The sequence below is a fragment of the Nomascus leucogenys genome, chromosome 4 (genome assembly GCF_006542625.1).
Source record: "Nomascus leucogenys isolate Asia chromosome 4, Asia_NLE_v1, whole genome shotgun sequence".
Classification (NCBI taxonomy): domain Eukaryota; kingdom Metazoa; phylum Chordata; class Mammalia; order Primates; family Hylobatidae; genus Nomascus; species Nomascus leucogenys.
This window is the reverse complement of record NC_044384.1, coordinates 139,472,714-139,594,609: the sequence shown is the minus strand read 5'-3', so window position 1 is coordinate 139,594,609 and position 121,896 is coordinate 139,472,714. Positions and strand designations below refer to the sequence as shown.

The window sequence follows — 121,896 nt, the reverse complement described above, 5'->3', positions numbered from 1 at the left end:
AGCCACCGAGGCCGGACACGTGGGCGACTTATTGACCAAGCGGGGAGCACGTCGCCCTGCACTGTTCTCCTGACGCCGGACCACCGTTGGGCCCCTGCGCACCCTAACCCTCACCGCCTCACATCCAGTTCCCACAGCGTTCGCGCTCTCAGCCGGGGTAAGCGGAGGAAAACAAAGGGCCGGCCCCATCAGCACACCAATCCCGCTCGTCGGCCTCTTTCTCGGCCTCCAATGAGCTTCTAGGGTGTTGTCACGCCAGGTTCCTCCCGCCACTGATTGGCCGGAGTCTTCCTAGTGCGAGCGACCCTGGCCATTCAGCGCCCGTCAGCCCACCCCGCGAGCCCGCAGGTAGCCACGCTAGCGCCCGAGGTCCGTTGAAGTGGGCGGAGTGGCGGGCGGGGCGTCGTCTTACTGGGCCCGCCCCCTGTCCGGCCAGCTCCGCGCCGCGCCTACTTCACAGGTCCGGCCGGCCGGTTAGAGCCTGGGGACCGCAGAGGTGAACGTCGCGTCCGAGAGCCCGCTGCCTGCGCCAGGATGGAGTTCGTGAAATGCCTGGGCCACCCCGAAGAGTTCTACAACCTGGTGCGCTTCCGGATCGGGGGCAAGCGGAAGGTGATGCCCAAGATGGACCAGGTGGGCCGAGCATCCCTGCTTCCCGGGGCGGGGAGGCAGCTCGCTCGGCCGGCATCAGGGCTGAGCGGCCGGGCCCGGATCTGGGGCAAGGGGCGCGGCGAGCAGGGCTGACACCTGGGCGTTCCCATCCCCCTTCCCTCGAGCCTTCCCCATGTCGGGCCCGGGTGGACGCGGCCCTCCTGGAGGGCCTGTCCCTACCCCCACAAGCCGCCCTGGGCGTGAGCGGTTTCTGCGTGGTTCCCGGCAGTTGCGCTCCCCGTTTCGTCCCCTCCGTGAGCATCGGCGCTTACCAGTGTTCTAACCCGAGGGTTACACCTCTGAGGCGATGTGGGTGGGTTACGTGGGAGAGGACGAGTGAGTTTTTTGGTAAGCAAAATGAACTATGCAGGTAACATCACATGAACACCGTTTCTGGAATGAAATCTTACTCCTTCAGTTTCACCACCTCCTCCAGAGCTCTCCCCGCCTTGCCGCCGTCCATCGCTTCATCCTCAGGCGATTTTAAAACTCAAGAAGCGCTATCTACGCTTCCAAGTTCTAATGAGTTATCTGTACGTCTGTGGATTAGCTAGGTGGTTGGTGGAAGGTCAGTACTTGGTTTTACTTAGATTTTATCTGCTTCTTGCCTGTACTATTTATTAAATGAATGCATACGAGGTGTTTTTATTCCAACAAGAAAATTATTCGTACGTGATTATTCAGTGAACAGACACATTCAGCCAAGTTCTGGTCTGGACCAGACTGGCTGATTTCTGTGACTTTTTTGGGCCAACAGGACAGTAGCCAATGTGACTCAGGCCGAGGCTTGATAGGTGCCTAAACACCGGAGTCTTTCTTCCAGTGTCCATGTGTTTCAGTAAACACACTAGAAAATAAATTTTTGGTTTTTGTCCCCAGTAGACTACACCCTCATTTGGTGTTATTTTTCACGTGCTATCTTTAATACAGATACATCCTTCAGCGTATTTGTAGAATATTCAATTTGCTCCATCTTTACTTTGCCGGTGCTACATTATTTTAATTATTTTGCTGCAGAATAACTTATTATTTGATAGGGCAGATGTCACTTTTTATATTTGGATGTAGCATTCATTTATTTAACAAATATTTAACCACCAATTGTATATCAGATAGTGTTTTAGGTGCTTGAGATACAACAGTGAACAAGATAGGTGAAGACCTTGCATTTGTAAAACTTTTTAGTGGGAGAGAGACAATCCAAAAAAGCAAATGTACAGTTTTTCAGGTGGAGAAAAGCAGTGCAGAGGAAGACACTAGCAGGGCAAGGGATCTGAGTGCAGTCAGACCTCATTTGGGTCATGAGACTTCATTCCTCTATGTCTCTTTCCTTTCTACAAAAAGAGACCGTTAGAGAAAATGGTAGCATTGGTTACTTGTTGGGAGGGAAAGTGGGTGGTCATGGTAAGTGGGTAGAGAAAGACTCACAGTATACTGTTTCTGTACATTTTGAATTTTTTTTTAAAGCGAGACGAGCTATTTCTTTTAGCTCTGATAATATGGTACAGTATTATTTGTTTTGTTAGTTGTAGTCTTTCTGGGCACTTTTTAAATCCCCATGAGCCGTTAAAAAAATAACTGAGTGAAACTTTAATTAGGGGAAACAAATTGGAAAATATATTTCCCTTCACTTAACATTATCTTAGTTTATCTTTTTTTTTTTTTTTTTTTTTTTTGAGTTGGAGTCTCGCTCTGTTGCCCAGGCTGGAGTGCAGTGGCGCGACTTCAGCTCGCTGCAGCCTCTGCCTCCCAGGTTCAAGCAATTCTCCTGCCTCAGCCTCCCAAGTAGCTGGGATTACAGGCACCTGCTACCATGCCTGGCTGATTTTTTGGTATTTTTAGTGGAGACGGGGTTTCAACATGTTGGCGAGGCTGGTTTTGAACTCCTGACCTCAAGTGATCTGGCCGCCTTGATCTCCCAAAGTGCTAGGATTACAGAGGTGAGCCACTGCACACAGCCTTTTTTTTTTTTTTTTTTTTTTTTTTTTGAGATGGGGCCTCACTGTGTCGTCTAGGCTAGAATGCTGTGGCCTGAACATGACTCAACTTCAGTCTCGACTTCCCTGGGTGAAGCCATGCTCCCACCTCGGCTTCCTGATCCTGAGTAGCTGGGACTACAGGCCACGTGCCACCAATGTCTGGCTAATTTTTAAATTGTTTTGTAGACACAATGTCTTGCTACATTGCCCAGGCTGGTCTGGAACTCCTGAGCTCAAGCGATTTTCCCACCTCAGCCTCAAAGTGCTGGGATTACAGGTGTGAGCCACTGCAACCAATCAGTTTCTCTCTACAAACTAGGGAAAAAATTTACACTTAGAAATAATCAGCCGTCAATATCTGCTCTCATGGAAGGATTTGGCTATAGAATTTCAGGGTTTAGTAAACTTGAGTTATACTGAATTTTTAGGAACATATCAGTAAATCTAGGGGCATATGCTGCCTGCAAGTTGTGTGACATCACCCAAAAGCTGAGTAATGGAAAAAGCAGGTTGTTTGTAATGAGGCAGATCTGGCTTCTATCCGATTTAAATCGTGGTACTTAGACCAATATCTTCTCTTAAGTCTATTATTAAGTGCAATTTCTGACGCTATTAAGTTAGGTGAACAACCTTGGTAACTTAATCTCTGAGCCACAGTTACTTCGTCTGTAAAATAGGGATGTATGTATGGTAGCGATTTTTTAAACACAACTTCCCAACTCTAAGATGGTCTGAAAACAATTTTTTGTCAGTTTGGCTCAAAATCACTTGGCAGCAAAACCTGACTTGAAGTTGAGGCTTCATTCATCCCACTTAGTATAAATATTCAAATGTTTTGCTAAAGAAGTAATCATGAGATGCTACTTCACACTGACTGGGATTGTATATGCATTTTATTGCCTATTTTCTAAAACACCAAAAATGCTTAATTCTGCCCCAGGTCTTGCCACAGATGTTTCAGTGGACTGTGGGCCTGTGAGACCTCAAAGGGGTTGAGTAAGGATCACAGGTGATATTGTGCTTTTCATGGAGTTAAGTGCCTGATAAATGGTGGTTAGCAATCTGATTATGTAAATTTATGTAAATTCAGTTCTCAAGTTTGGTTTTTATTCCCCCTCCGGGAGAAACCTATTCTATTTTAAAGTGAAGAAGGCTGCGTAGAGGCCTGGTAGCTGGTAGCTGTTCACTTGTGGAACTTTCAGCCTGAGGCTGGAGCCCCTTCCTGGGAGTCTGGTCTTGTCCTCCTGACCACCCCACACCCTTCCTCTAAATTCCCTCCATCCCTGTTTTCTCCCGCTTGCGAGCTCTTGGGAGTGCACTGAATCTCAGACTGCAATAGAAAACCGAGGAGGGACAGGCAGCAGTAGCCTGAGCCTTCTTACTCCCCTAGCTCATGCGAATCAAGCGGTGGAAATTTTTAGTGAGTGGTGTTTTTCCATAGTGTGCTTATTAGTTGTGTCTTCCTGTTTTGTTCTTGGTGATTTGAAGAAACTGTTGTTACAAGATAAGGCACTGAAACAGATAGGTGACAGGAAAAAGAGCAGCAGGGGTACCAGCTAGAGGAGTAAGTGGCTCAGCTTGCTCCCTTTCAGAATGCAGGCCTGTATGGAAAGGAGGGGTAGTGTTGTTGAAGAGTGTTGGGGTTCAAATCTAGGGGGACTGTGTCTTGGCATTGATTGAAACTCCTGGCTTAACATCAGCCTCCAAACTGTTATTTGGACTGAACATGACATTTGGCAGTGCAGTTAAAAACACTGCCTCCTGTGTAGCCTGGTAATGGTCAGGCTATGTGAAGAGCTGATCTGGAGCTCAGTCCAGAGCTCAGTCCAGATTTCACTCTGAAATCTTGCCTCCCCATATTTTGAGAGGGAAGGAGTTGCTGAATTCTTTTAAAATACTCGATGAATGTCTTCATTTATTCATCACACCTTTACTGAATATATTTATGTGCCAGACACTGAACTTTACTAATATTATGGTGCCCAGTAAATATTGGTTTTTACTAATAATTTTTATGGCAATAAAATGACTTTTTTCAGGATTATATGATTTAAAAGATTGACTCTTTTGGCAAAATAATATGTATTCATGATAGGAAATATACACAAATAAAAACAACATAGTTCACTTAAAACCCGCCACTAGAGCCCAGGGTTCACTGTTACCATTCTGAAATGACTATGGAATTTCCTAGCAGTGGATATGCCATATTTTCTTAAACCAGTCCTATTAGATATTTGTTTTTATTTTTTTTTGAGATGGGGTCTCACTCTGCAGTATACAATATACAATATGGTTCACTATAACCTGTATCTCCTGGGCTCAAGTGATCCTCCCACCTCAGCCTCCTAAGTAGTCTTGAGTAGCTAGACTATAGGTGGGTGCCACCACACCTGGTTTTTTAAAAATTTTTTTAAAAACTGTTATGAAGACGAGGTCTCACTGTGTTGCCCAGGCTGACCTCAAATTCCTGGGCTCAAGTGATTCTCCCACCTTGGCCTCCCTAATTGCTGGGATTACAGGCGTGAGGCACCGCACCTGGCCCTGTTAGATAAGTGATTCCCATCTCTCCCAAAAAGAACTTGTTGTGAGACTGTGGGGTGAGGGGAGGGAAGGGGCAAATAGGAACCCGCCGTACTTTCCTCTCCCTGTGAGCCTAAAACTGCTCTAGAAAATAGTCCATGAAAAAATACACACTACAAACAGCAAATCTTTCTGATATGCTTGCATTTAAAATAAGGCTTTTTTTCCCTTTTGGAAAAACACAGTCCTTGTTTGCCTTTAGGGAAGAGTAAAGGTCAGTGCACTGCATTCCATTAATTTCGAAGGGAAAGATGAGAAGACATCTTGAAAGGAATGGCTGGCTTTTAGAGAATAGTAGAGGCTTAACAGGTGTCAGAAAAACCAGAGTTGGACAGTGGTAATAAAACGACAAAATAGATTTTATTCAGAGAAACTATTGCAGTAAGAGGAGAGAGACCGCGGTACAGAACTGCTCCATTCCGAATACAAGGAAAAGTAGGAATTGATGGCGGGGGAGCCAGATGTCAGTGGATGGAAAATTATTACGAGGAAACACAGTGGTGTGCATTCTTGCAGAAGGCAGGCCAGAGTTATCAGACATCACCTGAGGGATGGACGGGGATGTGCAACCTGATCGGGTGTCCAGGGTGATCAGATACTGTAGTTGGGGAATTCTGGTCAAATCAATTTAGCAGGATTCTTGGTAAAATTGGGTGATGCAAAGACAGACGCGTTGAGTACAAAGTCCAGGCCTTGTTGGGAAGAGGATTCAGCGGAGCCTGAGTAGAGTTTGGTCTAGGGAGACTCTCACTGGGACGACGAGCGAGCTGCTCGGAAGTGCGCTGGGTTCCCTTAGCGGCCAGTGGGTTCTGGTGAGAAGGGCAACAGCCGGAGGAGGGGCCGGGTGCCGAAGGGGTGCGGAGCCGGAGGCCGGGGGCGGGGCTGCGGGGCGGGCCGCGGCCTCCACGTGCGGGGCGGGCCCGTTCTGGGTCGGCCCAGCGCGTATTCGAGTAGAGGGCGAGCCCGTTCCGCCCCTCGTTGGGCGCTTCCCAGATCTGCTTGAGTCTATGGAGGAAAAACTCCGCGGGGCCGCGATTCCCATGGCCGCAGCCGCCTGCGGCACCAAGGCGATGGCCCTCTTCAAGCGCACCTTGGTGCTGAGTCCCGCCGCGGCGCCCAGGGGCCCAGGCGCAGGCACCGCCCCGCGGGGCTGCTGCTTGCCTCCTGCCGCCTGGCCCTGCAAGGACTGGCCCCGGGGAGAGGGCGGCAGGCTGTGGAGCCGCCTGCCCCAGTCCCACTCCCACTCCTGCTCCTCAACGTCTCCCACCGCCGTGTGTCTTGTCTGCCCGCAGGACTCGCTCAGCAGCAGCCTGAAAACTTGCTACAAGTATCTCAATCAGACCAGTCGCAGTTTCGCAGCTGTTATCCAGGCGCTGGATGGGGAAATGCGGTGAGTGATGGAGGCAGCCAGCGCCTCTGGCTTGGAGGAAAGCTTGTCCAGGGACCTTTGAGTGTGTTGGAAGCTACCTTTTGATATAGCGCTCAGCGTTGCAGCCTCGTTGCTGTGGCTTATCCAGAACATAGCCCTGCCCTATGTGTTTACTTTAGAAAGCCCTTCCAGGCTCTTTGCCATCTAGTAGAGTCCCTGCGGGCCCAGCCTTTCAGAGAAGGGGGGCAGGGTGTGATGTTTATTAACTTTTTTTAGTCCTGGCAGCTGAACCTGTCTGTGAGCAGGTCGTGTATTTTCTCGGCTTCTCTTATCCAACTTTGCCTTTCTATTTCTAGCATATTGGGTTCATTCTTTTGAAGCTGTCTCTGTGCAGATTACACCCATGAACTTACACCAGTTGCCTTTATGATCGTATTTATACTGAGAAGTTACTGTGTTTTTTGACTTTCTTTTCTATTTGCCAAATATTAGTTCGGTCTAAACGTTTGGTCTTTCGGTTTCTATAGTTCTACACTGGTTAAATGCAACTCACTTCTGGGCGTAGCAGTGACACTCAACTAGTAGGCTTTTTAATAAACTACAGAAGTTAATTACTCATGTAAGGAAGGAAAACTAATGTAAGTTTCGTTAAGTATGAAAAGCTTTGGATATCCTTATAGTTCTTTAGAGTTAAGGCTGTAGATGGGTTTAGAAAGTGGCCTGGCACAAGTTATTTTAAAAAATCTTTGGCTGTTTGTTCCAATATATTAATAGTTTTTCCTTTTTAACAGCAATGCAGTGTGCATATTTTATCTGGTTCTCCGAGCTCTGGACACACTGGAAGATGACATGACCATCAGTGTGGAAAAGAAGGTCCCGCTGTTACACAACTTTCACTCTTTCCTTTACCAGCCAGACTGGCGGTTCATGGAGAGCAAGGAGAAGGATCGCCAGGTGCTGGAGGACTTCCCAACCGTGAGTGGGGTTACGCATCTTGTCTGCTGACTGTTGTGTTTATGATTGCTAATGTGGTTGTCCGGTAGCCTACATACCTGCGGAGAAAGGTAAAATAAGCAGTCTGAGGGCAGCATAATGTGATGGTTAAGAACTCTGGTAGCCAAGACTCTGAAGCCAGGCTGCCTGGGTTGGAATCTCAAATGTCCCACTTACTAAACTGTTGGTTATTTACAAAGCCTCTCTGTGCCTCAGTTTCTTCATTTATAAAATAGGGGTAATAATAACACCTACCTCGTGGTATTCTGAGGATTCAAAGAATTAATGTAGGTAATGCTCTTAGAATGTTAGCTACTGCTGTTATTATCAGTATTGGAAGTCCAGTGTTTCTTCCTCTGGGAAGACGCACTCAAATTTTAGTGTCGTAAGAGATTCTCAGGCTAGCTCACAAAAGCCTGCTGACTGTATAATGCAGCCTACCTGTAACACTGCTGGCCTCTTGACTACCCTGAGCCTGGTAGCATGGGACTGCTGCTCAAGATGGGTAGCAGCCTGGCATAGGGGGTGGTGTCTGTTGGCAGCTAGGGTGAGGACTGAGAAGCAGGGTGAGCCTCTGCCACTTCACCTGTGATCCTGGGCAAGTTCCTTATCTCCTTTGTGTCTCCGTCTCCTCATTTGTGAAGTTAGAGCTGAGAGGATTAATTTCGCACATACAAAGTACTTAGTGCCTGGTACAGAGTAAGTATTCTGTAATTATTAGGTATTTGTTCTATTTTGTTGGAGTAAAGTGGGTTACAGTTAAAATCCTAAGCTTTATAAAGTCCCTCAAGTTTATGTCGACATCTGCCTAGGTCCTACTGTCCTAGAATTCGCCGGTCTTATCACACAAATAACTGATTCTTCCATATCTTATAAATAAAGGTTTGATTTAGCAAAGTCACATGTTCTGTAATAGCCCAAAGGAGCCCTTTTTGTCCACAGTTGCCAGAGCTTTTGCAGAACAGTCCTTATGTTATTGAAACAAACCTAATCTATAGCTGAGTTAGGAGGGAGGTAAGTGGACAGACAGAGAGTCCTCCACCAAACAAAAGAATCTTTGATTCTTCTGCATAATGGGGGCAATATTTTTAAAAAAAGAAAAAATTTGGGGGGAAGACTCTTGCGGTGCAAAGGCTATTTCAGATTGCTGAGATCAGACCTTCAGTACCAAAGCCCAAATATGGTACAACACAGTACAAATGAAAAGAAAATAGCTGAAGAATAATTCGAGTTTATACAATACAATTCAAGAGCAGAAAGAAAATTTATGACGACTAACTGGGTGAGAATTAGAACTGTAACCCTGGGAAGGTCTTGGTGATTTAGCTGTCACAGGACACCTGATGACCAGAGGTTGGGTTTCCTTTGATGGGAAATCTGTGGCCATTCATTGATGGGCCTCTGAATTCTGCTGAAGCAGAGGAAGTAGTCATACCCCATTTATAATGGAAGTGCATTCTCACTTAAAAACAACTAATATTATTCTAGCTGGACCTAGCCTCCAAAAACAGCCAAATTACTTTTGACTTGAGTGGATTCATAATAATTAAAAAATTTCTGGGGCATGGGATAAATGTCTTAGGTATTGCATAAGTCAAGGCAGCCCTATCCACTCAGCAGAAGTGAGAGAGTATGAAAGTGTGAATGCTAACATAATTTTGGGGAATATCGCTGTCAAATTTTCAGACGATATTCCAACATGTTTGTGAAACTTCAGTGTCATACAGTGTTCATACAGTGTTTCAGTGGAAAAATAATGCTTAGTTCTGGAAGGTTTCAGATGTGAACACTGAACTCATCCTTTTCTTTTTTGGATAGTAGAGTTAGAGATTCCATCCTGTTGAAATCACAGTTGCCCCCGGAAGAGTAAAAGGGAGCAGAAGGCGCAAGCCAGGCACTGCTGTTTTCACTGTTGTTCACCTTTTGTATCCTTACGGATAAAAAGATACACTAAGTTGTGTGTTTTGCGTGCATATATAATTTTAAGCTGCTTGAATTGTAGGTCCCTCCAGTCTGTGATTCCGCTTGAGATGGGACTGTATGGGAATTAATAGTGTCTTGTCTTCTTAAGGAATTATTGTGTATGTGCTGATGTAGCTCCGTATCTCTTTGAAACCAGTTGTGTGGGGCTAGGCCTGCAATCAGCTTTTGGCTAAGAGGTCCCAGGATGGAACAAGTAGTGTAAAAGAGGACTGATAGCTTGGCTTCACTCACACAGTACTGCTCTTAGACTTGGGCACGTGGAACTCCTCACTTTAGAGGGCCCTCTCACTCCCAAAGGGGTGAGGGGTCATTGGAGCCATGGGAATGGACTTGTTCAGCTCTCTTGGGCTCTCCTTCTGTACCACGTTCTGGACATCTGGAGTTCCTTGCCCCAAATCCCTGAGCCCACGTCCGCGTCTGCACAGTCTGTTTCCTAAAGTCCATCCATCTCCTCCAGGTGGGAACGTGCCACCATTGACTGTGCCCTTGGGCCTGAGTGATGGCCAAGGGCTGTGTTGGGGAGTGCTGTGGATGGATCCTGGCACTGAGGGCTGGGATAACCTCTCAAATGAATGTGAGGTGCCTCCCAGTGCTGGAGAGAGCGGGATTCAGGAAGCAGTGGAAGAGAAGAGCCTGGGATATGAGGATCAGCTGTCTGTGCCCTGCTGCATTCTGGAATAAAACTCTGAGGGACTAAGAATGTTAAGTTCAAACCTGAATCAACCACGTTGTTACGAAGATATGTTTGTCAGTGCAGGAGGATACAGTATATTTTATTTAACAAGTTATTAGCTCGATTGATCATTTTTAAATTTTTAGCTACATAGAGTATGTTGGCCTCCATTTGTCCTCTTATCCCAGGCCTTGCAGAATTTAGGAATAAGCCTCAATACAGTGTTCTAACCAGGTGACCTCCGTCCGCCTCGATGTACAGTAGATTGAACCTGATGCTTTATACTTCATTGATCATTAGTTGATATCAGTTCAAGTCAGGCTTTCTAGAAGTCTCATTGTGTTAGGGGTTTGATTAGAGCACAGTCATGTATCACTTAATGGCCACAGGATACATTCTGAGAAATGCATTGATAAATGATTTCATCATTATGTGAATATCACAGAGTGTACTTACACATATCAAGATGGCATAGCCACTACACACGTAGGCTCTGTGGTACAGCCCATTGCTCCAAGGCTGCACACCTCTACAGGATGTTACTGTACTGAATACTGTAGGTAATTGGAGCAAAGTGGTATTTGTGTATTTAAACATAGAAAAGGTATAGTAAAAATACGATGTTACAGTCTTAAGGCACCACCATTGTATTTGCAGTCTCCGTTGACTGAAACATCATTATACAGTACATGACCACGTATCTTTCTCACCTGGTACTAGTGGAAAGCCGGAAGACTTAGAGCTCTACCTGTAAACATAGCTTAAGTAATAATACAGCCTTATTTTTAAATGATAATAGCAATAATAGCATTCACTTATTGAGCATTTTACTTTGAGTTAGTTACTAAATATATTTCATCGTTTATTTACTCTTTGTGTTATTTTATCTATAACATCGTTTAACAGGGAAATTACCTAGTACATAATGTACAGTTATTATCTACATTTTATCTAGATGAGGAAACTGAGGCATAGAGAAATAAAGTACTTTGCCTAGGATTACCCTTGAAGTTAAGTAGCAGAATCAGTGAATCTGGAAGGTCTGGTGTCAGATCTCTTGTGCTTAGTCACTCGCATACTTTACTACCTCTAAGGTTTATAATCAGAGGAATTTGTACTTGTATTCCCTGCTACTCTTACCCGCTATGTGGGATTTGGCCTTTCTCCATTATCCCTGTGGACTCGCTCTGGTACCTTTCTTCCTGTACTTGGAATCACCAGAAAGTGATCTGAGAACATAGAAATCTACTGTGTTGTGAAACAGAATTACCTGGAAGGGGAGAAGGCCCTCCTGGCTCCATTCAGATGTCAGGGCTTATTGTTGTACCCGGGAAACATACGAAACTGGGCACTGAGTGTGGAGTCAGCAAAGCCCTGTCCGTCCTCTGGGTTTCTGGGAAAAATGTAAACCTCTTCATTGTCACTTTCTCCTGCATATTTTTGTTCTTACTTTTAGAACTGTACAATTATTTAATAAACAACAAAAAGTTGTTGGAAGGATAGGTGAAGTTCAGAAGTAAAAGGGTTTTGGAGGAGTCTAAGCTCCTTCCCACCCTCATTGGCCTTTCCTCTCTAATAAATAGAGCTGGTCTAACCCCAAGGGTCTGTGGAACGAGCAGAGTCCTATGGAGATTCAGGGATTCTGATAACCTCTTGTAAAATCACTAGTTTGTTTCAGCCACAAGAAGGAATTACCTTTTGGCATTGGCTTGAACAGCTGTTCTGCAAAGAACAACTTTTTGAAAAGAGTTCTGGAAAGACCAGATTGATTTTATGGGGTTTTTTTGGGCGGGGGAGGGACATGGGGGTGTTGACAGTTGATGTTAATCAGAAATCCTAAATTATGTGAATTCCTGGTACGTTGCAATCAGCCTGCCACCTGGTTTTCCTCTGGGCCCTTAATTTTAGGTGTTTTCCGAGGAAGTTTTTCTAACTTTCCTCTAAACAGACCGAGTATATTGCACACTTCAATGTTTAACCAGATATCTTCACTGTTTGCAGTATTATGTGTAGGCTCTCATGTTTTAAGACTTCCCATGGTGTTTTTATATTGTATTTTGCTAACTATAAACAATTCTTTGAACTTAAAGCAAGATGTTTGGGCAGTAACGATAAATTTTAAAAACATCAGTTCAACTTTCCTACCTTAGGGCTTCGACTATGGAAAAAGTATTGGGCAGCATGCCTCATTTTGAGTTGTTTAATGAATTTAAAAGTATAGCCTTAATAGTGAGAGAGACTCTATAGCTTCATAATATAAATTGGGTAACTAATGAGATAAAATGGTTGGCAGATCTGCTCACTAGAATCTAAGCTCTTCAAGGGTCTGAGTTTTTTCTTTTTTTTTTTTTTATTATGCTTTAGCTTCTAGGGTACATGTGCACAACGTGCAGGTTTGTTACATAGGTATACATGTGCCATGTTGGTTTGCTGCACCCATCAACTTGTCATTTACGTTAGGTATTTCTCCTAGTGCTATCCCTCCCCTGGCCCCCTACCCCACAACAGGCCCCAGTATGTGATGTTCCCCTCCCTGTGTCTATGTGTTCTCGTTGTTCAACTCCCACTTATGACTGAGAACATGCGGTGTTTGGTTTTCTGTCCTTGTGATACTTTGCGAGAATGATGGTTTGCAGCTTCATCCATGTCCCTGCAAAGGACATGAACTCATCTTTTTTTATGGCTGCATAGTATTCCGTGGTGTATATGTGCCGCATTTTCTTTATTCAGTCCATTATTGATGGACTTTTGGGTTGGTTCCAGGTCTTTGCTATTGTGAATAGTGCCGTAATAAACATACCTGTGCTTGTGTCTTCATAGTAGCACGAGTTATAATCCTTTTGGGTATATATCCAGTAATGGGATTGCTGGGTCAAATGGTATTTCTAGTTCTAGATCCTTGAGGAATCACCACACTGTCTTCCACAATGGTTGAACTAATTTACACTCCCAACAACAGTGTAAATGTATTCCTATTTCTCCACATCCTCTCCAACATCTCTTGTTTCCTGAGTTTTTAAATGATTGCCATTCTAATTGGCTTGAGATGGTATCTCATTGTGGTTTTTGATTTGCATTTCTCTGATGACCAGTGGTGATGAGATTTTCTCATGTTTCTTGGCTGTATAAATGTCTTCCTTTGAGAAGTGTCTGTTGATACTCTTTGCCCACTTTTTGATGGGGTTGCTTTTTTTCTTGTAAATTTTTTTAAGTTCTTTGTAGATTCTGGATACTAGATAGATAGCAAAAATTTTCTCCTATTCTGTAGGTTGCCTGTTTACTCTGATGATAGTTTCTATTGCTGTGCAGAAGCTCTTTAGTTTAATTAGATCCCATTTGTGTAGTTTGGCTTTTGTCGCCATTGCTTTTGGTGTTTTAGTCATGAAGTCTTTGCCCATGCTAATGTCCTGAATGGTATTGTCTATGTTTTCTTCTAGGGTTTTTATGGTTTTAGGTCTTATATTTAAGTCTTCAGTCCATCTTGAGTTAATTTTTGTATAAGGTGTAAGGAAGGGATCCAGTTTCAGCTTTCTACATATGGCTAGCCAGGTTTCCCAGCACCATTTATTAAATAGGGAATCCTTTCTCCATTGCTTGTTTTTGTCAGATTTGTCAAAGATCAGATGGCTCTAGATGTGTAGTGTTATTTCTGAGGCCTCTGTTCTGTTCCATTGGTGTATATGTCTGTTTTGGTAACAGTACCATGCTGTTTTGGTTACTGTAGCCTTGTAGTATAGTTTGAAGTCAGGTAGCATGATGCCTCCAGCTTTACTCTTTTTGCTTAGGATTATCTTGGCTATGCAGGCTCTTTTTTGGTTCCATATGCAATTTAAAGTAGTTTTTCCCAATTCTGTCAAGAAAGTCAGTGGTAGCTTGATGGGGGATAGCATTGAATCTGTAAATTACCTTAGGCATATAGCCATTTTCATGATATTCTTCCTATCCATGAGCATGGAATGTTCTTCCATTTGTTTATGTCCTCTTGTATTTCATTGAGCAGTGGTTTGTAGTTCTCCTTGAAGAGGTCCTTCACATCCCTTGTAAGTTGGATTCCTAGGTGTTTTATTCTCTTTGTAGTGATTGTGAATGGGAGTTGACTCATGATTTGGCTCTCTGTTTGTCTGTTATTGGTGTATAGGAATGCTTGTGATTTTTGCACATTGATTTTGTATCCTGAGACTTTGCTGAAGTTGCTTATCAGCTTAAGGAGATGATGGGCTGAGACTATGGGGTTTTCTAAATATACAATCATGTCATCTGCAAACAGGCAATTTGACTTCTTCTGTTCCTAATTGAATACCCTGTATTTCTTTCTCTTGCCTGATTGTCCTGGCCAGAACTTCCAATACTGTGTTGAATAGGAGTGGTGAGAGATGGCATCCTTGTCTTGTGCAGGTTTTCAAAAGGAATGCTTCCAGTTTTTGCCTATTCAGTATGATGCTGGCTTTGGGTTTGTGATAAATAGCTCCTTATTATTTTGAGATACGTTCCATCAATATCTGGTTTACTGACAGTTTTTAACATGAAAAACTTGAATTTTGTCAAAGGCCTTTGGTGCATCTATTGAGATAATCATGTGGTTTTTGTCATTGGTTCTGTTTATGTGATGGATGATGTTTATTGATTTGTGTATGTTGAACAGCCTTGCATCCCAGTGATGAAGCTGACTTGATCCTGGTGGATAAGCTTTTTGATGTGCTGCTGGATTTGATTTGCCAGTATTTTATTGAGGATTTTCGCATCGATGTTCATCAGGGATATTGGCCTGAAATTCTCTTTTTTTATTGTTTGTCTGCCAGGCTTTGGTATCAGGATGATGCTGGCCTCATAAAATGAGTTAGGGAGGATTCCCTCTTTTTCTATTGATTGGAATAGTTTCAGAAGGAATGGTACCAGCTCCTTTTGTACCTCTGGTAGAATTCGGCTGTGAATCTGTGTTCTTGGACTTTTTTTGGTTGGTAGGCTATTAATTATTCCCTCAATTTCAGAACCTGTTATTGGTCTATTCAGAGATGCAGCCTCATCCAGGTTTAGTCTTGAGAGGGTGTTTGTGTCCAGGAATTTATCCGTTTCTTCTAGATTTTCTAGTTTATTTGCATAGAAGTGTTTATAGTATTCTCCAGTGGTAGTTTGTATTTCTGTGGGATTGGTAGTGATATCCCCTTTATCATTTTTTATTGCATCTATTTGATTCTTTTTTTCTTCTTTATTAGTCTTGCTAGTGGTCTATCAGTTTTGTTGGTCTTTTCAAAAAACCAGCCCCTGGATTCATTGATTTTTATTGAAGGGTTTTTTGTGTCTCTATCTCTTTCAGTTCTGCTCTGATCTTAGTCATTTCTTGCCTTCTGCTAGCTTTTGAATGTGTTTGCTCTTGCTTCTCTAGTTCTTTTACTTGTGATGTTAAGGTGTCAATTTTAGATCTTTCCTGCTTTCTCTTGTGGGCATTTAGTGCTATAAATTTCCCTCTACACACTGCTTTAAATGTGTCCCAGAGATTCTGGTATGTTGTGTCTTTGTTCTCATTGGTTTCAAAGAACCTCTTTATTTCTGCTTTCATTTCGTTATGTACCCAGTAGTCATTCAGGTGCAGGTTGTTCAGTTTCCATGTAGATGTGTGGTTTTCAGGGAGTTTATTAATCCTGAGTTCTAATTTGATTGCACTGTGGTCTGAGAGACAGTTTGTTATAATTTCTGTTCTTTTACATTTGCTGAGGAGTGTTTTACTTCCAATTATGTGGCCAATTTTAGAATAAGTGTGATGCGGTGCTGAGAAGAATGTATGTTCTGTTGATTTGTGGTGGAAAGTTTTGTAGATGTCTATTAGGTCTGCTTGGTCCAGAGCTGAGTTCAAGTCCTGGATATCCTTGTTAACCTTCTGTCTCATTGATCCGTCTAATATTGACAGTGGAGTGTTAAAGTCTCTCACTATTATTGTGTGTGAGTCCAAGTCTCTTTGTAGGTCTCTAAGGACTTGCTTTATGAATCTAGGTGCTCCTGTATTGGGTACATATATATTTAGGATAGTTAGCTCTTCTTGTTGAAATGATCCCTTTACCGTTATGTAGTGGCCTTCTTTGTCTCTTTTGATCTTTGTTGGTTTAAAGTCTGTTTTATCAGAGACTAGGATTGCAACCCCTGCTTTTTTTTGCTTTCCATTTGCTTGGTAGATCTTCCTCCATCTGTTTATTTTGAGCCTATGTGTGTCTCTGCACGTGAGATGGGTCTCCTGAATACAGCACACTGATGGGTCTTTACTCTTTATCCAATTTGCCAGTCTGTGTGTTTTAATTGGGGCATTTAGCCCACTTACATTTAAGGTTAATAATGTTATGTTTGAATTTGATCTGTCATTATGATGTTTCCTGGTTATTTTGCCCACTAATTGATGCAGTTTCTTCATAGCGTTGATGGTCTTTACAGTTTGGCATGTTTTTGCAGTGGCTGGTACCAGTTGTTCGTTTCCATGTTTGGTGCTTCCTTCAGGAGCTCTGGTAAGGCAGGCCTGGTGGTGACAAAATCTCTGAGCATTTGCTTGACTGTAAAGGATTTTATTTCTCCTTCACTTATGAAGCTTAGTTTGGCTGGATATGAGGTTCTGGGTTGAAAATTCTGTTCTTCAGGAATGCTGAATATTGGCCCCCACTCTCTTTTGGCTTATAGGGTTTCTGCTGAGAGATCCGTTGTTAGTCTGATGGGCTTCCCATTGTGGGTAACCCGACCTTCTCTCTGGCTGCCCTTAACATTTTTTCCTTCATTTCAACCTTGGTGAATCTGACAATTATATATCTTGGGATTGCGCTTCTCAAGGAGTATCTCTGTGGTGTTCTCTGTATTTCCTGAAATTGAATGTTGACCTGCCTTGCTAGGTTGGGGAAGTTCTCCTGGATAATATCCTGAAGAGTGTTTTCTAACTTGGTTCCATTCTCCCCGTCACTTTCAGGTACAACAATCAAACGTAGAGTTGGTCTTTTCACATAGTCCCACATTTATTGAAGGCTTTGTTCGTTTCTTTTTATTCTTTTTTCTCTAATCTTGTCTTCTTGCTTTATTTCATTAATTTGATCTTCAATCACTGATATCCTTTCTTCTGCTTGATCGAGTCGGCTATTGAAGCTTGTGTATGCTTTTTGAAGTTGTTGTACTGTGGTTTTCAGCTCCATCAGGTCATTTAAGCGCTTCTCTACACTGGTTATTCTAGTTAGCCATTTGTCCCACCTTTTTTCAAGGTTTTAAGTTTCCTTGCGATGGGTCAGAACGTGCTCCTTTAGCTTGGAGAAGTTTGGTATTACCGACCTTCTGAAGCCTACTCTGTCAACTCGTTAAACTCATTCTCCATGCAGTTTTGTTCCTTTGTTGGTGAGGAGTTATGTTCCTTTGGAGGAGAAGAGGTGTTCTGGGTTTTGGAATTTTCAGCCTTTCTGCTCTGGTTTCTCCCCATCTTTGTGGTTTTATCTACCTTTGGTCTTTGATGTTGGTGACCTACAGATGGGGTTTTGGTGTGGATGTCCTTTTTGTTGACATTGATGCTGTTCCTTTGTTTGTTAGTTTTCCTTCTAACAGAGAGGCCCGTCAGCTGCAGGTCTGTTGGAGTTGCTGGAGGTCCACTCTAGACCCTGTTTACCTGGGTATCACCAGTGGAGGCTGCAGAACAGCAAATATTGTGGCCTGATCCTTCCTCTGGAAGCTTCCTCCAAGAAGGACACCCACCTGTATGAGGTGTCTGTCGGCCCCTACTGGGAAGTGTCTCCCAGTCAGGCTACATGGGGCTCAGGGACCCACTTGAGGAGGCAGTCTGTCCATTATTGGAGTTCAAATACCATGCTGGGAGAACCACTGCTCTCTTCAGAGCTGTCAGGCAGGGACATTTAAGTGTGCAGAAGCTGTCTGCTGCCTTTTGTTTAGATATGCCCTGCTCCCAGAGGTGGAATCTAGAGAAGCAGTAGGCCTTGCTGAGCTGCAGTGGGCTCTACCCAGTTCGAGCTTCCTTGCCGCTTTGTTTACACTATGAGCATAGAACCACCTACTGAAGCCTCAGCAGTGGCGGGAGGCGCCGCCCCTCACCAAGCTCCAGCATCCCAGTTTGATCTCAGACTGCTGGGCTAGCAGCAAGCAAGGTTCCGTGGGCATGGGACCCACCGAGCCAGGTACTGGAGGGAATCACCTGGTCTGTCAGTTGTGAAAACTGTGGGAAAAGTGCAGTATTTGGGCAGAGTATACTGTTCGTCCAGGTACAGTCACTCACGCCTTTCCTTGGCTAGGAAAGGGAAATCCCCTGACCCCTTGTGCTTCCTGGATGAGGCGACGCCCTGCCCTGCTTCAGCTCACCCTCCATGGGCTGCACCCACTGTCCAACCAGTGCCATTGAGATGAACCAGGTACCTCAGTTGGAAACGCAGGAATCACCTGTCTTGTGCGTTGATCTTGCTGGGAGCTGTAGACCAGAGCTGTTCCTATTTGGGCATCTTGGAAGCAACCCTGGGTCTGAGTTTGTTTGTTTCCCTGATGTATATCCGCAGTGCCTAGAATGATACTTGTTACATAGGAAGTGCTTGATCCATGTTTGCACAAATGAATCTTTCTCATAATGAGGTTTGTCTAATCAGGCTGTTCTCCCAAAAATTTTTATACCCAGCTTTGTGTTGAAGCATCTCATTATACATTGGAAAGATGAAATGTGTAGTGAGACTTTGCATCTTCTTTTGAATCTAGAAACATTAGCATTTTTAGACGCTTCTATTTTAATATTTATAAAATTTATGAAATAAGAAACATGAGGCCGGACACAGTGGCTTATGCCTGTAATCCCAGCAGTTTGGGAGGCCAAGGCTGGTGGATCATGAGGTCCAGACTTTGAGACCAGCTTGGCCAACATGGTGAAACCCCATTTCTACTAAAAATACAAAAATTAGCTGGGCGTGGTGGTGCATGCCTGTAATCCCAGCTACTGGAGAGGCTGAGGCAGGAGAATCATTTGAACCTGGGAGGCAGAGTTTGCAGTGAGCTGAGATCACGCCATTGCACTGCAGCCTGGGCAACATTGTGAGACTCCATCTCAGAAAAAAAAAAAAAAAGTATGACCTAAGTTAGGCTTATAGATGAACCATTGCAGAGGCATAATTAATTCCTTAATTCCACCATTGTTTGCCTTGTGATCTTTGGTGCCATGTCTGTACATATTTCATGATTTCTGTTTTTACGGTTTCCATTTCAGATCTCCCTCGAGTTTAGAAATCTGGCTGAGAAATACCAAACAGTGATTGCCGACATTTGCCGGAGAATGGGAACTGGGATGGCAGAGTTTTTGGATAAGCATGTGACCTCTGAACAGGAGTGGGACAAGGTTAGTCTCATAAGACAGTGTCTGTGTGTGACGTATTAGACAGAGCTGGCAGTCGTCATAGTGAAGCTCAGAACCAGAAAAGTTGTCCAGTACTTCCAGCCTCTCTGGTTTTACAATTCATCTGTTTAGGTTGAATGTCTCGTCATAAACACTTTATTCCAGAGTTAATTCCAAACCAGCAGCTATGTAGGATATCAGCCAGGCTAGGAGTAGGGGACTGGAGAGAAGTGTTTATCTAGACAAAGGGATGTAATCGACCATGAAGATTAAACTACACATCAAAACATAAGGTAGGGTTAGGAGTCTTGCCTATTTTTCATAGGAATGGTGTTTGCAAGAGTTACTCATCACTTCTGTGGAAGCAAAGACATTTTATTTATTTATTTTAAAGCCAGTCAAATTTAGCAGGCAAAGACATTTCAGACATCTAAAGCGTTGATGTATTTGATACCTTTAACTGTGCTTAAATTAGGATCTCCAAAAAGATGCTGCTACATAGTCACCAAGTCAGTGTAGGTCCAAGGTCTTGGGACTCTTAATTTTTCAAACCTCAAAACTTGACAGCAATATCTTTGGAACTGCTGGTTTGTGCTTCCCAAGTTAGCAGCATACAATGAGTGCTGGAAATCAGTTTCTGCGCTTAAGGTGAAGTTAGCTGGGCACCATGGTTTACCTGTAATCTTAGCACTTTGGGAGGCTGAGGTGGGAGGATCATTTGAGCCCAGGAGTTAGACACAAGCCTAAGCAACATAGCGAGACCCCATCTTTCAAAAATATTAAAAAATTAGCGGGGCATTGGTGGCATGTGCCTATGGTCCCAGCTACTCTGGAGGCTGAGGTGTGGGAGGATTGCTTGAGCCCAAGAGTTCAAGGTTGCAGTGAGCCATGATTGTGCCGCTACACTCCAACCTGGGTGACAGAGCAAGACCCCATCTGAAAGAAAATAAAGTTGAAGTTAAAAGTTCTGGCCAAGAACCAGCACTGGTTATGATATTAACTCATTTTCTGTTGTGCAGATTTATTCAGGAAACTTAATTATAGGTTGTTGAATAGAAGTTCTGATCAGATAAAATTGAATTAAAAAAAATTTTTTTTGAGACAGGGTCTTACTCTGTCATCCAGGCTGGTGTGTAGTGGTGTGATCACGGCTCACTGCAGCCTCAACCTCCTGGGCTCAAGTGATCCTCCCACCTCAGCCTACCGGGTAGCTGTAACTGCAGTGCATGCCACCATACCAGGCTCATTTTTGTACTTTTTTTGTAGAGAGAGGGTTTTGCCATGTTGGCCAGGCTTGTCTCAAACTCCTGGCATCAGACAGTCTCCCCACTCCGGCCTCCCAAATGTCGGGATTATAGGCATGAGCTACTGCACCAGCCAAATATTTCAAGGAGTTATTTTTTTTCTTCTACTTTGGAGGAAGATGAATTATATAAGTCTCCATTTTAGGAGTATTTCTACCAAAAAAACTATTATCTTAAAATATATTTTTGGATAGTACTATAGATAGACTAATTTTTTAAAAATTTCTAGTAATTCTTTTTAAGATTTTTGTATAGCTGTCCAAAGCTAATTTCTTTCTACCTAATTTGAGCAAGATTTTACTCTTTTCATGTTACGTTTCTCCTAGAACAAATTTCAAGTGCTTTCTCTTCGCCTGTTCATTCCGCCCCCTGATTATTCTCCGGCTTTGTATTACTTTCAGTCAGAGACTACTTTTTTTTTGAGACAGGGTCTCACTCTGTCACCCAGACTGGAATGCACTGGCGCAGACAAGACAGCCTTGACCTTCTGGGCTCAAGCAGTCTTCCTTGCCTCAGCCTTCTCAGTAACTGGGACCACAGGCACGTTGCCACCATGCCTGGCTAATTTATTTTAATTTTTATGATTTTTGAGACAGTGTCTTGCTCTGTCACCCAGGCTGGAGTGCAGTGGCATGATCAAGGCTCGCTGCAGCCTCGACCTCCTCTGCTCAAGCAGTCCTCTCACCTCAGCCTCCTGATTAGCTGGGACTATGGGTACACACCACTACGCCTGGCTAATTTTTGTAATTTTTTGGTTTCATCATGTTGCCTAGGCTGGTCTTGAGCTCCTGGGGTCAAGCGATTCACCTGCCTTAGCCTCCCAGCCTTTTAAAAATTTTTTACAGAGATGAGGTGTTGCTTTGTTGGCCAGGCTGGCTAAAACTCCTGGGCTCTAGCAATCCCCTCTCCACAGCCTCCCAAAATTCTGGGATTACAGGCGTGAACTTTGATCATTGCCTAACTTTTACCCTTCCAAATGACACTCCAGAGCTTGCCTTCTTTACTTTTGCTCCTTAAGTTAACTAATAGACAATTATTGTACGTGGATATTGCGTTAAGTTGTCTTAGGATACCCATTTCAGAGGAGGATAGCTTTTGACAAATTGCTGTCATGGAAAAAAAAGTATTTGACAATCAAGAGTTGCATTTACTGAAATCTCTGTTGAGAGAGGGGAAGTTTCGCTGTCTCTAAAAGAAAAACTAAAAAGAAAAAACAGGGAAGTTTTAGCAAAGTTGTTAAAGCCTGACACTTAGGTCAGACTACCTAGTTTTGAACCCTTAGCCCCTGCCACAGACATGGCAGCCCCTTGAACCTTCCTGGGTTCAAGCGACCCTCCTACTTCAGCTTCCTGAGTAATTGGGACCACTGGCATGTGCCACCGTGCCTGGCTGATTTTTTTTCTCACGTGGCAATGTTGGGCAAGTTAATTGATTTCTTGGTGCCTCAGTTTCCTCATCTGAAATGGAGATCATAATGCTATGTACCTGATAAAATGTTTGTGAGGATTGAATGTGTAGAGTTCTGTTTTTTCTGTTGTTTTTGTTATTGTGAGATGGAGTCTCGCTCTGTCACCCAGGCTGGAGTACAGTGGTGCTATCTCAGCTCACTGGAAGCTCCACCTCCTTGGTTCATGCCATTCTCCTGTCTCAGCCTTCTGAGTAGCTGGGACTATAGGCAGCCGCCAGCAGGCCGGCTAAATTTTTTGTATTTTTAGTAGAGACGGGGTTTCACCGTGTTAGCCAGGATGGTCTGGATCTCCTGACCTCTTGATCTGCCCATCTCAGCCTCCCAAAGTGCTGGGATTACAGGCATGAGCCATCGTGCCCATCTGAATGTGCAGAGTTCTTAAAACATTGTCAAGAACATATAATAGTTATTTGTTCTTTCATATAATGATGATTTTGAGGGCCTGCAGATCTTCAAATGTTTTCAGATTGGTCAAAAAAAGATTAAACTATAGTTAGTATTGTCTTAGTTCCTGTTACCAGAATATTCCATCTTTTATCGTTGCCTTCTCTCACAGTTTTATGTATCAAAAACTTTATTGTAAAGCTAGGCCGGGCACAGTGTCTTGGGCCGGTAATCCCAGCACTTTGGGAGGCCAAGGCGGGCAGACCAGTTGAGGTCAGGAGTTCAAGACCAGCGTGGCCAACATGATGAAACCCCATCTCTACTAAAACTACAAAAATTAGCTGGATGTGGTGGTGGGCGCTTTAATCCCAGCTACTCAGGAGGCTGAGGCAGGAGAATCACTTGAACCCAAGAGGCAGAGGTTGCAGTGAGTCAAGATTGTGCCACTGCACTCCAGCCTGGGTGACAGTGAGACCTGATCTCAAAAAAAAAAAAAAAAAAAAAAATTGTACAGCTAGACACGGTGGTATTTGCCTACAATCCCAGCTGTTTGGGAAGCTGAGGCAGAAAGATTGCTTGGGTCCAGGAGTTGAGTCTAGCGTGGGCCATATATGAGACTTCATCTCAAAAAAAATAAAAAAGTTTACTAGTTTTTTTAATAGCCTTTTATTATAGTAGCAGTACATGTGCATTGTAGAAATTTAGAAAAATACAAGTAAAAAATAAAAACATCACATTCCCATCAGCCAGAGACTGCTGTTAAATCTTTTGAGCACATCCTTCTTGGATGTTTTTTAAATCCTGGTATGTATATTTGTATTTTAAAATCAAAATGCATTCTTGCCCATTCTGTTTCGAACCTGCTTTTTTGAAGCTAATGATCTCTAGTGTGTTCCCTTCAGTAAAAATTCCATTATTAAAGTACTTTAAAAATCATCTCTTACAGTACTGCCACTATGTTGCTGGGCTGGTAGGAATTGGCCTTTCCCGTCTTTTCTCGGCCTCAGAATTTGAAGACCCCTTAGTTGGTGAAGATACAGAACGTGCCAACTCTATGGGCCTGTTTCTGCAGAAAACAAACATCATTCGTGACTATCTGGAAGACCAGCAAGAAGGAAGAGAGTTTTGGCCTCAAGAGGTAACAGATTCAGGGTATTTTGGGGGAAAATAACTTTAGACATTCTCTGAAAAATCATTTAACTCTTGTGGTTGCGAGTGACAGAAAAACAAGTCAGACCTCCCCCAGGCAACATAAGGGGATGTGGAAAATAGGATAGGTTGGGATGAGTTTGCTTCAGGTAGACTGGCTGAATCCCACTATTTATACCGTGTAATCAGTATATTCATGCCTTGCTGTCCTTGCTTCCTTTCAGACAGTCTTTCTCCAAGTGGTGGATATGATAACCCATGTGCACTAGCTTAACAAAAAGTTCTTAGGAAGGGCTTTGTTCGGCCTGGCGCAGTGGCTTCCGCCTGTAATCCCAACACTTTGGGAGGCCAAGGTGGGCGGATCACCTGAGGTCAGGAGTTCGAGACCAGCCTGGCCAACATGGTGAAACCCTGTCTTTACCAAAAAATACAAAAATTAGCCGGGCATGGTGGCATGCGCCTGTAATCCCAGCTACCTGGGAGGCTGAGGCAGGAGAATCACTTGAACCCAGGAAGCAGAGATTGCAGTGAGCTCAGATCGTGCCACTGCACTCCAGCCTGGGCGACAGTGAGATTCCGTCTCACAAAGAAAAACAGGAGGGTCTTGGTTCTGCTCAGCCCTGAATCAGTTACTGTTGCTCTACAGCCGAGTTCTCTGGCCTCACCTGGATTATGTCTGCACAGTACACACACATTGGATTTCCCCCAAAGAATTCCGTGGCAAGAAGGGGAAAGGGATGCCAGGTAGACAGAAACTCCAGGTGTCTGTAATAAGGGACAAGGGTTGATCTTTAACTTAATTAAAACATGGACAGGCAACAGAGGTTTTGATACTGATTTTGTTCAGAAGGAAACTAGAAAATTTTATCACTGTTTCCTGAATTTATTCCAGCATTTACCTTTTGCTTTCCATAAAATTGTTTCCCGCAGCCAAGTACTTTAAAATTTTAAAAAGACGGGTGAGGCCAAGTGTGGTGTCTCATACTTGTAATCCCAGTGCTGAGGCCAGGAGTTCAAGACCAGCCTGAGCAACACAGCAAGACACCATCTCTATAAAAAATTGTTAGAAAATGATTCTGCTGAAAGAGAGCAAAAATAAAAATTAAGTAGAAAAAATAAAACTAAATTTAAAAAATTAACTGGGCATGTTGGCATGCACCTGTATTCCTAGCTATTCGGGAGGCTGAGGCACAAGGATCCCTTGAGCCCAAGAGCTCAAGGTTGTATTGAGTTATAATCACACCACTGCACTCCAGCCTAGATGGCAGAATGAAACCATCTCGAGAAAAAAGAAGTGACAAAGAGGGAAACAATATTTGCAATTCATAGAGCAGATAAAGGGTTCATATTCCTAATATAAAAATAACTTCTTAAAGTTAAGAAAAAGACCAACTGCCCCATAGAAAAATGGGTAAGGAGATAAGAACAGATTGTTCACAGGAAGAGACACACAGGTGATTATTAAAACTCTGAAAAGATGCTGAGTCTTACTCCTAAGAAAAATTCACATTTAAACTACCCTGGGGGCTGGGCGAGGTGGCTCACGCCTGTAATCTCAACACTGGGAGGCCAAGGCGTGAAGATCACTGAAGCCAGGATATTGAGACCAGCCTGGACAACGTAGTGAGACCTTATCTCTTTAAAAAAAAAAAAAAAAAAAAAAGTAAAAACTGGCCGGGCACAGTGACTCCCACCTATAATCCCAGCACTTTGGGAAGCCCAGGTGAGTGGATCAGTTGAGGTCAGGTGCTTGAGACCAGCCTGGCCAACATGGCAAAACTCCGTCTCTACTAAAATTACAAAAATTAGCCAAGTGTGGTGGCATACGCCTGTAGTGCCAGCTATTTGGGAGGCTGATGAGACACTCCATTTAAAAAAGAAAAAAAAAATTTAAAAATTAGCTGGGTATAGTGACACGCCCCTATAGTTCTCGCTCCTTGGGAGGCTGAGGCAGGAGGATTGCCTGAGCCTAGGAGTTCAAGGCTGCAGTGAACCATGATCACACCACTGCATTCTAGCAGCCTGGGTGACAGAGCAAGACCCTTGTCTCAAAAAAATAAAAAAACAACAACAACAAAACAAAACCAAAACACTACCCTGAGCTCAGACATGGCCTTTTAAGTTTCCTAGGTGACTCGTGTGCAGCCAGGGTTGAGAAACCACTCTTGTCTACCCCTCTTTTGCAGACGACAGGGCTCAGAGAAGGGAAGGAGATTGTCTGGGGATGCACAGTGAGGCAGTGGCTGCCTTGGAAGTGGAGTCTCAGTCTCCTGGCTCCTAGGCCAGCACCTGACCACTGTTCCATTGTCTCCCATACAGAACGTCAGCCACGGGCATGTGATTCATGAGCATGAGCCACACTGTCCTGCACACACGGGAGCAGAGCCCTGCTCTTCTCATTCACTTCCTTTATCTGTAAAATAGAATCATTTCTACCACAGGGTGGTGGTGTGTATAAAATGAGATGAACTGCTAGCACAGAATGCTTAGTAAAGGTTCTGGACGTTTTATAGTAGTTGAATCATGCCGTATGTGTTCCTAGGTGATTGGCTTATTTTGCTAGTGTGTTTTCAGGGCTCTTCCATGCTGGGGCATTGCATCAGTGCTTTATTCCTTTTTATTGCCCAGTAATATTCCACTGTGTGGATAGACCACATTTGTCCATTCATCAGTTGAAGGATATTTGGGTTCTTTCCATTTTTTTGGCTATGGTGAATAGTACTGTGTACATTTGCATATAAGGTTTTGTGTGGATGTGTGTTTTCCTGTTTCTTGGGTCTATACTGAGAAGTGGAATTGCTGGTTCGTACAGCAACTCGAACCTTGTGAGGAGCTGCCAGACGCTTTTCCAAGGTCGCTCCACCATTTTACATTCCTGTCAGCAGTGTGAGAGTTCCAGTTTCACCAGCTCTTCTTGTTTATCTCTTTTTAACTGTATGTATATATACTTAACATTTTATTATTTTTAATAAATGTACATAATAGAGAATTTGCCATTTTAACTATTTTTAAGTGTGTCATTCAGTGGCATTAAGTACATTAATGATGTTCTATAACCATCAACACTATCTTTCCAGAACTTTTGCTAGCTTCAGAGAATCCTCTAAATAATATCATTAAAAATCATCACGCTGAATCCCACTGTTAGAATTAAAGGTTTTATTTTACTTTCAAGTTACCAGGATTGAGGGAGGTAATACACTTAGAGGATAGACTCAGCTCATTTCCCAGGTATGCCTTTCAGCAGCATTCTTACCAGAGTAGGAATATAATATTAGTCATTATTTGGAGGCCTGGCCATCTTTAGAATGTTTACTGTTTAGTCTGCAGTGCAATTATAACTGTTTTTGTATATTGGGTTATTTTTTTTTTCAGAAGTCGACCAATAGCTCTAACAGGAGCCTCTTTAGGCTGAGTTCGTCCAAGTAGTGCAGTGTTGCACCTAATTGTCCCTAGGGACATGCTTCCCAATACATAACTCACTCCTAGGTTGCAACTGGACCCTTACTGCTAGTCAGAAATAGCTATTGCATGGAGCTTAAAGTGAACTTGATCTTGGTGAAAGATGTGTCTGCAGCTAAGAGACTTTACTGTATATCATAGTTTTTTTTTTTTTTTTTTTTTTTTTGAGACCGAGTCTCTCTCTTTCACCCAGGCTGGAGTGCAATGGCGGGATCTCGACTCACTGCAACCTCCGCCCCCTAGGTTCAAGCGATTCTTCTGTCTCACCCTCCTGAGTAGCAGGGATTACAGGCGCCTGCCACCGCGCCCTGCTAACTTTTGTATTTTTAGTAGAGACAGGGTTTCACCACCTTGGCCAGGCTGGTCTTTAACTCCTGACCTCGTGATCCACCCTCCTCGGCCTCCCAATGTGCTGGGATTACAGGTGTGAGCCACTGCGCCCAGCCTGTATCATAGTTCTTATGCACAAAGACCCTTTAATATTAATATCGTTTGTAAATTCTCCCCTATGTACACGCTGACCTGTTTCTTAATCTTATCTGTCTAGGTTTGGAGCAGGTATGTTAAGAAGTTAGGGGATTTTACTAAGCCGGAGAATATTGACTTGGCTGTGCAGTGCCTGAATGAACTTATAACCAATGCACTGCACCACATCCCAGATGTCATCACCTACCTTTCGAGACTCAGAAACCAGAGTGTGTTTAACTTCTGTGCTATTCCACAGGTAGGGAACGGGGCTCCTCTGGGTGGATATGGGGCTAAAGGGAGTGGGGTAGGAGTAAGGGTGGATTTTGCTGTGCTGTGTTCAAAGATATGATTCCTTAAAAAGAGATGACTCCAGTTTATTGTGCTGGGAGTTTCATAGCACCCCTCTCAGCTCAGCCTTGAGGTTAAGCCTGCTTCTTTTCAGAACCTTCTTTCTGGATTTACTCATTTCTACAGCTATCCTAAACTAGTTAGGTTCCTATCCTCACAGTTAAGTCAAGGTCTTTGGCCTAGATTTATGGGGAGTGCTGGGTAAAACATGGGTTGAAGCTGTTACCATTAAAAGTCTTCATTAAGCACCTAATTATTGCTGTCCTTTTCCTAGACCCAGGATAAAAAGAACCTGGTTCTGTAGACCTAGCCCCTCAGTATGCTAGGAACTTACACTTTTTAATTGCCTTTACCAAGTGTTTCAGAAACTACTGCAAATAAATGAACAAAGTAACAGCATTTAACTGATTTGGGAACTTGGTTTGATCTTGTTCTAATGACCAACTTCAAATGGTGGTTGAAAGTAAAATCTATATCCCTGTCTTATGTTTCCATTTACCTAGAAATACTTTTTACCTTTCAGCACAGGAAATTAATCCCCTTCTGTTGTTCTCCCCCTGGCATTAGTTTTAAATATATAATGATTACGTTTGTTGTAGGAAAAAATAGAAAAACAAGTACAATAGAAAATTCTTCCCATATATTATTTTGAAATACATATTTCAGATCTGATAATCCATTGCTGTAGCATGGAAAATGTTGGATTTACTCGTGTTTGCTTTTTCCAAATAAAATGGAACTTCTGTGGCTAAACTATAGAATTGTTTTAGACTGCTTAATTCTGTGTGTTGTAGAGAAAGGGAGGAGTGGGGAAGGTAAAAATCTTGACATACATTCTTCGTGGGTATTTTTTCTTGGTTAATTACATCTTAGTTGATTAGCAGTTAGCAGTTACCCATTCAACAGAAGGCTTTCTTACCTTTTTGTGATAATGATAGCTTACAACATCATCTCTTCTTTTTTCCCCTCTCTTCTTCTTCTCTGTAGGTGATGGCCATTGCCACTTTGGCTGCCTGTTATAATAACCAGCAGGTGTTCAAAGGGGCAGTGAAGATTCGGAAAGGGCAAGCAGTGACCCTGATGATGGATGCCACCAATATGCCAGCTGTCAAAGCCATCATATATCAGTATATGGAAGAGGTGGGTTTTTATTTAACTACTTGGATAATTTGTAGCTACTTTCATGATTTAGTAATGTCAATATTTCATCTAATATCCAAACATGCTCTGTCCTATGACCTAAAGAGACAGGAATTGATATCCTTTATAAGGAAAAAAAATCTATGCACAGGAGTCGAGCAGATTGCTCACTGCTGTGTAGTACCCTGGTGAGAGGAGATAAATGGAGCAAGGCTGTAGGATGGAGCCCCTGAGTAGAGTCATAGATTTTGAGCTGCAAGATGATGCAGGAGGCCAACCAAGCTTCTTGTTCCTGGTGACGAATGTGAGGTTGAAGCTTGTTTGTGCTGATGCAGTGCGTGATTGAGTGGATCTCTGGCTCCCGTCCGTGTGTTCTGACACCTAGTCTGGTACTTTCCTTATGCCACAGGCCTCAATTGAAAAATCACAGTAGGGAATTTAGGCCAAGGAAAGCCATCAAGTTGCAATTATTTCCTAAATTTTTTTTGGAAAATGTCATTTCAAATACCAAAACCATCCTATAAAAAGAAAACATACGGCTGGGCGTGGTGGCTCACGCTTGTAATCCCAGCACTTTGGGAGGCCGAGGCGGGTGGATCACGAGGTCAGGAGATCGAGACCACGGTGAAACCCCGTCTCTACTAAAAATGCAAAAAAAAATTAGCCGGGCGTGGTGGCGAGCGCCTGTAGTCCCAGCTACTCGGGAGGCTGAGGCAGGAGAATGGCGTGAACCCGGGAGGCAGAGCTTGCAGTGAGCTGAGATTGCGCCACTGCACTCCAGCCTGGGCAAGAGAGCAAGACTCCGTCTCAAAAAAAAAAAAAGAAAACATACCTTTTCAGGTCAAATCTCTAGTATTTGACTAGGTTCAAAAAGTTTATTTCTGGCCAGGCACAGTAGCTCACTCCTGAAATCCCAGCACTTTGGGAGACCAAGGTGGGAGGATCACTTGAGGCCGGGAATTCAAGACCAGCCTGGGCGACATAGCAAGACCCCATTTTTACAAAAAATTTAAAAATTGTCATGGGTGGTGCATGCCTGTGGTTCCAGCTACTCAGGAGGCTGAGGCAGGTGGATCACATGAGCCTGGGAGGTCGAGGCTACAGTGAGCTATGTAATTTCATCATTGCACTCTAGCCTGGGTGACAGAGTGAGACTTTGTCTCAAAAAAAAAAAAAAAAAATATTTCTTAGAGACCAAATGTCTCTGTAATCTCTAGTAATCTCTAGGCTCTAGAGCAGTGGTTTGTAAATGGAGGTCATTTGCTCCTCGCCCCCCAGAGGACATTGGCCAATGTCTGGAGACATTTTTGATTGTCCTAACCGGCAGGAGTCTGGTGCTACTGGCATCTGGTGAGTAGAGGCCCAGGATGATGCTGTGATCCTCAGGTGTGATCCTGTTGAGATTGAAACACTGTAGACTTTATAAAAACATACAAGACCCTCATCATTCTTCCTTTGCCTGAGCTCTCTCCCCAGAGGTTACCATTGTTCATGGTTTTGTACATCCGTCTAGTCCCCTTGTTATGCGTTTATAGGAATGTGGTTTTTAACAGTGTTTTCATCTACATAGAATTATACAAAATAGCTATCTCTGATTTATCTTGCATATTGCACATTCTTCTTATGTTTCCTCCCTACCTTCTATCTGACACAGAAATGCTGATGTCCAGAACTTCTATCAGAGGCACCTATAGAAGTCTAAGGGAAGACCAAATCGCTTTTAAAAATCCTAAAGTTTTGTAGTCACTAGATGGAAGTATTCAGCGAGTGACCAAAAAAATTGCTACCAATGAGACTCTCCAGTTTGCCATGTAGCCAGGACTTATTTTGAGTTATGTGCCTGGGGTAGTGACCGAGTATGTGGGTAGGAGTAATCTCAGGGAAACTTGAGGCCCTAGTCTCATGGCTAGGGTCATAATTTGAACCCAGGTCTGTCTGACATCAGAATCCATGATGTTAACCCCAATTCTAAGGGGTTCAACTACCCTTTCTAAATGGAATCCTGCCATATTAAGCACTATTTGTTCATTTTATATAAATTAGAAACATTTTATGTAGTAAGTAGTTCAGAGTGTTTTGGTTTTGCAGTTTTATTCTGATCACTAGTTTTAGAAACCAATTTTTAAACACTTTGTGGCCAATTCCATTAGTATATTAAAATTCAGATTTATTTGGTTTTTCCTTAACTATTGGAATTAAATCCTGGTTGTAATTCATAGTTTGAGGGCAAAGGTGGACAACTTGCAGTTTACTGAGCCCTGTTTTTGTGAATAAATTTTATCAGAACACAGCCACACCCATTGGCTTCTGTCTTCTGTGGCTGCTTGGCAGTGTAACGGCCGAGTTGAGGAGCTGCAACAGGGGATGACTTGTAAAGCTAAAAATATTTTTTGGCCCTTGAATAAGAGGTTTGCTGACTTCTGACTTAGGGCATCAGTTGTTTTGTTTAAAGTTATTCTAGTAAAACTCAATGCATTTGGGGAGAAATGTTAATATTAATACTTAAGTTGATTTAGAGAAATCTTTGAAGATTTCTAAGTCTTAAGCAGTAGAACCTGTTAATGGTTTTAGTTTCAGCAGTAACGACATTTTACAAGTAAAGTTTTAAATGAAAACATTTTGTATGAAGCCACAAGTCGTCTGGCCTCTTGCTGGTGTCCAGATACTAACATTGATCCTATTTCTCCTTGCTGACCAAGTCTGTCCTTTGTAGTAAGAAAGGAAGAAACGCTGACTCTGTCCGATCTCTGGACTTAGTGTTGTGGCGAGCATGCACCTGGAAGGGACTTGCCAGGGGACCTCCTCATGCGTCTCCAATGCTCAGTGAGGTCTTCCCGAGCAGGTGGCCGTGCTCTGCAGGGCCCTCACCCTACTCTGGAGCAGCCTCCGCTTCAAACCAGGCTGGATGCTGTCAGCTGGGGAGAAGATCAACCTGCTATTTTGGGATAGAAATAAATGCTCAGCCAAACAGCCAGAAACCCCCATTCCCCTCTCTGCCAAGGTGAATTCCTTGGCAGGGAGAATCTTGTTCGTGTCTCTGCACACTTCCTGTGCCCTCCTGTGGTGAAGTCAGAGAATCATCAGGCTGTTTGAGCCCCAGGTGCCTCGCTGCTCAAGGATGGTCCCCAGCCAGCAGCTGCCAGGAATCACCTGGGAGCCTGTTAGACATCCAGCCCCCACCCAAACCTATCGAATCAGAATCTGCCTTTTTTTTCCCAAATGATGTTTTTGCTTTAATGGAAGCTTAGATGTTCATAGATGAGAATTTTAAATGATTATCAAGCTGATTCCATATTCTGCTGTTGTAAGTAGAACTGCTGAGACCTGGAAGTACCACATGGACTCACAGAGGAGCTGCTGTAGCACAGCATTGCACAAGAGCTTATTTCAGTCCAGTAAACATTTATAGGAGCCTGTGTCATTTAATCATCAGGCCCGGCACTGTGGCTCACGCCTGTAATCCTAACACTTTTGGGAGGCTGAGGCAAGCAGATCACTTGAGGTCAGGAGTTCGAGACCAGCCTGGCCAATATGGCAAAACCCTGTCTCTACTAAAAATACAACATTTAGCCAGGCGTGGTGGTGCACACTTGTAATCCCAGCTATTTGGGAGCCTGAGACATGAGAATCGCTTGCACTTGGGAGGTGGAGGCTGCAGTGAGCTGAGATGGCACCACTGCACTCCAGCCTGGGCAACAGAGTAAGGCCCTTTCTCAAACCCCGCAAGTATTTGGCTTCAACTCTATGCCGGGCATGTAGATGAAAAGTGTGCTATGACCTGTCCTTGACAAGCAGATGTAACACCTTGACTGAGGCTGGTAGGTTTTTAAGACCTGAATAATTGAGTTTGCAAAAACCTACTGTGAGCCTTCAGGTAAATGGAGAGTGGGGTTTGGGCTAGCAATGAAGCATCTAGAAGGTCCCTTTGGCCTTACCGGCTGTGTTGTAGGTAAGTCCACGTCTGAGTACCAGTGACTGCAGCTCTTCCCGTTGTGCTGTCATGCTTATATATTAGAAATGATCAACAAAGGACTCAAAAGTTTTGAGTATCTGTATTACCAGGGACCATCACAACCAAGATTTCTCTTCATTTATTCACCTTACTCGTCTCCTGGAGGGGCATGTGAAAGTGCTCTTGGAGTTCTCTAAAAGGGTTTTTGTTTGTTTGTTGTGTTTATTCACTTGGGTGTCAGCGATCGATTCCAAGTAAGTAAATCTTTTTTCCCAAAAAGATAGAAGATGGCTTATGGTTCTAAGTACAACAGGATAACAAAATACAAGTAGATGAGAAAGTAAAATGAAGAAATACAGTTAGAGGAGCCACAGAATTAACCCAGGAATGAATAAGTGTGTACTGTGGTGCTGATGTTATCATCCTTTATTTGTACATTGCTTGTACAGTTGCTCCGAGAAGGTAAGTCTTAAATTTTCAAAAGTGAAATGTCACCGAGCATGGTGGCTTATGCCTCTAATCTCAGCACTTTGGGAGGCTGAGGCAGGCGGATCACTTGAGGTCAGGAGTTCGAGACCAGCCAGACTTAATGTGATTGAAACCCTGTCTCTACTAAAAAAATACAAAAGTTGGGCATGGTGGCAGGTGCCCGTAATCCCAGCTACTTGGGAGGCTGAGGCAGGAGAATCGCGTGAACCTGGGAAGCGGAGGCTGCAGTGAGCCAAGATTGCATGACTGCACTCTAGCCTGGGGGACAGAGCGAGACTCCATCTCAAAAAAAAAAAAAAAAAATCTACTATACACCAAAACCATTGCTTACCTTATAAACTATTCTCAGGGTCATTGTAGTGAATGCCCATTTTATGGCTTTTGATGGCATCAGGGCAGTCAGGTCATTTACAACAGTAGTGCGTGAGACCCTGTGTGTCAGTGCCACTCATCTTGGCTTTCGGCCACTGCTGTAGCAACCAGTTTCAAGTAGGGCTGGACCTTGCCTTCTGCTCCAGAGACGTCTCGCTTCCTGCCCTTGGGCTTCTGACGAGCTGCAGGAACTGCCTGGCACGTGGGTACCCACAACCCGGGGCCATCCCTCTGCTCCACAGGGCTCCCTTTCATAAGGCTCCTTGAAGGTCCCTCAAGATCAAGCCAACTCAACACACCCTTGATAGGCCTTCCTGCCTTCTGTTTCATTTCTCCACTCTTGTTTCCAAATAAATGGCTGCATGCAAGCTTTTGCCTCAGGTTCTGCTTTTAGGAGGAAGGCTAAGACAAGCAGTAAAGCAACACGGGCAGGCAGGAGGATGACTTCTAATATAATTCTCTCATCACTATGTATTTTACTTTATCGATGCCTATATTTAAAAGTCTTGGCTGGGTGGAGTGGTTCACGCCTGTAATCCCAGCACTTTGGGAGGCTGAGGTGGGTGGATCACTTGAGGTCTGTAGTTTGAGACCAGCCTGACCAACATGGCGAAACCCTGTCTGTATATTAAAAATACAAAAATTAGCCAGGCATGCAGGCTTGCTGTGTGCCAGCACAGGGCTAGGCTGGAGATAAAAAGGTGAATAAGTAGGTGCGGTGTAGTCAGGGTGAAAACGACAGATGGTCTATTTCCACGTAAGTGGAAAGGTAAGAATACGTTCAACGGGGTGGCTCCTGGCTAAACCTGGAGGTGCAGACATTTTCTAGAAGGCATAATCTTGAAGTTGAGACTTGGGGGCCTAGGTTGGAGCCAGTTGAAGGGATGTGGGAGGCGCACTCCAGAGAGACGGAGTGGTATGAGACTGGAACAGAGGTGTGCAGCAGCATCGCATCTCGGATCACTGCAGCCTCCCCCTCCCTGGCTCAAGTGATCCTCCCACCCCAGTCCCCAAGTAGCTGGGACCACAGGCGCATGCCACGATGCCCGGCTAATTTTCGTACATTTTGTAGAAACAGGGTTTCACTGTGTCGTCCAGGCTGGTCTTAAACGCCTGAGCTTAAGCAGTCAACCTGCCTCAGCCTCCCTAAGTGCTGGGATTCCAAACATGAGCCACTGTGCCTGGCCCAGCAATTGTTACTAGACTGTAGAGAGGGAGGTGGGCAAGGGCTGATGACACTAGACAGGTGCAGTAGGCCTGGACCATGGGTGGCCTTGCGCTACACATTACAGAGGTCAGGCTTTATTCTGCAGGTGATAGGGCTGGTGCCACTGAGGCATCAAGCAGAGGTTTGAGATCTCGTTGGTGACAGTGTAGAGCAGACAGGTAGATTTGGGAATTCAAGCTTAGACTCAAACTCACTTTGGAGACCTGAGATAGCCATCTGAGAGGCACTGAGGTCCTAACCTCAGGCAGTAATTCTAGGGATGTATGGGAAGAGATGGATTCTGCACATACTTCAGAGGCTTGTGGAGGAGTGGGGAGGCAGGCACAGGGAGGTCTCCAGGGTGGCTTATAGGGCTCCGTGCTTCTGTTCCCATCTTCCTTTGTCAAGCTATGGTCTGTACCGCGTGTTCCATCTTGTTTCTAAGCTGCTTTTGCCCAGTCTTTCCAGCATTTCCCTTTCTTCATGTTAGCCTGTGCTGGTCTGCGTGAACTATGCTGACGTTTATTGGGCCTGGCACTGTGAGGTGCTGGGGATGTGAAGATCAATGTGGCTCAGCCGCTGTTCTCCAGGGCCTCTGGGTGCAGTTTGCACACCTGTGCCTCCCATTTGCTCAGGAAGACAGGCTTTGCGATGAGCTGGGGCTGACATCCCCGCCTTATCATTGGGATGGCTTTGGGTAAGTTACTTTCATGTTCTCTGAGCCTCCCTTTCCTCATTGGTGAAATGGGTATAAAATACCTGCCAGTGGAAGGTTGTTGTAAGTAGCCACGGAAAATGTAAGGCACATAGCACTTACCATTTTTTCCTGTGTCTTTAACAGATTTATCATAGAATCCCCGACTCAGACCCATCTTCTAGTAAAACAAGGCAGATCATCTCCACCATCCGGACGCAGAATCTTCCCAACTGTCAGCTGATCTCCCGAAGCCACTACTCCCCCATCTACCTGTCGTTTGTCATGCTCTTGGCTGCTCTGAGCTGGCAGTACCTGACCACACTCTCCCAGGTAACAGAAGACTATGTTCAGACTGGAGAACACTGATCCCAAATTTGTCCGTAGCTGAAGTCCACCATAAAATGGATTTACTTTTTTTCTTTAAGGATGGATGTTGACTTCTCTTTATTTTTTTCCTCCTACTTTAATCCCTAAAAGAACTCTGTGTGGCTGGGACCTTTAGGAAAGTGAAATGCAGGTGAGAAGAATCTAAACATGAAAGGATGCCTCACCCCAGCAACCTGTCCTTTTGGGTGGTGATCACTGTGCTGCTTGTGGCTCATGGCAGGGCATTCATTGCCACGGTTTAGGTGAAGTGGCTGTATATGTGACTGTCATGAGATCCTATTTAGTGTGATCCTGGCCAGAATGATAATTAAAAGTATTTAATTTGAAGCAACATTTGAATGTTCATAATAGTAGAAAATGATGTGAATTTTCTTTCTGTTCGGCTCCTATTTTTCTCATCATTTTGTTTTCTTTAATTGGGTTGAATGGAGTACATAGAAATATTTATGGTTTAGGTAACAGTTAGATGTTTCCTAAGTATGCAAACTGCCTTTTGCACACAAAGGCTGGGAATAAAATTCTGGGTATTCTCGTATTCTCATTTAAAGGGAGTTTAGCTTTCAGAGAGAAACAGCAGGATTGCCTTTGACCCCATTTTAGAAGACTGGCCTCCAGTAAAGGTGGACATTTTTGAGATTTTTATAATAAAGAATTTAATTGTTCTGCATTTGTCAAGTACAGTTGACTTGAAAGCCTGCCTGACTGTGGAAAAGATTGGAGCTCAAGAATGGAGGTGATGGTCCAGCGTGGTGGTTCATGCCTGTAATCCCAGCACTTTGGGAGGCCGAGGCAGGTGGATCACGAGGTCAGGGGATCGAGACCATCCTGGCTAACACAGTGAAACCCCGTCTCTACTAAAAATAAAAAACAATTAGCCAGGCGTGGTGGCGGGTGCCTGTAGTCCCAGCTACTCAGGAGGCTGAGGCAGGAGAATGGTGTGAACTCAGGAGGCGGAGCTTGCAGTGAGCTGAGGTTGTGCCACTGCACTCCAGTCTGGGCAACAGAGCGAGACTCCATCTCAAAAAAAAGAAAAAAATTGTAAAAAAAAAAAAAAAAAAAAAAAAAAATTTTTTCCCCCAGCAGTTTTGTTTTTTAAAATTACCAGTTTATATATTCAGGTCTTAAGAAAGGCAAAAGCTGTCTTCACATGATTGGCCTGGGGGGCAGAACAGTACTTCTGCTGGGGGTTTCACCTTCCTCTCTACCCCAGTGCAGCAGAGCTTGTGATGTGCTCTCACTGAGGTGCTCAATGCGGCAAGGAGGCCTGTGGACCCTCGAGTTGAGAATCGGTGTACTAGGGCATTCGGTACTTTCTAGAAGCCTTTAATGCTACCGGTACTCATAAGGTCTACTGTTCTGTAGCCCATGGTGGATGGTGGCTTAATCATTGAATTTGAGTTGTTTCAAGCTGCAATGTTGGATTTGCATTGTTGTAAACACACTTTCTTGCTGTGACCACTGACATCAAAATCAGTTTGGGTCCAGGGAGACTTCAGTTAATTGGTTCATTTGAGGCTTAGCCCTGCAGACATTTGTCACCAGCCGAGATAACTTGCCACATGGAATACAGCCAGACCAGGGGTCCCCAACCCCCAGGCCTAGGACCGGCACTAAACCTTCTGTTCTGTGGCCTGTTAGGTAGGAACCGGGCGTCACAGCAGGAGGTGAGCGGCGGGTGAGTGAACATTACCACCTGAGCTCCACTCGGCGTTAGATTCTCATAGGTGTGACTTGCGTGTCAGGGATCTGGGTTGCATGCTCCTTATGAGAATCTAATCCCTGATGATCTGAGGTGGCAGTTTCATCCCAAAACCATTCCCCTCCTTCTGTCCTTGGGAAAATTGTCTTTATGAAACTGGTCCCTGGCCGGGCGCGGTGGCTCACGCTTGAATCAGCACTTGGGGCGAGGGGGGGATCACGAGGTCAGGAGATCGAGACCACGGTGAAACCCGTCTCTACTAAAATACAAAAATTAGCCGGGTGGGGCGCCTGTAGTCCAGCTACTCGGAGAGGCTGAGCAGGGAATGCGTGAACCGGGAGGGAGCTTGCAGTGAGCTGAGATCGCCACTGCACTCAGCCTGGGTGAAAAGAGACTCGTCTCAAAAAAAAAAAAAAAAAAAAAAAAAACTGGTCCCTGGTGCCAAAAAGCTTGGGGACCACTGAGCTAGACTCAACAGTATTTTCCAAGGAATTAAAGCCTCAAAACTTGGTTTGAGATTTCAGGGTAGGTTGTTACAAATCTGTGTGTTGAAATCTAAGATGTAATTCTGCCAAAGTTCACGTAAGACAGAAAGAACCTGCTGGAAAGGGATTTGGTCTCAGTGGGGCCTGTGGAAATCTTCTCTCCTGACTCGCTCATTTCCTGTGGGACCACTTCCTGAGCTGCGTGGTTTGGCTGATCTCAGATGTTTTCTATCTATAAAGCTACGTACATTTTTCTACTCACTGACTTGTACAAAGGTATTCGCTCTCATTCCATTCTGAAGCTCTTTGAAAGCTTGTTTTCCTTCTCAGTGTTTTCTACTAAGGTTGCCAGATAAAATACGGGATGCTGGGCATGGTGGCTCACACCTGTGGTCTCAGCTACTTGGAGGGTGTTGGGGCTGAGGCAGGAGGATCCCTTGAGCTCAAGGGGTTGAGGCTGCAATGAGCTGTGTTTGTGCCACTGCACTCCAGCCTGGATGACAGGGTAAGACCCTGTCTCAATATAAATATAAAATATCAAATATCATTCTATAAGAGAAAAGAAAAACATAAAACAGGATGCTCAGCTAAACTTGAATTTCAGATAAAGAATTCTATTTTTTCGAGATGGAGTCTTGCTCTGTTGCCCAGTCTAGGGTGCAGTGGCGCAATCTCAGCTCAATGCAACCTCTGCCTCCTGGGTTCAAGCAATTCTCCTGCCTCAGCCTCCAGAGTAGCTGGGACTACAGGCACATGCCACCATGCCTGGCTAATTTTCGTATTTTTAGTAGAGATGGAGTTTTGCCATGTTTGTCAGGCTGGTCTCAAACTCCAGACCTCAGGTGATCCACCTACCTCAGCCTCCCAAAGTACTGGGATTACAGGTGTGAACCACCGTACCCGGGCAACAATCTTATTTTTTAGTAGAATTACACTCTAAATATTGCATGGGACATGTTTAGACTAAAAAAATTGCTTGCATGGCTGGGCATGGTGGCTCACGCCTGTAATCCCAGCACTCTGAGGGGGCGAGGGGGGCGGATGACCTGAGGTCAGGAATTGGAGACCAGCCTGGCCAACATGGTGAAACCCCATCTCTACTAAAAATGCAAAAATTAGCCAGGCTTGGAACATGCCTGTAGCCCCAGCTACTCAGGAGGCCAAGGCACAAGAATTGCTTGAACCCAGGAGGCAGAGGTTGCAGTGAGTCGAGATCACGCCATTGCACTCCAGCCTGGGTGACAGAGTGAGACTCTGTCTCAAAAAACAAATAAACAAACAACCTTATGTATCTGAAAATTTAAAAGTAGTTGGCCATCTTGTATTTGTTTGCTAACTCTAGCAACACTACCCTCTACTCCCCACTTCTAATATAATTTTATAGCATCTCTGGCATACAGTCTATTTGGTTCCTACATAATGGTGGAATATTTTAAGTTTTCGTCAGAGGAGCCTCTAACCCATCTGAATCTAGGACCATAAACAATTACAATGGTTGGGAGCAAGAGGTTGACGTCTGCATATGGGAACTTCTGGATCCCTGTAGGCAAGTGCCGGGAGGGCCCCTTCTTCTATCTGATGAGCCATTTCCCAGGGGCTCAGGGGTGTGTATAGGAGGAAGAGGGTGAGTCAGGCATGTTAAGAAGCATTCCAGGTTATTCTTAGCAGTTTTGGAAACAGAGTTCTAAGGCTGTGGTTCTCAGACTTCCTATCAGAATTGCCGGATTGCTGGGACCAGAGACGTTGACACAGTAGGTCTGATGGGGCGCCCAAGAGCTTGCATTCCTAAATTCTCAGGCAGTTTTGTTTTTTTTTTAAAGGTTTTTTTTGAAATGTTACTATTTTTTGTTTATTGGTTTTTTTTTTGTTATTATACTTTAAGTTTTAGGGCACTTGTGCACAATGTGCAGGTTTGTTACATATGTATCCATGTGCCAGGTTGGTGTGCTGAACCCATTAACTCGTCATTTAACATCAGGTATCTCCCCTAATGCTGTCCCTCCCCCCTCCTCCAACCCCACAACAGTCCCCAGTGTGTGGTGTTCCCCTTCCTGTGTCCATGAGTTCTCATTGTTCAGTTCCCACCTATGAGTGAGAACATGCGGTGTTTGGTTTTTTGTCCTTGCTATAGTTTACTGAGAATGATGTTTTCCAGTTTCATCCATGTCCCTACAAAGGACATGAACTCATCATTTTTTATGGCTGCATAGTATTCCATGGTGTATATGTGCCACATTTCTTAATCCAGTCTATCGTTGTTGGACATTTGGGTTGGTTCCAACTCTTTGCTATTGTGAATAGTGCCGCAATAAACATAAGTGTGCATGTGTCTTTATAGCAGCATGATTTATAGTCCTTTGGGTATATACCCAGTAATGGGATGGCTGGCTCAAATGGTATTTCTAGTTCGAGATCCCTGAGGAATCGCCACACTGACTTCCACAATGGTTGAACTAGTTTACAGTCCCACCAAGAGTGTAAAATTGTTCCCATTTCTCCACATCCTCTCCAGCACCTGTTGTTTCCTGACTTTTTAATGATGGCCATTCTAACTGGTGTGAGATGGTATCTCACTGTGGTTTTGATTTGCATTTCTCTGATGGCCAGTGATGATGAGCATTTTTTCATGTGTTTTTTGGCTGCATAAATGTCTTCTTTTGAGAAGTGTCTGTTCATGTCCTTTGCCCACTTTTTGATGGGGTTGTTTTTTTCTTGTAAATTTGTTTGAGTTCATTGTAGATTCTGGATATTAGCCCTTTGTCAGATGAGTAGGTTGTGAAAATTTTCTCTCATTCTGTAGGTTGCCTGTTCACTCTGATGGTAGTTTCTTTTGCTGTGCAGAAGCTCTTTAGTTTAATTAGATCCCATTTGTCAATTTTGGCTTTTGTTGCCATTGCTTTTGGTGTTTTAGACATGAAGTCCTTGCCCACGCCTGTGTCCTGAATGGTATTGCCTAGGTTTTCTTCTAGGGTTTTTATGGTTTTAGGTCTAACATGTAAGTCTTTAATCCATCTTGAATTAATTTTTGTATAAGGTGTAAGGAAGGGATCCAGTTTCAGCTTTCTACATATGGCTAGCCAGTTTTCCCAGCACCATTTATTAAATAGGGAATCCTTTCCCCATTGCTTGTTTTTTTCAGGTTTGTCAAAGATCAGATGGTTGTAGATATGTGGCATTATTTCTGAGGGCTCTGTTCTGTTCCATTGATCTATGTCTCTGTTTTGGTACCAGTACCATGCTGTTTTGGTTACTGTAGCCTTGTAGTATATTTTGAAGTCAGGTAGCCTGATGCCTCCAGCTTTGTTCTTTTGGCTTAGGATTGACTTGGCAATGTGGGCTCTTTTTTTGGTTCCATATGAACTTTAGTTTTTTCCAATTCTGTGAAGAAAGTCATTGGTAGCTTGATGGGGATGGCATTGAATCTATAAATTACCTTGGGCAGTATGGCCATTTTCACAATATTGATTCTTCCCACCCATGAGCCTGGAATGTTCTTCCATTTGTTTGTATCCTCTTTTATTTCATTGAGCAGTGGTTTGTAGTTCTCCTTGAAGAGGTCCTTCACATCCCTTGTAAGTTGGATTCCCAGGTATTTTACTTTCTTTGAAGCAATTGTGAATGGGAGTTCACTCATGATTTGGCTATTTGTCTGTTATTGGTGTATAAGAATGCTTGTGATTTTTGTACATTGATTTTGTATCCTGAGACTTTGCTGAAGTTGCTAATCAGCTTAAGGAGATTTTGGGCTGAGACAATGGGGTTTTCTAGATATTCTTTTCCTAATACCCTTTATTTCCTTCTCCTGCCTGATTGCTCTGGCCAGAACTTCCAACACTATGTTGAATAGGAGTGGTGAGAGAGGGCATCCCCGTCTTGTGCTAGTTTTCTAAGGGAATGCTTCCAGTTTTTGCCCATTCAGTATGACATTGGCTGTGGGTTTGTCATAGATAGCTCGTATTTTGAGATACGTCCCATCAATACCCAATTTATTGAGTTTTTAGCATGAAGGTTGTTGAATTTTGTCAAAGGCCTTTTCTGCATCTATTGAGATAATTATGTGGTTTTTGTCTTTGGTTCTGTTTATATGCTGGATTACATTTATTGATTTGCTTATGTTGAACCAGCCTTGCATCCCAGGGATGAAGCCCACTTGATCATGGTGGATAAGGTTTTTGATGTGTTGCTCTGTGGCAGTTTTCTAATCAGGGAGCAGTTGGAAAGGTATTCTGAGCTTGAATGTACCTGAGAAACTACCTGGGTTCTGGGGAGATGCAAATTCTGGCTCAGAGGTCTGGCCCTCTCACACTCTAATGAGCATTTCTAACAGGCTCTCAGGTGACGGCCGTGCTCTTGGTCTGTGGACCACTTGAGTATGGCTGAGGCACATTAAATAGGGCAAATTACTGCTTTCTTTAAAAGGAGTGGCAGCCGGGCACAGTGGCTTATGCCTATAATCCTAGCACTTTGGGAGGCCAAGGCAGGTGGATCACTTGAAGTCAGGAGTTTGAGACCAGACTGGCCAACATGGTGAAACCCCATCTCTACTAAAACTGCAAAAATTAGCCAGGTGTGGTGGCATCCCAGCTGTGGTGACTGTAATCCCAGCTACTCGGGAGGCTGAGGCGGGAGAATCGCTTGAACCTGGGAGGCGGAGGTTGCAGTGAGCCAAGATCTCAAGACTCCCATCTCAAAAAAATTTTTTTAAATGCAAAGGTTGGACTGCCTACCTATACTCTAATTTCTGTTCTGGAGTAATTCGCTCTGGAGAGTCTAGGTAAAGACTGAAAAGGCAGTTACCTCCACCTGTCATGTCACTTGGACAAGAATCCAGGAGAAACTATTGAACTGAGGTGAGAAAGTGATGATCAATGGGGTGATCTGAGGTGTATTAAAACACTGAGCTCTTTCCCAATCACAAACACTTTGCGCAAGGCAGGTGTTTCTTTTTATTTTTTTTGAGATGGAGTTTTCGCTAGTCACCCAGGCTGGAGTGCAGTGGCGTGATCTCGGCTCACTGCAACCTCCGCCTCCTGGGTTCAAGCAATTCTCCTGCATCAGCCTCCCTAGTAACTAGGATTACAGGCATGCGCCTCCGCGCCCGGCTAATTTTGTATTTTCAGTAGAAATGGGGTTTCTCCATGTTGGTCAGGCTGGTCTCGAACTCCTGACCTCAGGTGATGCACCCGCCTCGGCCTCCCAAAGTGCTAGGATTACAGGCGTGAGCCACCACACCCGGCCAGCAGGTGTTTCTAACAAAGCCTTAAGCTGATGTCGAGAGGCCCCAGAAATTCCTTGTCACTCACCAGCACATCCCCGCTGGCTCCATGCAGAAGCAGGGAGGGAGTTGCAGGTGCGTATAGGATGGAGGTGAGGGAGACAGTGCGCATGGAATGAATCAACTCAGTGTGGGAGCAGGTAGAACTTTATTGAGGTTATGAATATATTCTAGTTGAAACTGGAAGAATAAGTGGTTATGAATTTGTGGCTTTGGTATCCTTTGTTAAGCATCTCTTAAGTGCCATGATGAGCATAACAAACCTTTCCTACAATGCTCCTCAGATTTTCAGAGCTTATTTGATGTAGCTTCTGGTTCCTAACTTCTGAGTCACATCAGAAGCCAAACTTCAGTGCTTTTGGAAAGAGCTAGCCCCATACCACCTCAGTTGGGAAGGGGAGTACTGAGGTGTGTCCTTGGCAGGACAGTGGAATCATTGCTGGTTCTTCTAGTTACCTCTACACCAAGAACTGCTGTAACATGATTCTAAACCAGGGCTATGCAAAGCACTAGAGAGTTCCTGACCAGCAATGCAAACCAGTGGCATACAAATTCAAAATACTGTATACAGGCTCTGACTCCAGCCCAAACCAAGACTGGAGGGCATCTAGGGGGATGCAGTTCTCCACGGGATAGCATCTTGGTTATGTGAGATCACCAAGACACCAGGCCTATTTTATGAGCTGAATCCTCAGGTTGTTGCTGGATTTGTGGCTGATAAAAAATACAGGCTGGGCCCGGTGGCTCATGCCTGTAATCCCAGCACTTTGGGAGGCTTGAGGCAGGCAGACCACCTGACGCCAGGAGTTTGAAACCAGCCTGGCCAACATGGTGAAATCCCGTATCTACTTAAAAATACAAAAATTAGCCACGCATGGTGGTGAGTGCCTGTAATCCCAGCTACTCGGGAGGCTGAAGCAGGAGAATCGCTTGAATCTAGGAGGCCGCAGGTTGCAGTGAGCCGAGATGGTGCCACTGCACTGCAGCCTGGGCGACAGAGTGAGATTCCATCTCAACAACAACAAAAAAATAGAGCATAGCTATGTTGTTAGTTCTTAAGCAAGGGCAAGCTTACCAAGGACTTACAGAGAAGGTTGATGAGGATGACAGGGAACTAAGAGGGAGGGATGCCATGGTTGAAAACATGGCTGGGGCAGCGAGAAGTTAAGATGAGGTCCCAAGAGTCGCAAGAACATGCAGTTCCAGGATGTGTTTCTCTGCAGGGACAAGGATAGACAGCAGCTACAAGTCTATAGGCAGTGACAAATGATCTCTGAGATCCCATCAGAGCCAACTTCAAGTTGAAGGAGAAACCTTTTATTGGCAGAGGCATTCCTTGTTAACTTGACAGGGTGAAGCTGTAATTTTTAAAACACAGTAAAAGCTGGTTTCTCCTAAACTAGTTTCCTTGTGGTAGTAGAGATCAGTGGGTATGACACAAGTCCTGACCACTTGGTTTAGTTTTGAGCCGCATCATTAGGAGGCAATCTGTAAAACTAGCACAGGTCTCCCAGCTGTTCGACTCACTCACCCACATGATTAGCAGAGTGCGCGAAAAATAAAACTTCTATTAAAGAATCATGCTGAGCACAAGATGAGAGGTTGTGACATTGCAAACTCGATAGATGGAGGGGGCCTGGGAGACTGTGGCATTCTCCAAAGGGCTCCCAACACCATCTCTCCTCTGATCTTGTAGCAAATGTGGAAAGCTGCTTGCTTAGAGGTACTGGGGAACTGATGGGGGAACTTTCATCCTGTTAGGAACTCGATTTCCATTCCTGGGTCTCTGTCTTGCTCCCTGGAGATGGATGGATCAGGGAGGGGGCCACAGTCAGCTGGGGCAGCAGGCACTCCCTATAGCACTAGTCTACAGCGGGAGGACGCTCTGTGCTGGCAGCGGTGGCTCACATGGCCTGTCTGCACTGTAACCACAGGCTGGGATGTAGCCAGGACTTGGGATGTGTTTCCTTGGAAGACAGGTCTGATGGCTGATGTTTGGCCAATCCAGTCCTTCAGACCCCGTCTAAAACTTGTATCTTACGTGAACTCGAAGAATAAAACGCATTTCTACCCCCATCTCGCCCCGATCCCTGACTGTATTCAGGGGAAAACTCCCCCAGGACTGGCAGGACAGGCCCACGGCAGATTAGATCTTTTCCCAATACTGATCGGTGCGTGGAATTCCAGCCACTACTTCTGATTCGATTCCACAGTGATCCTGTCCTCTGAGTATTTTAAAGAAGCCTGGGAATAAAAAGTAAGGTGCTTTTAAAGTGTGACAAGGGTCAACATAGTCAGACTCATCCCTAAAAGACCTGGGACTAAGTCACTAATCCCTGGCAGATCCTGCTGTTTGCCCACTGGCACACCCCTCAACACCATGAGGCTTCTGGAGTCGTGGGGCACACCTCCACTGACAAGCCCCCTGCCCAGTCACCCTTCCCATCATGGCATCTGGCGCGATGCTATGGGTGGGAACTGTGGCAGGCGTGGGCTCTGAAGCTGCTCAGAGTCTGCCCTCGCAGCAAAAGGGAACTCCTGGGTGCCTGGCACTTAGGAGGAGCTCACAGCCTGGCCCTAGGTCCAGGGTTTGAGGCTGTGCAGTGGGTAAAACAGAGAAAGCCGAGATGGCCACTGTCTGTGGCTCACAACTCCCTGTTCTCAGCAGGAAGGGAGCCGCCACTCACCGTTGTCACCCCAGTCAGTGTTCCAGGAGTTGGCAACCAGCCAGTAGGGTGTGCCGTTCTCCACTCCCCAGCCCAGGATGCGGATGGCATGGCCGCCCATCATCTCTCCGGTGATGTGTTGGTACACTCCTGAGAAGGGAAGAACTGGCTGAGACTGAGACCACGCCACTGCCCAGTGCCCCCTTGCACCCCCCACACTCAGCTGGTCACCCTCTGGGCAGGAGAAACAGCTTCCAGAGGGAACCTGCTGCTCCATCAGGAGCCTCCGGGGGTTCCCACAACACTGGGGAATTAGTTAAACATATTTTTGAAGGCCCAACACACTCAAATTTGTTGAGTAAATATTAAAATATTCCTACAAAATGTGCTTATTGGTTGGCTTTAAAAATAGAATTTCTAATACGTTCTAATTTATAAAACATTTAATGCTAGATAACTGATTCATCTGTTCTATATAGTGGGATTCCACCTAAGTAAGGGTTTGTCAAAAGGGTTACATGGCTTAAAGAGTTTTAGTAGCTGCTCCAGGTACACCCTGGAGAGGTGAGGGAGGAGAAGGGAGGGCTGGTGGCAGCCAATGCTAGCTGATGGGAAAGACACTGGCTAAGGGGCTCAGGGCTGCCCAACCAAGCTCTCTGGCTAGGAAATCACTGTCAAAGTGGAAATGCATCTTTTAATAATAGGGGCAAGGACTGGGCTAAGACCTGCCATCTTTACAGAAACTTTTTCTTGCCAGAATCATCTTCCTTTGTCAAACTGTTTTACAAGAGCTGACAGCTTTGGAGTTTCCAATCTAGCAAAATATTAATCGGATAGATGCAGTCAGCAAAGACTTCATCTGGAGCAAGGGATTTCTAAGACAGGACTTGGGGATGGGGACTGTCCAGATTCCTTGGTTCGAGTCCCTGCGGCACTGCCCAGGGCAAGGTCCTCCCTGTGTGTTCATCCACTGGTGTGTGGCACGATCTAGGCCTTTGCAAAGATTAAGAAAATATGTCACCCAGTGCAGACACGAACGGCCTGCCATTATAATAGGAACACGCCGGTAAAGCAACACAAAGCCATGAAGGCGAGGGCAGGCATGGACAGCCACCAGGGAGGGGGGCGCTTCCACAGAGAACACATATGAGCTGGACTGTAACGGATGGGAAGCAACTAGCCCAGAGGCTCTGGGAGAGGCCTCTGGAATTATCTGTGTGTTGGCACCACAGGTGGACAAAGAGACTGTCTGGACCAGCCTGGCACCTCAGGAGTGAGCCTGGAGGGAAGGCCCCACACAGCCCTCTTCCGCAGCCCGCCCCTCGCCTGCCTGCCTAATTAAGTCCTATTGGCCCACCTGAACCCACCTTGGCACCCAGGCTCCCCTCCGGACCCCCACCCTCTACTGTAGTCAGCCATCAGCACGCACCTGACTTGTACAGCAGGAAGTCCGAATACACAGAGAAAGCTCCCTCCACGGGGCCGTTTTTGTAGATCTCGGCCATGATATCCTTCTCGCTATTGGAGACGCTGTAGGAATTGTATCCTGGAAAATGAACCGAGCTGGGGATTGGGGAGGGCGGTGACAGTGCCTCATGCTGTGCCACTGTCAGCCAGTCACTGATTTCTGGTGGCCTGCAGGGGAAGACTGTGCATCTAAGGGGACTTTCCCAGCCAGGGAGCTCAAGGAAGCCTCCCTTGAAGAACTAAGGACGGGGCTGGGGCTGAGGCTGGAAGCTCAGAAATGGGAGAAGGGAGCAGAGAGCACGAGGCCCTGGAAGAGGCCGGGATACCCCAGGACTCCAGGACACGCCACTCCCTTGTAAAATGAGGGCTTTGGTCCCTTCCAGCTTGGAAGGGCTGAGGCTGAGTTCAGGGTGGAACAGGCAGAAAGTGGAGAGTGTGCTGCTTCCCCTGGCAAGAGGGCATCACTCCCCCTCCTCTATCCTAGAGTTCCTAGACCCCAAGGCTCCTCAGCCCTGCTCTCTTCCTGCAGTGTGAGGAGGGATGCAGCAGCTCCCCAGCCTCCACGTGTGCCGTGGCCAGGCCCCAGGCCCCTTACCGTAGTGCTTGTCCTGTTTGTAGGTTGGGCTATAGCCAGGCTCGCAGATCTTGCTACACTTGGGGGTGTCTCCCTCCCCCGTGCATGGGGGCCGGGAGCCGTTGACGTGGTGCTCACAGGGAGGGATGGAGTACGGTCTGCACCCTGATGGGACCCGGGAGAAAGCGGAGTCAACCTATAGCCCCCACCGAGAAACCCCATATGGGCCAGGCAGATCTGGGGCAAGGCCAGCCTCATGCCTGCAGCATGGACGCCAAGCAGGTCCTGGCAGAGGCCTGTGCACCTGGCCAGCACCTTTCACCCAGCCCTCTGTCTCAACCTCCACTTTATAAAGGCAAAGGCATGATGGTTAATTGCTTAATCCATCTGGCCGGAAAGGGGCCGAGGGGACACACTCACCCACATGGGAATCATATAGGCCACCAGAAACCAGGCCTTTTCTTGTCCAGAAGTTCCAGGCTTCAGCAGGATAGCCGCCATTACAGCTGAAAAGACAGGTTCTCATGAAAACCTCTCAGAAGCACCACCTGCTCTCCAGACCACTGCGTGCTACCCAAGTGCTGGAGGTCACTCGTGGACCTGCCCCCGCCTTCAGCAACTGATGCCAGCAGCCCTCCCAGACCCCAAACCCTCCAAGGGACACTCCCTAGATAAGCACAGCTTGCAGGGAATAACCGCCAGCCCCACCCCTGCCCACAAAGATCCTGGAGAAGGCACGAGGCTCTCCTGTTCATGTCCACACCAGACCAGGCTACGAGTGCCCTTCCGGGTAGAACAGTGATTCTCAACTGAGCAGACACTAAACTTCCCTGAGGTACTTACAAAACACCACCAGTTCTCTGAAATGAGAATTGTCAGTGATTCCCATTTAACTAGTTTGGGGAGAAGCCCACACACATTTTTTTAAGCCCTCAGGCATTTTGGATCTGCAGCCGCGGGCAAACACCTCTACTGCAGAACCAAGGCGAGGCTGCAGGCAGCTGGAGCAGGAAGTTCTGTGCCACCACCTTGTTGTTAAGGTGGCTCCATCCCCCTTAACTACACATAAGGAAATGCCCCAAACTGCTTCCCCAAGCAGGGAAAAGGAACATGCGATGACACAAACCAGGCCAGGGGCCAGACATTCCACCGCATTTTCTAAGACTGTCTGTTTAGCTGGGACGCCACCCCTCAGACAGCTCTGCCGGGCCAGCCTTGGTTCATGCACCTCCCAGGAAGCAGCAGCCTTGCCAGGCCCTGCCTGCCAGACTCCCGCAGTCTCCCCGAAACACTTCTGACGCGCAGGAGTCAGTCCTCAAAGGCCCCTCCACTGAGAAGCCGGGGCCCAGGGTCTCTCAGCACTAAACCCGCTGTGGAAGCACAGCCTGACTCACCCATCCCCACACATGCTGCCACAGCAGGTGAGCAGGTCCTCCGCCGACACCTCCACGCTGATGTGCGCATTGGTGTGGATGCAGATCCGGTCAGAGATGGCTTCCACAGCCCCGAAGGCCTGCAGGAATGAGCCCCACCGGGTGAGGCCGCCACGTCCAGGCTGGGCCCTCTGCAGCAGTCCCCTCAAAGGGCCACAGGGGCACCTCAGACCTTGTAGGCAACTGATCTCTCAACACCAGCGGAAGCTCCTGGGGCTCAAACTCAGCTTTTATTTTCTTTGGTAGAAATGGGGTCTTGCTATGTTGGCCAGACTGGTCTTGAACTCCTGGGTTCAAGTGATTTGCCCACCTCAGCCTCCCAGAGTGCTAGGATTACAGACATGATGTGCCAGTTGCCCCACCCTCCTGCCTCAACATCTGCCCGACTCAGCTTTTAAAGCAAGAGAAGCACCACCATGAACCTCTGCCTGGGAACTTGGTTCATTTCTGAAATCTGTAAAATGTGTAGTTTTAGTGTGTGTGTGTGTGTGTGTGTGTGTGTGTGTTTCTGGAGGCGGAGTTTCACTCTTGTTGTCCAGGCTGGAATGCAGTGACGCAGTCTCAGCTCACTGCAATCTATACCTCCTGGGTTCAAGCAATTCTCCTGCCTCAGCCTCCAGAGTAGCTGGGATTACAGGTGCCTGCCACCACACCCAGCTAAGTTTTGTCTTTTTAGTAGAGCTAAGTTTTGTCTTTTTAGTAGACCATGTTGGCCAGGCTGGTCTCCTGACCTCAGGTGATCCGCCCGCCTCAGCCTCCCAAAGTGTTGAGATTATAGGCGTGAGCTACCGCACCTGGCTGTGTTTTTTTCTTAACAAAAAACACAGCTCACCCAGAAAATGAATACTGTGTGATCCACATGTATGAGGTCCCTAGGAGTCAAATTCACAGAGACAGAGAGTGGAGTGGGGGTTATCAGGGGCTAGGAGATTGGTGTTAATGGGGACAGAGTTTCTGTCTTGCAAGGTGAAAAAGAGTTCTGGGGACAGATGGTGGCGATGGCTGAGCAACACTGTGAATGTACTTAATGCTACAGAACTGTACACTTGAAGATAGTTGCTGGGCAGGGTGGCTCACACCTGTAATCCCAGCATTTTGGGAGGTCACGGAGGGCAGATCAACTGAGGTGAGGAGTTTGAGACCAGGCTGTCCAACATGGTAAAACCCTGTCTCTACTAAAAATAAAAAAAGTAGCTGGGCGTGGTGGCACACGCCTGTAGTTTTAGCTACTGGGGAGGCTGAAGCAGGAGAACTGCTTGAACCCAGGAGGCAGAGGTTGCAGTGAGCCAAGATCCCACCACTGCACTCCAGCCTGGGTGACAGAGCAAGACTCGCATCTCCAAAAAAAAAGAAAAACAAAAGAAAATTGCTAAGATTATTAAATTTTCTGTTATGCGTTATTTTACCACAATTAAATGACAAAATGAAGACAGCTCGCTGACACTAAAGGGATGCTTTCTTGAAGCAGAGTAGTGGTGAGGGCTCCTGGTATTTGCGGACGGGGCAGCGTGTCAGGGGAAGGGAGCTGCTTTCCCACCCGTACACGTAGACTTGCAATCTGCTGGATGCTCTGCCCGCCACTGCCTAATCCTTGCCATAATTCACGGCCAGAGGGATTGTGATTTTTGTATTGACGGAAACTGGGACTCGAAGTTTCTATAACTTGCCTTGTCAGAGTTGTCCCCACCCCGAATCCCCCAAGACTCCCCACTGCTGCCCCCACTTTCTCTCCAGCCCTTCCCTGCCAGCCAGCAGGGCCTTACCCAGCAGGAGCCACAGGAGCCCTGGTCTCTGATCTCTTTGATGGTGGGACACTGTGGCCATTGTTCCCGTGCATCGAAGCTTTCAGGCAGCTTCAGGTCCTCGGTAAACGTAACTCTGGATAAAGGAAGGTCTTCATTATAAGCTCTGATCCCACAACTCCCTCCCCAATCCCTGCAAAGGCCACTTGGTTTAACAGCAGTCACTGTGGCTGGGCCACACTCCCCTAGCAAGGAAGTGAGCACAAGACATGCAGGAGAAGGCTGCAGACAGGTGTCCCTGGTGATTTCATAAAACAAAAGGAAATTCTGTTGCTCAATGCACCCTGTGATTTTTTTTGGGTGGGGCAGGAGTGGACAGAATTTCACTCTGTCATTCAGGCTGGAGTGCAGTGGTGAGATCTCTGCTCACTGCAACCTCTGCCTCCTGAGTTCAAGCGATTCTTGTGCCTCAGCCTCCTGAGTAGCTGGGATTACAGGCATGCACCACAGCGCCCGGCTAATTTTTGTATTTTTAGTAAAGAGAGGGTTTCACACCATGTTGGCCAGGGTGGTCTTAAACTCCTGGCTTCAAATGATCTGCCTGCCTCAGCCTCCCAAAGTGCTGGGATTACAGGCACCACACCTGGCCTGACTTGCGATGTTGTACGCTTCTTTCTAGGCTTACGTAATGGATTTTTTTAAATGAGTTTATCCACAAATTATAAACTCATTTTTAAATGACTTTATTCAGTCCAGATAGTGTTTCTTGCCCCACTCTCCTGCCTCAACATCTGCCCAGGATCCTCTTATCATTTCTCGTATCATCCCCATTGCGCAGAAGGCAGTATCCTGCAACTTAACTACCCCGTCCTCACGTGGGAAGTGGCATGATCTCAGCTCACTGCGACCTCTGCCTCCTGGGTTCATGCGATTCTCCAGCCTCAGCCTCCCGAGTAGCTGGGATTACAGGCACCTGCCACCACGCCTGGCAAATTTTTGTATTTTTAGTACAGACGGGGTTTCATCATGTTGGTCAGACTTGTCTCGAACTCCTGACCTCAGGTGATCCACTCGCCTTGGCCTCCCAAAGCGCTGGGATTACAGGCATGAGCCACCGTACTTGGCCTCATCTGACTTTTCTTAGATTCCCCTTAAATTACTCAAGATTGAGTCTGCCCACATAGTGGAGACCCAGACTTTGTCTGTCACACCTGGGTCTTAGACACCTTGGAGAAGTGTAATAGAAAACACTGGGGGTGGCTCACGCCGGTAATCCCAGCAGTCTGGGATGCCGAGCGGGGCAGATGATTTGCTGAGGCCAGGAGTTCGAGACCAGCCTGGCCAATATGGTGAAACCCAGTATCTACTAAAAATACAAATATTAGCCGGGCACGGTGGTGCAACCCTGTGGCCCCAGCTACTCAGGAGGCTGTGGCATGAGAATCAACTTGAACCTGGGAGGCAGAGGTTGCAGTGAGCCAAGATCACGCCACTGCACTCCAGCCTGGGTGACAGAGTGACTCTCTCAAAAACAAAAAGCACCAGCATCTTCTCTACTAATAACTTGAGAAGGAAGAAAAAATAAAGAGAGAAAGTAAATAATACAAAATGAAAAGAGACAAGTGCTTTACCTCAAGCAGTGTCGGCAGCCCTGGGCGGCATGAGCCCTGCGGATGCCAGAGAGGCCTTCACTCTCCCACTTCCCACTGCCCCAAACCAACACCCGCCACTCACGTTACAGCAGTGCGGCGGAGCAGGCACTCACCTCTGGGGCGGCTTGGGCCCACCCAGGAAGGTACCACACAGCCTCTTCAAGTAGCTCACGTCCACGTTGTAGAAGTTCTGCCCGGCCTGGAAGAGTCACCCGCTGACTGAAGGGTCTCCTGGGATAGCGGTGGATGGGCACGCTGCCCACACACCAGGCCCTACCCAATTCAAGGGCCCAAGGGTTGGGGGGCACTGGGGAACAGCCCAGAGTGACACACAGGCAGAGTGGGTGTCTCCCCTGATCTACTCCCATTTGCTGACAATCAGAGACCCTCTCCAGCCCTCAACATGGCTCACTCCTCATTCTTGGTTCTCAGTCCCAGGGTCAGGGCTGGGCAGAGACACAGGGAATCAGGGGCGGGAATGATAAACTGCCACTCTGCCATGGTGGACGTCACAGGGGCTAGCTGGTTTTGAACACTTCCGAAGCTCACTTACTCCCCCACGCACCTCCGCGTGCACACAACCATATATTCATACACATGCACACACACTCATGCACACACGTGGGGTATGGGACAGAGGAGGGAGGCATGGTCCAGAGCCGCCATGATTCGGGGTCAGGGCCATTCTTCAACAGTCCAGGACAGAATGTTCTGTGGGCCACAGTGAAGGCTGGCTCCCCATTCCTGGAATCAGTGTGCACAGACCGACCTGGGAGGGGACATACGTAGGACGCAGCCCCACAGCCTACCTGCCACGTGGTGTTCCGTTTGTTGACATAGTTGACCAGCTCATCCGACAGTGGATGGAAAGAGGGCCTGCTCCGGGCATCGGCCAAGGCCAGCAGGCAGCAGAGGGAGGCCCAGAACTGCCACATGTTGGAAGCCGGATCCTAGATCCACCTGGAGAGGACAGAGGGCATCAGGACACCTTTCTGTTATGTGGGTCGAGGGCTCACACACACAGGGGCACCATCTTGGGCATCAGTGGGGACCCCCATGCTCGTCCTGGCCCAGGCGGAGAACTCTAAGGAGCTGAGGTGTCCGTGGAATCCCCGCCTCCCTGCCCCGGTGCCAGCAGCATGCCATGACCTCCTGTGTGTCCCCGGGGGCCAGGCGGCCAGAGCCAGGAGAGAGCGCCAAGGGGCTGTGCTGGAGTAGACCGAGTCCAGGGCCTTCTCTGCTATTTTTAAACTGCCTTTGCATGGATTTGTAGAACGGTTTGAGAGACTTTCCCAAGTGAGTGATATGAAACAGTGAAGAGCCTGTCTGTGTGATTACACCCTAAGTGGAGGACCCATGGGACAGGGAAATGTAAGAAAAGTTACAATCCAGGAGTCCTAGTTTCAACAGGACACAGATAAACAAGCTTGGTGTGGGCTGGTCGAGGTGGAGGCTGAGAGGTGGGGCTGGGCTGGCCATCCACCCACTCCTGGGGCCTCTCTGGTTTTTCCAGTCAGCCAAGGGCTCTGCTTCTGGCTGCGGAGATGAGGCTTCTGGGAAGGAAAACTCTCACCTCGATGCCTCAGCCGTTTCATCTTGGACTGGCTCATGAGTCACAAGCCAAAGCTTTCCAGCTTGAACTCTGAGTCACCCTCCTAAGCGAGCAGCTCAACAAAAGCAATACATGTCTCCTGGGCGCCTGCATCCAGGGCTGGGGAGAGCCGCGGCGCAGGGAGCTGGGTGAGGCAGGGGCTCCTGTCCCTCATTCCAGGGGCTTCCACGGGTGGGTGAGGTGTTCTATCTCCCACAGGTCACAGGTCATCATGAAAGTCACAGGACTGCGGTGTCAGTGCTTAACAAAATGCCTCGCACCCAGGGGATTCTATCTGAAGAACAATTTAAACTTCATTGTTGCTTAAGCAACAATTCATCTAGGAGGATAAATATATGAGGACAGCAAGATGGCTCTGGAAAAAGCTTTTTTTTTTTTTTTTTTTGAGATAGGATCTTGTTCTGTGGTACAGTGGCACAATCTTGGCTCACTGCAGCCTCCACCTCCCAGGTTCAAACAATTCTCGTGTCTTAGCCTCCCAAGTAGCTGGGATTACAGGTGTGCGCCACCACACACGCACCTAATTTTTGTATTTTTAGTAGAGATGGGGCTTCACCATGTTAGCCAGGCTGGTTTCGAACTCATAACCTCAGGTGATCCACTGGCCTCAGCCTCCCAAAGTGCTGGAATTACAGATGTGAGCCACCCCACCCAACCAGTGGAAAAGAGCTCTGATGGGAGCCCAGCCCTCTGGTGCAGCAAATGTGTCATAAAACACTGGGTGATGCTCATCAGCATAGCACCTAACAGACCGCTCAGAAGCACATCCTCTGTGGAGGAGTCAGCGTACCTAGGTGAGGCCAGAGAGGAAACAGGACAGTGCTTATACCAGTGGCTGCCTGAAGTCTGAATCTTCACACTGGACTCCTCACACACAAAAAGTAGCACATGCAATACAGATTTTTTTTTTTTTTTTTTTTTTTTGAGATAGTTGTTCTGTCACCCAGGCTAGAGTAGAGTGCAATGTCATGATCTCGGCTCACTGCAACCTCTGCCTCCTGGGTTCAAGCTATTCTCCTGCCTCAGCTTCCCGAGCAGCAGGATTACAGGCATGTGCCATCATGCCCAACTAACTTTCATATTTTTAGTAAAGACAGGGTTTCACCATTTTGGCCAGGCTGGTCTCGAACGCCTGACCTCGTGATCCACCCAACTCAGCCTCCCAAAGTGCTGAGATTACAGGCGTGGGCCACCACATCCAGCCCACAGATCTTAATTATAAAAGTTTTAGGGAAAAAATCAATGCCCTTTGAAAAACAGTCTAGGTGCGGTGGCTCACGCCTATAATCCCAGTACTTTGGGAGGCCAAGGCAAGTGGATCACTTGAGGCCAGGAGTTCAAGACCAGCCTGGACAACATAGTAAGACCCCATCACTATAGAAAATAAAGTTTTTTAAAAAGGTAATGCTGGAGGAAAGCTTAGGATTGACAGGAAACACAGCCTTCGAGGGAAAATGCTTGCATTAAACTGAAAAGTCTCTTTAAAACAAAAACTGACAAAACAAAGCAGTACTCACATATACTTTAGGCTACGTTTCCTTGATACACAAAAGGCTCTTAAAAGTCAGAAAAATGGAACCAGCATAATAGAAAAACTATAAATGGCCAACACAGATAAAAGTAAGTTCAACCGGCCGGGCGTGGCGGCTCAAGCTTGTAATCTCAGCACTTTGAGAGGCCGAGGCAGGTGGATCACCTGAGGTCAGGAGTTTGAAACCAGCCTGGCCAACATGGTGAAACCCCGTCTCTACTAAAAATATAAAAATTAGCCAGGTGTTGTGGCAGGTGCCTGTAATCCCAGCTACTCCGGAAGCTGAGACAGGAGAATCGCTTGAACCCAGGAGATGGAGATTGCAGTGAGCCAAGATTTCACCACTGCATTACGGTGTGGGTGACAGAGTGAGACTCTGGCTCAAAAATAAAATAAAGTAAGTTCAACCTCAGGGAGATGCAGATAAAATCAAGGAGGTATTCAGCATGTATCAGATTGGCAAAGGCTGGACAGTTTGGCACTTCTTGCAGGGCTTAGGAAGTGGGGAAACGGAAGGCGTGATAATGAGTGCCTAAGGGTGGGCACAACCACTGAGATGTCAACCAGCGACGCCCACCTGCTTCTAAATCTGCATGTCCTGGGACTCTGCAACCTGACATTTAGAAATGTATCTCACAAAATGCAAAGATACATGCACACGGGTGCTCACTAAATAATTTTTGCATTAGAAGGCCAGGCGCAGTGGCTCACGCCTGTAATCCCAGCACTTTGGGAAGCTGAGGCAGGTGGATCACGAGGTCAAGAGTTTGAGACCAGCCTGGCCAACATGGTGAAACTCCGTCTCTACTAAAAATACAAAAATTAGCTGGGTGTGGTGGCGCATACCTGTAGTCCCAGCTGCTTGGGAGGCTGAGGTAGGAGAATCGCTTGAACCTGGGAGGCGGAGACTGCAGTGAGCCAAGATCACGCCATTGCACTCCAGCCTGGGTGACACAGTGAGACTCCATCTCAAAAAAAAAAAAAAAAAAAAAATAGTCTGTTCTGTTAGCCTATAAATTTTGCTGGGCACGGTGGCTCACGCTTGTAATCCCAGCACTTTGGGAGGCCGAGGCGGGCGGATCACGAGGTCAGGAGATCGAGACCACGGTGAAACCCGGTCTCTACTAAAAATACAAAAAATTAGCCGGGCGTGGTAACGGGCGCCTGTAGTCCCAGCTACTCAGAGAGGCTGAGGCAGGAGAATGGCGTGAACCCGGGAGGCGGAGCTTGCAGTGAGCCGAGACTGCGCCACTGCACTCCAGCCTGGGCGACAGAGCAAGACTCAAAAAAATAATAATAATAATAATAATAATTTTTGCATTAGAAAAAGACCAGAAATGAAGCAAGTATCTAATAACAGAGTAACTGTTAAATTATGGTAAGTGGTTAAATAGAATATGAAGCAACCATTAAAAATGCAACTAGTTGCTCGGGCACGGTGGCACATGCCTGTAGCCGAGGCAGTTGGATCACCTGAGGTCAGGAGATCGAGACCAGCCTAAGGTGGTGAAACCCTGTATTTACTAAATACAAAAAATTAGCCAGGCATGGTGGCACATGCCTGTAATCCCAGCTACTTGGGAGGCTGAGGCAGGGGAATTGCTTGAACTCAGGAGGCAAAGGTTGCAATGAGCCGAGATCGCACCATTGCACTCCAGCCTGGACAAGAGCAAAACTCCGTCTCAAAAAAAAAAAAAAAAATAGACCGGGCGCAGTGGCTCACACCTGTAATCCCAGCACCTTGGGAGGCCGAGGAGGGTGGATCACCTAAGGTCAGGAGTTCAAGACCAGCCTCGCCAACACAGTGAAACCCTCTCTCTACTAAAAATACAAAAATGAGCCAGGCGTGGTGGTGCACGCCTATAATCCCAACTACTCGGGAGGCTGAGGCAGTAGAATTGCTTGAACCCAGGAGGCAGAGGTTGCACTGAGCCAGGATTGTGCCATGCACTCCAGCCTGGGCGACAGATCGAGACTTCATCTAAAAATGATAATAATAATAATAATAATAATAAAATGAATAAATAACAGTAAAAAAGCAACTAGTTGAAGTGAATTTTATTGTACTAATGAAGTAAAAATGCCCTAAGTCCCAATGTTAGGTGGGGAAAAGGCAAGCTGTGGGTGACTGAGGACCATAAGCGTCTGACCCTCTCAGCAACCTACACATGTAGGAACACTCCTGCCACTACACACAAAATGCCGAGGAAGATGTACAGTACTCAGTCGCTACAGTGGGGAGACTTTTTTTTCACAACATTCTCTTACTTTTAAGAAAAAAAAGTATGTTCCTATTATTTCAGTTTCGTTTCTTCTAGGAAAAACAGTTGGCGGTATTACTAAAGGCCTAAGCCACCAAACTGATAAAAGGACATTGGTTTTAATGATTCCTCAGAGCATTTCCAATTTGGTCTTCCTTCCCACCAATGAGGCATCCTCCCTCGTAGTGACTTTGAGATGGGAGTCTCCCTCTGTGGCCCATGCTGGAGTACAGTGGCACAATCTTGACTCACTGAAACCTCCACCTCCCAGGTTCAAGTGATTCTTGTGCCTCAGCCCCCTAAGTAGCTGGGATTACAGGCCTGTGCTACCACATTCGGCTAATTTTTATCTTTTTTAGTATAGTCGGTGTTTCATTATGTTGGCCAGGCTGGTCTGGAATACCTGGCCTCAAGGGATCTGACTGCCTCAGCTTCCCAAAGTGCTGGGATTACAGGCCTGAGCCACTGGACCTGGCCCCTAGTGACTTTCTTAATAATCTTCCCCTTATTGGCTGGACGCGGTGGCTCACGCCTGTAATCCCAGTACTTTGGGAGGCCGAGGCGGGCGGATCACGAGGTCAGGAGATCGAGACCATCCTGGTTAACACGGTGAAACCCCGTCTCTACTAAAAATACAAAAAATGAGCTGGCTGTGGTGGCAGGCACCTGTAGTCCCAGCTACTCAGGAGAGTGAGGCAGGAGAATGGCGTGAACCCGGGGGGCAGAGCTTGCAGTGAGCCGAGATTGCGCCACTGCACTCTAGCCTGGGCAAAAGAGCAAGACTCCATCTCAAAAAAAAAAAAAAAAAGAAAAAAAAAACTTCCCCTTTTCCGTGATTCGTGGGTAGGCAGCGTCTCACGTGGCCATGCATGTCAGTGACCCACACAGCCTCCACACTGTGAGGTTGGCGTGTCTCGTGGGCAGACAGGTGTGTCCTCGGCTGTCCCCCGGGGCTTTGTGCTGTAGAGATGTTATTTTAAATAATAAGCCAAGTCGAGGATGGGAGCGTTTCCATGGCAACTTGAATTTTTAAACCAAGATTTATTTGGTTTCTGTGGTGGTTGAGAACACAGGCAGCTGCCATGTCCAATGGCTCTCAACTCCTGGAGGACAACCTGCCACGGCCATTCCCTGGAGTCCCACAGGGCCCCCTCGCCACTTCACTAGCAGGCGACTTCCCTGCACCCGCCCTCCTTTTCATGGTTCCCAGGCCCTCCCACACCTCCCTGTGCTCCCTACTCATTCCCAGACTCCCCGGGGCCACCGCTGCCAGCCCCAGGGCCCAGCCCATTCTACTACTCCCAGGCTGAGTGCTGGGAAGTTCTTTCAGCCCTGCACCTTGGCCCAGGGCTGTGGTGTTCCTGGCTTCTCTGCTCCTCCCCTATGGTATCCAGGTTGGGGTTCAAGGGGCCACCAGCCTGCTGCAACCGGCCGATAAAATGAGACCTGCATTTGGATCTGGCTCTGCCACTAACTAAATGGCACCCTTGGGGTCTGACCTTCCCCAAGCCTCAGTTTCACCACCTATAAAATGGAGCTAGTAACCACCGTGTCTCAGGTGGCAGTCAAGAATGAAGTGAGGAGGACCAAAGCGCCGGCACGTGCCTGGCGTGCAATGATAAGGTGGGAAGGGCAGTTGCTCCAGTGGGCTCTGTTCCCTCCCTGTCTCCTCTCTCCTCTACCACTTCTAGCCCTCAGTTCACACTAAACCTATTCCAGTAGGTCCCCAACGCCAGGAAGAGTCTAAATGAAAACAAGTTTTTTTTTTTTTTTCTTTAAGACAGGATCTCGGCCGGGCGCGGTGGCTCACGCTTGTAATCCCGGCACTTTGGGAGGCCGAGGCGGGCGGATCACGAGGTCAGGAGATCGAGACCACGGTGAAACCTCGTCTCTACTAAAAATACAAAAAATTAGCCGGGTGTGGTGGCGGGCGCCTGTAGTCCCAGCTACTCGGAGAGAGGCTGAGGCAGGAGAATGGCGTGAACCCAGGAGGCGGAGCTTGCAGTGAGCCGAGATTGCGCCACTGCACTCCAGCCTGGGTGAAAAAGGGAGACTCTGTCTCAAAAAAAAAAAAAAAAAAAAAAAAAAGACAGGATCTCACTCTGTTGCCCAGGCTGGAGTGCAGTGGCACGATCACGGCTCACCGCAGCCTCTGCCTCCCAGGCTCAAGAGATCTGCTCTGCTCCCCTCAGCCTCCTAAGTAGCTGGGACTACAGGCATGCACCACTAGGCCCGGCTAAGTTTTGTATTTTTTATACAGATGGGGTTTTGCTATGTTGCCCAGGCTGGTCTCAAAGTCCTGGACTCAAGTGATCTGCCCGTCTTGGCGTCCTAAAGTGTCGGGATTATAGGTGTGAGCCACCATGCCCAGTAAAACAAGCTCTTAACTTCAATTAACCCCAGCATTTAACATCCAAAAATGCTTTCACTCTTGAGGGTCCCAAGACTGCTGAGAACCCAAAAAGCGTGAAGCCAAGCACAGAGGTCCTGACAGCAGTGGCAATCTCACTCCATTGTGCAACAGGTGCCTTTCTCTCCACAACAACGCAAATCTCAATCACTCTGGACAAATGCAGATGGTGAAAGTTACAAGCTGGGCTGTTAACAGGTTTCCAGGGTCTTTGCATGGGACAGCAACCCATTTTCACTTCCCTTTATATAGGCACCCACTTCCCTTTTATTTCTTAATTCTGTGCTTTCTGCTCTGCTTCTTACAAGAGATGATGAACACAAAGTCCTTATTTCACAAGGGAAGGATGTGAACTCTTGTGTGCCACAAGACCTCTTTCCAGGATGCGGGCTGGTGGAAGAACAGCTGCGAGCAGATGCCATCTCTAGACCTTGGTCCGCTGGGCTGCTTGGGCAGGCCTGAGTTCCACTGCACCCCTCTGCCCCTTTTCCAAGCTAATCTTTGGGTTAAAAAAAAAAAAAAAACAGAAAAGGGTGCTCCTCCTGTCTTCTCTCTCCAAACCTGCAGAGCGCTTATGAGAAAACACGCTCCACTCCAGCTCTGTAGAATGTTGTTACGTGCCAAAAAGAGTGTGTGGCCAGGTGACTCTATCAACCAGAGCACCTTCCTCCCCCGGCAAAGGGCACCCTAGACTACCCTGAAGCCGTTTCCAGGACAAATAGGGACCTTGGGATCCTGGAAGGAGGTGGAATGAAAGTCAAAGGAGAGGAGGTGCTGCTAAGTCACAGGAGGTGTTAAGTCCTGACATCCTCAAAGAATCAGTTTTGGGCTGCCACCAAGCTCGGATAAAAGCTTTCTGGCCAGGCACAGTGGCTCATGCACTGTAATCCCAGCACTTTGGGAGGCCGAGGCAGGCGGATCACCTGAGGTCAGGAGTTCGAGACCAGCCTGTCTCTACTAAACTCCTGTCTGTACTAAACAAGGCGAAACTCTTGTCTCTACTAAAAATACAAAAATTAGCAGGGCACGGTTGTGAGTGCCTGTAATCCCAGCTACTTGGGAGGCTTAGGCAGGAGAATCACTTGAATCCAGGAGGCAGAGGTTGCAGTGAGCTGAGATCACACCACAGCACTCCAGCCTGGGCAACAGAGCAAGATTCTGTCTTTAAAAAAAAAAAAAAAAAAAAAATGAGGCTGAGGCAGGTGGATCATGAGGTTAGGAGTTCAAGACCAACCTGGCCAACATGGTGAAACCCTGTCTCTACTAAAAATCAGCCGGGCGTGGTGGCGGTGCCTGTAGTTCCAGCTACTCAGGAGGCTGAGGCAGGAAAATTGCTTGAACCCAGGAGGCAGAGGTTGCAGCGAGCTGAGATCGCGCCACTGCACTCCAGCCTGGGTGACAGAGCAAGACTCTGTCTCAGAGAAGAAAAAAAAAAAAAAAAAAAGAAAGAAAAAGCTTTCTTACATGGTCACAGAGCCCTCAGGTAGACTGCACTTTAAATCTGTAAAGGGCCGGGCGCGGTGGCTCACGCCTGTAATCCCAGCACTTTGGGAGGCCAAGGCGGGCGGATCACGAGGTCAGGAGATCGAGACCATCCTGGCTAACACGGTGAAACCCCGTCTCTACTAAAAATACAAAAAATTAGCTGGGCGAGGTGGCGGGCGCCTGTAGTCCCAGCTACGCGGGAGGCTGAGGCAGGAGAATGGCGTGAACCCCGGGGGGTGGAGCCTGCAGTGAGCCGAAATCGCGCCACTGCACTCCAGCCTGGGTGAAAGAGCGACACTCCGTCTCAAAAAAAAAAAAAAAAAAAAAAAAAAATCTGTAAAGGATCTGAGACAGGACATGTATACCTAAAATTTCCAAATAAGCCAAGCTGCTAGCTCCTGGCTGATAGAGAAAAAAAGTGAAAGAATTCTTAGCAAATCTCTCATGCAGTATTTTGCTCTTCCTCGTTCGTTGGTGCTGTGGATGTACTGCTGGCTCCTCTCAGTCATCAGCTCTAAAGAATTGAAAGTTGGCCGGGCCTAGTGGCTCACACCTGTAATCCCAGCACTTTGGGAGGCCAAGGAGGTGGATCACCTGAGGTCAGGAGTTCAAGACCAGCCTGGCTAACATGGTGAAATCCCTTTTCTACTAAAAATACAAAAAATTAGCCGGGCGTGGTGGTTGTGAGCCTATAATCCCAACTACTCAGGAGGCTGAGGCAGGACAATTGCTTGAACCCAAGAGGCGGAGGCTGCAGTGAGCTGAGATCGCACCATTGCACTCCACCCTGGGCAACAAGAATGAAACTCCGTCTCATAAAAAACAACAACAAAAAAAAAAACAAAAAAATAAACAAATGTCAAGTGCTTACATTTTGCCAGAAGCCACAAATGAAGACTGTGCCTTCTAGGCCAGCAGAGCGGCTAAGAGCAGGGGAACAGTGGAAAGGTAGGGAGACTGGGAGGGCTCAGTAAGACCTCCCCAGAGAACCTTGTTTCTTTCTCTTTTATAAAAACTAGTCTTGGCGCTCACTGCTAATAACAGCAGTTGCTCCTGAAGTTTTGACCACTTAAGTGCACCCACAAAACAAGACTTTGGCGAGTTTCATCTTCCCCTACTTCAACCTGCCAGATGGACCTCAACGCTGGAGCAGCCCTGCACTGGGTGGGAGTGTGCTGACCTCAACTATGCCCTGCTGTGACCCAGAACACCCCAGAGACCTTTCCTTTTTGAGTATGAATCACAGCCTTGCTGTGGCCTCTCATGTGTTATGTCTTTGCCCCTAATGGAACCGTGTTTAGTAGACTCTTGGCTTACAGTTAAATTAAGGACAAAAACAAAATCCAAAGGGCTCTCAGGCCTCACTCTCATCAGTCCCCTGACGAACGGGCACCAGCGGCCCATCTGTCCCATGGAGCGGGCTCCCTGCAGCCGTAGCCCCCAAGCAACTGAAAACCTGTCAGAAAACCCGCCCAGCGCAGGTGTGCAGAGGCAGCAGCGATGCTCACCAGCCTTGGAGGCTCCGAGGGAACCAGAGAAGCCCCACTCCACCTCCCTCACCTGAACCAGGTTGGCCACTCACCGGTCCTTCCCCGGGCTGCCCACCTGCCAATCATCTATGCAAACCAGGTACTGCAGGCCCAGCCCACGCAAGCTGCTCTCCATAGGCCTGAAGACACCTATGAGTGGAATACCGTACAAGGTCAGCCACAGCAACCCCAGATCCTGCAGACAAAATGACTACCGTACGCTTAAAACAGCAAGACACTACGAAGGCCCTCAGCAGTTGATTTTTTGTTGTCGTTGTTGGTTGGAAACAAGACAGCTTAGGCAGTCAATATTCTAGAAAGTTCTGAAAGCTTTTGCTCCCCAGTTCTGTTACTGACTTGCTCAGACGCTGACAGAGCCAATGCATTCACGTCTGCATTGGATACCAAGGGACCTTGGGCCTGCTTTATAAAAGCTTTTAGAGATCCTTTAAGATTGAATGAGATTAGTGTTCTGTGCCTCTCCAGCTTGCACAACACGGCGGTTCCCTAATTCTACCGCAGGTGAGATTACACCAGGGCAGTTGAGGCTGACACGAACGCCAGCCACAGAAAGGCCTAGCTCTTGGATCCAGCTAGGTCCTGTTTTCTGTTTTCCTCCCTTGGGGCCCTGGGACCAGATACTCATCTCGCAAGGCTAATGGAAGATGGAAGGAGACTCTTTTGAAAGTGCCCACCCTGCACCAGGCTCACAGCAGCGCCACCTGGGAGAAACTTCCTCAGTCACTGGGAGCATGAAAAGCCATCTCCTTACACATAGGACAGCCAACGTTTGCATCCCACAGTCATCATTTCTATTTTCATAAGTCTCCTAATTTGGATGAAAAATAATGGCAATTGTACTACCAGTGACAAGGCCTTAAAAGTTGATTTGTTCTGCTGTCTTGACTGCCAAAGCAAAGCACGTCCCAAACGCCAGGAAGGCTGAGTGGGTTGGGAATGGGTGGCAGGTGGCCCCCAGCACTCTGATGTGCTTTGATAATACACTTCCAACCCTCGAATGGGAGAAGCCTGTGGCTGGCACCGCCCTCCTGGGACTTGCGCAAGCCAGGAAGCTGTGTGACTGTGTGTGTGTGCACATTCTGCCGGAGTCCAGGTCAGCAGGTCAGAGGGTCATGAGACAGCCCGGCCCTCCCGGCTCTTAGGGCAGAATATCTAGATGTCTTCTACAGGGTTCTCTACTGGTCCCGTCACCATCTTGGCCACATTGGTCCCATCCTCCTCCATGCATGCTGGCTGGTGATGCCAGATTATCTTGATGACCAGACCAAAGAAGTTACTGGCCTGGTAAAGACAGATAACACAGTCAAGACTGCCAGCCACACGTCCTTCTCAGCACCCAGCATTTACAAAACATCAGTTCTGGGCTGGACACAGTGGCTCACATCTATAATTCTGACACTTTGGGAGGCCAAGGTGGGAGGATCGACTGAACCCAGGAGATTAAGACCAGCCTGAGCAGGATAGGGACCCCATCTCTATTTAGAAAATTAAAATTTAAAATAAAAAATAAATAGGCTGGCGGTGGCTCAGGCCTGTAATCTCAGCACTCTGGGAAGCCAAGACGGGCAGATCATGAGGTCAGGAGTTCAACATCAGCCCGACAAACATAGCGACACCGCGTCTCTACTAAAAATACAAAAATTAGCTGGGTGTGGTGGCACACGCCTGTAATCCCAGCTACTCGGGGCTGAGGCAGGAGAATCGCCTGAACCCGGAAGGCGGAGATTCAGTGAGCCGAGATTATGCCAGTGCACTCCAGCCTGGCAACACAGCGAGACTCTGTCTCAAAAACAGAACAAAACAAAACAAAACAAACAAAACAAAAAAATCAGCACACGTGCCATCACTGACCAACAATAAAAACAGGAAAAGTGTCACTCAACCCATTTATGCCAGAGGTTGCAATTTTTTAAATTTTTGCATGAGTAAAAACATCAGACCTTGGCGATGACCCTGAGCAGTACAATGTAAAAACTCCCACATGCTTAGCGTTCCAATAATGGAACACTAGGCATAAGTGGGTTACTGTTGTCCTATGGCAAAGATTAAATTTGAATTTCTGGTCATGAAATTAAAACAGGGGTACCACTTCAAACCCATCAGATTGGCAAAAATCAAAGTCTGGTAGTTATCTAGTGTTGGTAAATGTGAGGAACAGGAACTCTGCACACTGCTGGGCGTGTAAATTGATGCAACCACACTGAAGAACCCTTTGCCAGCATCTAGCAAGATGGAAGATGAACACACCTCATGACCCAGAAACAAGCTCTCCCACATTTGCCCTGCAAAAACTCTTCTAAGTATCTGGGAGACACAGAATATTTATTGTAGCATGGGATAATAGTGAAAACGAAATAACATAACTGTCCCTCAGTAGATAAACACACTGGGCACTTAACACAAATGGACTAGAACTGGATGTAGCAACAAAAATAAATCTCACAACCATGAGTGAAAAAGGATCCATGTAGTGTAACTGAAGTCATATAAACTTTAATAACATTGTTTATACACTGATGCGGAGTTTTAAAAGTACAAAAAGGCCTGGAGGTGACTCATGCCTTGTAATCCCAGCATTTGGAAGGCTTAAGTGGGAGGAGGCAAGGTGATCACTTGAAACCAGGAGTTTCACAGCAGTCCTGGCAACAGTGAGACCCTGTCTCTACAAAGGAAAAAAAAAAAAAAAAAAAAAAGGCTGGGCACCGCCTGTGGTCCCAGCTACTTACTACTCGGGAGGCTGAGGTGGGACCAGATCGCTTACGTCTGGGTGGCTGAGGCTGCCGTGAGCCGTGGTTGCACCACTGCACACCAGCCTGGGAGACAAAGCAAGACCCTGTCATGAATCAAACAATAAATGAATGAATGAATGAATAAAAAAATGTGCAGGAGAATCCAAAAGAGGAGCAGCAGACAGGGAATACAATGGCCCTTGGAAGGACCAGGAAACAGGCACAGGAGTGGTCTGTAGAGGTGGAGGATAAGGCTTGAAGCTAAAAAACAGATTAGTTAGAAGTCGAAACACAGGGCTGGGCACAGTGGCTCACACCTGTAATCCCAACACTTTGGGAGGCGAGGTGGGCGGATCATTTGAGGTCTCTACTAAAAATATAAAAAGTAGCCAGGCATGGTGGTGCATGCCTGTAATCCCAGCTACTCGGGAGGCTGAGGCAGGAGCATTGCTTGAACCTGGGAGGTGAGGTTGCAGTGAGCTGAGATTGTGCCACGGCATTCCAGCCTGGGTGACAGAGTGAAACTCTGTTTCAAAAAAGTCTAAACACAGAGTGGAATTTGATCCCTAAACCTCCTACCCCACACAAGTTACGGTAAATATAAACATTAACAACCATGCCAGGGCGCAAGGTTTGCCTCCCACACACTCTTTCCCAGGCAGCCTGGGACCAGACGTAGAGACTGCTGCCTGCCACCCTGATATCCCAGAGGCACAGCACATCTGCACATGCCTCCCCTAGACTCAACTGCCTGTCACCCCAACCATCTCCCTTTACATGAACCATGTGTAAGTGCCCAGTAAATATCACTCAACCGCACATTTTTCCATTAATTTCCTTAGGCCAGACCATCGAAAAGAGGCAGCAGACTGGGCGCAGCGGCTCATACCTGTAATCCCAGCACTTTGGGAGCCGAGGTGGGCGGATCACGAGGTCAGGGGTTCGAGACCAGCCTGGCCAATGTGGCAAACCCCCATCTCTACTAAAAATAAAAATAGCCGAGTGTGGAGGCGCATGCCTGTAATCGTAGCTAGTCAAGAGGCTGAGGAAGAAGAATGGCTTGAACACAGAAAGCAGAGGTTGCAGTGAGCTGACATCTTGCCACTGCACTCCAGCCTGGGTGAAAGAGTAAGACTCCACCTCAAAAAAAAAAAAGAAAAAAGAAAAGGAGAAGAATCGGCAAACCTGTAACTCCTCCCTCAGTGTTTCAGTCCTTACCTGGAAAGGATGGTATGTTACTCTACACAACCACAACTCATTACCAGATTTAAGAAAATCATCCCCCACTGCGCGGTGGCTCATGCCTGTAATCCTAGCACTTTGGGAGGCTGAGGCGGATCACTTGAGATCAGGAGTTCGAAAACCAGCCTGGTTAACATGATGAAAGCCCGTCTCTACTAAAAATACAAAAAAAAGCCAGGTGTGGTGATGGGCACTGGCAATCCCAGCTACTTGGGAGGGAGGCTGAGACAGGAGAATTGCTTGAACATGAGAGGCGGAGGTGGCAGTGAGCCGAGATCGCACCACTGCACTCCAGTCTGGGCGACAGAGAGAGAGTGTCTCAGAAAAAAAAAAAAGAAATTAAGAAAGAAAAGAAAAATCACCGACAGATATCCCAAAGCACCCCTGAAACGTGACCTCCCTTCAATTCACTTCCCAATCCAACCAAGAGCAACAGAAAATATGTTACCCCTGAAATGGGTGCACCTTCTCTTCCAACTCCCAGGTCCAGCAGCTGGGGAAAGAAAAGAACCTGCCTACAAAAGAGCCTCACCAATCTGCTAAATCAGCACCACATGGGCAGTTTCAACCTGGAGCCAAAGGGCCGCCACCCCTCGCCGCCTAACCAGTTGGAAACAGCGGGGTCCTGAGCCAACATCCAGGAGAGCTGTTGGGGCGAGAGCTGTGCCAGGGCCGTGTCTGGCCTGCGTTGCCACCTGGGGGGCAAGGGACCTCTGCCTTTCCACCAGGGGGTACCCCCAGCTCGGGGACAAATGACCAAAGAGGAAGGGAAGCCTCTGTTCTCCAGGAGACGTTTGACTCTCTTTGGGAAAGCTACACAGGGTGGGCGGCCCAGCCCCTTTCTCCAGGAGCTGGCGGGTTCTAAGTCACCATCACCAGAGCCAAGAAGAAACAGTTCTTGGCCAGGCACCGTGACTCACCGGGAGGCCGAGGCAGGCGGATCACCTGACGTCAGGAGGTCAAGACCTGCCTGGTCAACATGGTGAAACCCCATCTCTACTAAAAATACAAAAATTTGCTGGGCGTGGTGGCGGGCACCTGTAATCCCAGCTACTCGAGAGGCTGAGGCAGGAGAATAGCTTGCATCTGGAAGGCGGAAGTTGTAGTGAGCCGAGATTGCGCCACTGTGTTCCAGCCTGGGAGACAGAGCCAGACTCCGTCTCAAAAAAAAAAAAAAAAAAAGAACGGATGTTATGGAAGAGAAAGAGCAGCCCTTAACCAAGCCAACGCCCTCTTAGGCCTCTTCGCCTTACCTTCCTGAACGTTTGGATTCAAAAAGGGTGCATCTCAGCTATTCTCTCCTCCGGCGGGAGGCAGTGGGAATCAGTTTTTCCAGGCTACAAAAAGGTGCCAGGTCTGCCTTTGAGCCCCCGCAGCGTCACTTCTCCAGTGGGTTTGGGGGTCTCTCCTCCGTTAGAAGGAGTGTGGGGCCTGCCCTAGGGTCCTTTTTTTTTTGCCAGCCTGCTGGCTTTCTCAACGCCTGTGAAGGGGGTGACAGAGGCCCACCAGGAAGCCAAGTGCAATTAACTTCCACCTGGGTCGCCCACCCCAGCCTGCCTGCAACGCCCCACACCCAGCACCCACTGCTCCCCAGAGGCCTACTCCCCCGGCCTCCAGGGCTACTAACTGAGGGGTAGGTGGCGCCCCAGGGACTCCGCCCGGCCTCCCTTTACTGGAGTACAGGGGCAGGGAGCGCCCCCGGCCTTCTCCCCACCCGGCATCCAATCGCCCATTCGCCTCTTGGTTTCGCTGCTTGGTTTCTCTTCCTGTTTATGGATTTAACACCGTGCAGGTTCCTCGCCAGCCCACCCAGTGCCATCCCTGTTCTTCAATAGGACCTGTTTTCTGGGGTCCCAGGAATTGCGTAGGATCTTGCGCACACAGTTGGCCAGGCAAATCCTTTGGAATGAGGGGGAAATAAACCAAAAATAGACGCCGGCAGATGCGATTACGTGGGCAGTTTGTCCCGGACACACCGAGGCCCAGGCGCTGGGAGCGCGGTCCGAGGCAGCAGCCTCCGGACCCAGCCGAGTTGTTTCTCGCAGGCGCCTCCCTCGGCGCTCCTGGCCGCATCCCCGCTCCGAGGGCCGGGTCCAGCGCACAGCCGGGAGAGGGGAGCGGAGAGGAGGGAGCTGGCGGGCGGGGCTGTTTTCTGCTTTTCTCGCCGACGCTTCGAAGCGCGCGGACTCCCACCCCAGCCCGCCCGTCAGGGACAGTCCCGAGGGTCCCGGCTCCCCACCGGCCCCCAGGGACGCCGCGGGGCCGCGCCTGGGCCCGACTGGGGTCGCAGAGACAGCCGTCTCGGCGGCCGGGCAGCACCATCCCCGCCAAGGTCACTTCCGCCGCGGTGGCCCCGGGTCCCCAGTACTCACCGAACGCTGCAGCGGAGAGCCTGCAACCCAGCCTGCGCGCCGCGGAGCCAGTGGCGTTCCTGGAGCGGTTGCGGGAGCCCTGCAGCCACCGTAGCCTGGGCCAGCCCCGGCCCTAAGTACCCTCCCGGCCCCGCCCCACGTGACCACGGCGCAGCCCCGCCCGGGCCCTCCCGCCGCCCGCGCACTGTGCTTCCCAGCCCCCACCCCCTCCCGCCACCTTCCGCCGCCCTCGCTCCCCGCTTCCAGGCCCCGCACCCCCCCCGCCCCCTTCCGCTGGGGGTCCGGGGACACCGCCGGGAGCGGGTGGGGACCTGAGCGCGCGGGCTGGGGCAGAGGGGCTTGGAGCCCTGCGGGCCCTGGGTGGTGAAACGCTGCGAATTGGGGCCAGGGGATGGGGAAAAGGCCCCTAAAGGTGGTCCCAAGGCCCCCACCCCGCCTAGAAAAGTCCCCCCGCCTGGCGGGACCGCCCCCGCCAGAACCCGCGCCTGGGATCCCTGCCTGCCGGGTTGGCGGGGGCGAGGTGGTGGAGAGGGCGCCGTCGCTTATTTCATTCATTCAGAAGCCGCTGCAGGGGCTGGGGGTGGCGAGGCTGTGGACCCCACAGAACAGCCTTTAAAAGCTCCACTTTGTTGTTAAGAGAACGTACCCACGAAACACTCCAGCCACGTACAAATAGAAAAGGGCGGCTGTCACCGCGAAGGAACCTAGGAGCTGCGTCAGGATTTCTAAGAGGAGAAGGACCTTGGGGGCGGAAATTGGCTTGGCACAGCAGTACCAGGAGACCCGCTCCGAGAGGACGGACAAAGTGCACATTTACTTGGGGTTTATTAGTGGGAGGCCCTGGAGGGGAGATGCTGGGGTTGGCTCAAGACTCACCCTCCTCCAGACACTCCCCAAACAGCTTTAATCCTTAAGACAAACCTGCAAGGCAGGCATGACCCCAGTTGTATTCAAGAGGCTCAGAGGGGCTGGGTTCGGTAGTTCACGCATGTAATCCCAGCACTTTGGGAGGCCGAGGCCGGTGAATCACCTGAGGTCGGGAGTTCGAGTCCAGACTGACCAACATGGAGAAACCCCGTCTCTACTAAAAATACAAAATTAGCCAGGCGTGGTGGCGCGAGGCAGTAATCCCAGCTACTCGGGAGACTGAGGCAGGAGAATCGCTTGAACCCGGGAGGCGGAGGTTGCGGTGACCAGAGATGGCACTATTGCACTCCAGCCTAGGCAACAAGAGTGAAGCTCTGTATGGAAAAAAAAAAAGGCTCAGAAGAAGCGTATTTTTTCCAGGCTGTGGCGACAGTAAGAAGGCAGTAGCCGGGTGCAGTGGCTCACGCCTGTAATCCCACCACTTTGGGAGGCCGAGGCGGGCGGATCACGAGGTCAGGAGATCGAGATAATCCTGGCTAACACGGTGAAACCCCCGTCTCTAGTAAAAATACAAAAAATTAGCCGGGCGTGGTGGCGGGCGCGTGTAGTCCCAGCTACTCGGGAGGCTGAGGCAGGAGAATGGCGTGAACCCGTGAACCGAGATCGTGCCACTGCACTCCAGCCTGGGCGAAAAGCGAGACTCCGCCTCAAAAAAAAAAAAAAAAAAAAAAAAAGAAGGCAGGACTCCAAGGGACCTGGTTCCCTGCAGCCTGGTCATCAGCTGTCACACAGCCATGAGCCTGCCAGGGTCTTCAGAGACATACCCGTACTCCTGTACTCCTGTACTCCCGCCTGGTTAGTAACAAACTAAGGATAGGAGTGGAAGGAAAAAATAATCTCTGGGGCCCAAACATGGTCACTAAGCCCCCAACAGAGTGGGATACCCGAGGAACCGAGGACCAGGAGGCTGGAGGTGAAGGTGGTCCCAACTGCCTGCTCACCCTAGTCATATCCTGACAGCCATGGACTCTGGACTCCCAATCATTTCAGACCTCTATAAGGAGCTCATAAGATGGCCAAAATGGGGAGGACACAGCCAGAACCAGGATAACTCTCTCCCCTCTCTCATCCTTAGAGTGTGACAGGAGGTATGCAGAGCAGAGTGCTTGACATGCGTTATGGCTATTTGATGGAATTTTCCATCAGTGTCATTATAGAAATCACTTTTGAGAGGTAAAAATCACTTTTGAAACAAAAGAAACAGGCTAGGCGCGGTGGTTCACGCCTGTAATCCTAGCACTTTGGGAGGCTGAGGCAGGCAGATCACCTGAGGTCGGGAGTTGCAGACCAGCCTGGCCCAAATGGTGAAACCCAGTATCTACTAAAAATACAAAAATTAGCTGGGCCTGGTGGTGCACACGCCTGTAATCCCAGCTACTTGAGAGGCTGAGGCAGGAGAATCGCTTAAGCCCGGGAGGTGGAGGTTGCGGTGAGCCAAGATCACGCCACTGCACTCCAACCTGGGCAAGACTCTATCTCAAAAGAAAAGAAAAGAAATAAATTACCACCAGAGTAGAATTTGTCCCTTCCTGGGACATCCAGGAAAGCTTCACGGAGAAAGGAACATACAGCATATTTACTTGTGTGTGTTCCTTCCTGCCCTCACTGGATCTTAAGCCCCATCCAGGCAAGCATTTTTACCCCTGTTGTTCCCTTGCTTCATCCCATCACATTGCAGGGTGTCTGGCCCATAGCAGAGGATGGAGAAATGTGAGTTGAGTGGATGCGTAATGAATGAAGTAGGCCTTGAAGTTGAGGAGAATTTTGGCTTAACCTGCTAGATTTGGGGGTCAGGGTTCAGGGCCTGGGGAACAGCTCTCAGAACTTACAGAGAGGCCTTGACTCACGTGTGTAAAAGCTGTTTGCTTGTAGAACATCCATAAAAGAGGGCTAAGTTGACACCTGAAAGAGAGGAAAACATATATCCTCACAAAAATCCGCTGGGCACAGTGGGCTCACGCCTGTAATCCCAGCACTTTGGGAGGCGGAGGTGGGCGGATTGCTTAAGCCTAGGAGTTCAAGACCAGCCTGGGCAACATAGTGAGACCCCATCTCTAAAACAAAAGTTAATAACATATGTTTAAACTTACACCAGATGTTTATAGCAGCATTATTTACAGTAACCAAAAGGTGAAAACAACTCAGATGTCCATCCATTAAAAACCATTGCATGAATAAACAAACGGTCATAAATCCACCAAATGGAGTATTGTTCAGTCATAAAAAGGAATGAAGTAGTGACACACGCTACAACATCGATAAAACTTGAAAACATTTGCTAAGTATAATCAGCCAGATCCAAAGGACCCAGTATTGTATGATTCCATGAAATCCGCAGAATAGGCAAATCTATAGATCGCAACTAGATTGATGATTGCCTTTAGGCTGGGGGAGTGGCACATGAGAGGTTAGGTAGGTGACAGCTAAAGGGTGTGGGGTTTCTCTGGGGACTGATATGAATTTTTTTTTTTTTTTCCGAGACAGAGTCTGGCTCTGTCACCCAGGCTGGAGTGCACTGGCGCGATCTCACCTCACTGCAACCTCCGCCTCCCGAGTTCAAGCAATTCTGCCTCAGCCTCCTGAGTAGCTAGGATTACAGGTGCCTGCCACCACACCCACCTAATTTTTATATTTTTAGTAGCGACAGGGTTTCACCATGTTGGCCACGCTGGTCTGGAACTCCTGACCTCGTGATCCACCTGCCTCGGCTCCCCAAAGTGCTGGGATTACAGGCATGAGCCACTGCTCCCGGCCATGAATGTTCTAAAATTGATTTGTGATGATGATTGCACAACCCTGTGAATATACTAAAAACTATTAAACTGTGCACTTTAAAGGGTGAATATTTCTGTCAATTATATCTCAGTAAAGCTGTTACCAAAATCAAACAAACAAAAACTAAAAAACAAAACGAGTTGATTTTGGAAAGCCTGAAAACAACTCTTCCCGCCCCTACCCTCTAAAGGAGACCCTATTAACAGGTCTGTTTTCCGAGGAAATGCCCGATTTGTTCTCCTTTATTTTACAAACCCTTGTAAATCTGATTGCCTCTGACCTCCAACAGTTTCTAAATCCCAAGAAGTGAGACTGTGGTGAACGGTTTTTAATGGATGGTCTCTGTAGATGTGCAGTGGGTTCTTCCGTAGTTGACAGTTGGAGTCTGATGGTTTTGGGATTGGCCAGTTCTTTCTCCCAGGCATGGGCTCCACAGGGTGCCTCCTGATAAGAATGAATCCTCTCTACCCTGTCTTTCCTCCCAATTAGTGCTTAAACCCATTAGTTCAAATTTGCTTAGAGTTCAAGGTCTTGTAACATCTTGAGTTCAAGGTCTTATAAGATCGGACCAACCTTCCTACCCAAATCTGTTTAAAATAGGCCAGGCGCAGTGCCTCACGCCTGTAATCCCAGCACTTTGGGAGACCTAGGCGGGTGGATTGCCTGAGCTCACGAGTTCGAGACCAGCCTGGCCAACATGATGAAACCACATCTCTACTAAAAATACAAAAATTAGCTGGGTGCGGTGGCACATGCGTGTAGTCCCAGCTCCTGGGGAGGTTGAGGCAGGATTGCATAAACCTAGGAAACAGGTGGTAGCGAGCTGAGATGGCACCACTGCACTCCAGCCTGGGCGACAGATTGAGTCTCCCTCTCAAAAAAAAAAAAGTGGGGGGGCTTAATAGCACATGAACAGACACTTTTCCTCCAGGCCTTTCATGAGCTTGAAGGATTGATTTCCTGCGACCTCCAGCAGGTGGAAGGAATGTGTCTTTGGAGGAACATTTCTCGCCTCCCTTGACACCCCCCAGTTCATCTGAACCCACAGGTTTGGAAATACCAGATTCCACCATGAACTAGAGCTTCCTGTTGGGTTTGGGGAAAAGGTTGAAACACTCCCTTGCACGGGGGTCTCCTTTCCCAACACTCTTGTTTTACTCCTCACGGCCAGGGTGAGAGAAAAAAAAAAATGAAGCCCTGAAATCCTGGCTTGGATCCTAGTCCCATAGTCCTACAGTTACATCCCTCCCCCCGTGTCAGAACATGGTGTTGTGAGTGTCAGGCCTCTGAGCCCAAGCCAAGTCATCGCATCCCCTGTGACTTGGCACCTATATGCCCGGATGGCCTGAAGTAACTGAAGAATCACAAAAGAAGTGAATATGCCCTGCCCCACCTTAACTGATGACATTCCACCACAGAAGAAGTGTAAATGGCCGGTCCTTGCCTTAAGTGATGACATTACCTTGTGAAAGTCCTTTTCCTGGCTCATCCTGGCTCAAAAAGCTCCCCCACTGAGCACCTTGTGACCCCCACTCCTGCCCGCCAGAGAACAAACCCCCTTTGACTGTAATTTTCCTTTACCTACCGAAATCCTATAAAACGGCCCCACCCTTATCTCCCTTGGCTGACTCTCTTTTCGGACTCAGCACACCCGCACCCAGGTGAAATAAACAGCCACGTTGCTCACACAAAGCCTGTTTGGTGGTCTCTTCACACGGACGGGCATGAAATTTGGTGCCGTGACTGGGATCTGGGGACCTCCCTTGGGAGATCAATCCCCTGTCCTCCTGCTCTTTGCTCCGTGAAAAAGATCCACCTACGACCTCAGGTCCTCAGACCCACCAGCCTAAGGAACATCTCACCAATTTTAAATCTGGTAAGCCGGCTCTTCTTACTCTCTTCTCCAACCTCTCTCACTATCCCTCAACCACTTTCTCCTTTCCACTCTTCAATCTCTCCCTTCTCTTAATTTCAGTTCCTTTCATTTTCTGGTAGAGACAAAGGAGACACGATTTATCCGTGGACCCAAAACTCCGGCGCCGGTCACGGACTGGGAAGGCAGCCTTCCCTTGGTGTTTAATCATTGCAGGGACGCCTCTCTGATTATTCACCCACGTTTCAGAGGTGTCAGACCACGCAGGGATGCCTGCCTTTGTCCTTCACCCTTAGCGGCAAGTCCCACTTTTCTGGAGGAGGGGCAAGTACCCCAACCTCATATCTCTGCACCCCAATCCCTTATTTCCGTGCCCCATCCCTTATTTCCATGCCCCAACCTCTTATATCTTTGTGCCCCAATCCCTTATTTCCGTGCCACAACGTCTTATATCTCTGCGCCCCGGTCCCTTATTTCCGTGCCCTGACCTCGTATCTCTGCGCCCCGACCCCTTTCCCGCTTTTCTGGAGGGTAAGAACCCCCGAACCACTTCCCTCCATGTCGCTACTCTCCCTTTTCTTTAAACTTGTCTCCTTCACTATAGGCAACATTCCACCCTCCATTCCTCCTTCTTCTCCCTTAGCCTGTGTTCTCAAAAACTTAAAACCTCTTCAACTCACACCTGACCTAAAACCTAATTGCCTTATTTTCTTCTGCAATGCTGCTAGACCCCAATACAAACTCGACAATAGTTCCAAATAGCCAGAAAAGCGCACTTTCAATTTTTCCATCCTGCAAGATCTAAATAATTCTTGTCGTAAAATAGGCAAACGGTTTGAGGTGCCTGACATCCAGGCATTCTTTTACACATCGGTCCCTTCCTAGTCTCTGTGCCCAATGCAAGTTGTCCCAAATCTTCCTCCTTTCCCTCCCGCCTGTCCCCTCAGTCCCAACCCCAAGCGTCACTGAGTCTTTCTAATCTTCCTTTTGTACAGACCCATCTGACATCTCCCCTCCTTGCCAGGCCTAGCTAGGTCCCAATTCTTCCTCAGCCTCCGCTCCTCCACAGTATAATCCTTTTATCACCTCCCCTCCTCACACCCAGTCCGGCTTACAGTTTCGTTCCACGACTAGCCCTCCCCCACCGGCCCAGCAATTTCCTCTTAAAAATGTGGCTGGAGCTAAAGGCATAGTCAAGGTTGATGCTCCTTTTTCTTTATCCGACCTCTCCCAAATCAGTTAGCGTTTAGGCTCTTTTTCATCAAATATGAAAAACCCAGCCCAGTTCATGGCTCATTTGGCAGCAACCCTGAGACGCTTTACAGCCCTAGACCCTAAAAGGTCAAAAGGCCGTCTTATTCTCAGTATACATTTTATTACCCAATCCGCTCCCAACTTTAAATAAAACTCCAAAAATTAAATTTCAACCCTCAAACTCCACAACAGGACTTAATTAACCTCGCCTTCAAGGTGTAAAGTAATAGAAAAAACTTGCAATTCCTTGCCTCTACTGTGAGACAAATGCCAGCCATATCTCCAGCACACAAGAATTTCCAAACGCCTGAACTGCAGCAGCCAGATGTTCCTCCAGGCCCGCCTCCCCAAGGAGCTTGCTACAAGTGCCAGAAATCTGGCCACCAGGCCAAGGAATGCCCGCAGCCTGGGATTCCTCCTAAGCCGCATCCCATCTGTGTGGAATCCCACTGAAAATCGGACTGTTCACCTCACCTGGCAGCCACTCCCAGAGCCCCTGGGACTCTGGCCCAAGGCTGACTCCTTCTCAGATCTTCTCGGCTTAGAAGCTGAAGACTGACACCGCCGAATCACCTCAGTAGCCTACAGGACCATCAGAGACGCTCTGGGTAACTCTCACAGTGGAGAGAGTTAATCAATACAGAGGCTACACACTCCACATTACCTTCTTTTCAAGGGCCTGTTTCCTTTGCCTCCATAACTGTTGTGGGTATTGACGGCCAGGCTTCTAAACCTCTTACAACTCCCCAACTCGCCGGGCGCGGTGGCTCACGCTTGTAATCCCAGCACTTTGGGAGGCCGAGGCGTGTGGATCACAAGGTCAGGAGATCGAGACCACGGTGAAACCCCGTCTCTACTAAAAATACTAAAAGAAAAATTAGCCGGGCGTGGTGGCGGGTGCCTGTAGTCCCAGCTACTCAGAGAGGCTGAGGCAGGAGAATGGCATGAACCCGGGAGGCGGAGCTTGCAGTGAGCCGAGATTGCGCCACTGCACTCCAGCCTGGGCAACAGAGTGAGACTCCGTCTCAAAAAAAAAAAAAGAAAAACTCCCCAACTCTGGTGCAAACTTAGACAATACTCTTTTAAGCACTCATTTTTAGTTATCCCCACCTGCCCAGTTCCCTTATTAGGCTGAGACACTTTAACTAAATTATCTGCTTCCCTGACTATTCCTGGGCTACAGCCACACCTCATTGCCACCTTTTCCCCCAGTTCAAAGCCTCCTTCACATCCTCCTCTTGTATCCCCCCACCTTAACCCACAGGTATAGGATACCTCTACTCCCTCCTTGGCGACCGATCATGCACCCCTTACCATCTCATTAAAACCTAATCACCCTTACCCCACTCAACACCAATATCCCATCCCACAGCACACTTTAAAAAGATTAAAGCCTGTTATCACTCGCCTGCTACAGCATGGCCTTTTAAAGCCCATAAACTCTCCTTACAATTCCCCCATTTCACCTGTCCTAAAACCAGACAAGCCTTACAAGTTAGTTCAGGATCTGCGCCTTATCAGCCAAATTGTTTTGCCTATCCACCACGTGGTGCCAAACCCATATACTGTCCTATCCTCAATATCTGCCTCTACAACCCATTATTCTGTTCTAGATCTCAATCATGCTTTCTTTACTATTCCTTTGCACCCTTCATCCCAGCCTCTGTTAGCTTTTACTTGGACTGACCCTGACACCCATCAAGCTCCGCAAATTACGTGGGCTGTACTGCCGCAAAGCTTCACAGACAGCCCCCAATACTTTAGTCAAGCCCAAATTTCTTCCTCATCTGTTACCTATCTCGGCATAATTCGCATAAAAACACACTTGCTCTCCCTGCCTATCACGTCCGACTGATCTCTCAAACCCCAGCACCTTCTACAAAACAACAACTTCTTTCCTTCCTAGGCATGGTTAGCGCAGTCAGAATTCTTACACAAGAGCCAGGACCACACCCTGTAGCCTTTCTGTCCAAACAACTTGATCTTACTGTTTTAGCCTAGCCCTCAAGTCTGCATGCAGCGGCCGCCGCTGCTTTAATACTTTTAGAAGCCCTCAAAATCACAAACTATGCTCAACTCACTCTCTACAGTTCTCATAACTTCCAAAATCTATTTTCTTCCTCACACCTGACGCATATACTTTCTGCTTCCCAGCTCCTTCAGCTGTACTCACTCTTTGTTGAGTCTCCCACAATTACCGTTGTTTCTGGCCCGGACTTCAGTCCGGCCTCCCACATTATTCCGGATACCACACCTGACCCTCATGACTGCCTCTCTCTGATCCACCTAACATTCACCCCATTTCCCCACATTTCCTTCTTCCCTGTTTCTCACCCTGATCACACTTGGTTTATTGATGGCAGTTCCACCAGGCCTAATCCTCACTCACCAGCAAAGGCAGGCTATGCTGTAGTATCTTCCACATCTATCATTGAGGCTACCGCTCTGCCCCCCTCCCCTACCTCTCAGCAAGCCGAACTAGTTGGCTTAACTCAAGCCCTCACTCTTGCAAAAGGACTACGTGTCAATATCTATACTGACTCTAAATATGCCTTTCATATTCTGCACCACCATGCGGTCATATGGGCTGAAGGAGGTTTCCTCACTACACAAGGGTCCTCCATCATTAATGCCTCTTTAATAAAAACTCTACTCAAGGCCGCTTTACTTCCAAAGGAAGCCGGGGTCATTCACTGCAAGGGGCATCAAAAGGCATCAGATCCCATTGCTCTAGGCAACGCTTATGCTGATAAGGTGGTTAGACAAGCAGCTAGCTCTCCAACTTCTGTCCCTCATGGCCAGTTTCTCTCCTTCTCATCTGGTCACTCCCACCTACTCCCCTGCTGAAAGTTCCACCTATCAATCTCTTCCCACACAAAGCAAATGGTTCTTAGACCAAGGAAAATATCTCCTTCCAGCCTCACAGGCCCATTCTATTCTGTCGTCATTTCATAACCTCTTCCATGTAGGTTACAAGCCGCTAGCCCGTCTTTTAGAACCTTTCATTTCCTTTCCATCATGGAAATCTATCCTCAAGGAGATCACTTCTCAGTGTTCCATCTGCTATTCTACTACCCTTCAGGGATTGTTCAGGCCCCCTCCCTTCCCTACACATCAAACTCGGTGATTTGCCCCCACCCAGGCCTGGCAAATTGGCTTTACTGAACATGCACCGAGTCAGAAAACTAAAATACCTCTTAGTCTAAGTAGACACTTTCGCTGGATGGGTAGAGACCTTCCCCACAGGGTCTGAGAAGGCCACCGCGGTCATTTCGTCTCTTCCATCAGACATAATTCCTCGGTTTGGCCTTCCCACCTCTATACAGTCTGATAACGGACCAGCCTTTACTAGTAAAATCAGGCAAGCATTTTTTCAGGCTCTTAGTATTCAAGGACAGACTAATGGTCTATTAAAAACACACCTCACCAAGCTCAGCCACCAACTTAAAAAGGACTGGACAATACTTTTACAACTTTCACTTCTCGGAATTCAGGCCTGTCCTTGGAATGCTACAAGGTACAGCCCATTTAAGCTCCTGTATAGACGCTCCTTTTTATTAGGCCCCAGTCTCGTTCCAGACATCAGACCAACTTACACTGTGCCCCCAGAAAACTTGTCATCCCTACTATCTTCGGTCTAGTCATACTCCTATTCACCGTTCTTCACTACTCATACATGCCCTGCTCTTGTTTACACTGCCAGTTTACACTGTTTCTCCAAGCCATCACAGCTGACATCTCCTGGTGCTATCCCCAAACCGCCACTCTTAAACTCTTGAGGTAAATAAATAATCTTTGCTGGCAGGACTATGCTGAATCTCCTTAGGCACTCTCTAATCAGATGTCCTGGGTCCTCCCAATTCTTAGACCTTTTATACCTGTTTTTCTCCTTCTCTAATTCCATTTAGTGTTTCAATTCATACAAAACCTTATCCAGGCCATCACCAATAATTCTACGTGACAAGTGTTTCTTCTAACAACCCCACAATATCACCCCTTAACCCAAGACCTCCCTTCAGCTTAATCTCTCCCACTCTAGGTTCCCACGCCGCCCCTAATCCTGCTCAAAGCAGCCCTGAGGAACATCACCCATTCTCTCTCTCCATACCACCCCCCAAAAATTTTCGCCGCCCCAAGACTTCAACACTATTTTATTTTTCTCATTAATATAAGAAGGCAGGAATGCCAGGCCTCTGAGCCCAAGCCAAGCCATCGCATCCCCTGTGACTTGCACGTATACGCCCAGGTGGCCTGAAGTAACTGAAGAATCACAAAAGAAGTGAATATGCCCTGCCCCACCTTAACTGATGACATTCCACCGCAAAAGAAGTGTAAATGGCTGGTCCTTGCCTTAAGTGATGACATTACCTTGTGAAAGTCCTTTTCCTGGCTCATCCTGGCTCAAAAAGCTCCCCCACTGAGCACCTTTCGACCCCCACTCCTGCCCGCCAGAGAACAAACCCCATTTGACTGTAATTTTCCTTTACCTACCCAAATCCTATAAAACAGCCCCACCCTTATCTCCCTTCCCTGACTCTCTTTTCGGACTCAGCCCGCCTGCACCCAGGTGAAATAGACAGCCATGTTGCTCACACAAAGCCTGTTTGGTGGTCTCTTCACACGGACGCGCATGAAAGTGAGGAATACATTTCAATTGGATTCTGTAGGAGACACAAGCCACAGTGGCTTACAGACACAGCGTGTGGTGGTCACAAAGCCCCTCCCATTTTCTAATACCCTCGGCCAGATACACTGAAGGTTCTAGTCTTACAAAAAACATTGACAGTACTAAGGGCTGGCAAGTACATGGTACAGTGGAAGTTCTCATATGTTGTTGATGGGAGAATGAGAGTACAACCTCTTTGTTTTAAGAAACACTTTGGCATTTAAAAAATTTTTGAAGCAGTCTCGCTCTGTCACCCAGGCTGGAGTGCAGAGGTGCAACCTTGGCTCACTGCAACCTCTGTCTCCCGGGATTACAGGCGTGTGCCACCACACCTGGCTAATTTTTTTTTTTTTTTTGAGATGGAACCTTGCTCTGTTGCCCAGGCTGGAGTGTGGTGGCACGATCTCGGCTCACTGCAACCTCTGCCTCCCAGGTTCAAGCGATTCTCCTGCCTCAGCCTCCCATGTAGCTGGTGTTATGTGCATCCGTGTGAAGAGACCACCAAACAGGCTTTGTGTGAGCAATAAAGCTTTTTAATCACCTGGGTGCAGGCAGACTGAGTCTGAAAAGAGAGTCAGCGAAGGGAGATAGGGGCGGGGCGGTTTTATAGGATTTGGGTGGGTAGTGGAAAATTACAGTCATAGGAGGTTTTTCTTTTTTTTTTTTTTTTGAAACGGAATCTCGCTGTGTCACCCAGGCTGGAGTGCAGTGGCGCAATCTCAGCTCACTGCAATCTCCACCTCCTGGGTTCGTGCCATTCTCCTGCCTCAGCCTCCCTAGTAGCTGGGACTACAGGCACCCGCCACGAGGCCCGGCTAATTTTTTGTATTTTTAGTAGAGACGGGGTTTCACCGTGTTAGGATGGTCTCGATCTCCTGACCTCGTGACCCACTCGCCTCGGCCTCCCAAAGTGCTGGGATTACAAGCGTGAGCCACCGCGCCTGGCCTTCAGAGGAGGTTTTTCTTATGGGCAGGATCGGGGGTCACAAGGTGCTCAGTGGGGGAGCTTCTGAACCAGGAGAAGGAATTTCATAAGGTTAATCGATAAGGTGGGGCAGGAACAAATTACAATGGTGGAATGTCATCAGTTAAAGCAGGAAACGGCCATTTTCACGTCTTTTGTGATTCTTCAGTTGCTTCAGGCCATCTGGATGTATACATCCAGGTCACAGGGGATATGATGGTTTAGCTTGGGCCCAGAGGCCTGAAAGTTGGGATTGCAGGTGCCCACCACCACGCCCAGCTAATTTTTTTTTTTTTTTTTTGAGACGGAATCTCGCTCTGTCACCCAGGCTGGAGTGCAAGTGGCAAGATCTTGGCTCACTGCAAGCTCCACCTCCTGGGTTCATGCCATTCTCCTGCCTCAGTCTCCCAAGTAGCTGGGACTATAGGTGCCCGCCACCATGCCTGGGTAATTTTTTGTATTTTTAGTAGAGATAGGGTTTCATCGTGTTAGCCAGGATGGTCTCGATCTCCTGACCTTGTCATCTGCCCACCTCAGCCTCCCAAAGTGCTGGGATTACAGGCATGAGCCATCGCACCCAGCAATTTTTGTATTTTTAGTAGAGACAGGGTTTCACTATGTTGGCCAGGATGGTCTCTGCCTCTTGACCTAGTGATCTGCCGGCCTTGGCCTCCCAAAGTGCTGGGATTACAGGCGTGAGCCACAGGGCCCAGCCTAATTCTGTATTTTTTGTAGAGACAGCATTTTGCCATGTTGCCCAGGCTGGTCTCAAGCTCTTGAGCTGAAATGATCCTGCTGTCTCGGCCTCTCAAAGTGCTAGGATTACAGGTGTGAGCCACCTCGCCCAGCCTGATTTTACTTTTTAATTTTTAAAAATTATCCTTGAATACCCTACAGTGACCAACTATTCAAAGTGTTGAAATGAACTGGATTTCTTATTTGGCTGTCATTGTTTCCAGTATTTTCAGAAATATGTCTCCATTCCTATCTAAACTCTAAGTTGGTTGGTGTAGGGTGCTGTCTTATTCATTTGTATTTCTCCTTCCTCTCTTCTCTCAGGACTTTCATGCCCTTTACCCCTCCTTCCAGCAAGGAGGTATGAGCTGTACCTCTGGGCTCCTCCACCTTCCTCCCGACAGCTCACTTTCTGTGGGGTGACTGTCATCAGAGAGAGGGAAATTACAGTGCCTCGGCTTCAGAGAACTAAGTTTCTGGTTCTAGCCTTTTCAGGGCTGACCACATTGTTTTTTTTTTTTTTTCCTATTGGCTTCCAGAAGGATTCTTCTTTTTTCTCCTACAGTGTCTCCTTTGTGGCTTATCCTACTGCTTGTTTAACTGCAAGCAAAAGAGATGGCAGCCCTTCTAATACCAGTGGGGGCCTCGGCTTTCACATGAACTCTCTCAGGAGGGAAGCCACGTCTGCAGCCAGGGTCGCAGCAGATGTCCACAGCCCCCAAAGCTTTGCCTCCAGAGGCCACCACTTCCCGCCATTTCTGTTTCTGGTGGGGCCCCTTCAATTCTAACTATGGCCTCCCCACCACAGAAGAGCAGGGTTTACTCACTTGTCCTCTTCCATGAGGAGCAAATGTATCATCTCACTTGGGGTTTCAGTTGCCCTTGTAGTTTTATTTATTTTTATTTTTGATTTATTTAATTAAAAAAAAAGTTTGACACAGGGTCTCACTCTGTCACCCAGGCTGGAGTGCAGTGGCAGGATCTTGGCTCACGGCAACCTTCACCTCCTGGGCTCAAGCAATCCTCCCACCTTAGCTTCTGGACTACCTGGGACCACAGGCGCATACAACCATGCCTGGCTATTTTATTTTATTTTATTTTTACAGACACTGGGTCTTGCCATGTTGCCCAGGCTGGTCTCAAATTCCTGGGCTCAAGCAGTCTGCCAGCCTTGCCCTCCCAAAGTGCTGGGATTACAGGCATGAGCCACCACACCCAGACCTTAAATACAGTCCCTTTCTGAGGTACTAGGGGTTAGGGTTTCAACATAAAAAGTTTTGGGGACCTAATTCAGCCGATAATACTATGCTGGAGAAGAGAGCTGCTTCAGAGGCAGGCTGTTTGGAAACCCTGGAGAAAAACGAGGTGAGAACATTCCGTTTCTTTCCTCTTTTTTTTTTTTTTTAAGACAGAGTCTCACTGTGTTTCCCAGGCTGGAGCTGGAGTGCAGCGGCCTGATCACAGCTCACTGCAGCCTCAACCTCTCATGCTCAAACAATCCTCTTGCCTAAGCCTCCCAATTAGCTGGGGCTACAGGTGCGTGCCACCATGCCCAGCTAATATTTATTTTTTGTAGAGATGGCATTTGCTATATTGCCCAGTCTGGTCTCAAACTCCTAACCTCAAGCAATTCTCCCACCTTTGGCCTCCCAAAGTGTGGGGATTACAGGCATGAGCCACCACACCTGATCTTGAGAACATTTTTTTATATCAACAAGGTAGTGAGTACAAAATGATGAGGGGAAGGCCAGTCATCCCTCCACAAATGCTAGCTGAGAACCTGGCCTGTGACAGGCACTGCAAACTGGAAGTTCAAAGGAAACTTTGCCATAAGCCACCTAGATTTGGTGGCATATGTATTAGTAATCACAATAAATTTCCTTGAAGATAAGTGCAATAGCAAGTGATCCTTCCTATATTCATTTAAAAATCTTTGTGTTCGCCAAGCATGGTGGCTCACGCCTATAATCCCAGCACTTTTGGGAGGCCGAGGCAGGAGGATCGCTTGAGCCTAGGAGTTCAAGACCAGCCTGGGCAACATGGTGAAAGCCCATCTTTACAAAATCACAAAAATTAGCTGGGCATGGTGGTGCATGCCTGTGGTCCCAGCTACTTGGGAGGCTGAGGCAGGAGGATCGCTTGAGCCTGAGAGCTGGAGGCTGCAGTGAGCCAAGACTGTGCCACTGCATTCTAGCCTGGGCAACAGAGACCTTGTCTCCAAAAAACAAACAAAACAAAACTCTGTGTTGTTTCCTGATTTATAATTAGCGGTAGCATTCATTCATTTTTTTATACTGCGGCCAAGAATCTTCATTGGTTTCACATATAATTCTGGGCTGGCTGCCTGGCTGATACTTAATTTCTACCTTTACGCTGTTAAGCCATCCTAAATGGTCACACCTCTTTGCCGCCTGTAGCTGTAGTCAGAAGAGGGTTCAGTAGTCCCTGTTAAGAAGGACTCTTGGGGACTGGAGGTGTATTCATCCGGGTAATAATGCAAGCTGCTATAATAAACAAGCCTACCCAACAATGGTTAATTTCTTATTCAAGTTGGAGACCGTGAGGGTTTGTAAGGGGGGAGTTGCTGTGCTTTGAGGTTCCTGAGGGACTCGGGCCGCTTTGGGATGCACCACCATCTCCTACACATGGACACCGGGGTCCCTGCTCCAGGGAAGGAAGAGAATGGGAAAAACCCTCCTGTCTTGAAATCTGTCCCACCCAGCGAGCAGGATATGTGCTTCATTGATGACAACTGGCTGAATGTCACAGAGTTGGGGAATGTGGTTAAGCTGCATTCCCAGGAAAAAAATATGGTTTTGGGGGGCTCCAGCTTATCTGGGCCGCAGGTTTATGATCCTGGTTCTACCACCTCCCCGCTGGTTCCTTGTGTAAGTTCATTAAACTCCCTGGGTCCTTCCTCACCTGCAGAAGAGTTGTGATGATGGGCTGGTGTCACAAGGCTGTTGTGAGATGAGGGAGTTAGTACCCCTGGTACTCAGTGAGAGCAAGCTCAGTTAACATTAGCTACCACTCAGCCCTGCAAACCACCTGTGCTCCTACAACCCCTTGCAGTTTACAATGCATTGTCATCTTCATAATTGTTTCTACTTTTAGCTTCTCAGCAAGCTGTGGGGTAGGCATTTCACAGATGAGAAAATGGAAGACAGGCTGGGAGATTTGCCAAGGTCACATGGCACTTACATAGCTCAGCCTCCTGACTCAGTCCAGCACTTTTCCTGTCTCTTTGCTGAGATCACAGTTACCACTCTGAGTGCAGTGTGGCCCCCTGGGCCCACCCCAAAGCTTCTGGGAAGTTTGTGAAGAAATCTGAGTCACAGAAAAATGAGGCATCTACTTCAGATCCTATACCTTGGGGTTTCATGGAATATTTTGGAGTATTTTCGTCCTAGGTAGTAAATTTGACTTCACTGTCTGTGAAAAATAGATCTGTGCTGTCAACGGTGGACACTGAATGACCACTTGGCAAACTTACCAGTTCAGTTTCTGTGGACAAGAAGAGGAAACAACTGGATTTCTCAATCATTTTTAGTCCAGTCCATGGTGTAAATGGAAGAGACAGGCCAGGCATGGTGGCTAATGCCTATAATCCCAGCACTTTGGGAGGCCAAGTGAGTGGATCACCTGAGGTCAGATGTTCAAGACCAGTCTGGCCAACATGGCAAAACCCTGGCTCTACTAAAAATACAAAAAAAATTAGCCAGGTGTGGTGACAGGTGCCTGTAATTGCAGCTACTTGGGAAGCTGAGGCAGGGGAATTGCTTGAGCCCGGGAGTGGGGATTTCAGTGAGCCCAGATTGTGCCACTTTACTCCAGCCCTGGTGAAAAGGCAAAACTCCATCTCAAAAAAAAAAACCAAACAGAAGAGACATTTCAGTACCACAGGCCAGCAGAAAGAGCTTCTGAATGAGACTCCTTTTGTGGGTGGAATAAAGGTGGACAGTAAACCACTCCCGTTTCCATGCATTATTGTTACTCTGACTTATTTATTTGTTTATTTTCTGAGATGGAGTCTCACTCTGTCACCCAGGCTGGAGTGCAGTGGTGCGATCTCAGCTAACTGCAACCTCCACTTCCTGGGTTCAAGCAATTCTCTTGCCTCAGCCTCCTGAGTAGCTGGGACTACAGGTGCCTGCCACCGCACCTAGCTAATTTTTGTATTTTAGTAGAGATGGGGAGTCACCATGTTGGCCAGGCTGGTCTCGAACTCCTGACTGCAAGCGATCTGCCAGCCCTAGCCTCCCAAAGTGCTGGGATTACAGGCATGAGACACCGTGCCCAGCCTATTTATTTATTTAATTAATTTTTTTTGTTGTTTTTGAGAGGATCTCACCAGGTTACCCAGGCTGGAGTGCAGTGGTGCAATCATAGCTCACTGTAGACCCAGCCTCCTGGGCCCAAGCGGTCCTCTCACCTCAGCCTCCCAAGTAGCTAGGGAGCCTCCCAAGTAGCTAGTAGCCACCACACCTAGCTAATTTTTTTTTTTTTTTTGAGATGAAGTCTTGCTCTGTTGCTCAGGCTGGAGTGCAGTGGCATGATCTCGGCTCACTGCTGCCTCTGCTTCCCGGATTCAAAGGATTCTCCTGCCTCAGCCTCCCACGTAGCTGGGATTACAGGTGTGCACGGCCACACTCGGCTAATTTTTTGTATTTTTAGTAGAGATGTGGTTTTGCCATGTTGCCCAGGCTGGTCTTGAACTCCTGACCTCATGTGGTCCACCAGCCTCAGCCTCTCAAAGTGCTGGGATTACAGGTGTGGGCTACAACACCTGACCTGCTCTGACTTACTTAGATACCAGGGAGATCATCCATGGAGAAGGCCTAAGGGCTTTATGGATTTCATTATCGCTGGCATGCTCGCTGTAGATGGCCATGAAATCATTTTCGAAAATGTACTCATCTTTAAAGAAGTGTTTTTATTATTTGTGAATTTTGCTTTGGTTGAAGATGTCTTTGGAGTTTAGAAATCCATGTCGAGGCATGAAATAATTTGTTTTCCCAGATGTTTACCTGCTTGAGCATATGACCCTTGTTTATTTATTTAGGGCTCTGTGTGGGCAAGAGGACCTAACTGGCAGATGTGTCTGTGACTAGACACAGAAGACATTTTTCTTTTGTTAGCCATCTTGTTTGTGTGTATGGACGGAAGTGGTGGATTAGTCACCGGGGAACATGTGGGAAGCTGGTGAAATTTTGCAACAAGAGCTGGGAAGGGCTTGAACATTCCACAGGGGCAGGGTACATCTTCAGTCTCAGGTCAGCTGGCTTAACGAGAGCTCAGGTTGACTGCCTTTCCACTGGAAGTGTCCTTCAGAACTGGAACCAGGCTGGGAGTGGTGGCTCACTCCTGTAATCCCATGGGAGGCCAAGGCAGGCAGATCACCTGAGGTCATGAGTTCGAGACCAGCCTGGCCAACATGGTGAAACCCTGTCTCCACTAAAAATACAAAAAAAATTAGGCTGGGCATGGTGGCAGGTGCCTGGAATGCCAGCTACTCAGGGAGGCTGAGGCAGGAGAATGGCTTGAACCCGGGAGGCGGAGGTTGCAGTGATCTGAGATTGCGCCACTGCACTCCAGTCTGAGCGACAGAGTGAGACAATGTCTCAAAAAAAAAAAAAAAAAAAAGAACTGGAACTGGAACAGGAGCTTCCTGGAAGATTGACTGGGGTTAGGGGTCGCAGGCGAGTGAGCCTGTCAGAGAATGGAGCCTCCTGCCAACAGAGGGGAGCTGGCATGCAGAGGCAGGGTGGGAGCGTGCCTGGGCCTGTCATCAGAATGGATGTGGTACTACTGGGGCCAGATGCAAATCTGGAGCCAAGGATGGAGACTGAGCTTTGCCCAAGCCTTCATGATGAATCAGCGCATTAGCTCAAGACCGGGGCAGGAAGGGAACCAGGGTCTGTGTGTCTCAGACAGTCCTGAGTTAATTCAGACAAAAGTATTGTGCTCTGTTAATTTATCCCTTTTATTCTTTTCTTTTTTCATGGTTGGGCTTTAGGTTTCCATTTGTGGCCTCTCCTCCTTTTAGATCTAGGTAAAATGGACAAAAATCTTCCATTTTCATGGTGTCTGGTGGCTTAGAGCTGTCCCTAAGATGTTTGCAAGCCTCCAGGCAAAGAAGGAAGTGCTGGTGGAGGAGGCTGTGGTTGTCTTTCATTCATGCTTTGATGTCTTGTCTCTATGAGGACTCTTTCTGCATGTGTGTCTCTTGGGCATGCTTGATCCGGCTGTAAAATTCAGCCTCTTGCTTGATTTCTAGGTACACTGGAATCATAGGGAGTTTAGACTTTTCTGGAGGCTTAGGGGTAGGCAATGAGGATGAGGAGGGGGTGACCAAGAGATAGAGGAGGGATTTACTTGGTAGAAATGCATCCAGAACACAGGCATTGCCTTTCAGATAACGTTCTTTGGTGACCCTTCCAGGCTAGATTTCATCTCACTCTGAAAGTCTCATCTTTTTGGTTCCCTCTCACCCTCATTCTCAGATTTCTCTCCATTCCTTTCAGTGGCAAAACAACTCATTTCTTCCCTGTTTCCCCAAGAACAGCCTCCCTCGTGATCTGCAGGCTCAGAGCTGACTTTCATCCCACACGATGTCATTTGCCCCACCCAAGTCTCTCCAGGCTAAAGATATTTCCTTCACTGGTTAGAGTTCTGGGGCCAGCTGTTCTCTCTCTTTTTAATTTCATTTCTCTAGAAAAGCTTCTTAAGAAATTCCAACCTTGCTTAGCTCAACGGAGGGGGTCAGGGCAGGACTGCTGGTGGGGTCATATGTGCCTGAACACCCAATCTTCTTGTGGCTTCCGTGGTTCCCGATATTCCCATAGGAAGCAGACAGGCTGGCCAGAGGGGCACCCAGCAGGGAGATAATGGGGCTGGGTTGGGGCCCCTTTTTCTCTGTTGGCTTGGTCTGGTGCTGGTGTCCCATAAGCTCTCCCAGAAGAATGACCTTGTTCTACAAACGTACCCACTTAGGCAATTTGCCCTAACGTTTCATCTTGAAAATGCATGTGAAATTGGACTTATACTCCATGAAATATCCATGTTTGTATTAATGTAAAAATAATGTCCTTCTAAACTAGCTGGGGGTGGTGGTGTGCGCCTTTAGTCCCAGCTACTTGGGAGGCTGAGGCAGGAGAATCACTTGGACCAAGGAGGCAGAGGTTGCAGTGAGCTGAGATGGCGCCATCACACTCCAGCCTGGGTGACAGAGACAGACCCTGTCCCCCAAAATTAAATTAAATTAAATTAAATTAAAATAAAAGTCCTTCTCCAGGCTTGCAGTGTTCGTCTATTATTTTGCCTCCTGTGTGCCAGGCACTGCACCAGGCAGTGGGAACTGAATGTCAGCCCACCTGGAATGGAACTTGGGTCTAGGTTGGAGAAGACAGACATCAATCAGTCAGCCTAACCAGACACAGTGTGCTTATCTCCCAGCTGCAGACCCTCGGGGGCCTGATAACCCAGGTTATCAAGTGCTGTCTTATGCTTCTCCAAGGGATTTCTGTAGCTGTTCCAACATCAGGCCCACAGCAGCACCTAGTAGACACCAGCTGGATGCGGTAAATGTGTGAATTATAAAGTCCAACTCTGGTTCTCATCTAGAAGCATGGTATAGCCACTGTTGGTTAGGGCTAAAATCCAGGGAATGGAATGCAAAATCATTTTGCACTGAGGGTCTTCAGAGAGGATCAGCCACACCCTTAATGGAGAGTTGAGGAGGATTAGGCTCAGATAACACGGGCCTGTGGCTCATTGGAGCCAGAACTCCTGCAGTCCCCTGCCCCACTCTGCCTGTCCTTGAGACACACCCAGATGTCCACAAACATGACAGAGACACTCACATGATGAGGGTCATCCTCATGCTGGTGTTACCTGGGCCAGAGAAAACAAATGCCAAGGTCGAAGTGTTGATCCCACCACTCCCCAGTCCCTGGCTGCCTGTTGGAGGGTGGGTCAAGGGTGTGGGGCTGAGCAGGGTGCTAGGAGCCACTGGGATGGGCTGGCAGGAATGTGCTCTCTGTGAACCATCTTTGGTCCATTACTGGCTGGGTACTTGCTTTCATTAGGTGGATGACAACCCTGGAGCTCCCCCGACTCCTATAGTGGTTTCCCCTCTGAAGGGGCTTCAGGGAACCTCCTCAGGGTCTTCTTAGGGGTCTCTAGGGTCAGCCCGAATGAGCCACACAGGGATGCCTCAATGTCTTTTGGTTTCTTTCACTGTGAGGCAGGGCGGGGTGGAGGAGGGAGAACAGGCTTTAGGGGCCAGCACAGGTGAGCTTGAATCCAGATCTGTGCTGTCCCCTTGGTGCCTCCCTGGGTGAGTCACACTCCTTTTCCCAGGCCCAGGTGTATTCTCTGCAGCATGGGGATAGTATATTCTTCACAGAACAGAAGGAAAGATTAAACACAACAGGCCAGGTGCAGTGGCTCACACCTGTAATCCCAGCACTTTGGGAGGCTGAGGTGGGCGGATCACCTGAGGTCAGGAGTTTGGGACCAGTCTGGCCAACATGGTGAAACCCAGTCTTTACTAAAAATACAAAAACCAGCCAGGGGCCAGATGCGGTGGCTCACTCCTGTAATCTCAGCACTTTGGGAGGTTGAGACAGGTGGATCACTTGAGGTCAGGAGTTTGAGACAAGCCTTGCCAACAAAGCGAAACACTGTCTCTACTAAAAATACAAAAAATTAGCTGGATGTGGTGGCACGTGCCTCCCAGCTACTCAGGAGGCTGAGCAGGAGACTCGCTTGAACCCGCGGGCAGAGGTTGCTGTGAGTTGAGATAATGTCACTGCACTCCAGCCTGAGTGACAGAGCGAGACTGAGTCTCAAAAAAAAAAAGATTAGACATAGCATACGTCATGTGCGTAGCACAGTGCTCAGTGGATTGGAGTGGTTACGCTGCAGGTAACAGTTGGCACCATAATTATTATTGTTCCATGAGGGACCCCACTCTCTGACACCTGTGAGGACAGGGACTGAGACGGGAGTTTGTGTGACAGTCAGCACTACCTTCAGAGTATGCAAGGAATGGCTAAAGGTGGACTTAAGTATTGAGGACGTGACCCAGCACAGTGGCTCATGCCTGTACTCCCAGCACTTTGAGAGGCCGAAACAGGAGGATCACTTGAGCCCAGGAGTTCAAGATTAGCCAGGACAACATAGGAAGACTCTCTCTCTACATAAAATTAAACATTTGGCCAGGCACGGTGGCTTACGCCGTAATCCCAGCACTTTGGGAGGCTGAGGTGGGCAGATCACCTGAGGTCAGGAGTTCAAGACCAGTCTGGCCAACACGGTGAAACCCCATCTCTACTAAAAATACAAAAATTACCCAGGCATGATGGTGTGCGCCTGTAATCCCAGCTACTCAGGAGGCTGAGGCAGGAGAATCGCTTGAACCCAGGAGGCAGAGGTTGCAGTGAGCCAAGATCGTGACATTGCACTCCAGCCTGGGCGACAAGAGCAAAACTCCACCTCCAAAAAAAAAAAAAAAGAAGAATTAGCCAGGTGGTGGCATTTGCTTGTGGTCCCAGCTACTGGGGAGGCTGAGGTAGGAGGATTACTTGAGCCCAGAAGGTCGAGGCTGAAGGGAGCTGTGATTGTGCCACTGCACTCCAGCCTGGGGAAGAGGGAGATTCTGTCTCAAAAAAAAAAAAAATGTATTGAGGACTTGATGGAGTTTCCTCCTCGTGCCAGTGGTCATCAGGCCCATGTGACTTTGCTGTGGGTGAGACTGAAGCTGGCAAAGGCGTTAAATTGGTGTTGCCCAGCTTACTCATAGGATTAGCAAGAAATCGCTCCCATTGGAAGGTCCTCCAATGACTGATCTAGTTAGTAACTAGATTCAGTTAGATTCTAGAATATTTTTAGTGAAATGTTCATTTGACTAGGCAACTTGATATGGTAAAAAGAATGTGCATTTTGGCCAGGTGCAGTGACTCATACCTGAAATCTCAGTATTTTGGGAGGCCGAGGCGGGCAGATGACTTGAGGTCAGGAGTTCAAGACCAACCTGGCCAACATGGTGAAATCCTGTATCTACTAAAAATACAAAAATTAGCCAGGCATGGTGGTGGCCACCTGTAATCCCAGCTACTGGGGAGGCTGAGGCAGGAGAATCGCTTGAACCCAGGAGGCAGAGGTTGCAGGGAGCCGAGATGGAGCCACTGCACTCTAGCCTGGGCAATAGAGCAAGACTCAGTCTAAAAAAAAAAAAAAAAAAAAAAAAAAAAAAAAAAAAAAAGAATGTCAGTTTTGTGACCATGCAAACCTGATTGCAGAGCCTGGCTCTGGCACTCACTATGAGCTGAGTCAAATTAGTTGACTTCTCTGAGCCTTGATTTCTTCTGCAGGATAGAAAAAAGAATCCATGTAGCTCTAAGGGTGAAATGAAATACAACAAGTATATTACTTTGCTTGGGCCACTATAATGAATACCACAGACTGGGCAGTTTAAACTATGCGTTCATTTTCTTATCATTCTGGAGGCTGGCAATTCCAAAATCAAGGTGTCAGAAGGTTTCATTTCTTCCGAGGCCTCTCTCTTTGGCTTGCAGATGGGTGCCTTCTCACTAGGTGCTCACATGGTCTCTCTTCTGTATGTATCGTCTCCAAACCTCTCTTTTTTTTGAGATGGAGTCTCACTCTGCTGCCCAGGCTGGAGTGCAATGGTGTGATCTTGGCTCACTGAACCTCTGCCTCCTGGGTTCAAGCAATTCTTGTGCCTCAGCCTCCCTAGTAGCTGGCAATACAGGCATGTGCTACAAAGTCCACCTAATTTTTGTATTTTTAGTAGAGATGTGTTTCACCATGTTGGTCAGGATGGTCTCAAACTCCTGACCTCAAGTGATCCACCCACCTCAGCCTCCCAAAGTGCTGGGATTACAGGCGTGAGCCACTGTGCCCGGCCGGCCTCCATTTCTTGGAAAAAACAAAATACATATATATATATATATATATGTATATATACACACATATATATATATATATACACACACATATATATATATATATACACACATATATATATATATATACACAGATATATATATATATATATATCTATGTATATGTATTAACTTACCTCCTCAAAAACCCTATCTCCAGATAGTCACATTCTGAGGGACTGGAGGTTAGGACTTAAATGTATGAGTTACTGGGGGACACAGTTCACCATTATAGCGGTTTATTTTATATCTATATATTTGTTCAAGACAGAGTTTCATTGTCGCCCAGGCTGGAGTGCAGTGGTGCAATCATGGCTCACTGCAGCCTCAGCCTTCTGGGCTCAAGCAATTCTCCTGCCTCAGTCTCCTGAGTAGCTGGGACCACAGGCATGCACCGCCACTCCCAGCTAATTTTTGTATTTTTAGTAGAGATGAGGTTTTGCCAAGTTGTGGCTGGTCTCGAACTCCTGAGCTCAAGCAATTGGCCCACCTCGGCCTCCCAAAATGCTACAGTTTCAGGCATGAGCCACTGCACTCGGTCTAGCCGCTCTTATTACAAGAGCTCTCATTTCTTCGTGCGGCTCCTCCTAATTCTGGACTATTTGCATGGTTTGGGAGTTGGTGATTCTGCAGGGAGTGCTTGCGATATTTTCCAGAGTTTCACGGGAAAAGCTGATGTCAGGAGGAGAAGAACATATGAAGCCTGCTCAGCATCGTCTAGATGCAGGCTCTACTCTCTGGTACTTTTCTTGGGCTAGGAGTACCAAGGAATTGTTTGCTTTTTTTGGAATTCGAGAAATGTGTTGCAACCAAGTCAGAGAAGGAGAAGAAATAGGGGGGATAGTGGTTCTCACACAGATCCAGGTGCTATTTCTTCAGGAAGCAGTAAGATCATCAACACTAGGGAAAAGAGTATTTTTTCCTCAGATTTCTAACATTCAGACTCACCATTCAATCCCTGCACTTCCCGCTTCCTTACATTCGAGTAGCCTCATGAAGTCGTGCCCTTTGTTGTCATAAATAATTACATTGGTCCACTTGTAAAAATGTTGGCCAGTTACGGCAAGTCTGGTGTAGCAAACCTGTCCTAAATATTTTATGGATTTCTAAAAGCTGACTCTGTGGTTTGAGCTGAAAGTGGATGGCAGGAATTCCTTTTTCTTTCTGGAATAGTCTCAGATCACTGTGAGCTCAAGGACAGGTCACTCTCTTCTTGTAGTTACTGAAGCAAATTTTTATCTCTGGGTGTAAGGTAAAAGTGGCTCTGGAATTTTCAAAGACAGATTTAAAGATATATGTTTTGTATACATAACAATTAAATATAAATGGTAATGATAGTTAACATGTACTTTCAATGCACAATATCGTTCAGTCCGTACATTAATTTTAAGACCTTTTAACAGATGAGGAAACTGAGGCACAAGGAATGAGGTAACCTGTCCAAGATCCCAGATCGGTCAGCAGTAAAGTCAGGACATGAATTCAATTCGGTGACTTGCATTCAGCAAAGACGGCCGGGGCAGTGATGGAGAGAGACTGAGAGAGACCGAGAGAGATGGAGGGCTCTTCTTGAGCCAGCAGGGTGGGAAGAACATGGGGTGGGACAGAAAGCAGAGTGAGCCCCAGACGCTCCCTCAAGGAGCTGGAATTCTAGTGGAGGAGCCGCATGAGTTAGCACTTCAGTACACACATACTCATATACACACACTCACACACACACTCACATGCACACACTCACACACACACCACACACACACACACTCAGACACAACACACACACTCTCACACACTCACATACACCCTCACATACACTCACATACACACTCACATACACACACTCACATACATACACACACTTACATACACATATACATACACACATACTCACATACACACACTCACATACACACTCACATACACACACTCACATACACACTCACATACACACACTCACATACACACACACTCACAAATGCTGTGTCAGGGAGGGTGGGGAGGAGAGGCTGGAATTCAGACTGAGAGACTCAGGAAGACTTCACCATAGAGTCTTCGGAGTTAGACTGGAAGACGGGGATTTCTGTCTTTGAATCTTCTGACAGTAGAATCTAGCTGGAAAGAGGACTAGATGTGGCTGGAAAGAGTGGCTGAGGGAGGGAGGTTAAGCACTAGGAAGGAATGGTGGCCACAGTAGACCGTGGGGCATTCTTTTGAAGAAGTTTCACATGGAGCCTTTCATAGCCATGCTTTTGTAATTTGTTTTTGCTGCTCTCTGTACTTCGAATGCCCTCCCCTCTCTCCATTTCCACCTGGGAGCTCAGGCCAAGAAGGAATGCGTCTGTTTTCTGCAGCGCTATTGATCCCTGTGGTGGGAAGTGAACTCTCCCTTTCCTAAGCCTGCTGGAGTTCATTCTCGGTCATCACCTTGCCAGTGGCCTTGCAGGTACTTGTACCTTGTAGCATAAGTGCCACTACCCTGGGTTGCCCTGAAGGGAGAGATGGCACCCTACACTTCCCTGCCCTCACTCAGGACTGGTTCCTGCCTTCCTCCTCCCCCAGCTCCTACCTGGACTCATTTAGTCCATGGACGAGTTATGGGAGCCACTCAGGCAATCCCCCAGTGGCCTCAGGAGGTCTTGGCACTCACTGTGCAATACATTTCGAATTCTCTGGGAAGCAGATGGAACTGAACCATGACTATTATCGACTCTCGAGATACCTCCGCAAGAGTTGTGTTCCCTTTTACCAGAAAATATGCCAGGCAGAGAAAGGAGAAAGTTTCATGCCAGAAGGATCCTTTGCAAAAGTCCCCTGGGTCTACAGTCTACGTTTGCTTTTTTTCTGTTTCAATTTGACAGTTAAAAAACAAAAACCTAGCCCGTCATTATTCTAAATAAGGCAAGAGAAGCATGAGAGGGTGCCTTCGTGAGCCCCTTCTTTGCAGCAGCAGAAGAAAGAAAAGGGGCTTGAAGCCTGTCTGCAGAGGCTCGTCCAGAGGTGGCTGCAGGGTCCAGGTGACCCGTCAATGGTGGTAAGGACCCTGGACAGGCGGGCAGTGAAGAGACCCCTTCGGTGTGGGACTTCCCCCATATTGCATGGCATTACTTTGGACAGGGACTAATGAGACTGTGAAACATGTTGCCTGGCCTCTGTCTCTTGGTGTCCAGAAACTTCCGCTTTACTGTGACGGAAGCATTCAGACGAGGCTGGTCTGGAGAGGCCACTGATGTCCGGGTGCTCTTGAGCCTGCAGCCTCCTGCAAGCCCCCGCTCCCCAGCCAGAACTGGCGAGGCCTTCAGAGGCCCTGGAGGTTTGCTTTGCCGTCTCTGCTTTGAGGGTCACGGAAGCAGAGCCTGACCCCATAACCAGCCCCATGCCTTCCTTCCTCCCTTCTGTTCATTTTCCCAGTGAAGCTTAGAGGGCTCCTTCTGTTGGCCATGCCTGCCCACCCTGCAGTCCTGGTCCTGGGCCCAGACCACACCTGATTTTTCCTCTGTCTCCAGGATGCACTGGATGGCTGTGTGATTGCCCATGGCACAACCTTAGGGGGTGCCACTCACATAAATGGTTAGGTGAGTTGCACTATGGGACACAATAGCCCATGAGCCCCATCCACAGCTTATAACAGTCCTGGTCAAGGTAGAGTCCATCAGAGGCTCCCTGGGTTGGCAATTCAGGGTTTTTGTTGCTGTTGTTTCAAGACAGGATCTTGCTCTGTCATCCAGGCTGGAGTGGAGTGGTGCAATCACGGCTCGCTGCAGCCTCCATCTCCAGGGCTCAACTGATTCTCTCACCTCAGCCTCCTGAGTAGCTGGAACCACAAGCATGCACCACCACGCCTAGCTAATTTTTTATTTTAATTTTTTTTCTTTTTTTTCCACATATGTGACAATTGAAGATCCCAGCTAATTATTTTTTTTTAAAAGATGGGGTCTTGCTATGTTGCCCAGGCTGGTCTTAAACTTCTGGACTCATGTGATCCTCCCACCTCAGCCTCCCAAAATTGCTGAGGTTACAAGTATGAGCTGCTGCATCCAGCATTTTTATTTTTTATTTTTTTGAGACAAGGTCTCACTCTGTTGCTCAGGTTGGAGGGCAGTGGCACAATCATGGTTCACTGCAGCCTCAAACTCGTGGGCTCAAGCAATCCTCCTGCCTCAGCCTCCCAAGTAGCTGGGACCACAGGTGTGTGTCACACCTAGCTAAATTAATTAATTATTATTATTATTTTGTAGAGACAGGGGCTCCCTATGTTGCCCAGGCTGGTCTTGACCTCCTGGTATCAAGTGATCCTATCACCTTGAACCCTCAAAGTGCCTATCCCTATTTCTCTTTTCCATAAAAGAAAAAGTTCAGTGACAATGACAAGTGGTAATTAATATGTGGCCTCAGTGTTGGGGAGAAACTAAAGGAGGGAGGAGGAAAAGTGGAACGTATAAGCCTTAAATAAAGAGGGTAGCTTCTACTCAGTTCTAGCAGATTCCTGCCAAGAGAGGATGATAGCAGAATGTTGCCATGGCTGCTTCTTTATTCGCTAGAAGTAGAAATCCATATTTTTGGATGAAGCTTCCTGCTTTTTAAATGTTGGCTCAGATGAAAGACAAAAGAGGAAACCAGGCGAGGGGAGAGGGTGACTTGGAGCAGGGGGCTTGCAGGGAGGTGTGAGAAGTGAGAACATTCTGAAGGCAGAGATGTCCTCATGGGTTGGGCGTGGGCTATGAGAGAAAAAGAGGAAGCAGGATGATTCCAAGTTGGTGTTTTTTTTTTTTTTTTGAGACAGAGTCTCTCTCTGTCGCCCAGGCTGGAGTGCAGTGGCGCGATCTTGGCTCACTGGAAGCTCCACCTCCTGGGTTCATGCCATTCTCCTGCCTCAGCCTCCCGAGTAGCTGGGACTACAAGCGCCCGCCACCACACCCGGCTAAGTTTTTGTATTTTTCATAGAGAGGGTTTCACCGTATTAGCCAGGATGGTCTCGATCTCCTGACCTCGTGATCCGCCCGCCTCAGACTCCCAAAGTGCTGGGATTACAGGCATGACCCAATGCGCCCAGCTTCTTTTTTTTTTTCTTTTGGCTGAGCCTCTGGGCTCCTCCTAATGACCCTCTGCCTCCTGCTTTCTCCCTCACGCCTGGCATGCCAATCTCAACGCAGCGCCCGAGGGCTTCTTTAAAACCCAAGTCAAATCATACACTCCGCTGCTCAAAGGCCACCAATCGCGCCCACGCCATCAAAGTAAAGGCCCAGGCCCAGGAAGTAGAATGGGGGCTGCCAAGGGCTGGGGAGCGGGGAGCTAGTGTTTAACAGGTTTAGTGTTTCAGCTGGGGGATGAGAAAGTTCTGGAGATGGATGGTGGAGATGGTTGTGCAACAATGGGAATGCCATAAATGTGGGTGGGGAAGACTTCAGAGGAGGAAGTTTTATGGGGGCCAGCAGGAGCTCAGTTTGGGGCATGTCAGGAATGAGATGCCTTATTAAACATTCGAGCCAAGACATTGAACAGAGCTGTCTGGAGTTCACAGAGAGCCAAGCTGGGGACATGATTTGCAATCAATCAGTGCACAGATGGCATCAGTTCCATGGGACTGAGAGTTCACCAGCGTAGCGAGAACAGCCAAAACCAAACCAAATCAAAACGCTCTCCACAGGTCCCAGGAGTGAGCCAAAGACTTTAAGGCTAAAAGGTCAGCCATCCAAGGAGGGACCAGGAAGGGGAAGATGAGGAGCAGCAACGAGGGAGGGTGAGTGCTATGCTCGTGGGCTCGGGCAGAGTGGCACCTCAGGAGCTTCATACTATCAGGGTTTGTGCCTGCACGAATCTGTCTACAGCCACTGCTAATTCTGAGGGCCATTGGGAGGCAGTTCAGGGTTTGGAGTTGTGTAAGGAGACAAGGTTGGGGTGGGAATTGAGGAGCAGTGCAGGAGGGCTGGGCGTGTAGGGAGGTGCCCCAGTGGAGGGAGTGGGAGTGTGTGGGTTGGGGAGCAGCTGTTCAGAGGGGTCCACTGTGGCCCCCAGATGCTGAGCTGATCCCCAGAGTAAAGAAGATGGACAGATCCTCTAGGGACCTGCACTGTTCCCTCATACCCCCATAAGAATGGTCTGGGGCTGCTGATAGAAGTTTCTTCAGTCAACTGACTTGGGGACTGACAGGGTCTGATGGTGAGAGCCGAGGAAAGGAAGGCCAGTGAAAATGAGGCCTGCTTTGTGGTATGGTCTAAATAGTGACTTCCCCCAAATTCACACAGTGATGCCCTAAGCCCAACTACCTTAGAATGTGACTATAGTTGGAGACAAGGTTTTGATTTTTGTTTTGTTTTAGAGACAGGATCTTGCTCTGTTGCCCAGGCTGGAGTGCAGCAGCACGATCACAGCTCATTGTAGCCTCTACTACCTGGGCTCAAGCGATCCTCCTGCCTCAACCTCCTGAGTAGCTGGGACTACAGGCATGTGCCACCACACCCGGCTGTTTTTTTAAAATTTTTGTAGAGACAGAGTCTCACTATGTTGCCCTGCTGGTCTCAAACTCCTGGGCTCAAGCAATCTTTTCGCTCCCACCTCCCAAAGTGCTGGGATTACATTGTGAGCCACCACACCCAGTCTTTGGAGACAAGGTCTTTAAAGAGGAAGTTAAGTTAAACGAGGCAGTTAGGGTGGGCTCTAATTCAATCTGATTGGTGTCCTTATAGGAGGAGGGAGAGACATGAAGGCTGCACATACACAGAAAAAAAAAAACAAAAACAAAACACGTGGGGACATGGAGAAGGCATAGCCTGAGGAGAAACCAGCCATGCCAACACCTTGATCTCAGACTTCTAACCTCCAAAACTGTGAGAAAACGAACGCCTGTTGTTAAATTGCCCAGCCTGTGGTATTTTGTTACAGAAGCCTGAGCGAACTAACACACCCTGGCATTTTTGCTCTGAAGTTTACAGGATTGATTGGAATTTATGGGAATAGATTTATAGTTGCACAACTCAACGCTATTTAGGGATTTTCTCCAGCGTGATTCCTTTGGTGAAACAGTGGCCCCCACTTCGTACTGTCTGCCCAAACCCAGGCCAGTGAAAGTGTCCATTCACCCATCCATTCCATCATTTACTCATTCATTCAACAAATATTTACTGAAGACTTACTATAAAGGTCTTATAAAAAGTGATGGAAACTTGCCCATGTCAGGGTTAGACATGGCTAAGTTCTGGGGAATTAGAACATATTATTAATCTCCATAACAAATACAGCTTTTGATGACACACACAAACAAATGAAATCAGACACAAAGTCCCGATCAGTTTTTGGATATAATCCACAAAATAAATGGAGGTTTAAGTTCCATAAACAACTAAATGGGATCCAGAAATCAGATAATTCCATATTATATTGAAAATGAGGAAATCGGGCCAGGCGTCAGCATATTGGGAGGCTGAGATGGGCAGATCACTTGAGGTCAGGAGTTCAAGACCAGCCTGGCCAACATGGTGGAACCCTGTCTCTACTAAAAATACAAAAATCAGCCAGGTGTGTTGGCACATGCCTGTAATCCCAGCTACTCAGGAGGCTGAGGCACGAGAATTGCTTGAACCTGGATGGCAGAGGTTGCAGTTGGCCAAGTTTGTGCCACTGCACATGGTTTGGTTATGTCCCCACTCAAATCTCATCTTGAATTGTAACTGCAAGAATTCCCATGTGTTGTGGGAGGAACCCAGTGGGCAGTGATTGAATTATGGGGGCAGGTCTTTCCTGCACTGTTCTTGAGATGGCGAATGAGTCTCATGAAGTCTGGTGGCTTTAAAAATGGGAGTTAGTTCCTTCCTTCCTTCCTTCCTTCCTTCCTTCCTTCCTTCCTTCCTTCCTTCCCTCCCTCCCTCCCTCCCTCCCTCCCTCCCTCCCTCCCTCCCTCCCTTCTTTCTTTCTTTCTTTCTTTCTCTCTTTCTCTCTTTCTCTCTTTCTCTCTTTCTTCTTCCTTCTATGGCCCAGGCTGGAGTAAACTCGGCTCGCTGCACGCTCCCTGCGTCCGGCTCCCGTGATTCTCCTGTCCTGGTCTGCAGGCTGCCTGGGATTGCCGCCGCACGCCACCACCCCTCCCTCGTTTTTCTCCTTTGGCTGGTGGCGTGGTTTCGCCATGTCGGCCACACTGGTCTCCAGCTCCTGACCTCCAGTGCTCTGCCTGCCTCGGCCTCCCGAGGTGCTGGGACTGCAGACGGAGGCTCGCTCATTCGGTGCCCGGTGTTGCCTGGGCTGGATGGATTGCGGTGGCATGGTCTTGGCTCGCTGCAGCCTCCGCCTACCAGCCGACTGCCTTGGCCTCCCAGGGTGCTGGGATTGCAGCCTCTGCCCGGCCGCTGCCCCTTCTGGGAGGTGGGGAGCGTCTCTGCCTGGCCGCCCCGTCTGGGATGTGGGGAGCGCCTCTGCCTGGCCGCCCTGTCTGGTAGGTCTACCACAGAGGCCAGACGCAATGTGGGGGCTGGATGGGGTGGCTCATGCCTGTAGTCCCAGTACTCTGGGAGGCTGAGGCGGGTTGATCACTTGAGGCTGGGAGCTCGAGACCAGCCTGGCCAACATGGCGAAACATATGAAAAATACAACTGTCAAACCAACCAACGAACCAAGCGACAACAAAACAGGTCTACCCTGGAGTCATACTCTAATTTTTTCTATTTTCCTCCCTTTCTGATCCTTTATCCCACTTTCTTTTTCTTCCTCTTCCTTCTCCTTCTTCTTTGTCAAATAGAGGATTGAGTTATTATCATTGATCCATACAAAGTCCCTCTCTCATTTATTTTCTTTAATTCCCACCCCCCATTTCTATTCCCCGTCTTCCCATGTGCAAACTTCCTAATATGTTTGATATGCATCTTTTTGTTTGTATGTACTTTTAGAAAATGTTTATTGTTTTGTGTGCAAAAAAAAATTAAATTAAATTAAATTAAAAAAAAAATGGGAGTTTCCCTGCACAAGTTCTCTCTTCACTTGTCTGCCCCCATGTGAGATGTGACTTTCACATTCCACCATGATTTTGAGGCCTCCCCAGCCATGTGAAACTTTAAGTCCAATAAACCTCTTTCTTTTGTAAATTGCCCAGTCTCTGATATGTCTTTATCAGCAGCATAAAAATGGATTAATACCACATCGTATACTCTTTGCTTAATAAATGCCCTTCTGGGAGACGGGCCTCACAATGTCCACCAAAGCTGGGCTGCTTTCTGAGGCAGAAAGAGCTTAATGAAGATTAATACCCTTGCGTTCAGTGAACTCTGAGATGGCTCCTTGTGGTCCCTGACTCCTGGTGTTCACAGCCTTGTGTAATGTCCCCCATTGTGTGCAGGCAGGACCTTTGATTTGGTTTTGACAAACAGAGAAGAGCAAAGATGATAGGATGTCACCTCTGTAAATATAAGATGATGACTTGTGTCTTGGTGGCAGACTCTCTCTTTTATAAGCTTTCATTAAGCAAGTTGCTTGATTGGGGAGGCCCACAAGGCAAGAAACACAGGGTGCCTTCTGGGAAAAAACACCTAGGAATCAAGGCCCTTGGTTCAACTGCCTAAAAGCAATTGAGTCATGTCAACAACCAAAAAGGGAGCTTGGAAGCAGATTCTTCCCCACTTGGGCCTTTGGATAAGACTCAACCTTGGCTGACACATTGAGTGTGGTCTTGTGAGAGACCATAAAATGGTGGAACCAGCTGAGCTGTGTCCAGATTCCTGACCCACAGAAACTGTGAGAAAACATGTGTGTGCGTGTTTGTGAGACAGAATCTTGCTTTGTCACCCAGGCTGGAGTGCAGTGGCATGATCATAACTCACTGCATCCTTGAACTCCTGGGCTCAAGTGATCCTCCTGCCTTAGGCTTCTGAGTAGCTAGGATGGCAGGCACACGTCACCATGCCCAGCTAATTTAAAAACTTTTAGTTTTTGGTAGAGATGGTATCTCACTATATTGCTGAGGCTGGTCTCAAACTGCTGGGCTCAAGTGGTCCTCACACCTCAGCCTCCCAAAGTATTGGGATTACCAGTGTGAGCCACTTCACCCTGCCAATGCATGTTGTTTTAGGTGCCAAATTTGCGCTCCTTTGTCGCTTAGCAGTAAATAGCTAAGACAATCCTAAACAAGGTTTTTGAGATGGTAGAATAAAGATTCTCTGGGGTCCAATTAGCATTGGCCTGAGGCAGATTCCCTGAACAGAAAACGAAGTGCCGAGTAAATTTGAGTCATCTGCGATAAGGCCCCTTGCTACTAAACCCTTAGATTCCTTCCTGATGAAATGAGAAGTTTGGACAGCTCTCTAAGATCCCCTCCCCTCCCCTCCCCTCCCCTCCCCTCCTCTCCTCTGTATTTTATTTTCTTTTGAGACAGAGTCTCACACTGTTGCCCAGACTGGAGTGTAATGGCACGATCTCAGCTCACTGCAACCTCCACTTCCTGGGTTCATGCAATTCTCCTGCCTCAGCCTCCCAAGTAGCTGGGATTATAGGTGCACACTACCACACTTGGCTAATTTTTTTTTGTATTTTCAGTAGAGATGGGGTTTCACTATGTTGGCCATACTGGTCTCGAACTCCTGACCTCGTGATCAGCCCACCTCAGCCTCCCGAAGTACTGGGACTACAGGCATGAGCCACTGCACCCAGCCTTTCTTTTCTTTTCTCTTTTTTTTTTTTTTTTTTTGAGATGGAGTCTTGCTCTGTCACCCAGGCTGTGGAGTGCAGTGGAGCGACCTTGGCTCACGGCAACCTCCACCTCCCAGGTTCAGGTGTTTCTCCTCCCTCAGCCTCCCAAGTAGCTAGGACCACAGGAGGGGACACGCCACCGCACCTGGCTAATTTTTGTATTTTTAGTAGAGACGGGGTTTTGCCATGTTAGCCAGGCTGGTCTCAAACTTCTGACTTCAGGTAATCCACCCACCTTGGCCTCCCAAAGTGCTGGGATTACAGGCGTGACCCACCACACTTGGCCACTTTCTTTCTTTTTATTTTTGTGTATTTGTTGTATGTTTTTAGGTTTGAGGTTACTGTGAGCGTTGCAAATATCTCGTAAAGAATTATTTTAAACTGATGACAACTTAGCACTGATCGCATAAACAAAAACCAAACTAACAAACTAGCAAAAAGAAAACTAATAAAAATTCTACACTTTAACTTGCTTTCCCCATGTATTAACTTATTTATTTTTTTGAGACAGAGTCTCACTCTGTCACCTAGGCTGGAGTGCAGTGGCGCTATCTCGGCTCACTGCAACCTGCGCCCCCCAGGCTCACGCCATTCTCCTGCCTCAGCCTCTCTGAGTAGCTGGGATTACAGGCGCCCGCCACCGCGCCCGGCTAATTTTTTGTATTTTTAGTAGAGACAGGGTTTCACCGTGGTCTCAATCTCCTGGCCTCGTGATCCGCCCGCCTCGGCCTCCCAAAGTGCTGGGATTACAAGTGTGAGCCACCGCGCCCGGCCTTGCATCAACTTTGGACAAGAATTTTCAAAGAAAAATATTTTTAAATTTAAATTTAAAAAATTTAAAAGCTCTGCTTGCAGAAGCACACACAAATTTTAATGTGCTGATTATTTCACTTCTGTGGAGAAATATGATAGGAAAATTGAATAAAAGAAATTTAGATTAACATTTTTGGTGGGGCCATTTTATTTTTGTGTACATATTTGCTTAAAATCAGTGAATTTCTAGGCCAGGTCCAGGTAACCGAAGGGACTTTATAAGTGGTTTATATTTTCTATATCCAATGTTTCCTGCGAACACAGTCTGGAGCAAAATGGGAAATAACATATTTCTGGAGATGAGCGTAGAAATTCTAATCCAGTAAATTGTTTTCTTTCCCAGGTAGCAGGGTTGAGTCATGCCTGACTGCTAGGCCACCATTCATAGGTATAGCCTATAAAACCGGTACAGACCACCCAAAACAAGGCCAGCCAAAGTATGCCATTTGATGGTACAGGCTTCAAAATTCAAATCAACTGCCTGCAAAAATAAACTCACAAACCCTTTGTGACATGCATGCTGTCCAAACAGGGATCACTAGCTGGGCACGGTGGCTCACGCCTGTAATCCCAGCACTTTGGGAGGCTGAGACATGTGGATCACCTGAGGTCAGGAGTTCAAGACCAGCCTGGCCAATATGGTGAAACCCTGTCTCTACTAACAATACAAAAATTAGCCGATCGTGGCCGGGTGCGGTGGCTCACACCTGTAATCCCAGCGCTTTGGGAGGCCAAGGCGGGTGGATCATGAGGTCAGGAGTTCGAGACCAGCCTGACCAACATGGTGAAACCCTGTCTGTACTAAAAATACAAAAATTAACTGGGCGTGGTGGTAGGCACCTGTAATCCCACCTACTCAGGAGGCTAAGGCAGGAGAATTGCCTGAACCTGGGAGGTGGAGGTTGCAGTGAGCCGACATTGCACTACTGCACTCCAGCCTCGGTGACAGAGCAAGACTCCGTGTCAAAAAAAAAAAAAAAAAATTAGCCGATTATGGTGGTGGGTGCCTGTAATTCCAGCTAGTCAGGAGGCTGAGGCAGGAGAATTGCTTGAACATGGAGGCGGAGGTGGCAGTGAGCCGTGAATGTGCCACTGCATTCCAGCCTGGGCAAAAGAGTGAAACTTTGTCTCAAAAAAAAAAAAAAAAAGGAGGGGGCTCACTGTCGTTGGTATGAAGCCGTGAAGGGCAGTGTTCAGTCCAATATATGTGGATCCCACGCTCACACAGATTCCTTTCTGCTTGCGGAAGTTGGTTAATTTTTCTGGTTATGAGACTGAATGTTGTTACATATTCCTTGATAGTACATTATCATCTGGTTGATGATTTTGCATCTTAGCATTATACTCCCCTTCTCCCAGCAGCCAGTGCCTCCCCAGTCTTCCTCAGCCACACCGGGGCTCACTGCAGCCTCCGCTCAACTGGCCCAGGTGCAGCCATCTTTCAAGAAATCCAGATTTTGAAGCAAAATTTCAGAGAGCAAAACTTTCACAGGGACTTTCAGGCATAATTTCACCAGGTCATTTGACCACGTTTTTTTTTCTCTTTCGTTCCCCTATCTGCGTGGTTCCTGGCCTGCTGTCAGGGCATGATTTAAGAGGGTTGTTTGCTTAGCTGGAGTGGAGGCCCCCACAGGCCACTTCCCTCCCCAGAAGGACTTGAGGGCAGTGTGAAGGGGGGTGGGGGGAGCTGCTGAACCGTGGATGTCAGACCTGTCCATTTACAGGCCAGGAGAGGGCACAAACTTGACAACACAGCGAAACTCCACTAGTTTCTTCACAAGTCTTTAGAAAGGAGCTTTCATTTTTGTAGTGTTGCTTCCTCTCTGAATCTTTGGCCTGCACAGTGACCTCAATGTCTCCTGACCATGGAATCACATGCCCATATCTACTTTGGAGTTTGAGCTTTTCAAAACCGCAACTCTTTGGCAATAGCTGGTTTGTGGGCCTGGTGTCAGCAGTGGGGAACAGTCTTCCTGCCACTTTCCATTCATGTCTATGTGAGTCCAACCTAAAATAGATTTTTGGGGGACCCCTTAATTGTAACCTCCAACAGAGGAAGTCATGCTAGGCAGATTCTCCTGAGACAGTCCCTTACATGATAGTAAGGATTTATCTCATCCTTTGGTGAGTACTTTAGGATTTACAAAGCCTCTCCAAAGACAGAATTTGATTTGATCCCCACAGCAATCTCATGGTAGGTGTTTCAAGACCATTTTACAAATGAGAAAATCTGCCACTGAGTGGGAAAACGGTGGGGTGGGAAGTGTGGTTAAAGAAGAGAACCAGCATTTATTACCTTTCTGGGCCTAACACTGTGCTGGGTGCTTTATATATGTTTGATCCTTTAACACACTTGTGAAGCCAGTAGTATTTTCACACTATTGTCTTTTTTAGGTGAGTTCACTGAGGCTCAAACAGGCACAGCAGTAAGTGGAAGCACAGGAACTGAAACACATCTCTGCTATCTCATGGTTTGTGCTTTTGCCCATCACTAGTTATACCAGTTATCTTTTGCTGAGAAGCAGTTTATTTCCAAACTTAGTGGTTTAAGACAACAACAGTCACTTATGATCTCATGGTTTCTGTGAATCAGGGACCTGTGAGTGGTGTAGCTGGGCTGTTCTGACCTAGGGTCTGTCATGGAATCTTTGTAAGGGGTCTGCTGTCATCTGAAGGCTTGATGAGGCTGCTGCTTCTGCTTCTGCTTCTGAGGTGGCTCACTTGCATGGCCGGCAAGTTGGTGCTGGCTCTTCGCAGGAGGCCTCAGTTTCTCTTCCTTTGAGCTGCTTGAGCACCTTCTCCATGTGGTGCTGGCTTCTCCCTGAGTGAGTGACACAAAAGAGAGCAAGGCAAAAGCTGCAATGTCTTTTAGGACCTTGCCTTGGATGCCACACAGTCATTTCTGCAATATCCCAGTGGCTGCACAGGTCGGCCCTATGCAGTACAGGAGGATCAGCAGATGTTGAGGTCGCTGGGCAGGACAAAGGTCCAGAGAGGAAGCACAGGGGTATGACTCCCAGGAGCAGGGATTGCCGGAGCTGTCTTGAGCTCCAAGTACAAAACTGCTCATCTGGCCAGCGAACGTGGATGTCAGTGTTGGCTGCTGAAAAACACTCAATACAGGAATAGCATTTTCTTTTCTTTTTTTTTTTTTTTTTTGAGACGGAGTTTCGCTCTTGTTGCCCAAGCTGGAGTGCGGTGGCACAATCTCAGCTCACTGTAACCTCCTTCTCCCGGGTTCAAGCGTTTCTCCTACCTCAGCCTCCTGAGTAGCTGGGATTACAGGTGGGGTTTCACCATTTTGTCCAGGCTGGTCTTGAACTCCTGACCTCAAGTGATCTGCCGGCCTTGGCCTCCCAGAGTGCTGGGATTACAGGCATGAGCTACCATGCCTGGCTGCTCTGATGTATTTTTATTACTTATTTTTTTGAGACAGGGTCTCACTCTGTCACGCAGGCTGGAATGCAATGGCATAATCACAGCTTGACTTCCTGGGCTCAGGTGATCCACCCACCTCAGCCTCCTGAGTAACTGGGACTACAGGCGCGTGCCACCATGCCCTGCTAATTTTTGTATTTTTTTTTTGTAGAGATGATGTCTCGCCATGTCGCCCAGGCTGGTCTTGAACTCCTGGATTCAAGTGATCTGCCTGCCTCAGCCTCCTGAAGTGTCTGATGTATTTTTAAACAACTATGTGCAATCTGTTTTTACTCCAACGTTTGCCCCAGGCAGCCACTGATATTGTCTGTTCCCATTAATTTTCTTTTCTTTTTTTTTTGACATGGAGTCTTGCTCTGTCACCCAAGCTGTAGTGCAGTAGCACGATCTTGGCTCACTACAACCTCCACCTCCCAGGTTCAAGTGATTCTCCTGTCTCAGCCTCCCAAGTAGCTGGGACTAAAGGTGTGTGCCAGCACACCCAACTAATTTATATATATAAATATATATATATATATATTTAAGTAAAGATGCGGTTTCCCCATGTTGACCAAGCTCGTCTTGAACACCTGACCTCAGGAGATCTGCCTGCCTCAGCCTCCCAAAGTGCTGGGATTACAGGCACAAGCCACCATGCCTGGCCCCCATTAGTTTTCATTTCCAGGCATTTTGAATAAATGGAACCATACAGAACATTATCTTTCATGTCTGGCTTCTTTCATTCAACAGAATGATTTTGACAATCATCCATCTGTTATGTGTATCAGTGGTTTGCCTTTTTTAAAAATTAAAAAAATACTAATGGCTTTCATGAGGTATAACTGACACACAGTAAACTGCATGTGTTTAAAGTGTACACTTTGATAAGTTTTGTTTTGTTTTGGAGACAGAGTTTTGCTGTGTCACCCATGCTGAAGTGCGATGGCGCGATCATGGTACACTGCAACTTTTAACTCTTGGACTCAAGTGATCCTCCTATTTCACCCCCCTGAATAGCTGGGACTAGAGGTACACACCACCATACCTGGATGATTTTTTATTTTTTTGTAGAGGTGGGGTTTTGCTGTGTTGCCCAGGCTGGCCTCAAGTCGTCCTCCTGCCTTAGCCCCCCAGAGTGTTGGGATTAAAGGCATGAGCTACCATGCCCTGCCAATAACACTAAACCCATGAATATACATTTTGAGCCATCACTACTATCGAGACAATGAAAACACTCATCACCTCCCAAAATTTTCTGGTGGCCCTTTATCATCCCTCCCTCCTGCTCCTTCCACCTCTATCTCTAGGCAACCACTGATTCTGCTCTCACTTGGGATTCATTTGCATATTCTAGAATTGTATATCAATGAGATCACATAGTATGCTTTTTTTTTTTTTTCAGTGGGTCTGGGTTCTTATTTGGAGATTCCTTTATACAGGTGCCTGTATCAACACTTCATTCTTTTTCATTGTTGAGTAGTATTCCATCAAATAGATAGACTTCAATTTGTTTATCTACTTACCTGTTGACAGAAGTTTGAGTTTCCATTTCTTGGCCATTATAATGAAAATCACAGTGGCCATTCTACTGCAAGTCTTGTGTTTTCATTTCTCTTGGGTAAATATGTAAAAGTGAAACCACTGGATCATATGTAGGTACCTGCTTAACTTTTAAAGAAATGATCAAACTGTGTTGAAGTGGTTGTACTACTTTATACTCCCACCAGCAGCGATGAGAGTTCCAGTTGTTCCACATCCTCAGCGACTTTCAGTGTGGTCCGTCTTTTTAATGTAACTGCTCTCGTGGGTGTGCGGTGGGATCTCATTGTGGCTTTAGTTTGCATTTCCCTGATGATTAATGACATTGAGCATCTTTTCGTGTGCTCAGTGACCATTCATACATCTTTTGTGAGACGTTTTTCAAGGCTTTTTTGAAATAGGGCCATTTGTCTACTTCTACATGAGTGAAATGAGAAATATAAAGGGTGTTATAAACATGGCAGTAATTCAGTGGTCCCTGTCCAGTTTTGCTCCTGACTTCTGTAGCTTGCTGCCACCATTATGGCTAGAAATCTCTTGGTGGAGGTGGAGGGCAATTGTGAGGACCTGGGGCAAATGCAGCAAACAAAGCCACATGGCAGAGGTGGAGAGGGTAGAGAAGAGGGAGAAGCAGGGTCAAGGTTATGGCATCATAACCTCTGAAATGGGGCCCTTGTGATGGAGGAGGTCACTGAGTTTGGGTTCCCCCAGAAATCCTTTGGCCCCAAATGGCTCCAGGTTGAGTATCCCTCAAGCTGATGACTTATAAATTACCGGGAAATTTGGCTGCAAAGTGAAAACACCATAGATGAATCCCATCTATGTGAATCTCCATGTAAAACAGGAGCAGCCAGGAGTGTGTGCTTCATGGTCTTTGCTCTGCTATTCCTGGGCACTGGATGAGACGTCTTTTTCCAATAATGATGATTAAGATGGTGACATTAATAATTCTTTATCTTCATTGAGCATGTAATAATTTTAAAAGTCTTTTCTGCCTACCAGACTTCTTCCTTCCCAGCTGAGCAGGGCACTGGCCAGTGTTCCCACTTCACAGTTAAACTGAGCCAGGTCCTGAGAGGCTGGGATGAAGGATCAGGCTCAGTTCATGGCCTTGAATCTCTCCTCAGTCCAGAGACCCATGTTGAGCCATTCCCAGCGCTGTCTCCTGCATCTTATAGTAGCGACCTCCCACAGTTTCCCAGCTCTGAAATCAAAGTTCAAGGCTGTCTGCTTTTTTTCTCTACTCGAGTCCTGTTGGTGACAGTTTGGATCCACCAATACCCTGTTGATCCCCCGAGCCCTGCCTTTTTGTTTACTGCACAAATAGGCACTGTTCAGAAAACAAACAATAAAAAGGGAAGCAATTCTGTTCACTAGACTTTGTTTGTTCGTTTGTTTGAGACAGGGTCTCTCTTTGTCGCTGAGGCTTGAAGGCAGTGGTGTGGTCATGCCTCATTGCAGCCTCTTCCTCCCAGGCTCAAGCCATCCTCCCACCTAAGCCTTGGGAGTAGCTAGGACTACAGATCCCTGCTACCATGCCCGGCTAATTGTTTTCATGTTTTGTTGAGATGAGTCTCGTTAGATTGCCCAGGGTGGCTTGCTGGATATTTCAGCCAAGGAAACTTGAGTGGATCTCATAACCTCAAGGGACCACATGTCCTTGAATGATGGACAGCCACCGTTTCTGTCCTATCTATCTACCTTATGTGGGTTTGACAGGCCTCTTCAGGCCTGGATCTGAGTCTAACGCAGGGCTCAAGTGATGCAGGCCTCTAGGCCACTGTAAGTCACCACGGAGCATTTCTCCACCAAGCTCCAGCGGCTGCGGGGCCTGGCGGCGCCCCGGTTAATGCTGGCAGTGCCACCAAGCGGGCAGCTCGGAAAGAGCGGCCACCTCACTCCAAGGACGCGGGGAGGCGGAGAGAGTGGGGAGAGCCCAGCTTCGGTCGCGATCCGATGGACACTATCCCGGCGGGGAGGAGCCTTGGCAGGAGGACAGATGGCGACACACACGCCTGTTGGAGCACCCTGAGGTCTGCCTCCGTAGCTTCTGTTGTGACGCAAGCGTTCCCTCCTCGAGTAGGGTATGTGGCTGTGTCTGCGGGACTGGGCTGTCCGGGGCTGTGTCTGCGGGACTGGGAAGCTCCCGGGAGGTCTGTCTCAGGACCTTCCTATCTGTGCCTGGAGCGTATCTGCGGGCAGGTGGGGCCACCAAGTTACCAACCCCCACCCGCACCTCCACGTCCGCTGCCCCTGCCCTGCCCTTCTACCCAGGCCATGCAGTCACCAGAGGTGGGATCCAGGCTCAGCTCGGCCACGTCTGAGCTTCTTGCCATCTGGGAAATGGGGTGCAGAGAGACATCCCCGGTTGAAAGCGAAACCTTCTTGCTGCAAGCCATGCCAGGGAGGTAGGTCAGAGGCCCAAAGCCTTTGCCTGAAATTTATGGCCCCGCAATTGGGCCTTAGTCTCCTCTTCCAGTTTTATTTAGGTTTTTAGAGACAAGTCTCACTCTGTCACCCAGGCTGGAGTGCAGTGGGGCGATTATAACTCACTGCAACCTCGAACTCCTGAGCTCAAGTGATCCACCTCAACCTCTAGCAAAGCTGGGCCCACAAGCCAGTGCCACCTGCCCAGCCAAGTTTTGAGTTTTTGCAGAGATGAAGGTCTCACTATATTGTCCAGGCTAGTCTCAAATTCCTTCCTCAAGTGATCCTCCTGCCTTGACCTCCTGCAGTACTGGGATTACAGTCGTGAGCCACCAAGCCTGGCCTCCTCTTCCAGCCTCAACTCCAGCTACTTTTTTATTTTTGAGACGGAGTCTTGCTTTGTCACCCAGGCTGGAGTACAGTGGCATGATCTCAGCTCACTGCAACCTCTGCCTCCTGGGTTCAAGCGATTCTTCTGCCTCAGCCTCCCAAGTAACTGGGACTACAGGCGTACACCACCATGCCTGGCTAATTTTTGTATTTTTAGTAGTGATGGGGTTTCACCATATTGGCCAGGCTGGTCCCGAACTCCTGACCTCGTGATCCACCCGCCTTGGCCTCCCAAAGTGCTAGGATTACAGGTGTGAGCCACTGCACCTGGCCGACTCTAACTACTTTTTACTCAGCCAGAGGGGCTCACTGTCCCTCTGAAATATCTCCATGGTTTCCCACCTCCACACCATCAGTGGTGCCTGGAAGGCATCTCCCCCAGCCCCCTGAGATCCACACAAATGTTCATATTGGATGTGTAGACGTGGGGTATTATTATCTTAATGTTTTCTAATTATATGTGCTCTTCTATACAAAAAAAGTGTAAAGAAAAAGTATCACCCACTTTCCTGAATTATTCCACTACTCTGATTTAACTATTTTATATATATATATATACTTGTAGAGATAGGGTCTGGCTATATTGGCCAGGCTGGTGTTGAACTGCTGGCCTCAAACAATCTGCCTTCCTTGGCCTCCCAAAGTGCTGGGATTCCACTCATGAGCCACTGCGACGTGCCACTATTATTAATTTTTAATTAATATATTACTTAGACTTAAAAACATTTTTCTGTGCAAATACATACATGTATTTTACATACATGGACCACATGTGCTAACCATCTTTCAGTGTGGAGAAGTTATGCCTCTGCAGCTGGTTACTGAGCTTCTCAAAAGCAGAGGCTCCTACCCATCCTTCAAAGTGCAGCCCATGTCACTCCACCCTGGAGGTCTCTGTGACTCACACAGGCAGTTTTTACTTTCCTCTCACCTGGTTGTGGATGGTACCTTGACCACACTTTAATTTCTGTACTTATTGTCTTATATATGGCTATTGGTTTATGCATCTGAACTCTCCACTTGATTGGAACACATGGCACCCTCAGGCGCAGCTAATTTTTTATTTTTTTGTACAGATGGGGGTTTAGCTATGCTGCCCAGGCTGGTCTTGAACTCCTGAGCTCAAGCAATCTGCCTGCCTCGGCCTCCAGAAGTGCTGGGATTACAGGCATGAGCCACTGCTCCTGGGTGCCGCTATCTTCTAAAAGAGCAGAATGCATAGTTTCCTCTCTAGGGTTTGCAGATTTGAAAAGATGGGGCTTTGCACCATGCACCTAACACTCTTCTTGCCAGAAGCGCTCTGCAGAACAAAGGAGTTTTATGAAGACTAGGTGCCTCTAGCCTATCTTCTATCCTGGAACCTCAAACCTGCTAATCCATTATTTATTCAACAAATATTGACTGAGCACCTACTATGTGCCAGATACTAAGTTCAGAGAGTATAGTGAACAAAACAGAAATCCTTGCCTTCTATGGGACTTACATTTTACTGGAGGCATCCAGACAACAAACAAAGTAAATACTTAAAATATATAGTATGTTAGATGGTGTTGAGTGTTTGGGGAAAAATAAAGTGGAAGGGACAGTCCTATCCTTAGACCTGGGTAAGAGGGACCCTTGCCCCAAGCTCCACCCTTCTCAAAGCCCCTCCAGGGCAAAGAGTCTGCCAGGACAAGGGGATGTGGCCCCTGGGAGCCCAAGATCCTTCTCTAGGTTTCACTCTCATTATCCAAGACCTCAAGAGTTCCTGCTCAAATGGCAATGAACCCATGTTTGGGGCTTGTATGTGTTCCCATAGGTCTGACCCTGAGAGAGTGGAATGTACCTGTAAGCCAAAAGTACGGTCAAGAGGTGACTGTTTCCTGGGGATGTAGCTGGGATGTTCACAGGTATGACTGAGGTGCAGGATGGAAATGGGGGTGGGAAGAGAAAGGGGTAAACCATCATTTTTACTCTTTTTTTTTTTTTTTTTTGAGACAGAGTTTTGCTCTGTCACCCAGGCTGGAGTGCAGTAGGGTGATCTCGGCTCACTGCAAGCTCCACCTGCCAGGTTCAAGCAATTCTCCTGCTTCAGCCTTCGGAGTAGCTGGGGTTACAGGCACATGCCACCACACCTTCTAATTTTTTGTATTTTTAGTAGAGATGGGGTTTCACCATGTTGTCCAGGCTGGTCTTGAACTCCTGACCTCAGGTGATCTGCCCACCTCGGCTTCCCAAAGTGCTGGGATTACAGGCATGAGCCCCCACACCCAGTCCATTTTTACTCTATTTCCAGGCTTTCCAAATGTTAGGGACAGGCCTGGGAAGATAGGTATGGAGACTGGGGAGTGGGGTGTCACTGCAATTTTAAGTAGAATGGGCAGGGAAGGTGACATTTTACTAAAGAAGAGGAGGAAAGGAGTGGTATGTGTGGATATCACTGAAAGTGCCTTCCAGGCAGAGGAAAAGTGAGTACGAAGGTGTGGAGGCAGCCGTATGCCTGGGATGCCCAGAAAAAGTAAACCTGGCTACTCCCCAGGTGCCATGGCCCAGGGGCACCTGCCAGATTTGTGTTTGCCTGAAACCTAAAAAAAGTAGGCCATCCAAGCCAGGCTCGGTGGCTCACTCCTGTAATCCCAGCATTCTGGGAGGCCGAGGCGGGCAGATAACGAGGTCAGGAGATTGAGACCATCCTGGCTAACACGCTGAAACCCCATCTCTATTAAAAATACAAAAAAAATTAGCAGGGCGTGGTGGTGGGTGACTGTGGTCCCAGCTACTCGGGAGGCTGAGGCAGGAGAACGGCGTGAACCCGGGAGGTGGAGCTTGCAGTGAGCGGAGATCATGCCACTGCACTACATCCTGCGTGACAGAGCGACATTCCACCTCAAAAAAAAAAAAAAAAAGGCCCTCGATCAATGTTGGATTGAATGAATGAATGGTCCCACCTCCGGGAGGAGCCACTCGCAACAGCACACAGCTACCTCTTCTTCCCGGCTCTGTGCCAAGGGGTGTTTCAGCTTTGCTTTCATCCTGATGACCAGGCCCTGCTATTCTTTAGGCCGGGATTTCCCCAAGCCTTGGTGTTTTTAAAAATACGTTATAGTTCCCTTGAAACTCTCTCCTTATCACCTCCACCTTCCTGTTTTCATCTCCTGCTCCTTGGCACCCTCTGTCTCCCCACGGTGTCCCTATGACACTGCCTTCATGCCCGTTGGCCCCAGCCTGGGAGCTTCTCAGAGACGCTCGGGTCGGACGTGGCTGCAGACAGAGCCAAGAGGGTGGCCTCGGGCCGGTGGTGGCAGTCTCCTGGCTGTGGGGGGAGAAGTGGGGGTCTGGGAGGTGGCAGGCAGCTCAGGCCTAAGGAAGGATGAAGTCAGAGCTCAGAGATGTGACCTGAAAGGGCTCAGCCACGGGAAGGAGTTTGGGGATTTACTCAGATAAGTACCAAAGTATTAGGCTAAAATTGAAATGTAAATAGGTACTGAGAGATGTAAACAGAATTTGGAAATCATTGTTGCCTTGAAGGCATTTTTTGATCCTGACAAATTTGGACTTTCCTTTGACAGTCTCATGGATGATGCCAGATGAAAATAAATATTTAAGCCGACAAAAGTTGGGAAGTTGAATAGGAAATTTCCCCTACAAGAGGCTAGGAGCACAAAACGCCACAACTCTAGAGTAAGGGTAAACCAGATATATACCAGTCCTTCTGGGGGTTATCAGCTAGAGTTCTCATTGCCTGGGTGGACCAAGGAACATCAAACTTTGGACTTGGTTTAAGGTAGCTCTGGACAGATGCTGCTTTTCGAGCCTCTGAGTCAGCGCGGGAATTCCCCAAACCCACCAAGGTGGAAGCTCGCTGGTGTCCTCTGTAATGCATAACTGCTGCCTTGTGGGGTTTCCATACTGCTTCTAATAATTGTAAGATTTCTTGTTGATATTTTCTGTCTTTTCCCCCAGAGTTCAACAGACCCTTTTCTTTCTCTCATGCTCCATGAGCTTGAAGGGTTAAAAAGGCATATGAAGCACCCTCATCAAGCTATCAATGACTTTCTTCACAGAATTGGAAAAAACTACTTTAAAGTTCATATGGAACCAAAAAAGAGCCCGCATCAACAAGTCAATCCTAAGCCAAAAGAACAAAGCTGGAGGCATCACGCTACCTGACTTCAAACTATACTACAAGGCTACAGTAACCAAAACAGCATGGTACTGGTACCAAAACAGAGATATAGACCAATGGAACAGAACAGAGCCCTCAGAAATAATGCCACATATCTACAACTATCTGATCTTTGACAAACCTGACAAAAACAAGCAATGGGGAAAGGATTCCCTATTTAATAAATGGTGCTGGGAAAACTGGCTAGCCATATGTTGAAGTCTGAAACTGGATCCCTTCCTTACACCTTATACAAAAATTAATTCAAGATGGATTAAAGACTTACATGTTAGACCTAAAACCATAAAAACCCTAGAAGAAAACCTAGGCAATACCATTCAGGACATAGGCATGGGCAAGGACTTCATGTCTAAAACACCAAAAGCAATGGCAACAAAAGCCAAAATTGACAAATGGGATCTAATTAAACTAAAGAGCTTCTGCACAGCAAAATAAACTACCAACAGAGTGAACAGGCAACCTACAGAATGGGAGAAAATTTTTGCAACCTACTCATCTGACAAAGGGCTAATATCCAGAATCTACAATGAACTCAAACAAATTTACAAGAAAAAAACAAACAACCCCATCAAAAAGTGGCCAAAGGACATGAACAGACACTTCTCAGAAGAAGACATTTATGCAGCAAAAAAACACATGAAAAAATGCTCATCATCACTGGCCATCAGAGAAATGCAAATCAAAACCACAATGAGATACCATCTCACACCAGTTAGAATGGCCATCATTAAAAAGTCAGGAAACAACAGGTGCTGGAGAGGATGTGGAGAAATAGGAACACTTTTACACTGTTGGTTGGACTGTAAGCTAGTTCAAGCATTGTAGAAGTCAGTGTGGTGATTCCTCAGGGACCTAGAACTAGAAATATCATTTGACTCAGCCATCCCATTACTGGGTATATACCCAAAGGATTATAAATCATGCTGCTATAAAGACACATGCACATGTATGTTTATAGCGGCACTATTCACAATAGCAAAGACTTGGAACCAACTTAAATGTCCAACAACGATAGACTGGATTAAGAAAATGTGGCACATATACACCATGGAATACTATGCAGCCATAAAAAATGATGAGTTCATGTCCTTTTTAGGGACATGGATGAAACTGGAAACCATTATTCTCAGCAAACTATCACAAGGACAAAAAACCAAACACCACATATTCTCACTCATAGGTGGGAATTGAACAATGAGAACACACGGACACAGGAAGGGGAACATCACACACCGGGGACTGTTGTGGGGTTGGGGGAGTGGGGAGAGACAGCATTAGGAGATATACCTAATGCTAAATGATGAGTTAATGGGTGCAGCACACCAACATGGCACATGGATACATATGTAAGAAACCTGCACGTTGTGCACATGCACCCTAAAACTTAAAGTATAATAATAATAAAATTTAAAAGTAATAATAAAAAATAAAATAAAAAGACTTACCAAGAATCAGTGTAAATGTTTACAGTCTCACCTTCACTGAGTTCTAAGGCCCGAATTAAAGCAATGGGTTCAGCTTTGTGGGCTGAAGTGGTCTGGGGCAACCATCTGGCTTCAACAACAGTGTCCAGGGTTACCACTGCATACCCTGTACCTCTCTCTCTTTGTGGGTTGATGAAGCTGCTCCTGTCCACGTATACTTCCCAGTCTACTGATGCTCAAGGCTGGTCCTGGAGGTCAGGTCTGCTAGAGTCAGCTGAGTCCAACACTTGTACACGATCATGCTCGACCAGGCTCTCTGATACCAGGAGCAAGGTGGTGGGGTTTAGGGTGTTCCAAACTTCAGTGGTTATACGGGGATTTTCCCAGAGCAAACTTTGGTACTTGGTGAGTCTAGCATTCATTAGCCAACGATGTCCTGTAGTATTCATGAAAGTCACCACAGCATGGGGGGGCCTTTATGTGCAGGTTTTGCCCAGGAGTCAGCTTATTTGCTTCTTGTACTAGCAGGGCAGTTGCTGCCAAGGCCCTCAAGCACGGGGGCCATCCTTTAGGAACCCCGTCTGGTTGTTTAGAGAGGTAGGCTACCAGCCTGGGCCAGGGCCCCACAGATTGGGTGAAAACTCCAACTGCCATCTTTTCTCTCTCTGACGCATACAATGGAAAAGGCTTTGTCCGATCAGGTAGCCCCAGGGCTGGGGCTGACATCAGTCTTTTCCTTTAACTCATGAAAGGCTTGCTGTTGTTGGGATCCGCATTCAAAAGGTTCCCGGTGCCCCCCTTTGTGACCTCCTACAAAGGCTTGGCTAATACTGCAAACTTTGGGATCCACAGTCTACAAATCCCCACAGCTCCTAAGAATTCTCTCACCTGCCTTCTGTTCTTAGGCTCTGGCCGATTGCAAATGACCTGCTTTCTTTCTGATCCCAGGCTGCGTTCCCACTATCGGATAGTAAATCCCAAGTAACATACCTGCTGTCGGCAGATCTGAGCTTTTTTCTTGGACACGTTATACCCACAGCCCTCCAGGTGCCAGAGTAGGGCATCTGTTCCCTTGGCGCACCCGAGTGCTGTGGGGTGTCCCAGCAAAAGGTCATCAACGTACTGGAGCAACATGCAGCCTAGGTCCCTGGTGAGAGACTTCTGAAGGTCTCGAGCCAACATCTCCCCGAAGATGGTGCGGGAGTTCTTGAACCCTTGGGGAAGCCGGGTCCAAGTGTACTGAGTAGTGCCACCTGACTTCGGATCTTCCCACTGAAACGCAAACAGCTTCTGGCTCTCAGGGGCTAATCTGATATGAAAGAAAGCGTCTTTCAGGTCCAAGCAGGTGAAGCAGCTGTCGTCAGGTGGCAGCAAGCCCAACAATGTGTGCGGGTTAGGTAGTGTTGGATGGAAAGTCACTGTAGCTTGATTACCCAAGCGCAAATCCTGTACCGGCCTGTGGTCCTTGGTCCGTGGCTTGGGAACAGGCAGGAGGGGCGTGTTCCGTGGAGACTGATGAGGAACTCTAATTCCAAGAGTTCTTAGGTGCTTGAGATGGACCTGGACACCTTGAAGAGCTTTTCTGGGGACCGGGTCCTGTTTTTGCCTAACCGGCTGGGCCCCAGGCTTCACGTCTATGAGTACGGGGGCTTGGTTGACTGCCAACCCTGGAGGGTTGTGCCCCGCCCCTACTCTTGGCCACCTCTTAGCCAGAGCTGGTCTTCTCTCTTGGCCCGGCTCAGTGAAGAAAAGTCTCCATTCCTCCTCTCGGGGGACCGTAAGGGTCATAATGACTCCCGTTCCGGGTAACTTTAGCAGTAAAGAGCCGTGCTCTGTCAAAGAGATAGTGGCTCTCAGCTTGCTAAGCAAGTCCCTCCCCAACAAGGGCAAGGGACAGTCAGGCATGGACAAAAACTGATGAGTCACTGTATGTCCTCCTACAGTGCAAGTCCCAGGCAAGCAGAAAGCTTGCTTTGCTGAAACCCCCGTGGCTCCGATGATGTCAATAGTCCTTTTGGAGAAGGGGGTGACCGGGGCAGTTACTAGCGAATGTTCAGCACCGGTATCTACGAGAAAATCAACGTCCCTATCCCCAACTATCATTCTGACCATAGGCTCCTTGGGGACACTTGAGCCCGCTCTCCCTCAGTCCAAGAACCCTTCTGCCAAGTTGGGAAGGTCCCCTTCCTCCTTGTCCCAGGCCTCCTGCTCTGAGTCACCTTGTTTTCTTTTTTTTTTTTTTTTTTTTTTGAGACGGAGTCTCACTCTGTCGTCCAGGCTGGAGTGCAGTGGCGCGATCTTGGCTCACTGCAAGC

At 47.5% G+C, this 121,896-nt stretch overlaps 2 protein-coding genes across 8 annotated transcripts; one reads left to right on the top strand and one right to left on the bottom strand.

Moving 5' to 3' along the window:
- Positions 1 to 314: 314 nt before the first annotated feature.
- FDFT1 (farnesyl-diphosphate farnesyltransferase 1) lies at positions 315 to 37,062 on the top strand. Of its 5 annotated transcripts, XM_003271441.4 has the most exons (8): positions 315 to 633; positions 6,506 to 6,603; positions 7,374 to 7,557; positions 19,443 to 19,571; positions 23,671 to 23,862; positions 27,883 to 28,059; positions 29,139 to 29,291; positions 36,153 to 37,062. In XM_003271441.4, the coding sequence occupies exons 1-8, from the start codon at positions 535 to 537 to the stop codon at positions 36,372 to 36,374; spliced, it is 1,254 nt and encodes a 417-aa protein (XP_003271489.1). In that variant the 5' UTR covers positions 315 to 534; the 3' UTR covers positions 36,375 to 37,062. The 5 variants fall into 5 exon arrangements, with proteins under 5 accessions (XP_003271489.1, XP_030668230.1, XP_012352314.1 ...); XM_030812370.1 differs by lacking the exon at positions 27,883 to 28,059 and having other exon boundaries at positions 36,153 to 36,726; XM_012496835.2 differs by lacking the exon at positions 315 to 633 and having other exon boundaries at positions 6,175 to 6,603.
- A 7,833-nt stretch (positions 37,063 to 44,895) lies between these two features.
- CTSB (cathepsin B) lies at positions 44,896 to 70,725 on the bottom strand. 3 transcript variants are annotated; one of them, XM_030812371.1, is made up of 10 exons: positions 70,581 to 70,725; positions 54,198 to 54,348; positions 53,502 to 53,587; positions 51,758 to 51,872; positions 49,956 to 50,074; positions 48,982 to 49,067; positions 48,583 to 48,726; positions 47,950 to 48,066; positions 46,542 to 46,670; positions 44,896 to 46,098 (listed from the first exon to the last, which is right to left on the bottom strand). In XM_030812371.1, exons 2-10 carry the CDS (start codon positions 54,321 to 54,323, stop codon positions 46,001 to 46,003), a joined length of 1,020 nt encoding a protein of 339 aa, XP_030668231.1. In that variant the 5' UTR covers positions 54,324 to 54,348; positions 70,581 to 70,725; the 3' UTR covers positions 44,896 to 46,000. The 3 variants fall into 3 exon arrangements, with proteins under 3 accessions (XP_030668231.1, XP_030668232.1, XP_030668233.1); XM_030812372.1 differs by lacking the exon at positions 70,581 to 70,725 and adding an exon at positions 70,047 to 70,492; XM_030812373.1 differs by lacking the exons at positions 49,956 to 50,074; positions 53,502 to 53,587; positions 54,198 to 54,348; positions 70,581 to 70,725 and having other exon boundaries at positions 51,758 to 51,831.
- Positions 70,726 to 121,896: the final 51,171 nt, after the last annotated feature.

Coding starts and splice junctions, on each gene's coding strand:
- FDFT1 (XM_012496835.2), top strand. CDS start 6,221: ATGGAGGAAAAACTCCGCGGGGCCGCGATTCCCATGGCCGCAGCCGCC. Junction 6,604..7,373: donor GCGCTGGATGGGGAAATGCG/GTGAGTGATGGA, acceptor CCTTTTTAACAG/CAATGCAGTGTGCATATTTT. Junction 28,060..29,138: donor ACTTCTGTGCTATTCCACAG/GTAGGGAACGGG, acceptor TCTTCTCTGTAG/GTGATGGCCATTGCCACTTT.
- CTSB (XM_030812371.1), bottom strand. CDS start 54,323: ATGTGGCAGTTCTGGGCCTCCCTCTGCTGCCTGCTGGCCTTGGCCGAT. Junction 49,068..49,955: donor GGCAGCATGTGTGGGGATGG/GTGAGTCAGGCT, acceptor CTGTCTTTTCAG/CTGTAATGGCGGCTATCCTG. Junction 46,671..47,949: donor CTTCCTGCTGTACAAGTCAG/GTGCGTGCTGAT, acceptor TTCCCTTCTCAG/GAGTGTACCAACACATCACC.